Source organism: Gigantopelta aegis, chromosome 15, assembly GCF_016097555.1.
Source record: "Gigantopelta aegis isolate Gae_Host chromosome 15, Gae_host_genome, whole genome shotgun sequence".
Taxonomy (NCBI): Eukaryota; Metazoa; Mollusca; class Gastropoda; order Neomphalida; family Peltospiridae; genus Gigantopelta; species Gigantopelta aegis.
Window position 1 is genome coordinate 42,649,821 of NC_054713.1, and position 137,500 is coordinate 42,787,320.

At 39.0% G+C, this 137,500-nt stretch overlaps 3 protein-coding genes across 5 annotated transcripts in view; 2 read left to right on the forward strand and 1 right to left on the reverse strand.

Annotated features, from left to right (window-relative positions):
• LOC121390382 overlaps positions 1-17,202 on the forward strand; it is a 24,621-nt gene extending 7,419 nt beyond the window's left edge. The window contains exons 2-11 of the mRNA XM_041522182.1: positions 87-282; positions 2,299-2,429; positions 4,718-4,781; positions 6,248-6,480; positions 6,911-7,091; positions 10,203-10,472; positions 10,889-10,956; positions 11,401-11,607; positions 12,008-12,056; positions 13,417-17,202. Of these exons, the coding sequence (XP_041378116.1) occupies positions 87-282; positions 2,299-2,429; positions 4,718-4,781; positions 6,248-6,480; positions 6,911-7,091; positions 10,203-10,472; positions 10,889-10,956; positions 11,401-11,607; positions 12,008-12,056; positions 13,417-16,538 (4,521 nt within the window). The 3' untranslated portion in view covers positions 16,539-17,202. The remainder of the gene's footprint in view (positions 1-86; positions 283-2,298; positions 2,430-4,717; positions 4,782-6,247; positions 6,481-6,910; positions 7,092-10,202; positions 10,473-10,888; positions 10,957-11,400; positions 11,608-12,007; positions 12,057-13,416) is intronic.
• Positions 17,203-36,036: 18,834 nt separating this feature from the next.
• Positions 36,037-109,178, reverse strand: LOC121389840. Its single transcript, XM_041521489.1, has 35 exons — positions 109,000-109,178; positions 104,403-104,721; positions 103,934-104,136; positions 101,626-101,825; positions 99,951-100,215; positions 96,685-96,833; positions 96,058-96,259; positions 92,999-93,121; positions 91,908-91,996; positions 88,477-88,614; positions 86,613-86,708; positions 84,020-84,103; positions 83,076-83,209; positions 78,116-78,212; positions 76,919-77,070; positions 75,767-76,058; positions 71,620-71,745; positions 70,186-70,337; positions 69,556-69,753; positions 66,966-67,100; positions 63,858-64,025; positions 63,373-63,481; positions 58,964-59,116; positions 56,937-57,114; positions 55,108-55,189; positions 54,232-54,321; positions 53,009-53,141; positions 49,850-49,945; positions 48,442-48,561; positions 43,191-43,372; positions 40,608-40,747; positions 40,227-40,379; positions 39,337-39,435; positions 38,613-38,704; positions 36,037-36,146 (listed from the first exon to the last, which is right to left on the reverse strand). Exons 1-35 carry the CDS (start codon positions 109,037-109,039, stop codon positions 36,060-36,062), a joined length of 5,076 nt encoding a protein of 1,691 aa, XP_041377423.1. The 5' UTR covers positions 109,040-109,178; the 3' UTR covers positions 36,037-36,059.
• Positions 109,179-117,624: 8,446 nt separating this feature from the next.
• The window catches only part of LOC121390649, a 24,366-nt gene continuing 4,490 nt past the window's right edge, over positions 117,625-137,500 (forward strand). The window contains exons 1-3 of one of the 3 annotated variants that reach the window (XM_041522513.1): positions 117,625-118,255; positions 124,819-124,954; positions 134,694-135,498. In XM_041522513.1, coding sequence (XP_041378447.1) covers positions 134,703-135,368 — 666 coding nt within the window. In that variant the 5' untranslated portion in view covers positions 117,625-118,255; positions 124,819-124,954; positions 134,694-134,702 and the 3' untranslated portion in view covers positions 135,369-135,498. Of the gene's footprint in view, positions 118,256-124,818; positions 124,955-134,693; positions 135,499-137,500 lie in introns of those variants that run through there. The other 2 variants (XM_041522514.1, XM_041522512.1) reach the window with 2 other exon arrangements.

The window sequence follows — 137,500 nt, forward strand, 5'->3', positions numbered from 1 at the left end:
CCATCAACAGTAATATTTGATCCCAAAATGCACGATAGTCATCCAGTCAGTTTTAATAGATCTGCTGTGGTATTTTCCTACTTCAGGCTGATGCACCACGCCACTACACACACATAAACTTTGAGGAGGAGATTGAGCTGTTGCGGTGTTGTGCGGGAGACTGTCGGTGTCACAAGGTGCACTGTCCGTTCTGCGACGTGCAGCACTTCAAACCAGCCGGCTCAATGCGTGTCCGGGATCACATCACACAGTCTCACTTCAAATACGCCGTTACCGTGGGAAGTGAGTACATGTCAGTGATAGAAATAAGCAGAATGTTTAACTAGTTCCAACGGATAAATAAATCTAAAAATTTACTTGTCCGCCAATATTTTTATTTGTCCCAATAAATGATTTGTTGTATGTTTCATGTATCTATATATGTGTCAGTACATTTTACTTATGTTCAATGTTTTGACCTATGAAATGATTATAAGGTAGTGATACCAGGGCCCCCACCCTGGCACTACAATAATATTTTCCTTGGGGTCAATAAATGTTCATGAAAAAAGAAAAAAAAAGAAATGGTTTGTTTTATTCAAGTACAAGGACAATGTTTTTGATTGCTTAAAATGAAACTGCATTGAATATTTTCACTTGTCCACAGGATAACCACCAATGTATATTTCGCTTGTCTGAATATATTTTCACTTGTCAGGACAAAGGGACAGGTGTTTATTTCTAACGCTGCATGTGTGCTGCATTGTCTTAAAGTTGCAAACCCTAGTTTTTACAACACTACCGCATATTTGTTTTTTACTGTTAGAGACGTTTGTGTTAATTGAAATCAGACATTACACGTACTTACATATTCCCTATCTGTTTAGAATCAGATTATCATCCATCTTTGAACATCATAATTCTGAAAATGCATGTAACCTCTGAGGTGACAAGGTTATGGAGTCTGAGCTCTCGTCTATTTTTAGGGGGTATTTCCCAATTTCGGTATCACAGACTCTTTCTCTCTCTGTCTCTCTCTCTCCCCCCCCCCCCCCCCCACTATTGTAATTTTATAGGTTTAAAAGTTTGTAGATTAACCAAACTCAGCTAGGATCTACAACTTTTAATTGCAGATTTGTATGGCTTTTCATTCTTGGTTTTCATACAAACATAACCGGCCTCGGTGGCGTCGTGGTAGGCCATCGGTCTACAGGCTGGTAGGTACTGGGTTCGGATCCCAGTCGAGGCATGGGATTTTTAATCCAGATACCGACTCCAAACCCTGAGTGAGTGCTCCACAAGGCTCAGTGGGTAGGTGTAAACCACTTGCACCGACCAGTGATCCGTAACTGGTTCAACAAAGGCCATGGTTTGTGCTATCCTGCCTGTGGGAAGCGCAAATAAAAGATCCCTTGCTGCTCATCGGAAGAGTAGCCCATGTAGTGGCGACATCGGGTTTCCTCTCAAAATCTGTGTGGTCCTTAACCATATGTCTGACGCCATATAACCGTAAATAAAATGTGTTGAGTGCGTCGTTAAATAAAACATTTCTTTCTTTTTCTTTCATACAAACATGTTTTTATGTTTAAAACATTCAGAAAAAGCAGGTATACTGATTGTTTCAGATATGCTGTTTCTGAAATGTTTCCACCAATGCAACATCTCTTTTCAGACCAATGTCATGTCTGTTTCAGATATTTCGATTCTGAGTGTTTCCACCAATGTCACATGTCTTGTTTTCAGATATTCCACCAATGTAACATGTCTTATTTCAGATATTCCGATATGAAGTCTTTCCACCATTGTCTTTTTTCAGATATTCCGATTCTGAAGTGTTTCCACCAATGTCACATGTCTTGTTTCAGATATTCCGATTCTGATTCTGAAGTGTTTGTTTCACCGATTCTGAAGTGTAACACATGTCTTGTTTCAGATATTCCGATTCTGAAGTGTTTCCACCACATGTCATTCTGAAGTGTTTCCACCAATGTCACATGTCTTGTTTCAGATATTCCGATTCTGAAGTGTTTCCACCAATGTCACATGTCTTGTTTCAGATATTCCGATTCTGAAGTGTTTCCACCAATGTAACATGTCTTGTTTCAGATATTCCGATTCTGAAGTGTTTCCACCAATGTCACATGTCTTGTTTCAGATATTCCGATTCTGAAGTGTTTCCACCAATGTCATTCTTGATTATTCTGATTCTGTGTGTTTCCACCAATGTAACATGTCTTGTTTCAGATATTCTGATTCTGAAGTGTTGTTCAGATATTCCGACCTGAAGTGTTTCCACCAATGTCACATGTCTTGTTTCAGATATTCTGATTCTGAAGTGTTTCCACCAATGTCACATGTCACCGGGCCACTTCCATTGTCCGTACTGCGAACAGCAGCTCTACAAGAGAATTGCGTTTGCTCACCACCTCAAATCACATCTCAGGAAGATGGTATGTGTAAATTCAAATGTAAAAAAAAAAAAATATGTATTGTTACTACAGATAAAATGTGAATTACTACAGCCAACCTGAATTGATCATATGGGGAAGGTAGGATTCACGATAAATATTATTTTTATGCCCATGCCAAAACAGACAGTGACCACCACCTTTCCGAAATGTTATCCATTCTGGATGTAGGGGTGGGATGTAGCTCAGTGGTACAACGCTTGCTCGATGCGTGGTCGGTGTGGGATCGATCCCTGTCGGTGGGGCCATTGGGCTATTTCTCGTTCCAACCAGTGCACCACGACTGGTATATCAAAGGCCGTGGTATGTACTACCCTGTCTATGGGATGGTGCATATAAAAGATCCCTTGCTGCTAATCGAAAAGAGTAGCCCATGAAGTTGCGACAGCGGGTTTCCTTTCTCAATATCTGTGGTCCTTAACCATATGTCTGACACCATATAACCATAAATAAAATGTGCTGAGTGTGTCGTTAAACAAAACATTTCTTTCTTTCTGGCTACAAGGCAATTATACAGTTTATCTTGCACAACATTAATTCACGAGTGCAAGATAAACAGTATTGCCAAGTAGCGAGTTGGGTATTCTATTTATTACCCATTTTCAATATTTATCATTTTATGGAAGATTTGCGAACGATACTGTTTTTAAAAACAAGTTTTCAAGTTGAGAACAAGAAACAGCATTGCGTCATAGCTGTGATGTACGTATCACTGATGACGTAAGTTAGTTGTTGACATCACTGCCATCATGGAATCTATTCTTACACATAATTAACAGACCTGTCAACCTTTAGTCAAGAGAAAGCAGGAAGTGTGTGTTGAAAAAGCAGGAGATTTTGTCAAAAAGCAGGAGCTTTTTTAAATTCACACAATTTAACCCAAAATCGCAAGATTTAAAAAAAACATTATTACAATAAGTTATATGAATACTTTATAATGTTATATATACTTCTTAACCTTAGATCTTGGCATTTTTTTTTTAAGTTTAAATATTATGATTTAAAACATTTAAAAAATAAAAAAAGTTTTATCCAAAAATGTTAAGTACATGAACAAGAAATAAAAAATTTAATTAGTACATTTACGGTATTACACTTACAGCCTTACAGGTTGCGTTACATTATCATTTGTGGTTAGTGTACCTAAGTACCAAAGACAAATTTATATAAATCTTATAAATTAATATTCAATTTTTACTATAATGAGGAACGGTGGCGTGGTACTTATTTAAAATCATTATAATGATGCAATAAACATTGTATTTTCATTAATCATAAGTAAAACCTCATTACGGAAATCGTGTGAAATATACCAGAATTATACCCATTTCTGTGAGTAACTTTATGTCAATGTCAAACACAACATTTTTTAATTGTACAAAAATAATTTCTTGAAGTGTACCCTTATAACCAACATTTTACCGCACAAACATACAAAATTAACTGACACAAGTATGTTTATACAGCTAATTGGTCTTTTCGTTGTCTTGCTGTGACATGTGATTTTAACATGCATCGTGTGTATCGCTGTCAATTCGGGAGTCTGGCAGTTCAGATTCGTCATAGTTGCATTATGTAATCCAGTGGGAAGACATTTTACAATTCAGAGGTGTTATTAGAACTAAATTGGATAGTTTTTTTTTTTTATATGGCAACACTGAATGTCAATACACAGCCTGTTGAATTAGCGGCAACACGCTTCGTAGCCATTACGATGACAACAAACATTATAATAACACGTCATTTTATAAACTCCATCATGTGCTAAAATAGACTATCCCACAATTCTCACTTCGGCAAAGGTTAAACAGTCGGGACAATTCGGCCTGTTACATTCTCGGAAACTGAAAGTAGTTGACATTTTCCGAATGAGAAAAAAAAGGCAGAGTTACTTCCCTTCTGTTATTTTGACAAAAGAGGATCGATTTTTTTTTTATGCTTACAAAAATGTCATTTAACAGGAGAAACTGTCTCCCGCACAGCGAAAGGAGATTTGATCAAATACCGGGAGACTCCCGCGGAATCCGGGAGGGTTGACAGGTCTGATAATTAACGGCCCATAGTGAAGCACCATTTATGACATGAAAACCTATCTAGAGGAAGAAATGGCTTTTTTTCTTTCCCCAATTCTTTCTGCTTATATGGATAATTATAGTCCTTAGGACATGCATGTTTCATGACTTGAGAATAACTGACACATGTATGTGTATAAAATATCCTTCCTACGAGTCTGATATTGATATTTGGTTTTTTACTTATTTTCTGCTCAGGGAAAAGATGAAACTGTTGTCCATTTCTTCTACAGCAACCAACCAACAACCATTAACTTTGATGGTGAGTCCACCAAATGTTTGTTCTAATCTGTTTTCATATTTATACCCAAATAAGTTTGATGTGCAGTCAAGGGCATACGCTGTCAATGTTTGTCTGGACTGTCTGTCTGTGTGGGAAAGTGCATATTAAAGATCCTTTGCTACTGATGAAAAAATATAGCGGGATTCATCTCTAAGACTATATGTCTGAAATACCAGATGTTTGACGTCCAATAGCCAATGATTAATAAATAAATTTGCTCTAATAGTGTTGTTAAACAAAACACTTTTTATACGCCCATCTATGTTGGGTCGTATTATGTTAACTTTTTCTTGTCCGGACCAAATCTTGCATACAGATGCATTTAGACGGCCTCGGTGTCGTCGTGGTTAGGCCATCGGTCTACAGGCTGGTAGGTACTGGGTTCGGATCCCAGTCGAGGCATGGTATTTTTAATCCAGATACCGACTCCAAACCCCGAGTGAGTGCTCTGCAAGGCTCAATGGGTAGGTGTAAACCACTTGCACCGACCAGTGATCCATAACTGGTTCAACAAAGGCCATGGTTTGTGCTATCCTGCCTGTGGGAAGCACATATAAAAGATCCCTTGCTGCCTGTCATAAAAGAGTAGCCTATGTGGCGACAGCGGGTTTCCTCTAAAAACAGTATCAGAATGACCATATATTTGACGTCCAATAGCCGATGATAAGAAAAAATCAATATGCTCTAGTGGCATTGTTAAATAAAACAAACTTTACAGATGCATTTAGAACCATCAAACCTCACATGTTGGAACAACTTGGGATGGTAGTGTATTGTGTTCTAGTACTAGGTCACTGTAACCTACTTTTTACAATCTACTGCACATAAATGTAAATCCTTGTCTGGACCATATCTTGCATACAGATGCATACAGGACCATCAAACCTCACATTTAAGAACAACTTGGATGGTTTTGTGTCATGTACTATTACTAGGTCACCGTGACCTACTTTTCATGGTCTACTGCACATAATAGTAAATCCTTGTCTGGACCATATCTTGGGATGGCGGTCTGTAACATACTATTACTAGGTCACTGTGACCTACTTTTCATGGTCTACTGCACATACCCCGCCATGGAATCGTGGGCTGGCAGAGTCAGAACCCGAATCCATGTTGGGCGTGCCTGAACCGTAAGGATGTGAGCACGTTAATACAGTTCCCTTCCTTCATAACAGTAATCCTTGCTCTGACCATATCTTGCATACAGATGATATACCAATCATGGTGCACTGGCTGGAACGAGAAATAGCCCAATGGGCCAACCAACTGCGTATCATGTATCTCACCGGTACTCTTGTTACATTTGTTTTTAGTTCAATAAGGAGTGACAAAAAATTAACTGAAAAAGTAAAAAATATTTGCTACAGTGTCAGGATGTCTAAAACAGTAACATATTTAGATACAAAGACTACACAAGGCACTAACGGTTTGTTATTTTGCAGGTATTAAAATAGCCCTGTGTACCGACCCGTGTGGCAATACTCTCAAACAACACTACCACTGTCCACTGTGCAAGAGGAACAACTTTGGCAACATGGGTGTCATGGTGACCCATCTGTGGCGTTGTCGAGACAGAAGAAAACACCGGCGCAGTCTGTCGTGTTTACAGACATCTGACGATTATCTACAGGATACAAAATATCTCCTACCTCTCAGAGAAATACTGGCAGATAAGGTAATGACTCTGTGAGTGACGTAGTTTTAATAATGTGCTATAGGTTTTGTTTCCATTTGTCCATCCATCCATCTGTTTGTCTGTCCCACATTTTCTGGACTTTTTGGAAATGCCTCAAATTAGGGGTGGGATGTAGCCTTATGCGTGGTAGGTCTAGGATCGATCCCCATTAATGGGCTATTTCTCAGACCAGCCAGGGCACCACGACTGGTAAATGTGGCAGGTTTCCTCGCTAAGACTATGTTAGAATTACCAAATGTTTGACATCCAAGAGCCGATGATTAATCAGTGCGCTCTGGTGGTGTCGTTAAACAGTACACACTTTAAATTGTTCTCAACTGTGTGTCAAAATAATGGTGTGAGTTTAAAATGTGCTAACATGTCATTAAACGAATATTCCTTTTTCGTCTCTTTCATGACACATTCATAGTGGCATTGCTCTATTGTGCGGACTGTAGACGACCTCCAGGTTGTCCAGTGTGACCGTGACGATTGCTGCGGTAACCAGTCCCACTGCCCACTGTGTCCACCTGACAGATTCCAGCCCACGGTCGGCACCGAGGTGAAACAACACGGCCTTTCTCACTGGGACTGCAGAGTTACCTACGTTGGTGAGTTAATAGTTATGATCTGTTGGTGAGTTGGTGGCTATGGATGATCTGCAAGAGTTACCTACCTTGGTGAGTTAGTGGCTGTAGATGATGGCCTCAGATTACAGTTATCTTCCCATTTGGTTGTCCAAAATCCGGAAGTTTCACCGCGCAAGTAGTCTGCTGTTTGACTGTGATTATTTCATGGCAGACAGCTATGAAGTGGCAACTGTTTGACTGAAGTGACAGGGGATAGCATGTAGTTTGTAAACATGTGTAACTTGTTGACATTGAAGACTTGTTTGTGGTAATTCCGGCCCATGAAAAAGTAGTGCTTTTTGTGTAAAATGGGTGTACTCCGGCCTGGTTTAGAGGGTGTGTCTGTTTGATATAGTTCACACATTACACCGGTTAAATGCTTGATTCTGATGAAAATATTGTAACCAGAGAGGTGAAATTACACAGACTGATTGTGAATACCACAAGGAATATGAAAACTTATTGATTTATTTTCTAAATATTTTATTAAATTAAAAAACATTTGTTTTGAATTTATTAAAAATTAAAATTAAAGTTTTCAACTTTTAAATTTCAATATCCTCCAAAATAGCATAAAATTACCTCTGATGTTACTACAGGTTGTTGCAATATTTGTTAACAGTTTTGAGCTAATAATTTGGTAAAAAAGAGGAAAAGTTGGATTTTGTTGGTCAATATTGAGATTTTTTTTTTTTTTTACATATTGAATTTTAATGAGTTTCTCAATTATTGCAATTGGACAGAAGATCTAAATATAATGAATATATCCCTACTAAATGTAATTAAACACTTTAAATAAATAGTGTACAGTTTTTAACAAGATTGAGTACTCTAATAATACATTTCACCTACATTTATGTAAATTACACACTTCAGTAATTTTTAGAAAATGGTCTTTTATCCTTAGAAAATCTAATAGGCTAATATTCTATGCTGTCTGAATGTATTTATTGTGTTCAGTAATCAGATGCTGGTACACTTGTCAAGTTTATTGCAGAAAATCTGCCAAAAAAGTTAACATTTGGCTTGTAAAACATGGCAGAATAATCCACAATGCATATTCAGTGGTCATTACTACAAACATCCTTCCAATCAAGCAATACTACACTGAGGTATCCAAGACACTGGCACATGATTACACTTGTTAACAGTTATCACTGGAAACTGAAAAATATTGTGCAAGTACCTCTTGGTAGGATTTATATCAGCATTTTGTGACAAAATCTTCATTTTCAAAGTTGTCGTCAACAAAAAACATATTATGGTGTATACCTAAGTAACATCTGTAGGGCATATTCATATTAATATGCATTTATATGGACTGTTTTGCCTTTTACAAAGTGGCTACATATCTAAAGTAAAAAGTAAAGTTTGTTTTATTTAACGACGCCGCTAGAGCACATTGATTTTTTATCTTATCATCGGCTATTGGACGTCAAACATATGGTCATTCTGACACTGTTTTTAGAGGAAACCCGCTGTCGCCACATAGGCTACTCTTTTTACGACAGGCAGCAAGGGATCTTTTTATTTGCGCTTCCCACAGGCAGGATAGCACAAACCATGGCCTTTGTTGAACCAGTTATGGATCACTGGTCGGTGCAAGTGGTTTACACCTACCCATTGAGCCTTGCGGAGCACTCACTCAGGGTTTGGAGTCGGTATCTCGATTAAAAATCCCATGCCTCGACTGGGATTCGAACCCAGTACCTACCAGCCTGTAGACCGATGGCCTGCCACGACGCCACTGAGGCCGGTAGGCTACATATCTAATGCAGTAAATAAAGTAGATTAAGTAAATACAGCAGGTCAAAATTGAATCTGAGGCCTATCATGTCTAATTTTCCCTGAAATTAGTGTGTAAAAATTTGTTGCAAATGGTCCCAACTTTGTGACTTTCACCATCCCTGTGACACACTTCTAATAATGTACCATGAATTCAGTCACCATATCTTTAATAAGCCTCCACTTATCATATCTAAAATGCAAAATTTTACAGTTTTAGATTTTAATTTTTTTCAAAAATTTAAATTTAAGTTTAATATTTAATTAAAAATGAAGTAAAATCTAATGATTGATTTTTTTTCCTTTAAATATTTCAAAATCTTTCCAAGACAACAGTGTGCAGATAGAACATATGTAGAAGAAAAAATAGCTGCTCATTGTATGAAGAAATTCCAAAATTTGATAAAGTTATTACATTTTGAAGTTGGTGTCTCTCAAGTTTCCATTGCTAAAATTGGCCATGGCAAGGCTCTGTGGTAGGTGTTTTAACACAGCCTCTATATACTCTCAGTTTAAAGGTGACATCCCGATACTTACTGAGCATTGCTTTAATATGTATATCATTGGAATGCATTAGTGTGGGCCAGTTTTTAGGGGGGAAAATGGACTGATAGGCCTCAGATTACAGTTATCTTCCCATTTGGTTGTCCAAAATCTGGAAATTTGACCGCGCAAGTAGTCTGCTGTTTGACTGTGATTATTTCATGGCAGACATCTATGAAGTGACAACTGTTTGACTGAAGTGACAGGGGATAGCATGTAGTTTGTAAACGTGTGTAACTTGTTGACATTGAAGACTTGTTTGTGGTAATTCCGGCCCATGAAAAAGTAGTGCTTTTTGTGTAAAATGGGTGTACTCCGGCCTGGTTTAGAGGGTGTGTCTGTTTAAACCAATATGCTGGGAGAAAGAGCTGGACAACAGGGGTTGTCCTTTTCAGGGTATGTGTCCCCCATGCAGGCAAAGGTACATACAAAACTTCACGGGCCTGCTGATATTAATAAAAATGTTATAGCCACTAAGGCTATATAGAAACATATAGCGAAATTAATTGTGGTCTGAGGCCCTATGATTGATCTGTTAAGAGTTACCTACCTTGACCTTGGTGAGTCAGTTGCTTTGAATGGCCAGTCTTGTGATATGAGAGTATCAACCTTGATAATTTAGAAGACATAGATACTCCACCAGAGCTACCGACTTTGATTGAAGTCATTTGCTTTAACTTTTATTATTTGAAGTGAAATTAACATTAGTTAAACATGTCATGTTCTGTTTATCATGTTCTGTAATGATATCACGTTTTCTGACAGATTATTCCATGCTGACTTGTTACTTAGACTGTGGGAACAGAAACAGAGATTCAAGTGGTCCAGTTCAGGGTCACTACCACTGTCCTTTCTGTGGTCAGACTCACGGATGTAAAGACGGTTTCACGAGTCATCTCCCCATATGTTACAAGGGAGATAACTCATTTGAATCTCAGCCTGAAGAGACTCCGCCCTTTTCCCAGGACAATGGCAGTGACTCTTTGGTGGGAGGTGAAGAGATCGGCGACTCACCAAAAGGCAGTGACAGGAGAGGTTAGTAAAACTTCCTGAGCCCCGTTTTATGAAGCAATCTTAGAGCTAAGATCACCTTAAGAGCATACTTTATGCACTTGTGTTGATCTTAGTGCTAAGATCACGTCATAAAACGGGGCCCAGAATTGTTTTGAAGACGGTTAGGCAGAAAGCCAGATATTTAAATTCATAATTTAATAATGAAATATACAGAATGATAAAATCCGAAAATAAGTGTTCTAGATTCTTGGATCTTGACATAGTTTTTTTAGTAATTTAATGGCGTTCACAGATTCTTATATTTAATGGTGTTCACATATTCTTATATTTAATGGCGTTCACAGATTCTTATATCTAAATACTGTTATTTTTTTAATAATAATTTTCATAATTTTAATTAATATATATATATATATTAATGTTACATTTTGTTTCAGTTTCTATGGATAAATCTGAACACAACATGCTTCCTGTGGAAACAGTTTTACCAGTAACAAAAACAGAGGTATGTTTTAAACTAGATGTTTACAGCAACTTGAGCATACTGCTTGTTTAATTTATAGAAAAATGGAGATATGATTTATGACAGATTTGAAGAAAATCCTTCAGATATTTAGCATAATGAAATTGTTGGCTTACTTTTTAATACAAAGATATGTCCGTAGTGAAACCCAAACAATTTTATCTTTATATAATTTTATACTTGATTTATGTAAAAGTATTCTGTTAAATTAAAAGTACAGTAAACTTTGTTCTAGTTGTTTGAAAGCATCACAGCAGTTCTTGGTAAAGAAATGATTACAAGATTAGAAAACGGGGGCAATAAGTCAGTTAGTTGAAAAAATAACTATTAAAAATTTTGGCTTACATTACAGTTCAAAAATAATTTTATACTTGTTTTTTGTAAAATGATCCTGTTAAATTAAAACGACACTAACCTTTATTTAAGATGTTTGAGACCATCACAGCAGTTCTTTGTAAGGAAATGGTCACGAGACTGGAAAACAAGGGCAGTAAGTTGATTTCGAACGTACTGGGCGAAGTAACCCGACTGTCTGACTGTACCTGGAGCTGGTCTCCAGGAACCCAGGGCAGAGTGTACGCATTAACTGGTGGCCTGGAAAACTTACAGGACGCCAAACGTCGTCTTATGCAGGTACGTCAATAAAGTGCAGGGAACACATTTAACATGGACGAGACTGAATCTTGTCAGCTGAAGGGTTAAAAAAGTTATAAATGGTTTATCAGAAGCAGAATGTTTTAGGGAGGGGGTGGGATTTGCAAAAAGGGCACGTAACACAATTCCAAAATACACTGAAATGCAATATTTATATCTTCCCGAAAAAACACCAGTTGACCAAGATATTACATGCCTCACTTTAAAAACAACAACAATAAATTGATTAACATATAGTTTGCAATTGTTGTTACTTACTTTTGGATCTGTGCCAGACTACTTGGTTGTTGTTTTTTAGATTTTAATTTACTTACATAAGATAATAGTTTATTTTCATATAATGTTTTCATGTAATAACCTTTTATGTATTTTTTCACAGATATTAAATACAACTAACAATGAAGAACAACAGAAAATTGACACTATCTGTAAGTTGTCTTAACTAGACTTTTATTTGCATTATATTATACATACATGTCATAGTCGGTGATAGAAATAATCAGAAATGTTCACTAGTCCACCAGACAAGTACGTTTATAAATCTACTTGTCAGTACATTTAGAAATGTACTTGTCTGCCAATATTTCCACTTGTCCAAATAAGTGGTTTGTTTTGTTCCAGTACAAGGACGATGTTTTTGAATGCTCAAAATGAAACCGTGTTATAAATGTTTACTTGTCCACTGGACAATCATTGAGGTACATTTTGCTGGTCCAAACAGATTTTCACTTTTCAGGAGAAACAGACAAGTGCTTATTTCGAACACCAGTATTCATTTCATTTCAACTTAGTTTCATGCTTATGTCCAATTAAGGTTCAAGCACCTGTCCTGGATACACATAACTCAGTTATCTTGTCTGTCCAGGACAGTGGTATACTTGTTAGTGGTTAGTGAGAGAGAAGTCAGTGTAGTGAACTTACAGCTACCCACTGAGTCATTAAAACTCGCTCTGGGTTGGAGCTGGTACCGGTCTACGAACATAGTATCTACCAGACTTTTATCCAATGGCTTAACCACGACACCACCGAGGCCGATGCCAGCACCTGAAGGAACCAGTAATATATTAATTTGTTCTTCCAGTTTTAATGATGGAATTGATATATAAAAAATGAACTCTTAAAAAAAACCTTAATAGTTATTAAAGGTACAGTCTAGGTCTAGATCTAGGGTCTAGATCCTGGTGATCACGTCAGTAGGTGCATGGTCCTTACAATTTTAATCCTTATTTTTATATCATTATAACTGATTGTTTAACTGGGACGGGACATAGCTCAGTGGTATGGCGCTCGCCTGATGTGCGATCGATCTAGATCGATTTCCATCAGTGGGCCCATTGGGCTATTTCTCCTTCCTGCCAGTGCTCCACAACTGGTGTAACAAAGGTCGTGGTATGTACTATCCTGTCTGTGGGATGGTGCATATAAAAGATCCCTTGCTGCTAATCGAAAAGAGTAGCCCATGAAGTGGCGACAGCGGGTTTCCTCTATCGATAAAATAAATGTGTTGATGTGTTGTTAAATAAAACATTTCCTTCCTGATTGTTTAATTGAAATATGTCTTGACCTTTGTTTTCCTATTGCAATGACTGAGAGGTCAGTAGGTACCTACTTATATGGACTGCCTTTCAAATTACTGTGTGATCTCATGTTTTTCTTCTTTTCCCCCACCACTTTCTGCATGTAATGACATAGAAGTTGATAGATATAAAATGCTATATTTCCAGTGCTAAACCTAACTTACAATGGATTGCTTTTCGCTTATGTTGTGTTTTGCTTCTTTTCTTCCAGCAGGTGGAGCTGCAAACATCATCTCGTCTTCGATATCCACACAGACAGACATCTCCTTCACGGACTCACTCAAGATGGCAGCATTGGAAACGTCTGCCATGGACGATGAATCAATGACAGTGCAGATGGATGATGAATCATTCCCGGTGCAGATGGCTGGTGAGGCAGTAAGTCGGGAAGAACATTCCATAGATTCAACAAGTACAGACTTAAAAGAACATCGGAATATAAAGAGAAGAAAATGTCTCAAAGATGTTGATGAAAACGTGGTGTTGAAGAGAAAACCTGGAAGACCTAGAAAGTATTGTTCTGAAAAGCCAAGAACTAGTTTTCCTGGTTTTAAAGAACATGAAACCAGTAAGACGAAGAAAAAAAATGCTGATGTTCAAAGAGTGAAGAACAGTGTGCGTACGTTATCCAGGGTGTCATCAAGTCCGTATTCTAAGAGGAAGCCAATATCCAGAATCTCTCAATCATCAGATGATGGTCCACGCTATTCTGGAAAATACGACAACAAAAAGACAAATTTGAAAAACACACCTTTGGTTAAGCAACAGAAAACAGATCTGACCGAAACAGCCATTAAAAAAGCTTACGGAACAAGAGGAAGAAAGATGGACTTTTCTTTGCTTGCAACAGGTAAAACAAAGAAAGATAAAGATAATTCTGGACTCAAGAAAGAAATATTGGCCAAAAGTGTTAATGTTGATAGGAAGACAGAACTAAAAAAATTGTCTGTGAAGCTGGTTGATATTAGTAAGAGAAGGATAAAATCAATATCACAACCTGAAGATGGGCTGGATAAAACTGAGGATGAGATGGAACAATGGGAAGATGATGCTGATGGCGATCCAGATTTTGTTCCTGATGGCAAGAAGAGAGTATTGGATTCTTATGACGACAGTGTTGAAGACTCCAAAGAGATGACAGCAAGAGTTCGTAGTCTTGGAAAAACAGAAAGGAATTCCATTCATAAGCCTGTAACAGCAGAAAGGACTAAAATAACAGCAGAAAGGACTAAATCTGAGAGTGAAAACATCGACAGAGATCTACCTCAGGAGAACCAAATGTTTTATGTCCCCAAAATCACGGTTCCCTTGTCCTCTCTCCATCACAGCATTCAGCGAATGAGACCGAGAGATGGGATGCAAAGTGGTGATGATGTATACCTGTCTGTAGATACTTTAGCCGACGTGACAAACTTGCGGTGTTCTTGCTGTGACTTTGCGGGACGGAGCAGTGTGGAGCTGATGGAGCACATCATGGACGTACATCAGCTGGACCCACGACATCCGTGTTCAGGATGTGGGAAGAGATTCATCACCCACCAGAGTAGATCCCTGCACCTCCAGAACATGGGGTGTGGACGGGACAACAGATCCAGTCCGGTTCACCACTGTACGAAGTGCAGCAGTTTCACTTCGGAGCGGTTTTCAGACGTCACGGACCATCTGATCCTCCAGCACCAGGTTGTCAATCCTCTACGCTGCGACGTCTGCGAGAAAAGACTCAAAGACAAACAGAAACATCTGAAGCATCATCACGGTCCCAAGACTCGGTTTCCGGGCAGCTATGACACGGAGGATTTGGGCTGTCCTGTTTGCGAATTCACTTCATACCAATTCTCCGATGTGACAGATCATCTGGTAGAGATTCATGGAGTTGTAGACCCTCTTCGCTGTGATGTTTGTGAGGTCACGTTCAAACAGAGCAAAGCTTACCACTTAAAACAGAAACATGGTCCCTTGAATAGATACATTTATGATAAGTCGACATCTTGTTTGTTATGTCGAACCTCTTTCGATTTGTTCAGTGATCTCACACAACACATCATCGATGAACATAAAATGGACAATGTTCGTTGCGATGTCTGTGAAATGATATTCAGCTCGAAGCACGTGTTGTATGATCACGTGAACAAGACCCACGGACCATCGGACATCCAGTGTTGCAATATCTGCGGTCGTGGCTTCAACACGGTCCGAGCTCTGGTGAAGCACCGACAAATGATCCATCACGTGCAGACGACGATGGTGAAATCGTGCAAGAAATGCGACTTCAAGGCGCAGTCGAAGAAGGAGCTGAAAGAACACATGGAGACGCACGCCGTCGCCAATGAATGTCCAATCTGCCACAAGGTTCTCGCCAAACACACGAACATCATGATCCACATCGACACGATGCACACCAAACAGGAGGAATGCGTCTGCAACATCTGCGGGAAGAAGTTCCGACACCCGCGTTACCTGCGCCTGCATCTCGGCCGTCACAGCGGCGTCAAGCCCCACGTGTGCTCCGTGTGCGGGAAGCGCTTCTTTGCCACCAACACCTTGCGCTGCCACATGGAGGTGCACAAAGACCAGAGCGAGAGACAGTACCGGCACATCTGCTCAGTGTGCGGCCGCGGCTTCAACGGCAAGTCCAGTCTGGACGACCACATGAACAAACACACCGGGGCCAAGCCCCACAGCTGTCCCTTGTGTGGAGTTAAGTTCGGCTTCCGCAGCATGCTGTACAAACACCACCAGTTCGTCCACTCAAATCTCAGACCTTTCTCCTGCACCATCTGCCCGAAGTCATACAAGAGCAAACAGAGACTCTCGGCTCACATGGTCAGCCACACGGGCATCAGTCGATTCAACTGTCTCCAGTGCAAGAAAGCCTTCTCCACGTCGAGCACATTGAAGCAACACATCCCGAGATGTCGAGGGGAGAGACAGAAGGAGAATCTGTTATCCTCGAGAGCCGGGATTCTCCAGACGGAGAACTCTGAAAATGAAATCATCATCCATCTGGTGAACGGCCAAGACGGGACCGTGAAGATCGAGCCGTTGGACCACGGAGATGTCATTCAGATCGTGGAGGAGATGGCAGGTGCTGGGGAGGTTCTAGGGGAGGTGGGGCAAGGGCTGGGGGAGGGTGGCCAGGGAGAGCAGGTCTCGCAGGTGTTTGTGTGCAGTGTGTGCGCGATGAGCTTCCAGACGTACGAAGAAGCAGAGAGTCACATTGCGACAAATCATTTAGAACCAGAACCGGAACTTTCAGAACAGCCACAACAACCAGTGAATGAAGCGATGCAGACATCCGTCACACCCAAACAAGAGATTTTTGATTACTGGTGATTTTTAGAATCTTTTTTTTTTATTTTTTTTTAAGAAATTTGGTTTTTCAAAAGGTTCATACTAGCCAATATATTTTTTGTGCTGAGGCTTGTTAAATATATATTAGTTAATTTATTTTATGAAATGTCCTCATAACTAAATTACACATTGTATTTTCTCTGCTTTTGGCCTTATAAGGCCAAGTAACAAAAATACCAATGGTTCCAATTACCTGGTTGACACTAATGTTTTAAAACCATTTTTGCCAACCCTAAAAGTTTTTCAAAACAATGAGAGGATGCAGCATTTGTTTGAAATGTTACGTTATTGCTGTTTATGAAGACCAGTTTCACAGATTTTAGGTTTTAAAAAAAAAAGAAATTATAGTCTACCTACCTACCCTAATTTATTTTTCACATGTAACTAGAATGACGCACATTTTTTTATTTGGCCATGTAAGCAAATGATTTCAATAAGTGTCCTGTACTACCAACTCATCTGGCTCTTAACAGCCTTGTACAATTGTTATACAAATCTACTAGTAATGGGATCAGTGAATAAACGGATATGTCTTCTAAAGGAGATGGGCCGAGACATAGCCCAGTGGTAAAGCGCTTGCTCGATGTGCGGTCAGTGTGGGATCGATCCCTGTTGGTGGGCCCATTGGGCTATTTCTCGTTCCAGCCAGTGCACCACGACTGGTATATCAAAGGCCGTGGTATGTACTACCCTGTCTGTGGGATGGTGCATATAAAAGATCCCTTGCTGCTAATCGAAAAGAGAAGCCCATGACGTGGCGACAGCGGGTTTCCTCTCTCAATATCCGTGGTCCTTAACCATATGTCTGACGCCATATAACCGTAAATACAATATGTTGAGTGTGTCATTAAATAAAACATTTCTTTCTTTCCAAAAGGAGATAGAGCTTAAAAAGCCTTAGATTGGAGAGGGGTAGCGGCAGGATATTCATATTAACAAAACACACTTAAATGCAGCATTTGATGTTTTTCCACTAGCCATCGGTCATGGCGAATATAGTTATTTACTAGCCCAACATTGAATATCACTAGCCATGGGAGTGGTGTTAGTACAATGTCATTTTGTTATTTCAGATTTACAAAGTTCATTTCACTGTATTATCCATACCAGTGTTTCTGCCAGAAAGAAATATTTTGGTATGGCGCTATGGAACTGAATACATCCACAGTCAATGGGGGGGGGGCCTCCCACAAAAAGAAAATGGGTTAGGTTTAGGGTTAAGAAAATCATACAGTAATGATAAAAGTAATTAATTTTGTCAAAAAGTAAAAAAAAAAAAAAATCAGCAAAAATATTTGGGTATGGCGCCATGCCCATTTTACCCTCTGGCAGAAACCGGCCTTGGTGGCGTCGTGGTTAGGCCATCGGTCTACAGGCTGGTAGGTACTGGGTTCAGATCCCAGTCGAGGCATGGGATTTTCAATCCAGATACCGACTCCAAACCCTGAGTGAGTGCTCTGCAAGGCTCAATGGGTAGATGTAAACCACTTGCACCGACCAGTGATCCATAACTGGTTCAACAAAGGCCGTGGTTTATGCTATCCTGCCTGTGGGAAGCGCAAATAAAAGATCCCTTGCTGCTAATTGAAAAGAGTAGCCTATGTAGTGGTGACAGCGGGTTTCCTCTCAAACTCTGTGTCAGGGAACATTTTGTTTTAAAAATTTTGATTAGCGACAGTCGCGAATCAATTTTAAAATTGATTAGCAATCACTTATTTTGATTAGCGATTTCTGTAACATTAGTATGGTATATTAAATATGAACAAAATAGTTTTTGCAACCTTTATATCAACTTTTAGTGACATTTCTAGTTCAGAACCCCAAAGAACAGAATTAAATTTAGAGTCATTCAGTAAACTCAGTGTTGGAGGATGACTCGCAAGCAATGTTTGGTCTCTTCGATGCAACAGTGTCCACAGAGTTGTCTTTTTTGTCGCCATTGTTTTTTAAAACAACCTTGCTCGAACTACGTTTGCTGCGTGACGTCAAAATTATTGGGAATAGACGGTCGATTAAGGGGTCATTTCAAAACTATATGCGCTATACGATGTGCTAACTAATTTCACCTTGTTTTAAAAATTATTCTTGTCAAAGATTCACGTAATTATTTTTAAAAAATGACACGATTTTTTGTTTGCAAATTGTTGAAAAATATTTGTAACCTAAGAGCTAAACGTCATAATGTTGTGGTGTCTATCGGTGGGTGGATATCTGAACAGCCGTTTTACCACGTAAAAGCTGTGCTAATCGGAGGGTTGCAAAAAAGAAAATATCTGATGAAACTTGGAAATCTACACCTAGATAAATAGTTCATTACAGTGATAGATTTAACATGTTATCAGTGGAATATTTGGGGGTTAAGGACGATCTTCAAAATTTAATACTGTCAAAAATATGCATCGCGACATTTAGCGATACTTTTTAATATTGTGTAGCGATAGCCGGAAACTGCATCGCGTTTCGCGACGCGATACTGAACAAAATGTTCGCTGTGTGTGGTCCTTAACCATATGTCTGACGCCATATAACCGTAAATAAAATGTGTTGAGTGCGTCATTAAATAAAACATTTCTTTCTTTCTTTCCTTTAAGGATTTGTGCAAAACAACCAAGTCTAGCATGACATAATTATTTATTTACTGCATATTTAAAAGTCTTTTTCATCTCCGATTTTATTCCCCATCTTACGGTCAGAACAAAAATTAATGTTTTATGACAAACGTTATTGGTAAATCAAAACGCAAATACTGAGTTACTAACTAAATATTAGTAATCTCCTACCAGTCCAACCGGAGGGGACTGTAGGTTTAATCTCCATTCTTTTGTTTGTCTGTCTGTCCATCTGTCCCAAATAGAGTTATTTGGATGTCGTTTTTCACAGTGCCTTGAGATATATATTCAGCTGTGTACTGTGACTTATCAGGCACTGGTACAGATCAAGTTTGACTTTCATGATTATTTACTTCTCGCTCCAGCCACTAGTGCATGTGACTGGTACATCAACTCAAAGTATGTGCCATCCTGTCTGTGGGATGGTGCATATAAAAGATCCCTTGCTACTAATGAAAAAACGTAGCGGCTTTCCTCCGATGATCACGTGTCAGAATTGGAGTATGTTTGACATCCAATGGCCGATGAATAATTAATCAATGTGCTCTAGTTATGTCGTTAAACAAAAGAAGCTAATTTTTTCATGGTGTTTTACCTCAGTCAATATCCATTTCTTCGGTCCATAAAACCTGATCGTTCCCTCAGTGACGGTCAATAATTGATAAACTCACCGAGTTCTGTGTTTTCTTTTCCTTTTTGTAATAATGTTTATCTTTTGTGAATAATTGTGAATGTCATTGTTAGTAGTTGCAACAGAAGTTTCTAATTCTTTCTTCATCTACCACCTCGCTGGATCCATTCAACTGATTGAGTTTTTTCTTGTTCCAACCAGTGCACAACTGGTCAAAGGCCATGTTATGTGCTTTTATGCCCAGTTCTATGTTTTCTTTTGCTTTTTGCAATAATGTTTATCTTTTGTAAATAATTGCAAAAGGTCATTGTTACTAACTGAAAGACAAGTTTGTATTTATTTCTTCATTTCACCTCAGGGGCAAGATGTAGCCAAGTGGTAGAGCACTCGCTTGATGCATGGTCTGTCTGGGATCGATTCCCGTCTGTGGGCCCATTGGCTTATTTCTTGTCCAGCCAGTGCACCACGACTGGCAATCTAATTAAAATTAGCTCCACTATTACATGTGGATCTAACAACAGCCAGCTGGAGCTCATGTCCACCAATCAAAACCTTACTTGCAGAATCATGCCAGTGATTTGAAAATAATTTGAAAATATTCCGAATTATCCTGAGGGTATACAACATGTTTCGTGTGAATTACGAATGCCTTAAAACATGTTTTATTTTATAAAATAAATAATTTGTAATGTAAAACTGAAGACCGATTTAGTTGGGTTTTTTTTATAAATAAATAAATAATTTTTAATGTAAAATTGAAGACTGATAACCTATCCCGTACGTATTGGTATGGTTCGCTGTACTGCGGCCACTGAAATAGACTCGCCCGATATTTTCAGAATTTGTATGCTCCCAAATAATGTTATAAAAGGCGAAGTGTGATTGGTCAATATTTAAATTATTATTTACTGACGAAATGTTACCTGGACATTGGAGACTACGCAGTGTTGTTAGCAATCCAATTAAAATTAGTTCTGCTGGTCTAAATACGGCATTCGTAATTCACATGAAACATATCGTATACCCTCAGAATAATTCGGAATATTTTCAAATTATTTTCAAATAACTGGAATGATTCTGCAAGTAAGGTTTTGATTGGTGGACATGAGCTCCAACTGACTGGTGTTAGATCCACATGTAATAGTGGAGCTAATTTTAATTAGATTGCACGACTGGTATATCAAAGACTGTGGTATGTGCTATCCTGTCTGTGGGATTGTGCATATAAAAGATCCCTTGCTACTAATGGAAAAATGTAGCGGGTTTCCTCTGATGACCACGTGTCAGAATTGCCATATGTTTGACATCCAATAGCCGATCATTAATTAATCAATGCCCAGTTCTATGTTTTCCTTTGCTGTATGTTTTCTTTTCCATTATGTAATAATGTTTATCTTTTGTAAATAATTGTGAAATGTCATTGTTAGTAATTACAAGAGAACTTTCTAATTCTTTCTTCATCTACCACCTCGCTGGATCCATTCAACTGATTGAGTTTTTTCTTGTTCCAGCCAGTGCACAACTGGTCAGAGGCCATGTTATGTGCTTTTATATCTGTGGAAAAAGTACATATAACTGGGTGCAATTTCACAAAACATCGTAAGCCTACGACTAAAGCACAATATTTATTACTATTATAATACAACAAATCTAGTTAGAAATACACATATTTCAGTTTGTTTTGTCTTTAACATCCTCCATCTTCCGTAATGATGTAATTCTTTTCATGAAATAGATGCCAAACACATGTAAACGCATGACCGGTATAACTGCTAGACGCAGACGTAAACGCACGATGTTTAGTGAAATAGGCCCCTGGCTCCGTATTCATAAACGTACTAAAGTCAAAGTATGATACTTACATACATACTTTAAGTATGTCGATAAATATCATACATTGACTAAAGTACGTTGATGAATACGGAGCCAGATCCCTTGCTGCATTACTAGGGAAAATGTAGCGGGTTTCCTTTGATGTGTACGCCTTAGAATTACCAAATGTTTGACATCCAATAGCCGATAATTAATTAATTAATGTGCTCTAGTGGTGTTGTTAAACAAAACAAACTAACTTTTTCATGGCGATTTACCCATTTTGGTGTCGGTCAATAGCGATTTCTTTGGTCCATAAAACCTGATCGTTCCCTCAATGACGGTCAATAATTGATAAACTCGCCCAGTTCTGTGTTTTCTTTTCCTTTATGTAATAATGTTTATCTTTTGTAAATAATTGTGAAATGTCATTGTTAGTATTTGCAACAGAAGTTTCTAATTCTTTCTTCATCTACCACCTCACTGGATCCATTCAACTGATTGAGTCTTGTTCCAACCAGTACACAACAACTGGTTAAAGGCCATGGTATGTGCTCTCCTGTCTGTGGGAAAGTACATATAAAAGATCCCTAGCTGCATTAGGAAAAATGTGGGTTTCCTCTGATGACTAGGTGTTAGAATTGTCAAATGTTTGACATCCAATAGCCAATGATTAATTAATTAATGTGCTCTAGTGATGTTGTTAAACAAAACAAACTAACTTTTTCATGGTGATTTACCCATTTTGGTCAATATCAGTTTCTTCGGTCCATAAAACCTGATCGTTCCCTCAATGATGGTCAATAATTGATAAACTCACTGAGTTCTGTGTTTTCTTTTCCTTTTTGTAATAATGTTTATCTGTTGTGAATAATTGTGAAATGTCATTGTTAGTAGTTGCAAGGGAAGTTTCTAATTCTTGCTTCATCTACCACCTCAGTGGATCCATTCAACTGATTGAGTTTTTTCTTGTTCCAACCAGTGCACAACAAATGGTCAAATGCCATGGTATGTGCTTTCCTGTCTGTGGGAAAGTACATATAAAAGATCCCTTGATGCATTAGGAAAAATATAGCGGGTTTCCTCTGATGACTACATGTCAGAATTGCCATATGTTTGACATCCAATAGCCAATGATTAATTAATCAATGTGCTCTAGTGGTGTCGTTAAACAATTTTTCATGGTGATTTACCCATTTTGGCCTCGGTCAATATCAATTTCTTCGGTCCATAAAACCTGATCGTTCCCTCAATGACGGTCAATAATTGATAAACTCACGGAGTTCTATGTTTTCTTTTCCTTTATGTAATAATGTTTATCTTTTGTGAATAACTGCAAAATGTCATTGTTAGTAATTACAAGAGAACTTTCTAATTCTTTCCTCATCTACCACCTTGGTGGATCCATTCAACTGAGTTTTTTCTTGTTCCAACCAGTGCACAACAACTGGTCAAAGGCAGGCTGTTCTACTTTTTTGTTCCAAAATGCCACAAATTGCTGTTAAAGTGTGCATATTGCTTGCGTTATGATAAACGTCTACAGTTATGGGAAATGTGAGGTGGGTTTTTTTTTTTTTTTTTTTTTTTTTTTTTTTTCCTGTGGCAAGATATATCTCCCAATTTGCTGCACCATATAATCTCAACATATTAAATTTACACCCTGAAAGTCTGTTCTGGCCCTACAATGTTACTTTTGCCACGACTAAGTGGTATTCTCCTTCAGTATTCGGATTAAGCTGTCTGCGGCGTACTGGAGTTGAGCGATACCACATGTACGTTACCTCTCTACATGGGTGAATTATTGTCTTTATCTCACATTAGGATCGATCCCCGTCGGTTGGCCCATTGGGCTATTTCTCACTTCAGCCAGAGCACCACGACTGGTATATCAAAAGCCGTGGTATGCGTTATACTGTCTGTGGGATGGTGCATATAAAAGATCTCTTGCTGCTAATCGAAAAAAGAGTAGCCCATTAAGTGGCAACAGCGGGTTTCCTCTCTTAATATATGTGTGGTCCATCACCATATGTCCGACTCCATAAAATAAAATGGGTTGAGTGCGTCGTTAAATAAACTATTTCCTTCTTTATCTCACATTAGTTTTTACCATTGTTTAACACCCAATAGTCGATGTATTTTTGGTGCTGGGGTGTCATTAAACATTCATTCATTCATTATTATTATTATTATTATTATTATTGTTTCACATCACTGTTAAACTTTAGTACTTTTTTCTGGGTGTTTTTTTTACAGTCTTTTTAAACATCAACGTCGAATTTCAGCATCGAAATGTTCACATCACTCTTTACAAAGAATTGGTGTCAAATTTCACAATATTTATAAGTTTCCATCTCATATCTCATTTTAGCCTCAATGATGGTCAGTGATTGATAAATTCACCCAGTTCCATATCTTGTTTTCCTTTATCTAACAATGCTTTGTGTTTTGTAAATAATTGCGAAATGTCATCGTTATTATCCGACAGAGAAGAATGTAATTCATTCTTCATCTACCTCTGTGTATCCATTCAACTGATTGGGTTTTTTCTCTCGTTCCAACCAGTGCAGCACAACTCTCTGTGATTTGTAAATAATTGTGAAATGTCATCGTTGCTAGCTGACGGAGAAGAGTGTAATTTTTTCTTCATCCTTTTCTGCTCCGCGTTGACGATTTGTGTCATCTCAACTCCTCCCCTCGTCTGTCGATCTCTGCAGATATCTCTACTACGCTGACCGTGACCTTCTCAAACCTGCCGACTTCTGACTTGATGTCTTTGTCAAGAATTCTGCAGACAGACTTAAGTGACTTACAGAAATATTTCTCAGCGATTGTTTTCTAAGCGGAAGAGACATCACCTAGGAAACGAAATAGAAATTATGACAATTTCTGATGGAAATTTTATTATAAATAAAATAATTTAAAAAAAAAAGATAAAAAAAGAGTTTATTTCAGTAGAACGCTTACCTGAGGTTCTTGGACCAAAGGTTCAAATTTCCTCAGTGGACCCATTCTCTGGGGATTCCCCCCCATTCAACCAGGGTTTTTTTGTGGTCCCTTAATTAAATATCAGTATAGAACATACATGTATCTCACTAAACCAGATACCCTTTAAAAGCGGACTTTTTACTTTGTCCCATGGGTATCTGGTTATTAGCTGACAGAGAAGACTGTAATTCTTTCTTCATTTTTTTCTGCTCCGTGTTGACGATTTGAGTCATCTCAACTCCTCCCCTCGTCTGTCGATCTCAGCAGATATCGCTACCACGCTGACCTTGACCTTCCCAAACCTGCCGACTTCTGACATGATGTCTTCGTCAAGAATTCTGCACACTGACTTAAGTGACTTACAAAATGTTGTGAAGTGTGTGTGTGTATATTAATTAATCGGTGTGCTCTAGTGGTGTCATTTAACAAAACAAAACTTTAAATTTACTCTTGCAATTAACTTCATTACCAGTGCTTCGTCGTTTTGAAGTCTGGTATCAATGATATCTGTTGTTATCTGAATGAGTTGATATGTGTCCTTTCCTTGCAGGTCTTGGACTTCATAGAAATCAATAGTTTATTTTCACATTCCTCTTCTAAATCCGAAGTCCATGTTACTCGTCTTGTTTTATGAATCAAATTAGCAGATTCTTGATTCCGATCAGTTGTTTGGATAGGCAACTTTTACATTTTCGAACTTCGCTGTAGTATAGGCATGCGAGACTGGACAATGGGGCAGTATTTTAGTGTTGTTGGGATTACCGGTATATGTCGTTACAAGGGTAAGTGTTTCCTGTTTGTTGATAGCTGTATCAGTACTACTTGTGTGTGTACTTCTTAATTTTCTATAGAAAGACATGTGGCTCTCTCAAAGCAGTTTGAGATAGGACCACTGGAATATCTCTTTCTCTGTAAAAACCTTTTTAATCTGGTTATTAGCTGACAGAGAACACTGTCATTTTTTCTTCATCTTTTTCTGCTCCGTGTTGACGATTTGAGTCATCTCAACTCCTCCCCTCATCTGTCAATCTCTGCAGATCTCTCTACCACGCTGACCGTGACCTTCTCAAACCTGCTGACTTCTGACTTGATGTGTTAGTCAAGAATTCTGCAGACAGACTTAAGTGACTTACAAAATGTGAAGAGTGTGTGTGTGTGTGTGTGTGTGTGTGTGTGTGTGTATATATATATATCGTCAGTGTTCCTTCAAAACATAACTACTTAAGGATTTTTTATTTTGCAGGAGACACAAACATGTTTATACCTAACATCGGCATAGCTGCAAACGTAAGCTCTCACTTAAAACATGTTTCTGAAGGGGCTTTAATAGTACACACGTTCAACAACACCGCAGCTATGCTAAGTAGGTCAGGGCGGCAATTACAACTGATTTTAGAATAATGCTAAAATTGTCACTTGCGATATTACACAACTTATATACATGTCGGGCAGGGGTGATAAAATGCACACACAGACTTTGGTATCAGACTTACTTGTAAGCTTTTGTATATCCAGAATATCTGACTGATTATGTAAAATTTCTCATGATACAAGCATTCCATTAATTTACCTTGCCACCAATATTTTAGATTTTCACATTCACGTCATTTAGACTCTAATAATGTTCAGAAACCTGAGAGTCAGTCTGCTCTAGTTCCATATTATCAGTGATACAAACCAAGAAAAAGAATAACAACAATAATTGTTTATGTAATAAGGCAAAACAGAAATATCTCTGTAGATTAAATGATAAAACTGAACAGGTTGAACGTTGCTTTGTATGTTTTCAGAATATAACTTCTCTAAAATAAATTAAGAATCGCAGATAAATTGTTGTAGGAAACCCCCACAAAAAACCCTCAACCAAACAGGCCCAGTGGTAAAACGTTGGATTGATGCGTGGTCAGTCTAGGATCGATCCCCGCTGGTGGACCCATTAGGCTATTTCTCGTCCCAGCCAGTGCTCCAAAGGCCGTGGTATGTACTATCCTGTCTGGGATGGTGCATACAAAAGATTGCTTGCTGCTAATTGAAAAGAGTAGCCCATGAAGTTGAGACAGCGGGTTTCCTCTCAATATCTGTGTTGTCCTTAACCATATGTCTAACACCATATAACCGTAAATAAAATGTGTTGAGTGCGTTGTTAAATAAAACATTTCCTTCTTTCAACCAAACAGGGTGGCTTAACTAACCCATTACACAACACTACTTATGGTTGAAGTTTGATGGTTAACACATTAGTAACCAGCACCCAAACATGATTTTAGTATGTTACAAAATATTGAAATAAATTGCAACTAGCGAAAGAAAAACCATCTGAAATGTTTGACTGACGTCCAATAGCTGATGACTAATACATCAGTGTGCTCTAGTGGTGTCGTTAACAAAAATTTCATGGTGATTTACCCATTTTGGCCTCGGTCAGTATCAATTTCTTCGGTCCATGCATAAAACTGGATCGTTCCCTCAACAGTCGATCATTGATAAACTCGCCCAGTTCTAGGTTTTCTTTTGCTTTATGCAATAATGTTTATCTTGTGTAAATAACTGCAAAATGTCATCGTTACTAGCTGTAAAAGAAGTTTATAATTCTTTCTTCATCCATCTCAGTGGATCCATTCAACTGATTGAGTTTTTTCTCATTCCAACCAGTGCACCACAACTGGCCAAAGGCCATGGTATGTGCTTTCCTGTCTGGGGGAAAGTGCATATAAAAGATCCCTTGCTGCATTAGGAAAAATGTAGCGGGTTTCCTCTGATGACTGTTTCTGAATTACAAAATGTTTGACATCCAACAGCCAATTATTAATTAATCAATGTGCTCTAGTGGTGTTGTTAAACAAAACAAACTCTAACATTACTCTTGCAATTAACTCTAGCAACTTCATTACCAGTGCTTGGACGTTTTGAAGTCTGGTATCAATGACATCTGTTATCTGAATTGGGTTGATATGTGTCCTTTCCTTGCAGGTCTTGTACTTTATACAAATCAGGATTGATCCCTGTCGGTGGGCCCATTGGGCTATTTCTCGCTCCAGACAGTGCACCATGACTGGTATATCAAAGGCCATGGAATGTGTTATCCTGTCTGTGGGATGGTGCATATAAAAGATCCCTTGCTGCTAATCAAAAAGAGTAGCACATGAAGTGGCAACAGCGGGTTTCCTCTCTATATCTGTGTGGTCCTTAACCATATGTCTGACACCATATAACCCTAAATAAAATGTGTTGAGTGCATCGTTAAATAAAAACCTTTCTTTCTTTCTTTCTTTCTTTCCTCTCTCTATCTGTGTGGTCCTTAACCATATGTCTGACGCCTTATAACCATAAATAAAATGTGTTGAGTGCATCATTAAATAAAACATTTCCTTCCTTATAGAAATCGATAGTTTATTTTCACATTCCTCTTCTGAATCCGAAGTCTGTCTATCTCTCTACCACGTTAACCATGACCTTCTCAAACCTGCTGACTTCTGACTTGATGTGTTCGTCAAGAATTCTGCAGACAGACTTAAGTGACTTACAAAATGTGAAGTGTGTGTGTGTGTGTATATATATATATATATATACTACTTGTGTGTGTACTTCTTAATTTGCTATAGAAAGACATGTGGCTCTCTCAAAGCAAACTGTAATTCTGTCTTCATTTTTTCCTGCTCCGCATTGACGGTTTGAGTCATCTCAACTCCTCCCCTCGTCAGACAATCTCAGCAAAGACTTCGGTGACTTACAGAAATGTTGTGAAGAATATATATATAATATATACAATATACACTTCACAACATTTTTATATATACATATGTGTGTGTGTGTGTGTGTGTGTATATATATATATATATATTTATCATATCACTACTAAGGAATAGCATTGGGCACGCCCATTACATAAATCACATATTTTGAGATATAAGTATGCAAATATTTAGTACATAAGTATGCAAATTACATTATTACGTAAATTATATACCAAAACGTGGAACTATTTTCACCTGTCAAAATTGTTGACGAACAAACATGGCGTCTTTTGAAGTTGTCTTTTGCAAGTATGCAAAGTATGAGAAAATCCCCGCTATTGCAGAGACGTTATTCCAAAAATGTGGGCAAACACACAAAATCCCCTTCCATGTCCCGTTGAAGTTTTCAAGTTTTATTCTTCAAAACGACCGCGAAACTTTTGTGCTGACGACCCATTCTACATTGCTACACACGCACATACACACACACACTCGGTATGCCGAAAGCAGGAGAACAGTGGTTCCTCGGGCAATGCATTGGTAGAAATAAACTTGCTGGACTGATGAAAAACATGTGTTCGAGTGGTAATATTTGTACCACTAAACGACTGACGAACCACTCTGCACACAAATATCTGGTCCAAAAACTGAACGACAATCACGTTCCTGCTCATTAAAACATGCAGATAACAGGACACAAAAATATTCATTCAGTTAATGCATACAGCCATATAAATCACGACCAACACAAAGAACTGTCACACATTCTGGCCGCGATATCTACATCTGGTGAATCCTCAAGTTTGGTTCCCGCGTGTTCGTCTTCGAAGGAAATCCGACAACACTTTTAAATTCGAAACAATCACAGATCATCAATATTTCCGGCGGTGTGAACACCATGTTTGGAGGCAATGTCAGTGGGGGCAACATCGTAATAAATCTGGCTCAGCCTAAAAGTCCTGTTGTCCCCATAAAACAATGAAGAATCATTTTGGTAGATTCCGACGGCGACTGAACTTGATGAAGCCCTTAAATAGGTCAGTGACGTAGATACGCCTATGTCTGACAATGACGTAGTATTCAGCAAAATGCCGCGAAAAGTTATTTTGAAAAATTTGGCTATTGTCAGTTATTTTATTATAATTTCATTGTTTATATATAAAACTGTTAAATTAGTATTAAATTGTTTAAATAGCTACAATCGTTCTGTCCGTTTTTAACCTAGTTTCAGAAAGCATAGATAACCTTCAAGGTGTATTGACAAACCGATTATCAGCCGAGTGATTGACATGTACATGTATTCATACGTCATAACAAATTGTTACGTCTGAGCGTTGGGGTTTTGTTTATTAATCATTTAAGCAAAAAATAAACAAAATTGACAGTGATATGATAAATAGAATTCGTCACTCGTATTTTTTAATATGGTAAATATCAACCTCGGCCTGTTAATCTGTATTTGTCTCGCCAAAGGCTCGACAAATACAGATTAACGAAGCCTTGGTTGATATTTCCCATATTAAAAAATACTCGTGACAAATCCTCTATATCTATATATATATCTATATATATATATATATATATATATATATATATTTATATACAATTATGTGTTCTTTCAAAACATAACTAAGGGATTTTTATTTTGCAGGAGACACAATATGTTTTTTATTAATTTTTTCATATTTAAATACGGCAACAACCGCTCTAACATAGTTACAGGCCGTGGTTCTTAACCTCGTTTTTTCAGATGATGTCTTAAAAGACAAAGACAGATGGTCACAATCTTTTTCTGTTTATTTTTACAATTATAGTATATCTATCTGGAAAAATTACGAATGAGTTGTGATGTTGGACGATAGCGCCCTCTCCCAAAGTCAAGTTAAACAGTTCATGCCAACAATACAGCACTACCCACCAACGTAGCACAATATTTCAATTAAATAAACTTCATTTTAAAAGTATTATAAGATATATATTTGTCAGGGCTTCTAGAATTTTTACAAAATCCACTAGCTATGGGATCAGCAATTTAAAAAACTGTATTAGCCATCATTAAAAATTCACTAGCCCTACTTTACTTAATACAATTTTACCAATAGTAATAATCAGATATGTTGTCTAAAGAGGGAGATATCGATTAAAAACACAAAGACAGGTAGGCTTGAGGGTAGGATATTCATATTTACAAAACAGACTTAAATGCAGCATTTGAAAAAAAAATGTCACTAACCGTCGGACATTGCAATATTTATTTACTAGCCCAACATTGAATATCACTAGCCGTGGGAGTGGGGCTACCATAATCTAGAAGCCCTGTCTGTCATGTCAATAGTAGTTATTTACTAGCCCAACATTGAATATCACAAGCCGTGGGAGTGGGGCTACCATAATCTAGAAGCCCTGTCTGTCATGTCAATAGTAGTTATTTACTAGCCCAACATTGAATATCACAAGCCGTGGGAGTGGGGCTACCATAATCTAGAAGCCCTGTCTGTCATGTCAATAGTAGTTATTTACTAGCCCAACATTGAATATCACAAGCCGTGGGAGTGGGGCTACCATAATCTAGAAGCCCTGTCTGTCATGTCAATAGTAGTTATTTACTAGCCCAACATTGAATATCACAAGCCGTGGGAGTGGGGCTACCATAATCTAGAAGCCCTGTCTGTCATGTCAATAGTAGTTATTTACTAGCCCAACATTGAATATCACAAGCCGTGGGAGTGGGGCTACCATAATCTAGAAGCCCTGTCTGTCATGTCAATAGTAGTTATTTACTAGCCCAACATTGAATATCACAAGCCGTGGGAGTGGGGCTACCATAATCTAGAAGCCCTGTCTGTCATGTCAATAGTAGTTATTTACTAGCCCAACATTGAATATCACAAGCCGTGGGAGTGGGGCTACCATAATCTAGAAGCTCTGATTTGTGCAAGTAGAAAGATAAACATTATCTATGTAACCGACGGTGTCTACATATTTTATGTAATCACAACATGTATCTATAACAGGCAAACTAAGTATTAGGATATATAGATAAATTTCTATATATAATTTTTGGGGATGGAACTCCTTTTACACTAGTTATGGACAGCAAGAGAATGTTGTATTTTTCAAAATTACATAATATTCTTTTATTTTCAGTTGATGGGTTTTTTTTTTGCTTTTTAAAAACAGTTTTGAAGACTATTTTTCTTTTAAAAATAAGAAATAAATTATTTAATTGTTATTTAAGAACTGTTTTGTTTTGGTGTATAGATATTGCAGACAACTAGGTGTGGACCTAGTGTTCTGGAAAATGTTGAAGTTGTGAAATAAAATGGTTAATTTCATTAATTGTTTCTTATCTATAAGCCACACTAACCTTCGCAGGATAAAGCTGATATCTTAAGACAGTAACTAGTTATTCTTGATGTATTTATCTAAATGATCTTGACCTTACATGCATGTCCCCCAATAGAGAATAACTGGTCCCTGCCTTAAGATATCAAAGCTGCGAGGTTAGAATAACTAATTCCTGCCTTATCAATGCTGTGAGGCTCTGCTGAGCGACATTTGTTAATCAACCTGAATGGAATAAAGCTGATATCTTGGATGGAATCTGATTACTACTCCCCTACCAGTCCTACCAGATGCATTGAAGGTTTCATCTCTGTCAAAGACTTTCTGTCACAGTACTTCCAAGATCTGGAGCTCATATTTTGTGTATAAAATTATCATGTACTCGCTTGAGGTACTTGAGTTGCAGGATTGAGTCGCCTTGGTGGATCCATTCAACTGACTGGATATTTTCTTGTTCCAACCAGTGCACCGCAACTGGTCAAAGGCTGCGGTATGTGCTTTCCTGTCTGTGGGGAAAGTGCATATAAAAGATCCCTTGCTGCATTAGGAAAAATGTAGTGGGTTTCATCTAATGATTGATTACGAGTCAGAATTACCAAATGTTTGACATCCAAAAGCTGATGATTAATTAATCAATGTGCTTCAGTGGTCGATAAAACAACCTTTTTTTTTTTATCATGTTCTGTAACAGATAAATGGTACTTTTACGACGAATTACCAATTTTTGACAGTTCATTTGAAATGGCATTTTGTGTATAACGTTATCATGTACTGTTGGAGATAAAGTCTGATTTTTACAGCAATTAATTTACTTATTTTTCATAGAGTTACGGCCCTTGAACTTAGGAAATAGGAAAATCTATTGGGTCTATTATTGGACATATTGCTTTACTGGTAATCTCATGTGGGGATGGGATGTAGCTCAGTGGTAATCTCGGGGGGGGGGGGGGGGATGGGATGTAGCTCAGTGGTAATCTTGGGGGGGATGGGATGTAGCTCAGTGGTAATCTTGGGGGGGGGATGGGATGTAGCTCAGTGGTAATCTTGGGGGGGGGGATGGGATGTAGCTCAGTGGTAATCTCGGGGGGATGGGATGCAGCTCAGTGGTAATCATGTGGGGATGGGATGTAGCTCAGTGGTAATCTCGGGGGGGATGGGATGCAGCTCAGTGGTAATCTCATGTGGGGATGGGATGTAGCTCAGTGGTAATCTCGGGGGGGATGGGATGTAGCTCAGTGGGATGGGATGCAGCTCAGTGGTAATCTCATGTGGGGATGGGATGTAGCTCAGTGGTAATCTCGGGGGGGATGGGATGCAGCTCAGTGGTAATCTCATGTGGGGATGGGATGCAGCTCAGTGGTAATCTCATGTGGGGATGGGATGTAGCTCAGTGGTAATCTCGTGGGGATGGGATGTAGCTCAGTGGTAATCTCATGTGGGGATGGGATGTAGCTCAGTGGTAATCTCATGTGGGGATGGGATGCAGCTCAGTGGTAATCTCGGGGGGGGGGGGGAGATGGGATGTAGCTCAGTGGTAATCTCGGGGGGATGGGATGCAGCTCAGTGGTAATCTCATGTGGGGATGGGATGTAGCTCAGTGGTAATCTCGGGGGGATGGGATGCAGCTCAGTGGTAATCTCATGTGGGGATGGGATGTAGCTCCGTGGTAATGCACTCGCCTGGTGCATTGTCAGTCTAGGATCGATCCACGTCAGTGGATCCATTGGGCTATTTCTCATTCCTGCCAGTGCACCACAACTGGCATATGCTATCCTGTTTGTGGGATGGCACATATAAAAGATTCCATTAGAATGAGAAATAGCCCAATGGTTCCACCGACAGGGATTGATCCTAGACCGACCGTGCAACATGCGAGTGCTTTATCACTGGGCTATGTCTCGAGCTCTTGTATAAGGACGGTACCTACATTTTGTCACATTCAAAGAGTGTTTCTAAATTCTAATTTAAAAATATATGTTAGGTATCTTTTGTCGTGACCGACAAAATGTTATTTGTACATTGTATATACTGTACTGTACATGATTTAAAGACTGTTTATTTAAAATCTAGTCTGAAATACTCGTTGAGTCGGACATAGCCTAACATTGTTTGCAGGATAATTAATTTTCTCCATCTTCATTACAGATTTTTATATCCCATCTAATAATGGTGTCTTCTTACTTCCTAGTTTCAATCATTCATAAATGGAAACAAATGGCAGTTTTTATTAGTAGGTGTATTTTTAAAAAACTCATACATTCCCATTCTGTCAATATAATGAACATTTATAGGAATATTGATTGAATAATTTTGTATTAAATTACTCAGTGTCTAGGTAAAGTTTGTGTTTGATTCTATCAGAAGCATAAATAACAAAACTTATAGCACCATTGTCTTTATTCCATTTGTCTCATCTGAACATCAAAGCAGTTACTGGTGTCTTTAATCAAGTCCTGTCAGTCGGATGACAGTTCTATTCACAAAACCACCCTACAATGCATGAAACATAATTAACACTACAATGCCTGCTTGCATGTAAAATATACATATCGTATTACACTTATTAGCTGTTTCCTAACTGCTTAAAAATATATATATATCCAGGCAAGTAAACACTGTTTTGAGTAATACAGTATAAGCAAATACATGTCACTAAGTATGTTTGAGTAATGTCTGTAGGGTATAAACAACTGTTTGAGTAATGCAAATACATGTCACAGAGCATGTTTGAGTAACATCTGTACGAGCAAATACATGTCACTAAGCTGAGTAATACAGTACAAGCAAATACAAGTCACTAAGTATGTTCGAGTAACATCTGTACAGTATAAACAACTGTTTGAGTAATACAGTACAAGCAAATGCATATCACTGAGCATGTTTGAGTAACATCTGTACAGTATAAACAACTGTGAGTAATACAGTACAAGCAAATGCATATCACTGAGCATGTTTTAGTAACATCTGTACAGTATAAACAACTGTTTGAGTAATACAGTACAAGCAAATATAAGTCACTGAGCATGTTTGAGTAACATCTGTACAGTATAAACAACTGTATAACAACAGTATATGAAAAATGAGTCACTATGCATGTGAGTAATAGTACATGTGAATACAAGCCAGTGAGCATGTTTTTGTAATATAAGCACAACCTGAGTATATTTGAATAATACAATACAAGAACATTCAGTATGACCGAGCGTATTTGAATAATATTGTAAATCAAACTGAGCATATTGGAGTTATTAATACAGTACCAAAAAAATGTCACTAAATGTGAGTAACAGTACACATTGGTGAACATTTTGGAATACTATTTTAAGTACACCTGAGGACACACACAACTTAGTAAATAATATTTTTTTTTTTTTTTTTTTTTTTTTGGTAGCCATTATGTAATCATTATGATGCCATGTTTGTGTTTTGTGCTTTCTGTTAGCAAACCTGCTATCTAATTATCGAACACACAGAACTATATTGAGTCTTTTCTCGGTTTCCTTCATTCTTTTTTTCTCTCTTCCAATATTTATTTCTGTTGTAACATGTATGTATTTTCGAGAAGGCCTAGTAAGTTGTATAACTTGAGCCTAATCCATTTGTTCTTTAAAAAGAAATAAAATATGTTTCAATCAAACGGCCTTCAAAACTTAAAGAGCTTATAAACATGTGTAATCTTGACAATGATTATGTACAAAGTATAATGTATGTGCTATTCTTGACGGGATAAGTTACTCCTTGAAAATCAAAATCAAGATATTTCACAAGTCTTGTGTCGTAGCTAAATAATCCAACCCCATTCCCAATTTTTCAGCAATATATAACCTAACATAAATAACCCAAATATGTCAATGTAGACTGCCTTATTACGGTACATAAAGTTACATCAGTTGGAAAACCGGCCTCAAACTCAGACAGGATAGTACATACCATGGCCTTTGATATACCAGTTGTGGAGCACTGGCTGGAATGAGAAATAACCCAATGGGTCCATCGACTGGGATTGATCCTAGACTGACCGCGCATCAAGTGTGTACTTTACCACTGGGCTACAGGTTCTCCTGACCCTTGTAACAGGAAGTGCCAATATTGTCAGCTATGCAGTTTCACACAAACAGTCTACCATGTACGCAGACATCAGCTACTGCCAATCAGAAAAATTAATGCCTTAGCAAAACACAAACATTGAGGCAAAAGTTGTTTGACTCGGCGAAAATACGCCAATTTGCCTCCACATTTGTATTCTAAATGTCTGTTAGCAGCTCTGACTGAAGTTGCACAGGCAATACAAATGCTGATGTTAATCAATGCAATTTCTGAATGTTGATGCTAACTGCGAGGTCCGTGGTGATTTGCATTTTTTGTAATACTCGAGTATAATCTTTCACTAATCGTCGTGTTCGCCTGATGAGGGCAGTTGTGTCATGAAGTCGCGTTTGCCAAGAAGCCAGTAGGTAATCATCTTGCCCTTGCCCTGAAAAACAAAGACGTAAACATAACAACAAATTTTGTTAGCACAAGCACGGAAAATAATTATTCAAGTTTGTTTTAATTCATATAACATTTAACACTGCATAACACATTAAAAAACCTGAATAACATCAGACTTTTTTTTTCTCCAATTTTCATTATTATTTGTACTTACCCAGTGCTAGCACAACGAAGGTAGCCTTCCACCCATCCCTTGTGACGTCTTCCCTTGATTCTGTCATTTCGGACGAGATGAGGTTGATAGTCTACCCATGTGCAGATGTACTAATATACATCCGGCAAGGAAAGACAAATCTGCAGTTGTGGTTTATGACTCGGCTTGTATAACATATTGGTTGTGCTAGCACTGTAAGTTGAACAAGACTATCAGCATGTTGGTTTTTTTATTATTTTTTACAAACACGGTCTCACCTTACCAGAAGTTAATTTTTTTTTATACGTGATTGAATGAATGAAAGGATTTTAAGAACTGGAGCAAAATGAATGAATGAATGAATGAATGAAAGGATTTTAAGAACCAGAGCAAAATGAATGAATGAATTAATTAATGAATTAATAAAAGGATTTTAAGGACCGGTGTAAAATCAAGGCAAGCCGAAGATCACTTTTTCTGAAATAATTAAGAGCTTGGTGAGCGTTCACATGAAGTTTCAATTTGCCGCTCTCCTAAAACTTTCCAGGCGAGGGTGGAGGAAAGCGGGAGTGATCACTCAACTTTCCTGGTGAAGACAAATTAGTCCTTTCCAGAATTTAATATCTTTGTAAGAAAGAAAGAAAGAAATGTTTTATTTAATGACGCACTCAACACATTGTATTTACGGTTATATGGCGTCAGACACATGGTTAAGGACCACACATATACTGAAAGAGGAAACCCGCTGTCGTCACTTCATGGGCAACCCTTTTCAATTAGCAGCAAGGGATCTTTTATATGCAACATCCCAAAGACAGGGTATATACCACAGCCTTCGATATACCAGTCGTGGTGCACTGGCTGGAACACGAGAAATAGTCCAATGGGCCCACTGACGGGGGATCGATCCCACACCGACTGCACATTGAGCGAGCACTGTACCATTGGGCTATGTCTCACCCATCTTTGTAAATGAATACCCGGTATGTGAATGTGTAAGTGAGCAAGTGAATGAATGAATAAGTGAGTGTGTTGAATAAATATGTGAGTGAATAAGTGAGTGAATGAAAGAAAGAAAGAAGTGTTTTATTTAACGACGCACTCAACACATTTTATTTACGGTTATATGGCATCAGACATATGGTTAAGGACCACACAGATTTTTTTTAGAGGAAACCCGCTGTCGCCACACAGGCTACTCTTTTTACGACAGGCAGCAAGGGATCTTTTATTTGCGCATTCCACAGGCAGGATAGCACAAACCATGGCCTTTGTTGAACCAGTTATGGATCACTGGTCGGTGCAAGTGGTTTACACCTACCCATTGAGCCTTGCGGAGCACTCACTCAGGGTTTGGAGTCGGTATCTGGGTTAAAAATTCCATGCCTCGACTGGGATCCGAACCCAGTACCTACCAGCCTGTAGACCGATGGCCTGCCACGACTCCACCGAGGCCGGTCATGAGTGAATGAATAAGAGTGAATGAATGAATGAATACATGAGTGAATAAGTGAGTGAATAAGAGTGAATAAATGAATGAGTGAATAAATAAGTGAGTGAGTGAGTGAAAGAATAATAGTGAATGAATGAGTGAATGAATGAATGAAAGGAATATTTATTTAACAAGATGCCAGCACATTTTAACCTACAGCTGTTTAGTCTTTAACATGTGCACTGTGCGGAACTGACAACAGATATTGGCACTGTTGAAACGACAAATCTTGCTAGGTCAAGCACAGAAAATAATTTTTATATGTTGTCTTTTATTAATGACTTACTGTTGGGGGTACTTCCCATTATTCAAGTTTATTTCAGTTTACATAACTTTAACATTGCAGAATATATGATTGAATAATAATGCATTTCTTTCACTACTAAGCACATTGATTAATTAATCATCGGCTATTGGATGTCAACATTTGGTAATTCTGATATATAGTCTTCAGAGGCAACTCGCTACGTTTTGCCATTAGTAGCAAGGTTATTGTTTATATGCACTTTCATGGACAAGACAGTACATACCATATGGCCTTTGATGGTTAGGATTGGGAAAAATCCAAAAGGTCTATCAAGGGGATTCGATCCAACAACCCATGCACCTCAGATGAGCCCTCTACCAATGAATGAATAAATGGATGAATGAATGAATGCATAAATGAATATGGGTCAAGCTACTATATTTTTAAAATTCCCTTTCACATGAAATTCAGTGTCAGATTCATTCCTCACACCCCTACCTACCCCCCCCCCCCCCCCCCCCCCCCCCCCCCCCCCCCCAGATTCATTAACTTTCTATTGTTAAAAATCCTGTATTACCTTAATTTCTGTCTCACCGCGACATTTGATGTAGTAGCCCTGAAGTTGACTGAGGATCTTGGCAGTGGCTTCGCTAATGTGAATTTTCAATGCTTTAAAAGAAAAAACAACAACATTAACTCAAGTATATAGTTAAGTGGCTTTAAAAAACAGAAAGAAAACGAAGTTTATTTTGTTTAGTACCACCACTACTGTAACAAGAGCACATTAATTAATTTATTATTAATCGGATATTGCAAGTCAAACATTGGATAATTGTGACAGTCAACAGAGGAAACCCGCTACATATTCCCACTTATATTAGCATTAAGGGATCTTTTATATGCACTTACCCACACAGGACAGCACATACCACATCCTCTGATATACCAGTAGTGGGGCACTGGTTGGGGGGGGGGGGGGGGGGGGGACAGCCAGAAACTTTCATCACCTCATGGCCACATATGATGGATTTTTATATATATGCTTAGTCTTTCCTAGGCATAGTTGTGGCTGAAACATTTTGAGTTGGATCTTGTTGTTCATAAAGAAAACAACAGTAATAATATGGATAATAAAGAAATTATTACACTCACGTGTGAATCGTACTGATTTTACGAAACTCGTGTCAGAATTCATGTATTAACCTTGCTCTCGCTCGGGCAATACAAAAATCCTGACACTCGTTTCATAAAATCAGTAGGACACACAAGCTTGTATAATGTATAATAATCTCTGCACTCACCTTTGGAAGTGCTTTCCATACGTGACGCTGTGTTCACGGCGTCACCGGTCAGACAATACCGCGGCATCTTCCGTCCCACAACACCAGCCACGACAGGTCCTTACACGCAAAAGAAAGGAATGTATGGTAAACAACACCCCAGCACATTGTTAAAAGAGAAAGGTTTTGTTTTGTTGAACAAAAACTCGAGAGCACATTGGCTATTGGATGTCAACCATTTGGCAATTCTGATATACATAAGCTGCAGTTAAAGTTTGTTTAATGATACCACTAGAGCACATTGCTTTTCTGGTCATTGGCTATTGGATGTCAAGCATTTGTTAATTCTCGCATGTTGTATTAAGTTAAAGTTTGTTGTTTAACGACCCCACTACAGCACATTGCTTTATTAACCACACATGCATGCTATTTGGTCATTGTGACACATAATCTTCAGTTAGTCTGTTTTGTTTAATTACACCACTAGAGCACATTAGGAAGGTGCCAGAAAGTGGGGGAAAACACACACATACATGTATATACATGTAAACCATTACTGCTGCTTCTGGATCAAATGGAGGGAATTGCGATGCGATACTGAACAAAATGTTTCCTTTATAATAAAATACATTTTAAATTATGTTGTGTTTGTTTTTTACCGGAATGTATTCCCACTCTAAGGTGAACTGCCAAATCAAATGTTCTGCAGCATGTTCAAATTGTGATTAAATAGCAGCGAACTCTTTGTTGTTAAAATCTTACTTAGCAAAATTTCTAGTTAATTAAAAACTGATTTTAAAATTGTGTAGCAATCTCTGAAACTTGTGTAGCAAATTGCAATGTGATACTGTACAAAATGTTTCCTGAATAATAAAATACATTTTAAATTATGTTGTATGTTATTTTTTTACCAGAATGAATTCCCACTCTAAGGTGAAGGACTTTGTTGGGCATATGTCTGATCTTGAATCCCACAATGGATGCGACCAGGTCTAGCGACATGGTGGCGATTTCTCCCGCATGCTGGTTTCCACTGCGTACTGGTATGCCACCGACCACCATGTCTGAAAGAAAACATTTCGCGGAATTAAATGTCTTCATTTAAGCTACATGTCCGTTTCCATTTGTACATTTTTCGGTGTATGTATTAATGTTTGAAGACGCAAGTCCGTGTGTACATAAATGTTGATTGTTTTCCATACCTGTGCGTGCACACATGTACACATACACACACACACACACACACACACACACATGGAGGTTAATGGTTATGGGTACAGATTGTCGCGTACAAGCATCACCGATTGTTTCCACTTTATAGACGTTGTATCGGTCGAGGATCCTGTCGAACATGGAGTAGAGGTCGTTGAGCAGGGCCACCACTTGTAGTGGGGTGCTGTACTGGGCGATAGTCGTGAAGCCGACGATGTCACTGCAAAACAAGGATTCGGAGAACAGGATGGAATCAATGTGTAACGACACCCCCGCACAAAAACACACATCGGCAACTAGGTGTGAAACAAAGCATTCTGACAGCACTGCTAAACCAATACAATGTCCCCACCAGAGCCAACACAATTTTTCGTATCTCCTAAGTTCAAGGGCCATAACTTTGTGAAAAAAGGGTAAATCACCATGAAAGTCAAACATGATCAGTAACAGTATATAACAAGCATTCTGAGAGTACCCTCTAAAGCAAATTTTCTTCTCTCACACATTCAAGGGCCATAACTCTGTGAACAAGAATTCTTAGAGTACTGCTAAAGCAGTTCGTTTGTTTTGTTTAACAACACCACTACAGCACATTAATCATTGGCTATCGGATGTCAAACAGTTGGTCATTTCGACATTAAGTCTTAGAGAGGAAACTCGCTACATTTTTCCATAAGTAGCAAGGGATATTTTATATGCATCATCCAAACAGACAGGATAGCACATACCATGGACTTTGATATACCAGTCGTGGTGCACTGGCCTGCTAAAGCAATACATGTTCCTTACAGGGAAATTGTTTTTTTCCATCTCCTAAGGTCAAGGGCCATAACTGTGAAAAATGAGTAAATCACTGTGAAAGTGAAACTTGATCTGTCATATAGTACGTATCAAGCATCCTTAGAGTACTGAGTAAATCACCGTGAAAGTGAAACTTGATCTGTCATAGTACGTATCAAGCATCCTTAGAGTACTGAGTAAATCACCGTGAAAGTGAAACTTGATCTGTCATATAGTACGTATCAAGCATCCTTAGAGTACTGAGTAAATCACCGTGAAAGTGAAACTTGATCTGTCATAGTACGTATCAAGCATTCTTAGAGTACTGCTAAAGCAATACATTTATTACACCGCAGTGGAAGAGACACCCATTTTATATTTATCATCTCTTCACATTGTGCAATACATTTATTACACCGCAGTGGAAGAGACACCCATTTTATATTTATCATCTCTTCACATTGTGCAATACATTTATTACACCGCAGTGGAAGAGACACCCATTTGATATTTATCATCTCTTCACATTGGGGAATACATTTATTACACCGCAGTGGAAGAGACACCCATTTGATACTTATCATCTCTTCACATTGGGGAATACATTTATTACACCGCAGTGGAAGAGAAACCCATTTGATATTTATCATCTCTTCACATTGGGGAATACATTTATTACACCGCAGTGGATGAGATACCCATTTGATATTTATCATCTCTTCACATTGTGCAATACATTTATTACACCGCAGTGGAAGAGATACCCATTTGATATTTATCATCTCTTCACATTGTGCAATACATTTATTACATCGCAGTGGAAGAGATACCCCCCCCCCCCCATGTTTAATCTGGAAGGAAGGAAATGTTTTATTTAATGACGCACTCAACAATTTATATTTATGGTTATATGGCATCAGACATATCTGGAAGGAAGGAAATGATTTATTTAATGACACACTCAACACATTTTATTTACAGTTGTATGGCATCAGACCACACAGATATTGAGGGACGAAACCCACTGTTGCCACTTCATGGGCTACTCTTTTCGATTAACAGTAAGGGATCTTTTATATGCACCATCCCATACACAGGACAGCACATACCATGACCTTTGATGTACCAGTTGTGCTGCACTGGAAATTTCTTTAATCTGTGCATTTTCATGTGTTGTTTAGTTATTTTGGAAGTCATTATGTGCTCTCTTTTTCTGTTCCTGTGTAAGACCGCTTACATTACAACTTGTGTGTTTTTAATCGTACATCACTCGCTTTCGTTTAGTGTTTTCTATGACCCACACCGGACCCAACAAAAGTTTGTTTCTCCTAAGTGCAAGGGCCATAACTCTGTAAAAAAATGGGTAAATTGCTATGAATGTCAAACTTGATCTGTAATAGTAATAATAAAGCTACGTGTATATACAAACATTTCAGCTCAATATCTTGAGGTATTGTGAAAAAGAAGTCTGGAACCTGTATGTGGGACATACAGACATACAGACAAACAGATGGACAGACAGAAGGATGGCAGTGACACCTATAGTCCCCTCCAGTTCGACTGGTGGGGGACTAATAAACAACAAAACATGCATTGAAGAAAAAAAGAAAAAGAGGAATGTTTGGAAAAAACAAAACAATCAAAGGTAGTACGTGATGTCATGTAAATATGTAACTCTGCATGCATTCCTTCTAGTGAGGTAATACATAACAGCTCTGAGCCAGGGTCATGACAGGGTCATGGTACAAAAATAAAATGCAGTGAATTTTAAATAATTATACTAAAATTGTAAGTATGACTGAACTAGAAAATATTTCTTGCACTCAACTCGTGTCAAACACCCCTCCCGTCTACAAAAGGACTCAGAAACTATAATTACAAACCTGAAAAAGATGGTTACGCAATCGAACGACTCTGGATCGACTCGCCCACCGCCATGCAGTTCCTTGGCCACTTTCTCGGGCAGCAGCTGGCTAACGAGTTCCTCTGTTTTCAGCTTCTCGGCGATCAGGTCTCGAGTCTTTTCTGCCACCAATGTCTCCAGCTCGGTCGAGTAATTCTGAAGCTGAATTAACAACAGTTAAATAAATAAATAGAGGCTTCTCGGCGACCAGGTCTCGAGTCTTGTCCACCACCAACATTTCCAGCTCTGTCAAGTAATTCTGAAGCTGAACTAACAACAGTTAAATAAATAGAGGCTTCTTGGCGACCAGGTCTAGAGTCTTGTCCGCCACCAACGTCTCCCAACTCGGTTGAGTAATTCTGAAGCTGAACTAACAACAGGTAAATAAATAGAGGCTTCTTGGCGACCAGGTCTCGACCAGGTCTCGAGTCTTGTCCGTCACCAACGTCTCCAACTCAGTCAAATAATTCTGAAGCTGAACTAACAACAGTTAAATAAATAGAGGCTTCTTGGCGACCAGGTCTCGAGTCTTGTCCACCACCAACGTCTCCAACTCGGTCGAGTAATTCTGAAGCTGAACTAACAACAGTTAAATAAATAGAGGCTTCTTGGTGACCAGGTCTCGAGTCTTGTCCGCCACCAACGTCTCCAACTCCATCAAGTAATTCTGAAGCTGAACGAACAACAGTTAAATAAATAAATAGAGGCTTCTCGGCGATCAGGTCTCGAGTCATGTCCGTCACCAATGTCTCCAGCTCAGTCGAGTAATTCTGAAGCTGAAACAACAACAGTTAAATAAATAGAGGCTTCTCGGCGACCAGGTCTCGAGTCTTGTCCGCCACCAACGTCTCCAGCTCAGTCGAGTAATTCTGAAGCTAAATTAACAACAGTTAAATAAATAGAGGCTTCTCGGCGATCAGATATCGAGTCATGTCCGTCACCAACGTCTCCAGCTCAGTCGAGTAATTCTGAAGCTGAAACAACAACAGTTAAATAAATAAATAGATGCTTTTTGGCGACCAGGTCTCGAGTCTTGTCCGCCACCAACGTCTCCAACTCGGTCGAGTAATTCTGAAGCTGAACTAACAACAGTTAAATAAATAGAGGCTTCTTGGCGACCAGGTCTCGAGTCTTGTCCGTCACCAACGTCTCCAACTCAGTCAAATAATTCTGAAGCTTAACTAACAACAGTTAAATAAATAGAGGCTTCTTGGCGACCAGGTCTCGAGTCTTGTCCACCACCAACGTCTCCAACTCGGTCGAGTAATTCTGAAGCTGAACTAACAACAGTTAAATAAATAGAGGCTTCTTGGCGACCAGGTCTCGAGTCCTGTCCGCCACCAATGTCTCCAGCTCGGTCGAGTAATTCCGAAGCTGAACTAACAACAGTTAAATAAATAAATAGAGGCTTCTCGGCGACCAGGTCTCGAGTCTTGTCCACCACAAATGTCTCAGCTCGGTCGAGTAATTCTGAAGCTGAACTAACAACAGTAAAATAAATAGAGGTTTCTCGGTGACCAGGTCTCGAGTCTTGTCCACCACCAACGTTTCCAGCTCTGTCAAGTAATTCTGAAGCTGAACTAACAACAGTTAAATAAATAGAGGCTTTTCGGCGACCAGGTCTCGAGTCTTGTCTGCCACCAACGTCTCCAGCTCAGTCGAGTAATTCTGAAGCTGAACTAACAACAGTTAAATAAATAAACAGAGGCTTCTCGGCAATCAGGTCTCGAGTCATGTCCGTCACCAACGTCTCCAGCTCAGTCGAGTAATTCTGAAGCTGAAACAGTTAAATAAATAAATAGAGGCTTCTTGGTGACCAGGTCTCGAGTCTTGTCCGCCACCAACGTCTCCAACTCCATCAAGTAATTCTGAAGCTGAACGAACAACAGTTAAATAAATAAATAGAGGCTTCTCGGCGATCAGGTCTCGAGTCATGTCCGTCACCAATGTCTCCAGCTCAGTCGAGTAATTCTGAAGCTGAAACAACAACAGTTAAATAAATAGAGGCTTCTCGGCGACCAGGTCTCGAGTCTTGTCCGCCACCAACGTCTCCAGCTCAGTCGAGTAATTCTGAAGCTAAATTAACAACAGTTAAATAAATAGAGGCTTCTCGGCGATCAGATATCGAGTCATGTCCGTCACCAACGTCTCCAGCTCAGTCGAGTAATTCTGAAGCTGAAACAACAACAGTTAAATAAATAAATAGATGCTTTTTGGCGACCAGGTCTCGAGTCTTGTCCGCCACCGTCCCCAGCTCAGTCGTGTAATTCTGAAGCTGAACTAACAACAGTTAAATAAATAGAGGCTTCTTGGCGACCAGGTCTCGAGTCTTGTCCGTCACCAACGTCTCCAACTCAGTCAAATAATTCTGAAGCTTAACTAACAACAGTTAAATAAATAGAGGCTTCTTGGCGACCAGGTCTCGAGTCTTGTCCACCACCAACGTCTCCAACTCGGTCGAGTAATTCTGAAGCTGAACTAACAACAGTTAAATAAATAGAGGCTTCTTGGCGACCAGGTCTCGAGTCCTGTCCGCCACCAATGTCTCCAGCTCGGTCGAGTAATTCCGAAGCTGAACTAACAACAGTTAAATAAATAAATAGAGGCTTCTCGGCGACCAGGTCTCGAGTCTTGTCCACCACAAATGTCTCAGCTCGGTCGAGTAATTCTGAAGCTGAACTAACAACAGTAAAATAAATAGAGGTTTCTCGGTGACCAGGTCTCGAGTCTTGTCCACCACCAACGTTTCCAGCTCTGTCAAGTAATTCTGAAGCTGAACTAACAACAGTTAAATAAATAGAGGCTTTTCGGCGACCAGGTCTCGAGTCTTGTCTGCCACCAACGTCTCCAGCTCAGTCGAGTAATTCTGAAGCTGAACTAACAACAGTTAAATAAATAAACAGAGGCTTCTCGGCAATCAGGTCTCGAGTCATGTCCGTCACCAACGTCTCCAGCTCAGTCGAGTAATTCTGAAGCTGAAACAGTTAAATAAATAAATAGAGGCTTCTTGGTGACCAGGTCTCGAGTCTTGTCCGCCACCAACGTCTCCAACTCCATCAAGTAATTCTGAAGCTGAACGAACAACAGTTAAATAAATAAATAGAGGCTTCTCGGCGATCAGGTCTCGAGTCATGTCCGTCACCAATGTCTCCAGCTCAGTCGAGTAATTCTGAAGCTGAAACAACAACAGTTAAATAAATAGAGGCTTCTCGGCGACCAGGTCTCGAGTCTTGTCCGCCACCAACGTCTCCAGCTCAGTCGAGTAATTCTGAAGCTAAATTAACAACAGTTAAATAAATAGAGGCTTCTCGGCGATCAGATATCGAGTCATGTCCGTCACCAACGTCTCCAGCTCAGTCGAGTAATTCTGAAGCTGAAACAACAACAGTTAAATAAATAAATAGATGCTTTTTGGCGACCAGGTCTCGAGTCTTGTCCGCCACCGTCCCCAGCTCAGTCGTGTAATTCTGAAGCTGAACTAACAACAGTTAAATAAATAGAGGCTTCTTGGCGACCAGGTCTCGAGTCTTGTCCGTCACCAACGTCTCCAACTCAGTCAAATAATTCTGAAGCTTAACTAACAACAGTTAAATAAATAGAGGCTTCTTGGCGACCAGGTCTCGAGTCTTGTCCACCACCAACGTCTCCAACTCGGTCGAGTAATTCTGAAGCTGAACTAACAACAGTTAAATAAATAGAGGCTTCTTGGCGACCAGGTCTCGAGTCCTGTCCGCCACCAATGTCTCCAGCTCGGTCGAGTAATTCCGAAGCTGAACTAACAACAGTTAAATAAATAAATAGAGGCTTCTCGGCGACCAGGTCTCGAGTCTTGTCCACCACAAATGTCTCAGCTCGGTCGAGTAATTCTGAAGCTGAACTAACAACAGTAAAATAAATAGAGGTTTCTCGGTGACCAGGTCTCGAGTCTTGTCCACCACCAACGTTTCCAGCTCTGTCAAGTAATTCTGAAGCTGAACTAACAACAGTTAAATAAATAGAGGCTTTTCGGCGACCAGGTCTCGAGTCTTGTCTGCCACCAACGTCTCCAGCTCAGTCGAGTAATTCTGAAGCTGAACTAACAACAGTTAAATAAATAAACAGAGGCTTCTCGGCAATCAGGTCTCGAGTCATGTCCGTCACCAACGTCTCCAGCTCAGTCGAGTAATTCTGAAGCTGAAACAGTTAAATAAATAAATAGAGGCTTTTTGGCGACCAGGTCTCGAGTCTTGTCAGCCACCAATGTCTCCAGCTCAATCGAGTAATTCTGAAGCTGAACTAACAACAGTTAAATAAAGAAATAGAGGCTTCTCGGCGATCAGGTCTCGAGTCTTGTCCGCCACCAACGTCTCCAACTCGGTCGAGTAATTCTGAAGCTGAACTAACAACAGTTAAATAAATAGAGGCTTCTTGGCGACCAGGTCTCGAGTCTTGTCCGTCACCAAAGTCTCCATCTCAGTCGAATAATTCTGAAGCTGAACTAACAACAGTTAAATAAATAGAGGCCTCTTGGCGATCAGGTCTCGAGTCTTGTCCACCACCAATGTCTCCAACTCGGTCGAGTAATTCTGAAACTGAACGAACAACAGTTAAATAAATATGAAATCTCACTCTGTAGTGAAATTAATCAAATAGAGTTCTCATATTGTAAGACTACACAAGTTAAAGAAAACCAAAATAGCAGCTATAATGCTGCAGCGTCATTTTCTTACTATGGTACAGCCTATTACAGTGTCATTTTAAACTGAACACAAAACAATTTTACTTGAAAACAAACTGAAATTATTAAAAAAGCCCAACCCTTTAAATGGAGGCTAGGAAGGACTATAGCTGTGACAGCATACTGATAAAGAATCACTTCAAAAGTTATGCAGTTTTCTACTCAGTGGCGTAATGTGGGTTGCCAGCGCCTGGCATAGCGTGGGTTGCCAGCGCCTGGGGCAAGGCAAATATTGCGTCCCCTAACCAGTGGACCGTTAGCACTCCCCGAGTCCCTTCCATCAGTCCAGAATTTTGTGTCCGGGGCAACCACCCAGGTGGTCCCGCCCATGCTATGCCACTGTTTCTACTCACTATACCCTCCCACGTATCTCCAGTCTATGTATAGATCTGTTGTATCTTAGTATGTAACCTCTTGTAAAATATAGGGAAAGGTCTTAATATAGGCTAAGCCTGTTGACCAATCCCATTTTGTTTTGACAAATAAATATTGTTTCCACCAAAGAACCACTTGCCATGTTGACGAGGTTGTCGACGAATCCTCCTTTGACGGGGTGCATCAAGTTGAGCTCTCTCAGGAGATTCTTGAAGGTCGGTCGCTTCTTCGGGTCCTGGTTCCAAGCATTCTCCAGCAGCTGTACGTGCAGGACACAGTTAAAACACATCAATCAGCAAAGGAAAGGAATATTTAACACGTCAGCACATTTTAAGCCATACGGCCGTTTGGTGGGTAAAGAAATATTGGGTTAACAACACCTCAGCACATTTTAAAATCGCGACTGTTTGGTATGGAAAGAAATATTGGTTGAACGATACCTGAGCACATTTTAAAATCACGACTCTTTGGTATTGAAAGAAATATTGGTTTAACGACACTTCAGCACATTTTAAATCACAACCGTTTGGTGGGTAAAGAAATATTGGTTTAACGACACCTCAGCACATTTTTAAAAATCACGACTGTTTGGTGTGGAAAGTAAAAAAAATGTCATTAAATGGGGGTTTACCCTTTGCACGGGGTAATAATATTATGTATGGGTTCAGAAAACCACTGAGCAGTGCAATATGATCTCAAACGGAATAACACTTGACTGCATTGAACATCAACCAATTAAACTTGACTTGACATTAGCCAATCAGAAGTCATGTAGAATATATACATGTACATGAGGTAATATCAGGTTTTATGACCCTCCCCCACCCCACACATACACGCATGAGAAATGATACTGACCTCGGCTATTGGCCTCCTTCAGTATCAATTTCTTTGGTCCTTAAAACCTGATATTACCCTCACTGATGGCACTGGCGTAGGAAGTGGAGGGGGGCAAGATATTTTGCTTAATATTTGCTTTATAATAGTGTAAAAGTGTAAATAGACCCCACTGTTTGGCACCTTCCTACGCCACTGGATGGTCAGTAATTGATCAATAACCCCATGTGCACCCTGTGCACTATGAAATTGTTGAACAGCCCACATTTCAAATAAAGTTTGTGTTGTTAAACGATACCACTATTGATCAGCTAAGTGATAATTCTGAAACACAAGTTTTCTAAAGAAAGCCGTAACATTTCTCAAATAGCATCAATGAATCTTTTATTTGTTTATTGAGTAAAACAAGGTCTCTGTCTCTCTGTCTCAACCAATGCATTTTTTCTACATTTCATTTATATACTATTGACTTTCATTCATCTTTCTCATCTATCATCATCTGCCTATCATTCATTGAAACATCAGGAAGAAATGAGAGGGAATAAAAAGGAGAGAAAAGAAAGGGGGCATGCAGTGAGATATATATATATATATATATATATATAAAAACTATATATATATACTATTAACATCATCAGGAGAAGACTGAATTTTTTAATTAAAATACGAACAACATATTATTAAATGCACACATAACCCAATTTACTTACGCTCATCATCCTTGGCTGTATCCTCTCCGGCATGCTTGTCTTGTCAATCGACGGTCGGAAAACATCTGTTACATCTACATCGAGACCACGCAATACCTGTTAAAGGTACATGAAAATATCAAGTATACTAAGAGTACTGCTAAACCTATACATGTCCCCTACCAGGCCCAACACATTTTTTGTATCTCCTGTATTGAAGGGCCATAACTCTGTGAAAAATGATTAAATCATCATGAAAGTCAAACTTGATCTCTAATAATGATTAAATCATCATGAAAGTCAAACTTGATCTCTAATAATATTTGATAAAAATTTCAGCTCGGTATCTTAAGGCACTGCGGGAAAAAAATATGGGTAAAAATGTTTTGTTCAAGGGCCATAACTGTCAAAAATGGGTAAATACTCATGAATGTCAAATTCTGTATCGCGAGGCATTGTGAAAAAAACACCCAGAAAATTATATAACAGACAGACGGACGGACTGGGACATTAGAGGACCAATAAAAACACTCTACATTAACAAATTATATGTTAGCAGTTAGATCTTACAATCCAACAAGAACATTAATGACATTATTATTTTGGTTTTGGTTTGCAGAGTGTATCTAACAAGGCTTTTGCAAGACATCATCATTATAACACACATAACATCATTCTAAGATACTGGCTACATTTTGTTACACGAAAAAAGGATTTTTAAAAACCTAATTCATAAATAAATATATATACTGATGGAAAGAAATAAAGAATCACACAGATAGCAACAAGAAATAATGACTGCATCAAAAATCTATTCATATTGTCAGAAGTTGACAGGGAACATATAGGCAACACATTCAACACTACAGACATTCAATCCCACATTACAACTTGGTATGAAATACAGACATTACTACGCTAGTTGTGAATTAAATTTGGTCTATAATTCGATGTGTTCCCTTATTTCTTTCCATCAGTATAAGCAGACCTCGACGTGAAACCTTTTTTGAGGGGATTGATTAATTGCTCTCTACAGTTAGATTTTGGCAAGTCATTACTGTATTAATACCATATAAATTCACGTTAATAATTTGAGGGTATGTAATAAAAACAAAACAGATAATAAATGCCTCTATTAGGTTCTCACGGACATGAAATCGTTTGAAATTGGACTCTGCATTCCATGTACTTTGACTAATGTTAAACAGCAGTTCTCTTACTACAATCATTCTAAATATTATAAAAATGTATCCATTAATTTCCAAGATTTTAGGGTACATAATTTTACCCCAAATTTATACCATTTGGCAGAAACATTTAAAGGGGAAGATAAAAATTACTGTCCATAAACCAGTCTCTGGGGAACAATGTGGAGTTAGATTCACAAACAGTGTAACAACTGGCTTCTCTTAAAACAGTGAGGTCTGCATAAAATGTTTTATTTAAAAAAATATATATTACAGTCAAACCCGCTTATTTGCATACCCTCGGTGCTGCTCGATTTTGTGCAATTAACCGGGTTAGTCGATTAACCGATAGAGTACCGACTTTCACTTTGTAACAGCCATCCAACTACAAAGTGGCATGGGAGACAGTCTAGCATAATGCGGTACTTCATACCGGAACTATTACAGTTAACACATGTCACATGCAGTTGGATATATATAAATGTAAAAAAATATATCGATCGATATATATATAATTAGCATGACGTTTTGTTTTAATCTGCCAGACCAGAAATCATTTAAAAAAAAATCCAACCCAACAACGTCCGTCACTGGGCGTCGTTTTCTAAAAACACAAACTTTGGCATTAAATAAAAAACACTGACCATCTTGTCAAAGTCATGTAGTAATAAACTTGAAACAACAGAACCATCAAAAAGTTCACGTTTCATCGGTGCACGTGTTTACAAAATGACGTCAGTTTCCGGAATTACCGGGCTGTTTGGACGAATGTGCCTTACCATAGAATTACGTGAACTTGTATGAATTTGCTGGTATGGTGTTCTTTCTCCAGATATGGCAAGCTTTGGCATTATTTGTGATCCCCAAATAATGATTTTGCTAATGTTAAGCATTAAAGTTAAGCTCGGCTAGTGTTAAGTAGCAGTTTGATGGACCGTATAACACAATTGACTGACCTAAAAACTGATTGGTGTCTAACAATAGAAGAAACATGGACGATCCATAAATAACGGTCTTTGTTATTTTTTGAGACCTCCCCCACCAGTCTTTTCTTTTCCGCTACATGGGAAGCAAATAAATCGTTTCTTTTGCGTTTAAAAGATTGAACTCTCTAATGAATAAGTACTTTGACTAATGTTAAAAAACATAACCGCCTAGGACGATTGATCTCTTTTACTAACAATTTCATAACGTAATTGACACAGATGATTGCCCTGAACACGTCAAAAATGCGCATGCGCATTAGGCGGTACTTCTAAAAATAATAGTCGGAGAGTTACCTGTTATTGAGGGCCTCTGATTATTAATATATTGCAAACCATTAGGTCTAGGTTTTATTTATGTCATTCTTAAATCTTGTAGTTTTGTGATTCACCAGTAGTAACGTGCACACCATGTTTTGCATGTCACACGTCGACTCTGTAAACAGATTACAGTCGGCTTGCCACACTGAGCTCACAAAACAGATTAATCGGTGATTTATTTGAGTTTTTTTTGCCAAAGTTTGATAGACTTTCTCAATTTGTGAGTTAATTTAGCAAAAAAAACAAAACGTAGTGCAAATAACAATATATAGCCTTCTGTGCAATTAAAACAGTTTTGTAGGTTATACGGGCAAATGGTTCCGTGTTGGGTGAAAATAGTCGATTAACCGAATTATGCTATAAACCGATGTGCAAATAAGTGGAGATGACTGTATATCTATTTTGCATTAAAAAAACATTATGGGTAGGAGAAGAGGTGTTTGTCAAGTGTTGTACGTATTTTTTTCAAAATATATCTATATATAATAATAAAAAAATTGAATTATTTACATTCAGATTTGGAATTTGTTACTCCAAAATTGAGAATAAAAAAACTACATAGCCTTTGAGGAATAGTGGGGAATAATGGTGATTATCGGAGTCTAGAAACAAAGATAATAAAAGCTTGATAGTCATATCTTGCCAATGTATATATTAAGTGACTGAAATAAATGTGTACAGATAGGTACCGTTATTGCATTTTTGTTCTGCGGGAAGTTCAGATTCATCACCAAATTAATAATGTCAGAATCTTTCACTACACTGCGTTCAAAGGCAAACGGTTTCTCGTGTGTGATGACCTCGGACAAAATGATTCCAAATCTGGAACATAGAGACATATATGTACCACTCATCATGAAACATCAACACTAAACATCAAATCCAGAGAGTGGGGTGGAACGTATAACCCACTGGTGAAGCATTCGTTCGATGTGTGGGCAGTCGGAGATCCCTGTCGGAGGGCTCATAATTGGGATATTTCTCGTCCCAGCCAATGCACCACGACTGGTATAGCAAAAACTGTGGTATGTATACTATCCTGTCTGTGGAATTGTGCATATATAAAGCATCCCTTGCTACTAATGGAAAAATATAGTGGGTTTATTTTATTTCATTTAAAGGCAGACTCACATGTCATCTGATGTTCTAAAATCAGAATTACATGGATTACAATACTTGGAATGAGTGAATGTTTAAAGTCACCCCATGATAGAGACAGAGACGACTGAGAAGAACACAGAGTGAGAGAGACAGAGACGCAAACACATATTGACATCACAAAGGCTACTCCTCTTGATAGGGTACTGGCGGCTTGGCCAAATGAGGGAGGTACCCAAATCCTACGATTGAGATCCCACCCCAAAACAGAACTCTTACCGCTGCCCCACACACCATCCCCCATTTTGTAGCAGATACATTAAGAATACCACACGAGAGGACGTCAGACACCATTTATCTCACGAGTTGTTTTAAAATGTATGTAACAAGCGAAAGCGAGTTTGATGTTTTCAAACAATTGTTGTATTCTATTTCTTACATATGCTAAAGAAATAAATTTAAATGCCTTTTCCAACAAAAACCTTTTTACAGCCTTTGCGCTTATAGTTAACTTGTATGTCACAGTCACAGTGATCGATTCGACTGGTTTTTTTTTCATTGGATGGTATGGCATTGATGACCTGGTCATCACCAAGGAGCAGCCAGTGGTATGTCTTTAAAAAATAACGAATGATGTTCTCACCAATGGGTGTATAAGAAGCGTATATAACGTCTTAAAGTCAGTTTATTGTGGGTGTGAAAACAAATTTTAAATTTATTATTATTATGCTGGGGTGTCATTAAACATACATTCATTCATTCATTTTTATTATTATTATTATTACTAAGTAAAACTACAATTTGATTTACATACGAATAGACGTCCCCTTCTTTGGTTCCACGGTGAATTTCGGAAAGACATGAACCTTTTCTGAGCAACTCGGGAGACGTCCAAAACAAGGAGCTAAAATAAGAATGTAAAACAAATTGCAGCTGGACATCATGCAGTCGCTTGCATTCAACTTATTTTTAAAGGTATTGTCTCAAGCCTCTGAAAACGGCAAGATTGATCACTTCGCACAGATCTACATTGTTTTTACCGTGAAAAATATGGAGCCTCGTTTCAGCCCAGATAATTTGAAAGGTATGAAACCGGTCATGTGCCACTATAGCAGAACATTGTTATATATATTTAAAAATTGCACTATACCACTAGAGCACATTCAAATTGATTTATAAATCATCGGCTATTGGATGTCAACCATTGATAGTCGTAAAAGAGGAAACGTGCTATTTATTTCCATTAGTAGCAACTAGAGACTTTTTATCTTTCCTTCTTCTCCCACTCAGTTTTCTTTCTTTCATGCACTATCATCAGCACAAATATAATGAATACAAATCTATATTGACATCAACAAGACACAATAGAGGCGGAATTTAGCTGAGTCGGTTAAGTGCTCACCAGAGGTTAGCTTACATCACAGGATCAAATCACCTCGGTGGATATATTCGACTGATTGAGTTTTTTTCATTCCAACAAGTGCACCACAACTGGTCAAAGACCGTGGTATGTGCTTTTCTGTCTATGGGAAAGTGCGTATAACAGATCCCTTGCTACTAATAGAAAAATGTAGCGGGTTATGAATCACCAAATGTATGACATCCAATAGCCAATGATTAATGAATCAATGTGCTCTAGTGGTGTCGTTAAACAAAACAAACGTTTAAGACACAATAGAAATGGACTTGCCTCACAGTTCTGTCCCGATTATAGTACGGTAGGTCTGACGACAGTCTTGGAGCCTTATATCTCATCGTGGGACACCCATGGCCTGAAATTAACACTTCATGTTTTTAAACATATATTACAATACTTCCAAGAATATACAGTGTGCACTGGAAAGGAATAAATTATTTAGCATCAACTGAGTACATTTTAAACTATAGACACAGCTACTAGATGTTCAGCATTTGGCATTTGGGGGGGGGGGGGGGGGAGAGAGAGAGAGAGAGAGAGAGAGAGAGAGAGAGAGAGAGAGGGGGAGAGGGAGAGAGAGAGAGAGAGGGAGAGAGGGAGGGAGAGAGAGAGAGAGAGAGAGAGAGAGAGAGAGAGAGAGAGAGAGAGAGAGAGAGAGAGAGAGAGAGGGATGGATGGTAGGAGATGTTATTCATGTTTTTAAACATTACAGAGAGAGAGAAGGGGGGCAGAGAGAGAGAGAGAGAAAGGGAGACAGAGGGGGGAGGGAGGGGAGAGGGGGAGGGAGAGGAGGGAGGGAGAGGGAGGGAGAGGGAGGGAGAGAGAGAGGGAGAGAGAGGGAGAGAGAGGGAGAGAGAAAGGGAGGGATGGTAGGAGATGTTATTCATGTTTTTAAACATTACAGAGAGAGAGAAGGAGGGGGGGGGGGGCAGAGAGGGAGATAGAGAGAACGGGAGACAGAGAGAGATAGGGAGGGATGGAAGGAGATAAGAGTAAGATGGGCAGGTGGGCAGGGGGGTCAGAGAGAGGGAGAGAGAGGAAGTGGGAGAGGAGAGATAGAGGCAGAGGAAAGAGGGAGAGCTAGAGAGACAGAATAGAGACAGGGAGGAGAGAAAGAGAGATAGAGACAGAGACAGACCGAGAGGGAGTTGAAGAGCGAGAGAGAGCGAGTGAGTTATATTGTCTCAATTATACAATTTAATCTGTCGCGTACCGAACTACCAAGAGGTTGGCTTCAGTTTCTGCACTCACTACAATCAGAAATGTATATTTTAAACTCTTGAAATGGCAGCCCTCGACATTCAAATCATCTTGCAAGAGCAATCTAGTACAGATAATAACAAATTAAATACCTGATAATGATCAAAATGCTGTCACAGGTCAAGTTTGCAATAACACTACCGATTGCAATATTAAAACTTTCGATGGGTGAAATATGTTTCAACCAGAAAATTGCTTCATATTGATGCAACAGAACCATGTGTTTTTAATCACAGGATATCAAAAGTTCCATCATCGATCAATATGAGACAATTACTGGATTTGAGACAAACTTGCTACTCTGCAATACCACAGGCAATGAATAAGACAGTTACTGCTATTTTGCAACACACACCATCAGTAAGACAGTTACTGAATTAGAAACAATTTAAACCCATCGACCATTAACAGCACAGTCACTGGATTTGAGACAAACCTAATATTTTGCACATCCATCGGCCATGAATAAGACAGTCACTGGATTTGAGACAAACCTAATATTTTGCAGACCCATTGGCCATCATGCAATAAAACAGTTGCTGGATTTGACATAAACCAGATATTTTGCAATACCACCGGCCACAGATCGAGGTTCTGCCAGAAAGAAATTTTTGGGTATGGCGCTATGGAATTGAATACAACCACAGTCCCAAGAAAGAAAGTGGGTAAAGTTAAGGGTTAGGGTTAAGAAAACCATACAGTAATGATATTTTAATTTTGTCACATGGTTAACTTAAAAAATAATCTGCAAAAGATTTGGGTATGGCACAATACCCATTTTACCCTAGCTCTGGCAGAAACCCAAGGCCATCAATAAAACAGTCACTGGATTGGAGACAAACCTGCTATTTTGCACACCCATCGGCGATCAATGAGACAGTTGCTGGACTTGAGGCGTCCGTGAGAGTAGATGTCATTGTGGATGTAAGCCATTCCGTGACAGATATCCTTCAGGATGGAGAAGCGAAAATCCCAGTGAAGAGGCACGTCTTGGTTGGCGAGCAAGTCTTCCAGGCTTCCCTGTCAGGCAGATGTACACACACATTAGCTTTACTATCACCTAGGTGTACAAACACATTAGCTTTACTATCACCTAGGAGTACAAACATTAACTTCCCTATCAGGCAGATGTACACACATATTAACTTTACTATCACCTAGATGTACAAACACATTAGCTTTACTATATCACCTAGGTGTACAAACACATTAGCTTTACTATATCACCTAGGTGTACAAACACATTAGCTTTACTATCACCTAGTTGTACAAACACATTAGCTTTACTATTATATATGTGTACAAACACATTAGCTTTACTATCACCTACGTCTACAAACACATTAGCTTTACTATCACCTAGGTCAAACCTTACTTCTACACCTATGTGTACAAACACATTAGCTTTACTATCACCTACGTCTACAAACACATTAGCTTTACTATCACCTAGGTGTACAAACACATTATCTTTACTATCACTTAGGTGTACAAACACATTATCTTTACTATCACCTAGGTGTACAAACACATTAGCTTTACTATCACCTACGTGTACAAACACATTACCTTTACTATCATCTAGGTGTACAAACACATTACCTTTACTATCATCCAGGTGTACAAACACATTGCCTTTACTATCATCCAGGTGTACAAACACATTGCCTTTACTATCACCTAGTTGTACAAAAACATGAACTTTACTATCCCTTAGGTATACAAACACATTACCTTTACTATCATCTAGGTGTACAAACACATTACCTTTACTATCATCCAGGTGTACAAACACATTGCCTTTACTATCACCTAGTTGTACAAAAACATGAACTTTACTATCCCTTAGGTGTACAAACACATTACCTTTACTATCATCTAGGTGTACAAACACATTACCTTTACTATCATTCTAGGTATACAAACACATTACCTTTACTATCATCCAGGTGTACAAACATTAGCTCAGTCTGTAGAGCACTTGCCTGAGGTGCTTGCATTGCAGGATCAAATCACCTCAGCGAAACCATTCTCAAATTGGTGTGCAAGGCCTGATATATCAAATGCCATGGTATGTGCTATCCTGTCTGTGGGATGGTGCATATAAAAGATCCCTTGTTGCTAATGGAAAAAATGTAGTGGGTTTCCTCTACAACTGTAGGTCACAATTACCCAATACCACGACACCACTAGAGCACATTAATTGATTATAATTAATCATCGGCTATTGGATGTCAAACATTTGGTAATTTTGACGTATAGTCTTAGAGAGGAAACCTGCAACATTTTGTTTTCATTAGCAGCAAGGGATCTTTACCAGTACCAAACATTTTTGATTTTACCACTGGTGGTGGTGTACTAGCTGATTGGAATGAGAAATAGCCCGATGGGCTGCAACGATCCTAGACTGACCCAGCATCAGGCGAGTGCTGTACCAGTGGTGGTGGTGTACTAGCTGATTGGAATGAGAAATAGCCCGATGTGCTGCAACGATCCTAGACTGACCCCGCATCAGGCGAGTGCTGTACCAGTGGTGGTGGTGTACTAGCTGATTGGAATGAGAAATAGCCCGATGGGCTACAACGATCCTAGACTGACCCAGCATCAGGCGAGTGCTGTACCAGGGTGGTGGTGTAGTGCCCGATGTGCAACCAGACTGGTGGCGAGTGCTGTACCAGTGGTGGTGGTGTACTAGCTGATTGGAATGAGAAATAGCCCGATGGGCTACAACGATCCTAGACTGACCCCGCATCAGGCGAGTGCTGTACCACTGGGATATGTCCCGCAAATTTGCTGTAACCACAAAGTGACCCAGGGATGAGTATGGTCGTTGTAACGAGGTCCGCCTGTATATAAGAAGTAATGTTACCTTTGGACACAGCTCAACCAGCAAACAGACATTGGGAGCCTGCAGACATGCTCCAATAAATGCGACGATATTCTGATGCTTCAGTGACTTCAGGATTACTATGTCACGGCGCAAGCTTTGATCATTGACATTCAAGGAAGCGATGTTGAACCTCTAAAAAGAAAAGCAATGTTGAATCTCTAAAGAGAAGTGTCATGTCAAATCTCTAAAAAGAAAAGCAATGTTAAATCTCTAAAGAGAAGTGCCATGTCGAATCTCTAAAGAGAAAAGCACTGTTGAATATCTAAACAGAAAAACAATGTTGAATCTCTAAAAAGAAAAGTGATGAATCTCTAAAAAGAAAAGCAATGGTGAATCTCTAAAGAAAAAGTGGTGTTGAATATCTAAAGAGAAAAGTGATGTTGAATCTCTAAATAGAAAAAAAGGTGAATCTTTAAAAAGAAAAGCGATGTTGAATCTCCCAAAAGAAAATAAAGTTACGTCTTAAAACATTTTAAATTCAGCATTCATTTGTATACTAAGTGCATTAAAGATAGCTCTCCACTATATTGTTGCCACTGTAAAATATTTCTGATTAGTTAGTATAGAGCTTGTTTGACTACTAAATATATTAAAGATATTTTCCTGTTTAAAACTTGTCGGTGTTTTAAACTTCAATCAATCTGTTTCTGGTAATCCTGATGTTTGTAGCAGACTTAAATTGGCAAAATTATCTATAATATAATATGCAAGGCCTTTTTAACACTTTTTAATGTAGTCATAATAGCTGTCGATGCATGGTATTGTAGTCTATTAGAGTGTGCCATACGGCCCAATACCTCTGACTTCAGCACTCGAGGTTTTTGTTAGGGTTACCTCACCCTTAGTCGATATCAGTCTATAGCCTCTACCCATTGACCAGTCCAGCTTGAGTGTCCCTAACAGAAGCCAAAGCTCCTGCTGGTATAGCTCTCTGGGTCAGTGAAACATACAAGCCCCCTCACTACATCAAGGAATGGACTACGAAGGGGACACTTTCCAATTGTTCTGATTGCTTCTCCTCTTTTCATCTGCACTACCAACCATCTTCTTTGTATTTACCTGATGCAACACTTCGCAATGATCGTTTTGTGCTCAGGGCCTGTCGACTAGTGTGTACACATAATGCTAAAGATTGATTTCATAAATACAACCTCAATGGATGCTGCCACCTTTGTCATTTAACACAGAAGTGGCTATATATACACATTGACCACACATACAGCCTCAGCTAATGAGAGCCGTATTTTTTGGGGAAAGCACAATTTATGGCCACCACATCCCAGGGCTACTTACTCTGTGTAAATTTTTACTGTAAGATGGTTAATATTTTCCTGTATTTTGCCCCAAAATTCTGTATTCCTGTAATTATTGAATAAAATTTTATGTACAATCTGTATTAAGTTCTGTACAAAGTCAAAGCTGAAGTGAAGCTATCACATAATTTTCCACTAAAATTAAGCGATGATTAGGTGACGGCAATTGATCAGTCATATTTCAGAATTTATTTACCAACAGAAACCTTTAAAAATGCAATACTAGTACCCGGTACTAAGCTTCAAAAATCTGAGGGCAAATAAATTAATACATAATCAATTAGCCTGTGAATTAATATTTTGTGCATCCTTGATTAAACCTAAAAAGGTATTTTAACATAATAATAATGAAAACATTTTAGTTTATCGTTGTGCGTTAACCGATTTTGTTTATATAAGCAGAGCTCTTAAATTTAATTTCAGACCAAAAATTGGCTAAGAAAAAGAGCAGGCCTCATACATATTCATAGAAAAGGTGTAAGTATAAAATTGTGTGCATGTATAACAGTAAAAGAAACAATTTTGTCACTAACAGGCCTTGTTTGTTTTCTAACAATCGGCTATACGAGCACACATTACTGATTAATCATGTATATTAAATCCCAACACTGACAAATCAAAGAAATACACTGATAACAATAAACTGTTATCACCAGTCAACAATTACAACACTTCCGTGCTCTCATTCACTCATGCCACGTGATCGACAAATGACACCGATCGAGAATTTATTATAAGAAGAAACCACCCCCACCCCAGATGTTTAAGCAATGATAATGAGAAAAGTACAAGATTGAGAAAGTATGTGAACGAAAGCTTTATTTGACCATAATTTGCACATTAAAATATGTTTTTTCTATATTAAACCCTCTCCCCCCCCCCCCCCGTAGTGATGGTACCCATACAATCAGCTGTAAAATCCGAAAGCCGTACAAGTCAGCATTTTAACTGTACAAAATATGGCCAATACGTACAAGTACGCAGCCCTGACATCCCATCGAAACTTTTCTGTGCAAAACAGTTAACAGTATACCTGTACAATGAACTAACAGTAAATACATGTAACACAAACAGGTGACAGTATACTTAACAGAAACAGGTGACAGTATACCTGTATAATGAACCAAGTCTATAGTCTATACCTGTATGCAACACAAACAGGTGACAGTATACCTGTACAATGAACTAACAGTAAATACATGTAACACAAACAGGTGACAGTATACTTAACAGAAACAGGTGACAGTATACCTGTATAATGAACCAAGTCTATAGTCTATACCTGTATGCAACACAAACAGGTGACAGTATACCTGTATAATGAACCGACAGTAAAAGCCTGTATGTAACACAAACAGGTGACAGTACAGAGTTTGACAAATGCGCTAGCCCGATGCCCGTGGCTAGTGGTTTTTAAGTTCGGGCTAGTGAGAAACGCAAAACTACTAGCCCACAGGTCTAGTGGTTTCCCCCCTCCTCTCGTTATCGCTTGATCGTGGGTTTTTTTTCTTTCTTTCTTTTTTCTTTTTCTCTCGGCTGAAATTTCGTTTAATAAATTTGATTGTTACGTTGGTCATCGAATAATATCAATAACGCCATCAGTATATAATAATAATCCACTTGAGCTAGGTCTGCAAACTGCAGTAACATGCCATCTCTACATCGTCACAGTTGCAGCATGCATTGTTTACTTTTCCTTTTCAAGTTTCTGGCACAGGAAATAAGTCTAATGACATGCATGTTTTGATTGGTTAGACACGTCACGTGGTAGTTAATCTCGCACATATGTTTTAGGCTAAGAACTTGGAAATCACCAATCACGACGACAGGTTAATGTCAATCAAGTAAACCCCAGCCGTGCTTTGAATTTCAGTGTTTGTTTTATTTACCTATTGTTTTCTAATTTAACACTTCGCTGGCATGTGGTTATCACCAATCAGGAAAACAATTTACTTTAATGGTAACCGCATATGCAATGACTCGGCTTGGCCTATTACGTGTAGCGGTTTGGATAATACGTCACAGCTGCCGATACAAGATAATACCTTTTTTGTTCATCAATTAACAACGGATTAGATGTCGCCGTTATATTTTTTTGATATTGGTCTGACACTGGATAATGTCCTGTATTTGAGCAATTGGCATCACCATTCCTGGCGACATAAATAGAAGGCATTAAATAGATAACCAACTACCAAATACACTGAACCATCAATTACTGTGTGACACACTGTCGTACCCTCATTTAAATTTAATTATTTTGATAGTGTCTTTAGATACCAACCAAGAGTTTGCTCAATTATTTTTCCTCGGGGGGAGGGCAAAAGCGAAAACGGGACAATGACGATGGATCACACTTGACAAAAGACCAAACGTACGACACGACAAAAAACTGAAAGTTACAACATGATTTAAGTGTTTGTTTTATTTTACTGTTATACTCGTAAATGTGTAATGTTATATAAAAATCCAGTTATAATTGATCAGGAATTTGGGCTAGTACTTTATCTTGGTGGGCTAGTGGTTTTCACAAACCCACTAGCCCTGTGGCTAGTGACTTTTCAAAATATTTGTCATACTCTGCAGTATTCCTGTATAAAGAACCGACAGTAAATACCTGTATGCAACACAAACAGGTGACAGTATACCTCACAGAAACAGGTAACAGTATACCTGTATAATGAACTGACAGTAAATACCTGTAACACAAACAGGTGACAGTATACCTGTATAATGAACTGACTGTAAATACCTATAACACAAACAGGTGACAGTATACTTAACAGAAACAGGTGACAGTATACCTGCATAATGAACCGACAGTCTATACATGTATGTAACACAAACAGGTGACAGTATACCTGTATAAAGAACCGACAGTAAATACCTGTAACAGAAACAGGTGACAGTATACCTGTGTAATGAACCGACAGTCTATACCTGTATGCAACACAAACAGGTGACAGTATACCTGTATAATGAATCGACAGTAAATACCTGTAATACAAACAGGTGACAGTATACCTAACAGAAACAGGTGACAGTATACCTGTACAATGAACCAACAGTCTATACCTGTATGTAACATAAATAGGTCCTCCAGGTAGCTATGTTTTGGGATTTTGTCTCGCTGAGATGGACGTCTTCCCACCAGACAAGCCAATCCAAATTATTCATTGCATTTCTGGAAAGGAAAGGAATGTTTAACACATAAGCACATTTTAAACTACAGCTATTTGGAAGGAAGGAAATGGTTTATTTAACGACACACTCAACACATTTTATTTACGGTAATCGGTATATGGCATCAGACATATGGTTAAGGACCACACAGATACTGAGGGAGGAAACCCGCTGTCGCCACTTCATGGGCTACTCTTTTCGATAAGAAGCAAGGGATCTTTTATATGCACCATCCCAAAGACAGGGTAGCACATACCACGGCCTTTGATATACCAGTCGTTGTTGACTGGCCGGAACGAGAAATAGCCCAATGGGCCTACTGATGGGGATCAATCCCACACCGACCGCGCGCTGCGACTGGAAATTAAGTTACTAACCTTTTTGAAAGCGATCGGACCAGCAGAGCTAGAAAGAGTCCAAGGCAGCACACCCCGCAGACTGCTGCAAAGAACAAGTACAGGAACGTAGTGTTGCAGTCCTTTCCGCTCCACGCAGGGTCACATTTGCATAGGTTTGGCTTGCTGCATGTCCCATGGACACAGGATCTGAAAACAGCACAACCATACCACACTGACTGCACGGATAAAACTGAAGAAATTAAGCTTTGAGCAGGCACTGTGGAAGTAAGTAGATATTAAGGGCGGGAGGGGGGGGGGGGGGTAACTGAGATTAATGGTGCAAAGCAAAGTTTATTATCGACATGGTCCAACATAACGGGGTTAAAAATAATCATATGAAAGAAAGAAATGTTTTATGCACTCAACACATTGTATTTATGGTTATATGGCGTCAGATATATGGTTAAGGACCACACAGATATTGAGAGAGGAAACCCGCTGTCTCCGCTTCATGGGCTACTCCTTTTTGATTATCAGCAACAGATCTTTTATATGCACCATCCCACAGACAGGGTAGTACATATCATGGCCTTTGATATACCAGTCGTGGTGCACTGGCTGGAATGAGAAATAGCCCAATGGGCCCACCAACGGGGACTGATCCCACACCGACCACGCATTGAGCGAGTGCTGTACCACTGGACTATGTCTCGCCCCTAATAATCATATGAAGCATGCATGTAATAACAAGTGTAATGACGTAATTTTGGGAAGCGATGTCATAACATGACGTTGCTTCCCAAGTCCTTGCTAAGACTTTGCATATGAAATCTGACGTCATTTTGTCGTCTCCTTCTTGATGTGGCTGAAACATTTTGAGACAACCCATTTTATTCATAAAAAATTACAATAATAATATGGATAATAAAGCAATGATTACACTTGCGTGTGTGTCGTACTGATTTTACGAAACTAGTGTCAGGATGTATGTACTATCCTTGCTCTCGCTTGTGCAATACAAAAATCCTGACACTCATTTCATAAAATCAGTATGACACACAAGCTTGTATAATAATCTCCATTTCTAGGGGGTTCGGGGGTTATGCCAGCTAGGATCACTCTGGGTGAAAAATGCCTGTAGCCAAAAAACCTAGCCAAATGGGATTTTTATTAGCCATAATGAAATTGTTTTAGCCAAAACTGTTTTGCTCTGTACTGTATTGAGCTTTTACAATGTATATATGAAGTTTTATAAAAATGTGTCTTTTTCAGCTAATTATGTATAAACTGGAATAAATTTGAATGACAAAACTGTATTCCCAGTTAATATACATGTATTACTTTGATTTTTCAACAGGCCTATGGGCTTAAATCAAGAAATGTAAAAAAATATGGGGGTGGGTGGATATTTATGGAGGGTGTTGTTTTTTGTTTCCTTTTTTTCTCAAATAAAAATTCGAGAGCCGATACTTTTTTCATTATTTGTTTAAAATAGCATTCTTTATGTTGGATTGAATTCAGAATTGTTTTGTGTTTTTTTTTAAGTAACCCATCAATTTCCTACCCCCAACAGTTTCGTATTGTGTGCCATGTTATTGCTGTTGTTGATTTCTGCGTCATGTTAATTGCTTGTTGTTGATTTCAGCTTGCAAACTACCTAGCCGAAAACTGTTGACTTCATGTTATTACAACTATCCCATTTATGTCAGCAATGTTGTTTTTGATAAAATGATAATGAAATAGAAATTTATGGTCTATTTAAAATCCAGCTAACTTTTGTGATGTTTACTTGTCTTCGGCCCTGAACTAGCACGTGTATTGAAATTGACACACATTGTAGGTCTTTTATTTGGCTCAAAGACTTTACAAAGTTATAGTAGACAATCTACAGATCTTTGTTTTCATACTTGTTGAACACATGCCGTTAAAATTAATAACCACGATTATTAAAATAAGCAAATATCATTACGATGTATTCTGGATGACACTGTTTTTCGTTACCAGCTGCGAAATTTTAGCCTCTTGCCATTTTTATTTGCCATTTTTTGTAAAAATTAGCCAATGGCTAATTTGGCTACCGACAGCGCAAGCCTTGGTATGCTACTCCATAGAGGTTTGAAAACTAGATGTCCAGAAATGCAATTTCCTGCATTTTTTTACAAGTAAAATTCACCTCTACGTTAAGATTTACTATCACGCTGGTTGAGTACACAACAGAAAATGTTCGCCACGCAATCATTGGTCATTAGAATGTTGGTTCTTTCACATTCTGTGCGTATACAACTGACTTTGCCTACCCCCATGTTTTGCCTACAACGTAACAGTATGCCTACAGGACACTAAGTTCAGGGAATATTTTGTGTTTAAAATCTTGATTAGTGACATTTCTAGTCAATTGAAAACCGATTAGCAACATTGTGTGCATGTATACTATACATGTACTTATACTCACAAATTGGAGATAAGTTATATTATATGCATGTACATTACAGCTGGGCGGTATTGAAATTTCAGGTTCGATATCGGTATCATATTTTGTGTGTGTTGATTTACCACGGTATTGGTACGGTATTTGGTATTGATACAATTAATACTGATATCAAGCAGTATTTTCGCTATACTTGGCTTTAAATGTATCCCCGAGTTAAGTCTCACCTGCTAATTTCATCTAAATAAAATTAAATTCTCTCTCTTCCTTTTAGCTATTTTGTGTTTGTCAGATATATTGTGAGTGCTTTACTAAATGGTGGATAACATGTTTCAATACCAAAATTTAAGAATTTAGAAATTTGGTTGGTATGGTAAATCAGTATGGAATTGATACAGATACTGAATGGTATATATACGGTATACTGCCCAGCTCTAATGTACATTATATTTACTCACAAAACTGGAGATAGTAAATCATACTGTATGCTTGTAGATTATACTTACTCACAAAACTGGAGATAGTAAATCATACTGTATGCATGTACATTATACTTACAAATTGGAGATAATAACCAAGTTATACTATATGCATGTGGATTATACTTACTCACAAACTGGAAATACTATGTTACACTGTACGCATGTACATTCTACTTATATACTTACAAATTGGAGATAATAACCAAGTTATACTGTATGCATGTAGATTATACTTACTCACAAACTGGGGAGAAACAGTTGTCCCCACTCCAGCCTTCAAAGCATGTACACACATTGGGAACCTTGCAATGTCCGTAGTGGCATTGACACATTATTCTCTGGCACCACGGACCATAGTAACCTTTCGCACACCTGAAAACAGAAGCAGTATCGGTCACGTCAGTACTATGCAGTCACCGGAAAGTAATTGCAGGATTAATCGGGCCAAAATGCAGGCCTCCGCAAATTGTACGAACCAGGGATGCCATTAATACATGTATATAAGTGGTTAGTGATTTCCCTAGAAATTTGGCAAGGCATGGTAGACCAAACATTTTCACCATTTTCGAGGCACTTGATTTTCATTAAAAATACACAAAAATTAATTGAAATAAACATTAATGTAATTTATGTGCTTGCTTTAATAAATGAATGGCAAAAGATATAAAAGGCATATTTTATTAATTAATAATGCCTTTTGGGGTGTTTTATAAAAGCAATTTTAGAATTAATTAGTGAAAAAGGCCTGTTTAATCTCAGGGCAGCATGGTACTGATTAAGGCAAGATGGTGCTAGACTATTGAGGCATGGTGCTGTACCATGCTAAAACAAGCTAGGGAAAACACTAGTGGTGGCTGCATGCATGGCAATCATTCCCCACTGATTTCATTAATTAATGTTCATCAGGTTTAAAATTACAATGAATAAGATGTTTCCCGACTGAATGTTGGTATTCATTTTACACAATCTGAGCATGTTGTACATTGGGAAGCTCATAACAGATTGGTTAATATATTATTATAGGCTAATAATTAGTACTTAAAGTTAAAGTTTCTTTTGTTTAATGACACCACTAGAGCACATTGACTAATTAATCATCAGCTATTGGTTGTCAAACATTTAATAATTCTGACTCATAAGTCATCCGAGGAAACCCGCTACATTTTTCCATTAGCAGTAACGGATCCTTTATACGCATTTCTCCTCAGACAGGAACTCACATACCTCGGCCTTTGTCCAGTTGTGTGACCGGCCTCGGTGGCGTCGTGGTTAGGCCATCAGTCTATAGGCTGGTAGGTACTGGGTTCGGATCCCAGTCGAGGCATGGGATTTTTCATCCAGATACCGACTCCAAACCCTGAGTGAGTGCTCCGCAAGGCTCAATGCATAGGTGAAAACCACTTGCACCGACCAGTGATCCATAACTGGTTCAACAAAGGCCATGGTTTGTGCTATCCTGCCTGTGGGAAGCGCAAATAAAAGATCCTTTGCTGCTAATCGGAAAGAGTAGCCCATGTAGTGGCAACAGCAGGTTTCCTCTCAAAATCTGTGTGGTCCTTAACCATATATCTGACGCCATATAACCGTAAATAAAATGTGTTGAGTGCATCCAATTAGTACTTAATGTATGGTGTTAATGTTTAAGATAAACCAATGAAACTGCGTCATTCTTAGGCTTTGGTCTCAACGTGTTTAGGTCACATGATATACAGAGAAGACGTTTCTGCAATATATAGTTGCCTATAATTCCATTCTGACCTGTTATTTCTTTTCTGTCCTGTCTGTGGGATGGTGTATATAAAAGATCCCTTTCTACTAATGAAAAATTGTAGCGGGTTTCCTCAATTTCTAACACTATGTCAAAATTACCAAATGTTTGACATCCACAAGCCGATGATTGATAAATCAGTGTGCTCTAGTGGTGTTGTTAAACAAAACAAACTTTAAGTTTCTCTCCACGAAGCACTACCCCATTAAATCAAAGAAAACCGATGAATGTAAAAGAAGTAACAGACACTCCTTAAAAGAGTGGCCAACCATTAAATCAAACAAAACCGATGAACATAAAAGAAGTAACATATATAATCCTTCAAAGAATGGTAATAAAGTTAGTTTGTTTTGTTTAATGATTAATGTCAACACCACTAGAGCACATTGATTAATTAATTATCGGCTATTGGATGTCAAACATTTGGTAATTCTGACTCGTAGTCATCAGAGGAAACCTGCTACATTTTCCCATATGCAGCAGGGGATCTTTTATATACACTTTCTCATAGACAGGAAAGCACATACCACGGCCTTTGACCAGCTGTCATGCACTGGTTGGAACAAGACAAAAAACCCAATCAGTTGAATGGATCCACTGAGGTGGTTCGATCCTGCAATGCAGGCACCTCAGGTGAGAACTCAACCGACTGAGCTAAATCTCACCCCAAGAATGGTAACATCAGGGGACAATATTTCAAAATCTTAGGTAACCGAAAGTCAGTTCAAGTGAGTTTTACTTAGGTAACTGATTGTTCGGTTATGTGAATATTGTTCTAGTAACCGATGAGTTAGACTTACCTAACTGTAAAACACTTGAACTACGGTTCTGTGCTACATTGGTGGTTCAAATGTATAAAAAAAATAAACTGATTTTCAATCTGATAGGGTACTTTTAATTTTAGAAATTAATTGTTCACCATGTAACCAACTGGCGGTTCACGTGATGTTAAAGTTGCGTAACTGACACGTGAACAGAACAACGGTTCTCGTGAAATAATGTGCCCTGTAACATGCAAACCATTAAATGAAACAAAAGTTTATAACTTTTTACACTCACCTGCACTTGTTCATTTCCGTGCAGTTACCAAATTCATACAACCGCACGTTCGTTGAGTAAAGTTGCTTTCCGCCACAGCCAAACTTACAAAAGAAATGTGCGATCACCTTTTCTTTGATCACTTTTCGGTACCCTGACATTAAGGCAGAGTCAATTTCACGCGTCGAGTTTGTAAGTATCATGGACATTGTGACAAACCTGAAATCAAGTCAACATTTTAAAATTATAAATTTAAAACATTTAAATTGTTTAATAGATTATCATCAAGTAAATGCAAAATTTAAGTCTGATTATCTCACTAAAACAAAATCATATAAATTTAAAAAGCAAAGGTTTGCACTGATAAAACCGTTCACCTTCTTTTTCTTCATTCGCCTTGTTCTGGTTCTACACGTGTACATGTAATCTATATACAAATGTTTACATTTCGACACTAAACACTAAATGCACTATACTTCTTGTATTTTTCTCAACATGTCCACGCTGACCAGCTAGTACTTCAATGACATGTTGCACGGAATATATGGTCTTTATATTGGCTATGCCTGTTGACCAATCAACAAACAGAAATAAATATAGTTTTTAACCAAAAACACAAACAAAGAAGGTAACGTTGTAAAACATGCTTACGATCGTGTGGCGATGTATTTTGTATTTGGAAGTGCCACAGGAACCACTGTATAATTCCAGGGGGACTTGGACAGTGGAGGCAGTGCCTTAATTTGCAGTTCCCACTGGAAGGTCTTATTCACGCCAAGAAACATCCGGTTGTACACGACCACCTACAAATACAAATTAAACTGTATCACTGGGCCCTGTTTTACCAAGTGATCTAAGTAGCGATAAGCTAGATCACCTTAAGTGCATAGCTACATTAAAGTTAATTTGTTTAACAACATTACTAGAGCATACTCATTAATTAATCATTGGATACTGGATGTCAAACTTTTGATAATTCTGACACAAGTCATCAGAGGAAACCTGCTACATTTCTCCTAATACAGCAAGGGATCTTTCATATGCACTTTTCCACAGACAGGAAAGCACATACCACAGCCTTTGACCATTTGTGATGCACTGGTTAAAGCAAGAATGGATCAACTGAATGGATCAACTGAGGTAGTTCCATCCTGTGATGCAAGTACCTCAGGCGAGCACTCAACCAACTGAGCTAATTCCCTATGCACCAGAGGCGATCTTAGTGTTAAGATCATTTCGTAAAATGGGTCCCTAGTAAGTAATTATGATTGGGATATAAACCTAATTTGTTCAATATAAGAAATTATCATGTCCAATTTTTATAATCATATTTCATAATTTATCATTATAAATAAAACAAATTTAAATAATAATTTACGTTCTTTCGACTCTCATTAATCATGCAAGACAAAAACTGGGCAAATCATTAATTAGTTAATTTACACATGCATGGAGGTTTTCCATATAAATTTGGCAAGGCATGGCAGACTAAACAAATTTTGTGGCATTTTCACGGCACTGTTATTTCTGATTAAAGGCAAACAAATTAATGTGTTTACTTTAATAATAAAAAAAGGCAAAATATATAACAGGGATATTTTATTAATTAATAATAAATTTTTGAGTGCTTTATAAAGGCAATTTTAGAATTAAAGTTAAAGTTTGTCTTGTTTAACGACACCACTAGAGCACATTAATTTATTAATCATCAGCTATTGGATGTCAAACATTTGGTAATTTTTGACATAGTCTTAGAGCAGAAACCCGCTACATTTTTCCATTAGTAGCAAGGGATCTTTTACATGCAGACAGGATAGCACATATCACGGCCTTGGATATACCAGTCATGGTGCACTGGCTGGAACGAGAAATAGCCCAATGTGTCCACCAATGGCGATCGATCCTGAACCGACTCCGCATCAGGCGAGCGCTTTACTACTGGGCTACATCCCGCCCACTTTTAGAATGAATGATTGAAAAAGGCTTGTTTAATCTCAGGGCAGTGTGGCGCTGATTAAGTCAAGATGGTGCTAGACTATTGAGGCTTGGTGCTAGGGATAACACTATGTGGAAGCATGTACTTACCGAAGGTGCCGAAGTTGCAAGTTTCGGAGGATGGGGATTCACTGTTGCAAGAAGTCCATAGTAGCCCGGCCTGTTTCCTGACTTATCGAAATGTATCCTTCCATTAATAAATCTTTTACTATCGATCTAAAAGGAAACAAACCTTTTGTTTAATGCATTCAATAGGCTCAGACTGTCCACTGCCAGCAGAAAGTTGGCCAACTCGACGGTTGCGTTGTAATTTCCCCAACTCCCGACTTAAGACAGGTGCATTCAGACTAACAACAAAATTAATGTTGGCCCTGATTCATGTTTTGAATCGTATACGGCGGCCATTGTAGAAGTCATAAGAGTACTCAGACTAGCCACTGGACAGTCGTAGAAGTCGTAACAGCAGAAAGTTGGACAACTTTGTAGAGGCAGTTGGTAGTCTGAACTAGCCTAGAACGCAGTGTCTTAATATATCCAACATGTTAATGAGACTTGTCGTAATATTTGTCCTAGCTCAGCATGGGCGTACGGGCTGCCATTTTTGGCATTACTGTCAAACAGCTATATAGTGTTGCAAACGAATCACTACGCCTTTTTACATGGATTACAACTAATAATTTGGGTAGAATGATGGAACTACATGGTGAAAAGGTTTCAGGCCAGCTCATTTTAATATCTCTATGGTTTTTGCCTTAATTTGAGGATTTGCTCCAGCATGGGGTGTGGGGGTGGGGGTGGGGGTGCTTATCTTGTATGCTTATGTTGCTCAAACTTCAATTTACTTCCTCACATATATTTTTTCCATATTTCACAATATTAAACGAAGGTAATTAAAAGGGGGTACAAAAAATATTATTGTGACCAGAGACACTTTCTGTGTGTGTGTGTATATATATATATATATATATATATAGGTTATTACCGAGTGTTTTTCGGTATCGTCAATATCATACATTAGGAATAAAAATTGTATTATGCGAGCCTCTGGTGAGCATAATACATTATTTTTGTTGCTAATATATGATATTGATGATACCGAAATACACAAGGGTAGTAATCTCTTTATCATATAAGCTCAAGCTTAATACAACATGTTTTTGTAAACTGTACACGCAACTTTAATTCCAGTCCGCCATTACTAGATATTCTAATGATGTAAGAATATGTGACGCGGTATATTTTTGAATGGAAATGATGTCAAACTCGAATGATGTCAAAATAAAGTTATGCCTACGTTTTAATTTTTCTGAACGCTGGACAGCTTTCAGTGTCAAACTGCCATTGAAATGTTTTTATTTGATGACTATGAATGCATACATCAATCATGGAGTGTCGCCCAAGTACGTTTGCTTAAATATCAATAAACCTAGTGCCGAGACCTAGACTAATTTATATATAATTTGCAAAGTTATCAAATTCTTAAAGTATGTGATCTGAAAAATATCACATACTTTGATTGCACTGAAAATGTAAGATATTATATGATAAATATATACCGGGTATATATATATATAGACACTGGAAATGTAAACAAGAAAATATATGTAATATATATAATTTTAGTCATTAAAAAGGTTTTGTTGGTCAGAACCATGATGTATATAATAGCAGCAAATGTATGACATGCAAATCTTCATTTTCCATCTATGAATGTTCAATCCAATGTAACATATTGGTTTTCAAATAAACCACTGATTTGAAAGTGTCAAAGCAAATTAGACAATTAAGTGTTAAATTAAATGTGTTTTTAATAGACAACGCCATGAGAAAACAAATTGATGGTTATGATTAATAGCTACCCTAGCTAACTTACAGGTAGATTATAGGAAGCCAGTTTTAACAGGTACATGTACGTATTACCATATTGAGTATCAACATTTAATTCTTTTGTAGTCCTTTTTTTCTTCTTCAAATGCACATGTTAATGTGGGTTAAAACTTACTCATATTGAAATAGTCTCTGGGGAGTGATCGGGAAATTGAGTGATATAGCAAGTAAATGGCAAATTTTGCTTCAATTAAATTAAATTTAAAATTAAATATCATAGGCATTGAAGAATAGCTAATCAGCTGTAATCTTATAGGTTACCAGAATGGGGCATATACTTAATAATTAACCTATGGCATGTTCAGGAAATCATAAATAATTTGACTGGTTACTGACATTATACTATCCCATCACATTCATTCACTTTTAGGCACAAAAACCAGTCAATCATAAACAATTTGACTGGTTCCCGACATTATGCTATCCCATCACATTCATTCAATATTGGGCACAAAAACCAGTCAATGATAAACAATTTGAGAAACCACACAAATATATATGCTCGGCCTCCTGCCATGAATGAATTTGTTTTGGTTTTGTTTAATGACACCACCAGAGCACATTGATTTATTAATCATCGACATTTGCTAATTTTTACATATAGTCTTAGAGAGGAAACCCGTTACATTTTTCCATTAGTAGCAATTAAGGGATCTTTTATATGCACCATTCCAGACAGGATAGCACATACCTTTGATGTACCAGTCGTGGTGCACTGGCTGAACGAGAAATAGCTCAATGGGCCCATTGATAGGGATCGATCCCACACTGACCACACATCAAGCAAGCGCTTTACCACTGGGCCATGTCTCACCCCAATGAATGAATGAATGAATGAATGTTTAACGACACCCCAGTATGAAAAATACATTGTGCCAAATTTAGGTTAAATACAGGCAACATTTTGTTTTTAAAATCTTAATTAGTGGTATTTCTAGTCAATGGAAAATTGACTAACAACCATACTGTTTAATGTTTTAAAATTGTGTAGCGATCTCTGATACTCGTGAGGGGCGGGACGTAGCCCAGTGGTAAAGCGTTCTCTCGATGCACGGTCGAGTGGGATAAAGCGTTCTCTCGATGCACGGTCGGTATCCCTGGGGGATCGATCCTCGTCAAAAAGGTAGCCCATTGGGCTATTTTTCTCTCATTCCAGTGTGGCACCACGTCTGGCCATATCAAAGGCTGTGTTGGTATGTACTACCCTGTCTGTGGGATGGTGCATATAAAAGATCCCTTGCTGGTAATCAAAAAGAGTAGCCCATGAAGTGGCGACAGTGGGTTTTCTCTCTCAATATCTGTGTGGTCCTTAACCATATGTCTGACGCCATATAACCATAAAATAAAAAGATGTGTATATGGAATGTGTCGTTAATTAAAACATTTCCTTCCTGCTTCTGAAATACAAAACTAAAGAAAATGATTTATTACCTACCTAAGCTGTAAAAACTTCAAGAGTTAACATCATAAACATACCTAGAGCTAACGAGCGTGCACAAGTTACCTTTACGCATGTCATTTCCAAGACTCTCACCTATACTTATAGCTCTGAACTTCGTTCACACCATCACCTATATTATCGTCTGTCAACTCGCCAACCACCACCTATACCTATAGCTGAATATCGTCCACGACCAGCACCTAGACCTATAGCTCTATCAACTTGTCCTGGACCATCAATACAGAGAGTCAACTTCGTTAACACCATCACCTATTTAAACAAACCACATCTAAAGAAAACCTATACCTATTTATTACACCATCACCTATACCTCTGTCAACTTCGTCGTGTCAACTTCATCCACGTCATACCTATAGCTCTGTCAACTTCGTGCACACCATCACCTATACCTATAGCTCTGTCAACTTCGTCCACACCATCACCTATACCTATCGCTCTGTCAACTTTACCATCAACTATATCTCTGTCAACTTCGTGCACACCATCACCTATACCTATAGCTGTCAACTTCGTCCACACCATCACCTATACTTATAGCTCTGTCAACTTCGTGCACACCATCACCTATACCTATCGCTCTGTCAACTTCGTCCACACCACCACCTATACCTATAGCTGTCAACTTCGTCCACACCACCACCTATACCTATAGCTCTATCAACTTCGTCCACACCATCACCTATACCTACAGCTCTGTCAACTTCGTCCACACCATCACCTATACCTACAGCTGTCAACTTCATCTACACCATCACCTATACCTATAGCTGTCAACTTCGTCCACACCATCACCTATACCTATAGCTCTGTCAACTTCGTCCACACCATCACCTATACCTACAGCTGTCAACTTCATCCACACCATCACCTATACCTATAGCTGTCAACTTCGTCCACACCATCACCTATACCTATAGCTCTGTCAACTTCGTCCACACCATCACCTATACCTATCGCTCTGTCAACTTTACCATCAACTATATCTCTGTCAACTTCGTCCACACCATCACCTATACCTATAGCTCTGTCAACTTCATCCACACCATCACCTATACCTATAGCTCTGTCAACTTCATCCACACCATCACCTATACCTATAGCTCTGTCAACTTCATCCACACCACCACCTATACCTATAGCTCTGTCAACTTCATCCACACCATCACCTATACCTATAGCTCTGTCAACTTCATCCACACCATCACCTATACCTATAGCTCTGTCAACTTCATCCATGGTTGCGGTCCCTGTGTACTCCCAGTGGGGTGGGATGTAGTGCAGTGGTGAAGCGCTTGCTTGATGCACGGTCGGTCTAGGATCAATCCACGTCAGGTGGGCCCATTGGGCTGTTTCTTGTTCCAGCCAGTACACCACGCAGAGCCAGTTTATCCTAGTAGGACATGCTACGGGCTCTGTGCTTCAGGGGGCTCCCACGATGATGTGTACATTTATTTTCAACAGGTAATTTTCCCCCTCTACCCGAGGGGAATATAGATCCTGGGAAGGGACCCCGGTGTCGTTTGTGCTACAGGCCCCCCCGAGGATCCTTAAACCGGTTCTGGCACCACAACTGGTATATCAAAGGTCATGGTATGTGCTATCCTGTCTGCAGTATGGTGCATATAAAAGATCGCTTGCTAACTAATGGAAAAAAGTAGCAGGATTCCTCTCTAAATGTAAAAATTACCAAGTGTTTGACATTCGATAGCCGATGATTAATAAATCAATGTGCTCTAGTAGTGTCATTAAACAAAATAAACTTTAACTGTATACTCCCCTGTACCAACACAGCATTCTCATCCTCGACCACTAATGAAACTGGCCTGACCCATGGCACTAGTAGGACATGCAGTATTTAGTAGTTAAAGTTTGTTTAATGACACCGCTAGAGTACACTGATTTATTAATCATGGGCTATTGTATTTCAAAACAAAATGGGAACAGCTAGGGGCAGTGGAATACAACAGTAGTAATAGAAAAAAGGAAAAAAAAAAGATTAACAAAAACAAACACAATGTTGTTTTGTTTAACTTGAAAAACCTTTTTGAAAAATGAAATGGTAATACCTGATAAAGACCATACTTGTTTGTGCCATCGAATCTTGTTATCGTTGGGGTAAAGAAGCGACCGAGAAATGGGTATGTCGAAGAAAAGGCGTGCAGACCTTTGAAAGCCACAGTACAAATAGGTCTCTGGCAAAAAACAAATGATAAAATCATCAATCATTCAACATTATCATAATTGAAGGAAAGAAAGAGAGAGAGAGTGAGAGAAAGACACAGAGAGAGAGAGAGAGAGAGAGAGAGAGAGAGAGAGAGAGAGAGAGAGAGAGAGAGAGAGAGAGAGAGAGAGAGAGTGAGTGAGAGAGACAGAGAGAGAGAGAGAGTGAGAGAGACACAGACAGAGAGATAGAGAAAGAGAGAGTGAGAGAAAGACACAGACAGAGAGATAGAGAGTGAGAGAAAGACACATACAGAGATATAGAGAAAGAGATAGAGAGAGAAAGACACAGACAGGGAGATAGAGAAAGAGAGAGAGTGAGAGAAAGACACACAGAGAGATAGAGAAAGAGAGAGTGAGAGAAAGCAACAGAGATAGAGAAAGAGTGAGAGAAATAGAGAAAGAGAGAGAGAGAGAGAGAGAGAGAGAGAGAGAGAGAGAGAGAGAGAGAGAGAGAGAGATAGAGAGAGAGAGAGAGAGAGAGAGAGAGAGAGATAGAGATAGAGATAGAGAGAGAGAGACACACACACAGACAGAGTGAGAGAAAGGGGTTTATTGGGTGCAGAGAGAGGAGGAAAGGGGAGAGGATAGAGAGGGAGGAAAGATGGAAAGAGAGAAAGGGGTTTACTGGTGGTATAGACACAGTGGAGCAGGAGAGGAGAGAAAGGGATGGGGAGAGAGGGGGTAGAAGCAGAGGTGAGAGAGAGAGCTAATAAAAAAAAATATTTTATTTAAAGAGCCTTGCTTGTTATATTAGTTAATATTCATTCATTCAACTTATTTTCATGCTTATATCCAATTAAGGTTCAAGCACGCTGCCCTGGGCACACACCTCAGCTATCTGGGCTGTCTGTCCGTCCAGGACAATGGGTTAGTTGTTTGTGGTTAGTGGTTAGTGAGAGAGAAGAGGCTTAACCATGACATCACTGAGGCCGGTTTAGTTAATATAAGCCAGTCTATAAATAATTGTAACAATTTGGCAAAATTTTCAGGTAAAAGTTATTTTTAAAATCTTACTTCCTTACAATCTGCATGAGAGTTAGTCCAAGGGAATTCCCACGTAGACTGTTCGACAGTGACCCACTGGTATCCGTGCATACAAGCTATTTCGTTTCTGAAATCAGAAAGAAACTTACACGCCCAATCACATATTAATCTTTGATCAATCAGGCTAGGCATTTACTAAACTATCTTAGCTCTACGAAATCGTAAAACAATGATTGTAGGCTATGATGTCACTACAGAAGACACCATAGTGATGTCATAGCTTATGATTTCGTAGTGATAAGATTGTCTCGAAAATATGGGTTCTAGGTTTTAATAACAATTATCGATTTGTTCACACTCGTAATTGATTATCAAAATGTGCACATAGTTAAAGTTCGCCAATAAACATGTCTTAAAGTTAATGTTGATTTTGTTTAACGACACCACTGGAGCACTTTGAATTATTAATCATCAGCTATTGGATTTTTTTTTACATTTTTCCATTAGAAGAAGGAACTGTTTTATTTAATGACGCACTCAACACATTTTATTTACGGTTATATGGCGTTAGACGGTTACGGACCACACAGATATAGAGAGAGGAAACCCGTGCACTGTTGCCAATTTATAGGCTACTCTTTTCGATTAGCAGCAATGGATCTTTTATATGCATCATCTCACAGACATGATAGTACAAACCACGGCCTTTGTTATACCAGTTGTGGAGCTCTGGCTGGAACGAGAAATAGCCCAATTGGGCCAATGACGGGGATCGATCCTAAACCGACTGCGCATCAAGCGAGCGCTTTACCACTGGGCTACGTCCGGCTCCTAAACGTGTCTGAAATGCAACACCTGGTATTCTTCTTTTCACATTGCCGTTATACTTTACTTGTATCATATGCAAAGCTATTCTATAAAATGACATAATTTTCATTAAATGGATTTATAAAAATGAATGTCACACCTTTTCTTAAATCAGTAACAGAATAATCTACATATTATGAAATATATAGGGCCAATTAATTACGAAATATATTTGGCCATATTCATCTTACACCACACATCTCTATCGATCTTTACTATCTACTTCACAGAGGTGTTTCTGTGTGTGTGTGTGTGTGAATGTGTGCGTGTGCATGTGCATGTCTTTTTGTGTGCACACGCACGTGCGTTTTTGACTCTGTATGTACCGTATTTGACCGGGAATAAGCCCAGGGGGCCAAGACAACTCATTTGTAGCTTTGTTGGGGGTGGGCTTATTTCCAGACATGGGGCCAGTTTTGTTAAAAATTTCCAATGTTCACTAATGAGTAAAAGAACCTGGAAATTATCAATAAATAAAACAACAAAAGCGGTAATAAATTTAATTTCAACTTCCAAAGAATATCGTTTTTTAATTTATTTTACAACGTATGAACACACATAATCCAGCACACAAAGTAAAAGTACATAATCAGATGTCAAGTTCATCCTGGTCCCACCCAACAAACTCGATGTCCTCAGTGTCGTCATCCTCATCGTCGAAATGAACTCCAGATTCGATCTCTTCGTGTGGTGGCACTTCCTCGATTTCCAGTCCAACATCGTCGACCAAGCGAGAACTTAGCAGATAGTTTCTGCTTCCATCCAATGGTAGCGAAATCCCACAGGACTTAAAAGCCCCCCGGATGGTTCCCTCCTCAACAGCTTCCCACGCGACACTTATCCAGTCTATAATGTTCTGTCTTGTCGGTTGTACATAATTTCCTCTGCAGTTCCGCTTTGCCAACTTGAACCACTCGCACCACTGTTGTTTCATTCTCTCTTTGAACACCTTGTTCACGTGAGTATCCATTGGCTGCACAAGTCCCGTGCAGCCTGAAAAATAAATATTGAATACTGTAAACCATTTGTTTATTGCTTCACGCAATTAATGTATCGTCAAAATAATGAGACTGACCAAATAATTGCTAGTTAATTTGATTACATTTCATAACATATTTAATAGTAGATGACTAGGTAAAAACCGCTGTGAATAAATAAATAAATAAACAAATTTGAATATCAAATTACAAAATATCAAATTAAAAAACATTTTTTACATACCTCCTGGTACTGTTACTATGTCGGTCTCGTACTCGTCAAAACGATCTGTCGATGACTGGCACGTGTGTGGCTTGTATGCGTCCAATATGAGAAGTCGCCGAGTGTCGTCGTCGTTTGGTCCCCAGACATGTCGGATGAAATGGTGTACTTTCACTGTTGTCATCCAACCGTTCTCCGTAGCAGTAATCAATACATTGTCTGGCACTTTCAACGTGGGTAGCACTCGGGGCCGATAACACCATTTTTCTCCTTGAAGATGATCAAAGCTTTCCGTTTGTCCCCATTTGCACTCGCCGTCAAAGCTACTGTACACCCCTTTTTAGCACCGCCGGTGTGAGAGATTCGCACAGTCTTTGCTCCTTTGACCTCATTTGTGTATTTCGGTACAGTGTCAAATCTAACCATCGTCTGGTCCATATTCGCTATGTTGTAATCGGTGTAGTCCCATTTCTGTCTTAAAGCCCGGATCGCTGAATGAAAACCTGAAATTTTCTCCTTGTAATCACTCGGGATTTTCTGTGCGTCGTTTGTCCCCCCGTCTGATTCCCACCGAATATCGCTGCTTCCACCTACGTAGCCACCCGTTTGATGCCTGGAACTTCTGTACTCTAATCTGACTGGCAACTTCTCTGGCCTTGCTTTGCAGAAAGTAGTTTGACACGCATCTACCTTCTGCCCGCTCATCCTTGAAAACCATTCGAAGACGGCTTGATCCATTTCGGTGTTCATTGCTTCCGCTCCACTACCAATTCTTTCGTTCGCTATCTTTGCCTTTCGAAAACATCAGCAATTTCTCGTAATCTTTGTCCCACAGTCGAACCTGTTTTCTTGAAATGCCATATTCTCTTTCAGCCGCGGACAGATTTCGGCCATTACGTCTAAACCAGCCAACAACATCTAACTTATCTTTTACAGTATACCGTTTGCGTACGAAAGGCACGTTCAGTGTATATTGGTGAAAACAGAAACTATGTGTATTTTTAAGACCCACTATATAGCATTTCTCAGTAATTACCCCAAGCGAGCTTGTTTATCAATATTACTCACCTTTTCTATTCATTTTGTTTGATGCATAATATTTTTTCTCAATTCGTTTGATGTGTGATTAGTACTAAATAAAACCTAATGATATTATAAAACACAGATGTGGCTGCATCGTTTGTGTTAAACACTTATTTCTTTTATTTTATTCATTAATGAGTCAGTGCGCCTCAACTGAGAATTCACAACAAAAACAACAGTCAATTAATTAAAATGCTTACCACACCATTCAACCAATCATGAGTTGGTTGTCAATCAAGGCAGTCTTCACGCCCTCTTCCATACCTCACAACAGTCAGTTCATGGGACGTCACAAGTAGTATTACAAATCAACCAATCAGAAAGGTTTTTGTTGTAGCTATTTTTACTGTAAGCCAGGAAGGTCGGCTTTCATCAAAGACACAAGTGAAACAGACATACTTTAGGTTTCACGAAATGGTCGCTTTGTTGATCAAAGTACAATAGCCGACTGTGAAATTGTTGACTGCATATGACTGTAGTGTGTTTGTGGCTGGGTGGGGTGGGGGGATGGTACATAGTACTAAAAGTATGCACTTTATTGGTAATATAATCGTATTTATTAAGCTATAAAAAATAAAAACAACACAAACTACAACATTGTTTTAAATCATTTTAATACTTGTTATCTTGAGACCAGTTTGTCACCCAACGATCTTTTGAACTTTCAGTGAATTTTGATAGCAAACATACTACATATTTGGGTATGGGCTTATTCAAGGATATGGGCCTAATTCTTTAGATCTGCAAAAAATGGGAGTGGGCTTATTCACAGGCATGGGCTTATTCCCGGTCAAATACGGTATACGTGTGTGCATGTGTTTGTGTATGTGCGCAAGTGTTTGTTTGTGTGTGTGCATGTGTTTAGGAGTGTGTGTGTGCATGTGTTTGTGTGTATGTGCAACTGGGCAACTGGCAACTCTATTAATGTGCCCCTATCCACAAGGGTTCAGGCACGCCAGCCCCGGATCTAGCCTCTGACTTCGCCAGTGACCACCTCCGGGGAGGGTGTATGTGCATGCATATATGCATGCGTGCATGCTTGTGGATTTTCAGGTTGTGTACTGTAGTATAGTGCGTATGTTGTGTGTGTACATGCGTGTGCATATTTATTGTGTGTGTATAGATATAGAACATGTAGTGTGTATGTGTGTGTGCATGTCGGGGATATGTGTGCATACATGTGTGAGTCTATGTATATATATGTCTGTGCATGCATATGTTTGAGTGTGTGTGTGTGTGTGTGTGTTTGTGTGCATGCACATGTGTGTTAAAGTTTGTTTGACACCACCACTAGAGTACATTGATTTATTAATCATCTGCTATTGGAGGTCAAATATTTGGTAATTCTGACATATAGTCTTAGAGCAAAAGCCTGCTACATTTTTCCATTAGTAGCAAGGGATCTTTTATATGTACCATCCCACAGACAGGATAGCACATACCACCGCCTTTGATATAAGTCGTGGTGCACTGGCTATAATGAAAAATAGCCCACTGAGCTATGTCTCTTCCCTTTGGTCATGTATGCATTTATGCATCAGTTGCGTAGAAGGATCAAACCACCTCTGTGGATTCGTTCAACTGATTGGGGTTTTTCTTATTCCAACCAGTGCACCACAACAGGCCATGGTATGTGCTTTCCTGTCTGTGGGAAAGTACATAATAATGAAAGATCACTTGCTACTAATGGAAAAATGTAGCAGGTTTCCTCTCTAAGACTATATGTCAGAATTACCAAATAATAAATCAATGTGCTCTAGTGGTGTCATTAAACAATCAAACTTCCTGCATCAGTGTGGGATTATTGAATGTTAATGAACCATCGTGAAAAATGTTTTACCGAATTGCTGCTCGCAGAACACGCCCATTTAGGGGACTTCCGATGAAAAAGAAAATTATCCTCGATGACTTCTCCTTTATCTTCTTCATTTCATTACCTAGCTGCTCTTCACCAATATCTTCAGGGATGACGACCTAAATACAAATTAAAACAAAAAAACTGTAGTTAAAGCTGCTGATTACAGCTCATATATATATATATAGAGTAAACTCCTCTAAATCGGACACCCCGGGGACCAAACAAAAAGACCGGTTTTAAGAGGTATCCGTAGAGAGGTTCTCTTCCATAGAGATATTCAGAACTGGACCACGAAAAACATCCGGTTTTGAGGGAATTCTGGTTTATAGAGGTTAAGTTTCTCTCTCTCTCTCTCTATCCCTGTCTCCCTCCCTCCCTCCCTCTCTCCTCCCCACCCTATATATATATATATATATATATATATATATATAACTCAGAGGTGGGAATTGGTGAAATGTAAAAAAGAGGAAAATTAGAGGGGTCCCGGAAATTCTTGAAATCTGAGGTTAAAATCTGTGCCATCTGACACATTTTGGAGGAAAGGACAATTAAAATGCGAGGAAACGCAATGTTCCTTGAGAGGAAAACAGCTGATCTGAGGAGAATTCCCACCCTGATAACTACAAAATAAAATAGATAGGATCCATATTAACATGCATATATACTATTAACGTTCAGGCACGTCTCTCCCGGGCACAATCTGACTATGCTAGTGACTGGGTCCAGGATAGAAGGTAGGGGACAAAAATGGAATGTCAAGAGAGTTTAAAATGGGCAGAATTTACAACAACAATTAGGGAAAAAGTAAAAAATTATTGATATTAGTATTCGGGAAAGTTAAAAATTCTCGTGAATTTCATTAAATTGTGAAAATTTAATGCCTGTGAAAATTAAAGTATTTTATAGCATAAAGGTACAAGACTAACCTCTGCCAGAATATCTACACGATGTTTAGCCGCCTCCTCGAAGAAAGCGGTGCTCATAACCTCATTTTCCTGACTAATAACAACCTAAATGTGTGAAAAAGAGAAAAAGATAAACACTAAGTTTCCGAACGCATCACATGGCATCATTTGCTCACTTGATGCATGACAGTTTGGGACTGATCCCCGTCGGTGGGCCCCACTGGGCAATTTCTCATTCCAGCCAGTACTGCACCACAACTGGTATATCAAAGGCTGTGGTATGTGCTATCCTGTCTGTGGAATGGTGCATATAAAAGATTCCTTTGAAAAAATGTAGGTTTCCTCTGATGACTACATGACATCAGTAAACACAGGTGGGGCCAGAACATAGCCCACGCAATGATAAAGTCCTCGCCTGATGCTGTCGGACTAGGATCGATCTCCATTGATTTCTCATGCAACACCTCGTCCCAACAACTCTATTACATTATAAACATTTTTGTACAAGCCTTAATGTGTCCTGAACATGAAAATAAGTGGTAACATGCAGTTGAAAAATTGGGATCCACTACTTATTTTTCACCAGTGTTGGAGGGTAGCTTAGAAAATTTCTCTCTTTTTTTTCCAATGACATTGGGCCATACATGCAATTGGTACACACTAATTTTTTTGCATCAAAATACCTATAAACATGTCAATGGCAAGTATAATATATAGAGGGGATGATTTTCCGTTTCAGATTTTGCCACATTCCGTTTCAGATTTTTGCAAATTCCATTTTTTTCACCGTTTTTGTGTTCAATTAGTGTCATATTTTATTGTTATAAACAATATACATTTGTTTTATTGTTCCAGCTCTGAGCTGGTTTGCTATTGCTATTTGTTAAATACCTGTAAAAATTATTTTTGAAACAAACTTTAAAAAAAAGAGAAGTGTATAAACCGCACCACTTGGTTCCCACCATCATCCGTAAATAAACCGCACCTTTAAATAAGCCGCAGTTAAAACAAAGCCACAAACTTAATTACGGTTAATTATTGTTTGTATTAAATAATAATAAAGACATCCATTCTCCCTTAAATTCAAACAATAAATAATTGTTGATTGTGTGGGTTTCATTTCATCTGATGGATTATGGGTAAGTTTCATTTATAAACAAAACACACCATTGACAAACCCCACTATTTTCACGAAAATATGAACAAGAACTTTGGTAATGCATTGTTCATAATCTTACATTAGTTGCCAAAAAATATGTATAAATAAATAAATACTTGATAACATTTTATTAGTTCCAGTATGATTACAAAGCGTGAAAAAAAAAAAAAAAAAAGAACCCAAAAGGGGGCACATTACTATTTTAGTACTTACTCGATTACACATGTATGTTTCTCTGTAACCTAACTAGCGTGCCATATGCACAAATTACATATTCAAACGAGGTCGGGTCAATCTGGATATAGGCCAGTGGTAGTGAACCGAAACTAAACACTGTTCTGTCGATCGTTTAAAAGTTTCGACATTATTTTATAACTTTAAGAAATATATATTTGCCTAGAATTATATATTCAAAGCCGGTTTAAGGATCAGTGAGGCCTATAGCACAAATAATAGCTGGGCCCAATTCCCAAGATATATATTTTGCAACCCCCTCGGGGAGAGGGGGGAAAAGTACACAATGCCTCACCGCAGGGTCTGTAGCACGTGCTACATGTGTTACAATAATAAACCGGTGAGAAGAAAAGTAAAATACTATTTGTGTGTGCAATTTAGAAAACAATCGGTTCAGAAATAAATAACGTGTAGTAAATTCCGTAGCATGAAAAAAGGCGTTCCCCGTGGGACGGACTATAAATGTGAAATGTTTCCGTACAAATTAACGAATATGCCCGAAGTTTTACGAAATTACATTTTCTGGCGAAAGCGTTGTGTAAATTGGCTATGCTTTTGAATCGTAATAAGTATTATTGAAAAATATCGAAACTGAACGTACTGAAAATCCTATTATATAATCTAAAATTGTATTAGTACATGTTTATTTTTATATTTCAAGTTAAATTTCACTATGTAAAGTGACACGGGTAAACAGTCACATGCTTTGTTGCAAGCTTACGGCAATTAAGCGTAACTTCCAAGAATTAACGGTTCTGAAAATATTTAGGCATACAGTGTACTCCATGAAAGTTTGCATACCAAAACACTATGCGTGTATTATCAATATTGAATCTTAAAACTACTAAAAATATTTATTATGGTGCTTGAACTAGAAATACAACTTTTGAAGGTTATTTTTAAAAAATCACAAATTCCGTTTCAGTTACTTCCGCGGTTCCGTCCATTTTTCCGTGATCGCGGAAAATCATCCCATCTAAATATATCAAATTGAAACTTATGATCTACTGGTCAGGGCACCGTTTCATGAAGGGATCTTAGCCCTAAGATCACCATAAGTGCATAGCTACCTTATGCACTAAGGTGATCTTAGTGCTAAGATCACTTCGTGGAACAGGGCCCTGCATAACATGCTTTATAGTGTAGGATATTCACTAATAATATTAAAAGCAATATATGTTATACATAAATAGCATAGTAGTAACACTACAAGTATCTTACAATATTATTCCAGTGTCTTGATTTGGCCGCAAGAAAAAGGCTCAGAAAGATATCATATTCGTTCCAGCAAATGCGATTGAAGTATGGATACAACTTCTGAAATATATAATGAAAAAAGAAAGAAAGAAATGTTTTATTTAACGACGCACTCAACACATTTTATTTACAGTTATATGGCATCAGACATATGGTTAAGGACCACACAGATATAGAGAGAGGAAACTTGCTGTCACCACTTCATGGGCTACTCTTTTCGATTAGCAGCAAGGGTTCTTTTATATGCACCATCCCACAGACAGTGTAGTACATACCACAGCCTTTGTTACATCAGCACTGACTGGAACGAGAAAGATATAATGGAAGGAAGGAAATAATATTTGTGTAATGCCACCTCACCACTTTTTAAACTATGGCTATATTCAGACTGACATCTGGTTGTTTTGGCATTTGCTCGATATACAGAGAGAAAAAGACGAAACCCGACATCACCATTTAGGCTACTCTGTGATAAAGCAGCAAGAGATCTGTTAAATGCACTTTCCTCGACAGGACAGTACATACCATGGCTTTTGATGTACCAAATGTGTGGCCCTGGTTGGAATGGGAAAGAAACAAGAAAGAAAAAGAAAGAAAAGAAAGAACCAAAGAAAAAAAGGAGGAAAGAAAGGAAGGAAGAAAGAAAGAAAGAAAGAGAGAATGAGAGAAAGAAACATTTTATTTAGATTTTAATGATATACTCAACACATTTTTTATTTCCATTTATAAACCACAGAGATATAATGCCACTTCATGGGCTAATTATTTATTTTTATTAGCAGCAAGGGGTCTTTTATATGCACCATCTCACAGACAGGATAGTACATACCATGGTCTTTGTTACACCAGCTGTGGAGCACTGGCTGCAATGATAAATAGATCAATGGGCCCACCGGTGAGGATTGATCCCAAATCAATCCACTCATCAGGAGATGCACGTTGTACCTTTTCACTTGTAATATGTATACATTGCGAGGGTGTGATTATTCAGCTACCGATCATAGAGGGGAGGTCTAAGGGATGGGGTTTATTAAAAAAAACTTTCCCACTCGGACTGGGGTAAACATTCAGGGTTGAAAGCTGGATACACCAAAAGCCATTTGCAAATTGTCGAATTTGCTCCAAGCATCTATTTTTAAAAATGGGCAGGACGTAGCCGCGTGGTAATGCGCTCGTCAGATGCGTGGTTGGTATGGGATCAATCTCCGTCGATGGGCCCATTGGGCTATTTCTTGTTCCAGCCAGTACACCACGATGGGTATATCAAAATCTGTGATATGTGATATCCTGTCTGTGGAATGATGCATATAAAAGATCCCTTGTTACTAATTGAAAAATGGGCAATATCAGGTTTTAAGAACCAAAGAAATTAATACTGGTAGAGGCCAAAATGGGTAAATCACTATAAAAAAGTTAAAGTTTGTTTTGTTTAATAACACCACTAAACCACATTGATTAATTAATCAACTATTGGATGTAAAACATTTAGCAATTCTGACATATAGTCTTAGAGAGAAAACATGTTATGTTTTTTCGTTAGTAGCAAGGGATCTTATTATATGCACCACCCAAGACAGGATAGCATATACCACAGCCTTTGATATACCAGTCGTGGTGCAGTACTGGTTGGAACGAGAAATAGCCCAATGGGTCCACCGATTGCTATCGATCCTACACAGACAGCTCACCAGGTGAGTGCTTTACCACTGGGCTACATCTCACCATACAAACTTTAGTATTATCCAACAAAATTCTGACCTATACCTGGCAGATTTCAATTTCAATATGAACTCAGATACACAACATATTATCAGTCTCTTGTCTTTACCTTGTTGGAAAATTCACTTGTGGTTTCCATGACTGCCACTGTGGGCATTTCGTTGATACTCAGCAGTGGGTTCATATTCTCTGTCAAGAAGTTACTTCCCATTCCAACCACGCCACGAACTCTGTTTGAAGGGTCGTTCTGCAAACACCAGTACATTGATTAATCTTCCAGCTGATATTGGATGTCGAATATTTAATATTTCTGACATATACATGTATATCTTCTTAAAGGAAACTGGCTACATTTTCCCATTCCAACCACGCCACAAACTCTCTTTGAAGAGTCGTTCTGCAGACACCCAGTAAAAGTTAAAAGTTTATTCTGTATAATGACACCACCAATCTAATTAAAATTAGCTCCACTATTACATGTGGATCTAACACCAGCCAGTTGGAGCTCAGGTCCACCAATCAAAACCTTACTTGCAGAATCCTGCCAGTGATTACAACACTGCGTAGTCCCCAATGTCCTGGTAACATTTCGTCTGTAAATAATAATTTAAATATTGACCAATCACACTTCGCCTTTTATAACGTTATTTGGGAGCATACAAATTCTAAAAATATCAGGCGAGTCTATTTTAGTGACCGCAGTTCAGCGAACCATACCAATACGTACGGGGTGGGTTATCAGTCTTCAATTTTACATTAAACATTATTTATTTATTTATAAAAAAAAACCCAACTAAATCAGTCTTCAGTTTTACATTACAAATTATTTATTTTATAAAATAAAACATGTTTTAAGGCATTCGTAATTCACACGAAACATGTCGTATACCCTCAGGATAATTCGGAATGTTTTCAAATTATTTTTAAATCACTGGCAGGATTCTGCAAGTAAGGTTTTGATTGGTGGACATGAGCTCTAACTGGCTGTCTTTAGATCCACATGTAATAGTGGAGCTAATTTTAATTAGATTGTGACACCACTAGAGCAGATTGATTTATTAATCATCTAGCTGCTATTGGTTATCCAATATTTGATAATTCTGACATATATACATGAATGCTCTTATAACCACTTCCGGCCAGGTCACCAAAGGGAGGGATGCACCAAACTTTTGATAGAGAGTGAACACCACAAGTCCTGCGATTGGTGATAAATGTGAGTGTGTTTGTTCATCTGGGCAAAAAATGCAAGCAATTTTAGTACCACTGTATCAAGTAGCCTTGTGCTTGAAACATGTATGGGGTACCTGTCAAAAAAAGTACTTAAATTTTGAGCGGAACCAGGGTAGTCATAGACGCTACCTGTTATCTCAGAAATGAGCATCTTGACCCCCAATTTTTTCTGATTAATTTTAAGGGTGAGGGGTGGTAGTATTTATATCCATGGTGTTTATGTCGATTGATACACTGCAGGTAGGAGTTTTAGCCACATATGTTACTACTGTCGTCTATGGGATTTGATTTGGTAGTATACATCCTAAAGGAAACCAGGTACATTTTTCCATTAGCAGCAAGATTTTTTTGGTCAGTTCCCATGCCTGATGAAATTGGGAAAATGAATGTAACTTAAACTACTGAATGATTCATCGATCAATTCATTAATCAGAACAGACATAATTATAAAGATATTTAAACATTATATTGTGAAGTTTTATTGCCACTTGCTTTTGGGAATGCCCAAGTGAAAAACACACCGGGATCCCAGTGGGAATAAAACCGATATTGCATGTGGCTTTATAATACAATGAGCCATATAAGACTATGGGCGGGAGCTGGTACTGGGATCTGAACCCAGTACCTGACAACCTCAAGGACGATGGCTTAATGCCTGCACCACTGAGGTTGGTCAACTTTTAACTTTCATTTCTATTTATTTCCCTTAAATGTTAAACCAATAAAGGTTCAACTACATGAATGCTTAAGTTCTTTTGTCCCCAAATTAAAATAAAGATTTCACTTCCAGATTTAGGCCCGACAAGAGAGACCAATTATATACAGGTTAGGTATTGACCAAAGTCAGTTGGAAACTTTTCGATCTAATTAAATTTGTCTTATCTAAACAAATAAAAAAAACCAGTAAAAAAACAAAAAAACAAAGCATTTTAAAGAAGCATGCTGCATTTAGATTTGGGTCTTTTTTTTCTTTCTTTTTTTTGCAAACTTATAATGAAATATAATTAATATAATCACCAAAAAAACAAAACAAACCCAAAACAAAGAAACAAATAAAAAAATCCTCAAGAATTCCACGGAATTAAAGGTCTCACATACCATACACATATTCCTGTATATCTCAAAACCAGTAGTCGCATACCTATAGCAGAAGCCGATCTAGAGGGAGGGGTGCCCCAGGGCCCGAGCCCCCACTAAATTTTCCGACAGTTATCATTTTATTATATACATGTATTAATTTTTTTTTTTATTTTTTTACGATCATCCTCCAAACCTCACCCAAAGTTCCCGTAGCATTTCGTCTCATGTCATCGGGGCCCCCACCAAATGAATTTTCTGGATCCGCCGCCACTGTATATAGTCTGTCCCACAGCGAATGCTTTGTTTTTCAGTATGAAATTTACTACTATTTATTTATTTTTGAGCCGATTGTTTTCTAAATTGCACACAAAAATAGTAATTTTTTGTTATTTCCAAAACCAAACTGAAAATATTTACAAAAAACATGTTTGTAGAAGGATGGGATGGACTATAGATGTTCATCTCACAGTGCATGCTAAATTCTAAAGTATTTTAATTAAAATTAAAACTAAAAAAAAAGAAACAAATGCACTGAGATGAACATACACAGATGCAAAGTTAAAAGTTTGTTTTGTTTAACAACACCACTAGAGCACATTGATTAATTAATCATCAGCTATTGGATGTCAAACATTTGGTAATTCTGACACGTAGTCATCAGAGAAAACTGCTACATTTTTCATAATGCAGCAGGGGATTTTTATATGCACTTTCTGTGGCTGGCTGTGGTATGTACTACCCCCAATCAGCTGAATGGATACACTGAGGTGGTTCGATCCTGTGATGCAAGCACCTCCAGCGAGCACTCATCCGACTGAGCTAAACCCCGCCCCTGTCAGAAAAGTACTACAGTGAAACCTGTCTAAACTGATCACCTCGTGGATCTAATATTTATATGATTTAAACAGGGTCCGGTGTTCAGAGGGTTGCATTTTAGAATCCAGAACATTTGGAACCATGAAGCTTGGCCGGTTTTGACAGGATTCTGGTTTGTTCGGGGTCCGGTTTAAACATGTTTCCGGTTTGTTCAGGGTCCAGTTTAGACAGGTTTCCGGTTTGTTCAGGTTCCGGTTTAGACAGGTTTCACTGTACTTGTATTAAATGGTTTCCAACTTCGCAGAGGGGATATAATAAATCCATGCAGACACAGCGAATAAACTGAAATAATTAACACAAACGGTAAACATATCAAAGCCTGTGGAAGCTAGACAAATGGAAATGGGATACCTCTCCAATCCTGATCATGGATTTGTACAGGCTTAAAGTGTGAGCAAGATCAGATTTGTTGTCCAAATTGTCAACGATCAATTTTCTCTCTGAAACAAACGATGATGATGACGACAATGACAATGACGATAATGATGATGATAATGGTTCACATGATGTAATATATTAAGGTGCAAAAACGTGGCAATTTGGTAAATTTTGACACACAGTATTAGAGGAAACCCGCTATCTATCAAGGTGTGTTTCAGAAATGATCACATTATGGAAGGGATGGATCGATGGCGGTGGGCGGAATATCACTAACAGAATAAAAAACATATTGTTTTACTTTCATTTTCTTTTCTTTTTCCCACTTTCTTTCTGTGGGGATGGAGGGGGGGGGGGGGGGCATGATGTGTATTGCATGAATGGCCAGACGTGACAAGCACCTGAGCACCTGTTAAGAGTTGGACAGGACAAGGACTGGGATGTGGAAGTGGACAATAAAATAACTTTAATTAAGATAGTAAGCTCTGCCAGATGGAAGAAACATGATAGAAATCAAAGCTGAGAAAGGAAAAAGTTGTGTTTTGTTTAACGACACCACTAGAGCACACTGATTTATTAATCATTAATTAATTAATTAATTAATTAATACAAAACTTAATTACCTCGGAATAGGTAAGAGTCAAGAATGTATGGTAATAACAATTAACTAGAGCACATTGATTTATTAATCATCAGCTATTGGATGTCAAACATTGGGTAATTTTGACGTATAGTCTTATTAGCAATTAAGGGATCTTTTATATGCACCATCCCACAGACAGGATACTACATACCATGGCCTTTGATACACCAGTTGTGGTGCATTGGCTAGAATGAGAAATAGCTCAATGGGCCCGACAATGGGGATAGTTAAAGTTAAACACCACTATAGAGCATGTTGATTTATTAATCATCGGCTATTGGATGTCAAATATTTGCTAATTTTGACATAAGTCTTAGGAAGGAAACCCGCTGCATCCAATGGGGACAGATCGATCCTGGACCGACCTTGCTTTACCTCTGGGCTACGTGCAGCCCCGTTAATTAGTTAATACAGAACGTACCTCGGACTGGGAGTTTCTTCGGAAGCTTGTTCATTTTGTTCACAAATCTGACGGCCACTTTTGTGAAGTCCAAGTAGTGCTGGTGCTTGCTGTGGTCATAGAACGTGGCAAGATGCAGGCTATCTGCAATTAATTAGAAGGAAGGAAGAAAATGTTTTATTTAACGACACACTCGACACATTTTATTTATGTTATATGGTGTCAGACATATGGTTAAGGACCACACACATATTGAGAGAGGAAAACCGCTGTCGCCACTTCATGGGCTACTCTTTTAAATTAGCAGTAAGGGATCTTTTATATGCACCATCCCACAGACAGGATAGTACATATCACAGCCTTTGTTATACCAGTTGCGGAGCACTGGATAGAATGAGAAATATAGCCCATGGGCCCACCGACAGGAATCGATCCAGATCGATCGCACATCAGGTGAGCACTATACCACTGAGCTACGTTTCGCCCCTGAAATGAATTGATGCAGTGTCAATGGGTAATATAGTTCAGATGTGACCAAAAAACCCCCACAAAACCCCCCACAAAACCCCCAAACAAACAAACCCTAACATTTTCATTATATTTCAACTTATTTTTGTGCTTATATCCAATTAGGAGATAACCATATTGGGTTTTTAGATTTGCTGGTGTTATTGTCTATTTGATCCTGCAAATGTCATTTTGACAGAAAGCTTTAGCCTGAGGTCAAAAATGAAACATTTGCGGGCATCAAATAGACAATAACACCAACAAATCTAAAAATTCAATATGGTTATGTCCATTGTTTTTCTATGGAACTAACTGTATATTTAGCATTTCTTGAAGAAAAATACCTGGCTACAATCAAACTGTAGACCCTTGAATCGTCAACTTCGCCTGTTCCAATTGCTAATGACATCACTTTCTAATGATGTCATTAGCTTTCCGGGTGTTATTTTCGTTTGATCCCGGAAAAAGAATGTAATTAACCAATTACAATACAGAACACACTCGCCATCAGTTTACAATTAAGGTTCAAACACTCAGTCCTGGGCACATACACCTCAGCTATCTGGGCTGTCTGCCCAGGACAGTGTGTTACTTGTTAGTGGTTAGTGAGAGAGAAGAAGGTGTAGTGGTCTTACACCTACCCACTGAGTCATTAAAACTTGCTCTGGGTGGAAGCCGGTACTGGGCTGTGAACCCAGTACCTATACCAGCAGATGGCTTAATCATGACACCACCGAGGCCGGACAATAATGGGCCAACTTTATCCAGTCTGTTTATCTTAAACACAGGTGTTTAGCATTGTAAATGTATGTAGTTACATGCGTGCAGGACATAAACAGGCCCTATATGTTTAAAGATAAAAGTTAAAAGTTTGTTTTGTTGAACAAGAGCACACTGATTTCTTAATTATTGACAACTACAAAGAAAGAAAGAAATGTTTTATTTAACGATGCACTCAACATTTTATTTACAGTTATATGGCGTCAGACATATGGTTAAGGACCACACAGATATTGAGAGAGGAAACCCGCTGTAGCCACTTCATTTCGATTAGTAGCAAGGGATCTTTTATATGCACCATCCCACAGACAGGGTAGTACATACCACAGCCTTTGATATATCAGTCGTGGTGCACTGGCTGGAACAAGAAATAGTCCAATGGACACACCGACGGGGATCGATCCGTCAGGACAGCACATACCAATGCTTTTGATATACCAGATGTGGGACACTAATTGAGACGGGGGAAAAAAACAACAATCAGAGAATGACTCCACCAAAGGGATTCGATCCTATGACCAAACTTTCTTCAGGCAATTGTCCTACCAACCACGCTATATTCTGCCTGACAGTTACTGACACCTCAGCACATTTTACACTACGGCTATTTGGTGTCCAAAATATGATTATTTTGACATATCTGGTCAACAGAGCGGTAGATTTTACACTTTGTTTAACAACACAACTAGAGTACATTGATTTATTAATCATCAGCGACATGTACTGCAGGTTAAACATTTGGTAATTTTGACATATATTGTCCAAGAGAGGAAATCCACTACATTTTTCCATTAGTAGCAAGGGATCTTTTTATTGCATCATCTGACAGACAGGATGGCCTAACCACAGCCTTTGATATAATGCAATTCCATGGTAATGGAATTACGAGTTGGAGAGATATTTCACACATTTTTTTGGAGGTGGGGGGGGTAAACTTTTTTCTTTCTATATTTAATATATAACAAATGCTCTTAGCTCAGTCCAAAGCCCTGTATATTGAATAACCATGGAAAACAGATTTTGTTTTTTACTCAAGTTGGCCAATGAATATACATTTTAGGTTTTTTCTTCCTGTATTGTGTAACTATGTGATTAATAAAAGAGAACAGTAACAAATTAATAGATATACCCCAAGGATCATTTGACAGGCACCACCAAAAATTATTTCCAGGCCTTCAAAATGAATTTGGACACAACCAAATACATACCTATGCGAAATTAGTTTTGTGTTGATTTCACAGAACATAACCTTCTTTACACTTGGTCCATTCCATGATGGTATGAAGTAACATATATAATAAAGTAAGTATATAGGACAAGGTGTTTTACAAAAAGATATATATAACAGAATATACATCGCTTGATACGGTATACAGCCTTTAGTTATTAATTGTCTTGAGAAACTGGGTTGTTAATTATGCTAGATAAACCTCTTACGGAGAATCTTAGTAACACAGTCTAAGCTACCAATTAAAAATAAAATAAAATGTTGTTGATAACAGAATTATCTTTTCATCGACTTTCTGTGATACCCCCAAATAATTCCTTGTGTTTTCAAGCCTTGAAAATGACATTTGTAACCTTCATTTTTCTTTTTATAAACCCACTTTAAATAATAGTATTCAATATTTGTTGCGATCATTCTGGCTAAAATATTTCAAATTTGGCTAAACAAAACAAAAAAGTAAAAGTGAGCCCAGCTTAGTGTAATATTTTCCATCTGGCAACTTCTGAGAACACGTTAATTTAATTACACAATTCAGTCAATTTATATCATTTAACTTTGGCCTTACCGCTTAGTATAATATTTTTAATGTGGCGACATCTGAGAATACCAACACTGCTTAACACTTGAAAATATAGTGTCATTCTGTCTTGTTTGTCCACGACGCGGTTTGTGGATATAGAACCGGGAAAGACACCTCGACCTCCGTATAATGTGAAACCCGAGTCATAGGACAGGAAAGCAGCTGACTTTATTACTGTTGATACAGGCTGAAAATTAGAAGAAAACATCAGATGTAAAAAAAAATATATATTAAACACACACAGCCTTCTACATATGCACCATTTTTTTCATTTGTTGACTAACATTTCATATTATCTATATAAAACAAATAGAAGTAGGCACCATCTGGCTCCTAGATGGATAAATTAATGTTGAGGACTGACATACGGTCACTCTCTCAATTTTCTGTCTATCTCTGTGTCTTCCCTCTCTCTCTCACCCTCCATTCTCCCTCTCTCTTCCTCCCTCTCTCTACCCTTCCTCTCTCTCCCTCCCTCTTCCTCTCCCTCCCTTTATCCCTCCCTCTCTCTCTCTCTCTCTCCCTCCCTTCCTCCATCGCTCACTTGATTTCTCCGCCTCTCTCTCTCACTCCTCCCTTCCGATCTCTCTCTCCTTTTTATTTTTCACTCACCAAAATAGAATCTGGTCCAGAATAGACTCTGTTGCCATTGTAATCTCGCAGTTCCACTTCAAGATCGGGGTAAAAAGGGAAGTTGTACACATTTTTCTTAGGAAGATCGCCGTCTGGTGTTACCAGTACCAGCCTAGACGGGATTTGTGCTGAAGAAAAAGAAGATGGAAAACAGCAGGGCTCGAACTTAAGAATGTGTCACCCACAGCAATTCTTTTTATTATTATTGCCGAGGTTGAAAAGCCACACTAATGTCAATTTTTAGTCTATTGCAATTTTTTTGTTAAAGTTACTATTGCAGAAACTAAATATGACTGAAAGTTGGGTTTTTTTGCATGTAGACATATTTCCATTGGACAAATGCCAAATACTGGCAGCTCCCGGCCCACGGAAATTTATATCTCGATAACAGCGATTGACATCAGTGCTGTCGTTAAGTTCGATCTGGAACAACACACAAACTGTAGAGCAGAGCCGGTTTATCCTAGTAGCACATGTAATACATGCTACGGGTCCCGTGCTTCAGAAGGCCCCGTAGTGATGTGTACATTTATTTTTGCCCTCTCCCCGAGGTTGCAAAATATATATCCTGAGAAGGGGGACTGCTATTATTCATGCTCCTTGAAAGTGGACATCAACCCAATATATATTTTAATTAATGAAATTTTTACCCAAAAAAAGAGAAAAAAACAATACCAAAATGGACAAAAAACATAGTGGATTCCACTTAACTGCATGTCGGTTTATAGCATAAATCGGTTATTTGCATATTATATGGCTGCACAGAACCGTTTAGCATTAAAACAGTACAAATAATATCGCTTAATTGAATGACCTTCTGAGCGTACATGTCGGTTATTTGCATGGAGAAACTGGAAAAAAACAAAAATCTTCAGTCAAATATAAAAGGTGGTAGAGAAAAAAAAGAAAAAAAAAGGAGGGAGAGGGAGAGGGAGAGGGAGTGGGAGAGAGAGAGAGAGAGAGAGAGAGAGAGAGAGAGAGAGAGAGAGAGAGAGAGAGAGAGAGAGAGAGAGAGAGAGAGAGAGAGAGAGAGAGAGAGAGAGAGAGAGAACGGAAAATCACGACGTTTTTTTTTTATGCCGAAGTAAGCCAATCAAAATCATATTATCCAACATGTGAAACCGTAGATTGTGCTACGATAGGAATTAACACTTACCAAATCTTTTGAGTTGTTTATTACTGTACACTGTTAATTGTCAGTCATTTAAGTTACTAGAATAACACCTGTCACATTTGTTAATCTCCATCACCGACTCCGTCTAGCCAGAGTGTCGCAGACAAAACATCAAAGCTCACCGTGTTCACTGCACAGCATTGCCGGGCTTGCTTGGTTAAGTACACAACAATCGACTGCTGTCATTTGTCATAGCCAGTGTTTTGTAAATAAATAAACATCATTTTACTGTATTACATCTGAGTTCCTTCTTGAGATCTGTTAGTTGTTGTTGTTTTTAAAACGTAATCGAGTAAATTAATGCCTTCGAGTACCACTGTTATTTTTAGCTTCAGCACGTGCCGAGATAATGCTTGACGTCATTAATTGAGGCCCTACTTAGGAGAACAGTCAACAGATGTTTTGATAATCAAATGATCGAATAAAATTGTATACAAACAAGCTTATAGTTACACATTAAGATATGAATAGATATATATTTCTTCACTTCTCAGCGCATTAACCTGTAGGTAACAAGACAGTTCATGCTCTCGAATATGGCAAACAAACGCAAAAGAAACGATTTATCTCTTGCAAACGAATATGAAGTTGTAGAAATGTTAGATAAAAAAATATCGCAAACGGACATCGCGAAGAAACTTGGGTGTTCCCAATCGCAAATGTCTCGACCAAGAAAGAGGAAATTCGTAACCAGTATCACAGCAATGCTAATCCAGATAGAAAACGGCAGAGAACAGGAAAAGTAGCGAATGTTGAGAGGGCCCTTTCTGAGTGGTTTGCGAATGCCCGCCTGAAAGATATACCGTTATCTGGGCCGAATTTAACTGAAAAGGCAAAAGAACTTGCAAAAATATTGAAAGTGGATGACTTCAACCCAACGAGTGGATGACTGTCATGATGTTGTGGTAAAAACTGCACTTTACACACTAATTTGACCGAAGCTAGTCTAGTACTGGGTCAGCTTCATAAATAGGTCAAATCTGCAGTGAAACAAACAAGGTTGCTACGCGTGTATGAAACTTTGTAGCCCCAAAATAACAACAACACTCAGGTATATAACATTTATTTAATTAATTCACATAAAAATGAACTATGAACAATCATATTATAATAGCATATATTGTTTTCTCATTGGGAATGCAAGATGTTTACGTTTCCTCTGTTATAGACTGGTGATAGGCTTTTATATGGTTACAGCTGACTATATGAACTTTACATCCAGCCAAATGGTTTATTGCATACGCCGTTTAATGGCATATTTTTTTCATTCACCGGGCCTATGCAACTAAGCGGAATCCACTGGACCAACATGAAACCAATCTACATTTTAAGTAGTCAAATTTTAACAACCCCCTACCTACCCCTACCCCCATAAATTAAAAAACCCCAAAACAAACAAACAAGAGAGAGACAAAACATACTAGTTCTGGATATATTAAAAAAAACATAATAATAAACAAGAGGCCTACTGACCAGTCTGCTATTTAATTTTCAATCTACATTTTTAAATATTTTAATAAAAATTCACAAATTCTAAATTTCCAAAATAATATCTATTAGTTTGTGGAGGGTGTCACAGTGATCATTGTACTAAGTTTCAGAACAATTTAATCAAAATTGTTGGGGAAGATGCACTTCAAAGGAAAAGTTGGACTGATGGACGGATTAATGGACACACAGACAGTCAATCAAATTGGATTAGAAAAGCTCCACTGACGAAGTTTGTTAAAGTTTGTTTTGTTTAACAACATCACTAGAGCACATTGATTTATTAACACTGCTACATTTTTCCATTGGTAGCAATGGATCTTTTATATGCACCATCCCACGGACAGGATTGCACATATAACGGTCTTTGATATACCAGTCGTAGGGAATGAGAAATAGCCCAGTGGGTCCACCGACGGGGATCGATCCTACAGACTGACTGCGCATCAGGCAAGCGCTTTAATTACCACTAGGCTACGTCAGTCAAGTCCTGCCCCGTCTCCATCATTGAATGTCATTGTGGAGCTAAAAATTGTTTCTCGATCCCAATAAGAAAACTTAAACTGACAAATTTAAACTGTACCTTTGACTTGTAATGACGGCGATAAAACGATGTCCCGAATTCGTTTGTCCAGTGACATCACCGTGGCCTCGTACTGCTTGTATACGTTCCCGTCCTGCACCGACGGCAGCCACGCCTGCTTGAGGCTGGCGTTCAGGTTCAGGTTGTCGTGAACGTCGAGGATTCTCACGTCCGTGAACGTCACCAGTCCCGACCGCGCCCTCTTTCGAATGTACGTAACGTGGTAGACGGGATGCAGTCTTGTTTCTGGACTAGCCATGCGTACCTTTTAAAAGTTGTATACTGTCCTGGTTTAACATCACTAGAGCACATTGATTTATTAATCATCGGCTACTGGATGTTAAACATTCTGAGACACACCCTGCATGTTGTCTTCTGTTAAATGTTTTTTTGTTTTGTTTAATGACATCCACTAGCTGATGATTAATAAATCAATGTGCTCTAGTGGTGTCATTAAACAAAACAAACTTTAACCTTTATTGTTTAATGACACTGCTGGAGAACATTGATTAATTAATCATCGGCTATTGGATGTCAAACATTTAGTAATTTTGTTATATTATAGTCTTTGGTTAAAAGCTGGGGTGGGTATTTTGTTTATTAATGACACCAATTATATAGCTGATGATTAATTAATCATTGGCTAATGCATATCAAACATTCGATACTTGTAAAAAAAGTCTTCAGTTACAGTTTGCATATTTAACTTCACCATTAGAGAACATTCATCAATTAATCATCGGCTATTTGATTTCAAACATTTGATCATTCTGACACCACAGTCTTCAGCTAAAGTTGTTTTTGTTTAATGACACTACTAGAGCACACTGATTTATTAATCATTGGTTATTGGATTTCAAACATTTGATCATTCTGACAGTCTTCAGCTAACGTTTGTTTTTTGTTTAATGACACTACTAGAGCACATTGATTTATTAAGCATTGGCTATTGAATGTCAAACATTTGGTAATTTTGATACATAGTCTTCAGCTAAAGACACAACTAGAGCACATTTATTAATTAATCATTGGTCAAAACATTTTAATTTTGTCATTCTTATAAAAGGCCTCTTAAAAACCCCGTCCAATAGCCGATGATAAGATAAAAAAAAAATCAATGTGCTCTAGTAGTGTCGTTAATAAAAACAAACTTTACTTTTTTTCTTATAAAAGGTGTAATTGTTTGGGTTTTTTGTTGTTTTTTTAATCTGCATAAACGGACATCCAATCTCGATATTTTTTATCACTACAACGGACATTCTTAACAACTTACGGCAAGGCCTAAAAACAAATGTGCAGGGCTTGAAATAGCAAGTAAAATATGGCCTATTTTTTAAATAGCAGACCAAAATAATATACATGGCCTGCTAAGAAAAACATCTATAATTCTCTATATTTTTCATTACTACAAGTGACTCCCTTAAGCGGTGTTTTCTTTATGCAATTAGTCGCACCGACTTGTTGCATGTGATTTGTCGGCCCTAAAAAAATCAAAATGTATAAATATAAGACTAAACTCGTTCCAATTTAGGTGTCCTCACAGTATGATTCGATCGCATATGACAAATCGGTGCAACCAAATGCATAATGATAACACCCCTTAAACAACTGTTCGAGTCTTATATGGCAAGGCCAGAAAAGAAATGTTTTTTTTTATTTCTTTTAACAGACTCACTAATGTGGATTGGAGAATTCTGTTCATGTCGTAATGTCTTGTATGCTCCCAGGATATCCTCAATTCTACGAGTGCTGTCGAGTCGAGACCTGCTGTCATGACATTCCTGTTCACGTCCAATATCGCTATGGAAATATTGAATGGATTGTTGGCCACAACGGTTGATGGAATATCAGTAAATTCCAATGTCCAAGCAGGGGCTGTAACAAGAACAATGAAGAAAACAACCATTCTGAGTGTATATACTGCCAAAGCAATACGTGTCCCCTACCGGTCCCAACACATTTCTGTGTCTCCTAAGTTCAGGCTGTGGTATGTACTACCCTGTCTGTGGGATGGTACATATAAAAGATCTCTAGCTGCTAATCAAAAAGAATAGCCCATGAAGTGGCGACAGTGGGTTTCCTCTTTCAATATCTGTGTGGTCCTTAACCATATGTCTGACACCATATAACCATAAATAAAATGTGTTGAGTGCATCGTTAAATAAACATTTCTTTTTTCTTCTGAAGTTCAAGGGCCATAACTCTGTAGAAAAAGAAGTAAATTGCCATGAAAGTCGAACTTGATCTGTAACAGTTCTTGATAAAACTATACAAAAAATTTCAGCTCGATATCTTTTGGCATTACACACAAAAAAAAGTCTGGAAAACTAATTTTCCTATCCATTAAGTTCAAGGGCTATAACTGTGTCAAAAATGGGCAAATCCACCATGAAAGTCAAACGTGATCTGTAACAGTACACAATAAAGCTATACACACACAATTTTAGCTTAATATGTCAAGGCAATATCAATAAAACATACGGAAAACTAGGTGTAGGACAGATATTAACAGAGACAGACAGATGGACAGACGGACATACAGACAGACGGACAGACAGAAGGACGGAGATGAAACCTATAGTCCCCCTCCAGTTGGACTGGTAGCTAGGGGACTAATAATAATCATATACAGCACTTGATCAATTTAGCATAAGAAAAACTTCCAGTTTCAGAAGAAAACAAAAATCACAATCATGGGTTGTTGCTTTTACCTTCATGAAACTTAAGTACTTCTTTATTTGTTTTTAATTGTGCCCTTGATGGGTCCTCAAAATCGCTGTGGCGGTAAAGCGCTTGCTTGATGCACGGTCGGTTTGGGATCAATCCCTGTCGGTGAGCCCATTGGGCTATTTACCATTCCAACCAGTGCACCACGACTGGTATATCAAAGGCCGTGGTATGTGCTACCCTGACTGTTGGATGGTGCATAAAAAAGATGCCTTGCTACTAATAAGAAAGAGTAGCCCATTGTGTGGTGGCAGTGGGTTTCCTCTCTATATCTTTGTGGTCCTTAACCATATGTCTGACATCATATAACCGTAAATAAAATGTGTTGAGTGCGTTGTTAAATAAAACATTTCTTCCTTCTTCCTTCCTGATCCCATGCCATCTCACTCACCCATCCCCCACTTGCAGTGTCCCTCCAACAACAAACTTTGACCCCTGGGGCCGCCTGGTCATCCTAGTTTTTGTAATACCCCGAAACACATTTTTTATCATTCTGAAAATGCACGTACCTCTGAGAAGCCGAGTTCTAGTCTATTATTAGATGGTACTTCCACATTTAAACATCACAGATTTTAGTTTCACTCTATTATAACTTTATCCAGGCTAGGGGTTTTTGAAGCCATCTCAGCACTACAAAACTGTAAAAGCATCGTAGGCTATAACGTCACTACAGTGACATCACAGCTTACAATGGTTTTACAATTTCGTAGTGCTAAAATAGTTTCGAAAATATGGGCTCAGGTTTGTAGATAACGACACTTATAGTGTTAATTTTTACAGGTTGAAACTAGGGTCCGCGCCTTTAAACGACAAATGTCCATGGCCGTCTATACAAAACTTACTTTCAATGAGTACCGTTCACTAATATTTGATTTTATGAGTGTAGTTTAAACCACAAATGTCCATGACTGTCTATACAAAAGTTACTTTCAATGAGTACCGTTCACTAATAATTAATTTTATGAGTGTAGTATAAACCACAAATGTCCATGGCCGTCTATACAAAACTTACTTTCAATGAATTCAGTTTCCTAATAATTGATTTTACGAGTCTAGTTTAACCACAAATGTCCACAGCTGTCTATACAAAACTTTCTTTCATTGAGTACCGTTCACTAATAATTGATTTTATGAGTCTAAACCACAAATGTCCACGGCTGTCTATACAAAACTTTCTTTCAGCGAGTACTGTTCACTAATAATTGATTTTATGAGTCTAAACCACATATGTCCATGGCCGTCTATACAAAACTTACTTTCAATGAGCACCGGGTTTGTTGTGTTGGAGATGGTAGCAAAATTAGGCAGTAAGACGGTCACTTTAAACACCCGTTTGCTGGCAGGAATGGCCATGTAATTCGTGTGGTGGTGAAACAGACCTTCGATGCTGATTAAACCATCGTATACTTGCAAGTCATGGTCCAGCATCGTGCTGTGACCACCTCTGCCACAGTAAAACCTGAAAGAGAACAACATTAAAATTTGCTTTATTTAACGACACCACTAGAGCACATTGATTTATTAATCATATGGGGCGGGATGTAGTCCAGTGGTAAAAGGCTTGCTTGATGCACGGTCGGTTCGGGATTGATCCCCAACCGTGGGCCCATTGGATTATTTCTCGTTCCATCCAGTGCACCACTACTGGTATATCAAAGACCGTGGTATGTGCTATCCTTTCTGTGGGATGGTGCATATAAAAGATCCCTTGATACTATGCCTTACTTTTCCTTCTGTCTCGTCCGGTATCTGGTGTTCTTCGCCCACTGACACAGTTTGCCTCCGCTTTCCTTCCACTCATCAGTGGTCTTTCTGTGCGTGTACACGTCGTAATCGATCGACTCGACGGAGAACGTTATATCGGCCTCCTCTTCCATTAAGTCGCCAGTGACGCGGATGCCGTTGTTCATGAGGTCGGCAAGCAACGGCTGACTGATTATCTGGTTGAGGGGGACGCTGTAGATCTTGTGTTCATCAGCCGGGATGGAAGCTGGTGGAGAATAGTCATCGCGGAAAATAATGCTGTGCTTCCCACATGAGCTACCTAAAATGGGATATATGATCATTGTGGAAAATAATGCGGAACTTGCCACATGAACTACCTGAAATGGAACATAATAGGATGATCATTGTGGAAAATAATGCTGAATTTCTCAAATGCACTACCTGAAATGAAACTTAATAGGATGATCATCACAAAAACATACTTGATGTACTTCCCACATGGACTACTAGCAGGAAACATTTTGTTCAGTATCGCGTCACAATTCGTTACACAAATTTCAGAGATTGCTACACAATTCTAAAAAGTTAAATACTAAGGTCGACGACAGTCACTTTTCAGACCCTTGTTTTGGCTTTGTACACAATAAATACGGTAAAACATATCCAATGGTGATTTTTTTATATGATATATTTGACAAAAAGTACTTATTATTTCTTTCATCTTTTAAGACTTAAAATTAATAGTTTTTCCAGAATTATGAAAGATAAAAAAATACTTACCCGTTGTCTGCTTGTTATAGAAATTTTACAGGGGTCAAGGTTAGTAGACCAGTTTTTATTTTAATGTGGCAAAGCATTATAATAATATAGCTAATTTTCAATTTGAATGGCATCAGTATTCCAAAGATGTCACTTTTCATCTCCTTACAATAACCATAACTGGGTACATGACGTTTCCGTTATAAGACTGCTGGGAAAATTCCAATGCAAAATTGCTACTGAAAATGATTTGTTTCAACATTTCTAATGCACCTGAATGTGTTTGAAGAAAATCTTGTGATTAAAAAATTGTACCTTTTATGAAATATGGATTTCAAGTGATATTACGGTAAGATATGTTATATTTATGGTGCGAAAAGTGACTGTTGTCGACCTTAGGGTAATTGCTAATAATGGTGTTTTAACTCAAAATAAGTCTTAAATTCAACAGATTTTCAGTGCTAGACAGAATTATTTCCCCTTAATATAAAATGTTCATTTTAATTGTTGTATTCTAAATAAATAGTTATTTTAAATAGAGACCGCACCAGAAGACTGGTATCGCCACCCACTTCCGTTACACCATTGCTGTATGTAATTGCTGAAAAACATGTTCCATCAACATATATAACACATTTGTTTAGTATTGCAAGAACACCAGTACTTGTAACAGGTATAAAATACATTGATAAAACTTTATAACAAATATAGAACTCATGTTACTTGCCACTTTACGTTTTATTCAGTGGCAAATTGAAAAATTAATGATACCACCTTTAATTATTGAAAAATAGTGTTGTCATTGTTATTTCAAGTATTTATTTTTGTGAGCTAATTATATTTAATTTATTACTCATGCAGTACATGACAAAATTTAGATGTTTTGATTTATTTATAACTTTGATCGCTTGTTACCAAACATCGTCCTGTGTATTTTTAGTGCAATCCAAGATGGCGGATATCTGTTTACATTTTCAATGATTTGTTATTATGAATGCATTTGTTGTGGCCCTCACCCATCTGTTGTTAAAGAATCACATAAAAAGAACACCTTATAACCACACCTTTATTATTAAAGGATGTACTACATAGGACAAAATGTCAGTGGAAAATATGTCAAGTCAAAATGTCAGCTATTAAAGTTGTACTCAAAATGTCAACTTTCAGATTATACTTAATGCAGAGACCGCATAGGACGACTGGTGGTGCCATACAATTCCACCAGTCCATTACAGTGTTTCTTTGGTTGAAAACCTATGTTCACTGGCGATAGAAAGAAAAAAAGAAATGTTTTATTCAACGACGCACTCAACACATTTTATTTACGGTTATATGGCGTCAGACATATGGTTAAGGACCACACAGATTTTGAGAGGAAACCTGCTGTCGCCACTACATGGGCTACTCTTTCCAATTAGCAGCAAGGGATCTTTTATTTGCACTTCCCACGGGCAAGATAGCACAAACCATGGCCTTTGTTGAACCAGTTATGGATCACTGGTCGGTGCAAGTGGTTTACACCTACCCATTGAGCCTTGCGGAGCACTCACTCAGGGTTTGGAGTCGGTATCTGGATTAAAAATCCCATGCCTCCACTGGGATCAGAACCCAGTACCTACCAGCCTGTAGACCGATGGCCTAACCACGACACCACCGAGGCCGGTCACTGGCGATAGTTACAACATTTATCTGTAGTACTACAAAAATATCAGAAGTTGTAACTGGTACAAAATACATTGAAATAACTTTGTACAAAACACAGAACTCATTTTAATTGCTTTTTTTAATTTTATTATTCAGTGGCAAAGTCAGAAATTAAGGAGACCGCCATTAGTTATTGAAAAACAGTGGTGTTGTCATCGTGACTAGTTTTTATTTTTGTGATATAATTGTAGTTAAATTGTTAATCCATTGCTGATTGACTACAACAAAATTTTTAGATGTTTAGAATTATTAGATAACTTTGATGACATGTTATAACATCTCCCTCTCGGTGCATTTTCTGTGGGTCCAAAATGGCGAACATTTGTTTATGTTTCAATATAAGCTAGTGTTGAATTGACATTTTTATCTTCAATGTTCAAACACCTGCAGTTGATCTCAACTGTACAAGTATATTAAAATGTTTGTAATATCAGTCACTGTATTTTTGAACTGGACCATATACATAATATAATGTATATTATCAGGGGTGGATCCGTGATTTTTTTTACGGAAGGTTGCAAGGTTTAAAAAGGGCAGCTATAGTGTAGATGCAATGTAGAAAAAGAGCACCCAACAAAGTCAAAATTACAGTCCCTTGCATTACATAATAAACTTCTGCAAAAACATCCAGCTGACCAAGATATTACATAACCCCACTAATTTTATTATTTTTACATTGTACATGTATTTATCCACTAAACAGTGGATTTTCCGGGCATTTTAAAATGGGGAGGTTACACCCCCTAAAACCCTATCCCTTGGATCCGTGGTTGATTATTATATATGTATTATGCTATAAAATGTCAAAACATATTGATTTAATTAATTTAGAAAACTTATTAAAAGGGATAAACTGAAACAGAATTCATGCATGTACCATATACTTGAAGCAAGTGAATGGTCCTTTTTTGGCATTGAAAAAACATCTGGGACTACTTTAATGACAATTTAGTGGAAATATTTATAGGCTAAATGCTAATTAAGGTATTAAAACCCAAAATAAGGTTTAAATTTAAAAACATTTCACTGTGCCAATTTTTTAGGTCTTCTGTCAATTTTTGCTAAACGGAGTTATTTCCCCTTAATGGAAAATTGTCATTTTAAGGGGGGTTAGGGGCAAAAAAAAAAAATTGCTGTTGTTGAAAATAGTGCTTTAAAATGTATTCCATCAGTACAGCAAAAAATCGTTATCATTCTTATAACATTTAGAAAATGTCTGCCGTCCCTAATTCAAAAGGACATTCCTGAGTTTGCTGCACTTTTTAAGATGTTATCGACTAACAAAGACTTTTTAACGATTACAATTACATATCAAATATATTTTTCTGCATAAAATATTAGTGGCTGTATATTAAACGTGTTTCTGATACTTCTAATATTTGTACCAGGTTAAATTTCATTTTATTTCTATAAATATAAATTTTTTGTACGTACGAAATTATTTGAAGACCAAATCCAGTTTGAGCTTCTTACAAATATTAAGACGACCAGAAACACATTGAATATACACTCACTGATATTCTGAACCAGAAAATATATTTAATATGTAAGTTTAATCGTAGAAATATTTTATTAGTCAGAAACATCTTACAATGCAGCAAACTCAGGAATGTCCCTTTAAAGGTCTTCTATCAGAAAAACAAAACATCACTTTCATTCTTGTCATATTTAAAAAGTGTCCGCATTCCCTAATCTTAACTTTCTGTAATTCACCAAGATAAACATTTCCGGCACGATATTTATTATTGTGATGTTTGTTGCTGTTTATTGGAGGTCCAATAGATGTTAAAATGTAAAAAAAAACCCCAAAACGGACCGTAGATGTTTACCTCGCTAAAGTTTTATGTTGCTAATATTAGTAATAATGTTACTATATTTCGATTTCGGTACATTTTAAGATCGCTAATATTTTATTATGTACAGTAATAAAATACTTATTAGCTTGGTGGGTCAGTTAAAAATAACCAGAAAGACCCAAAATACAACAAATTAACAAACAAAAACAAAAGCATTTAAATTTTTATCCAGCCACTGAGTGAGTCTGATACTGATAGAGTTATTCGAGTTTTCGCTAGACCTATGTTTTCATTATTCCTATTTATTTATTTTGTCCTCTTGTGGGATGAAAACTCACCGATAACGAAAAATAATATAAAAAGATTCGGCAAAAACATCTCCCATAATCATGATAATGTACAAATAGATCAGACAGTTTTCTTATTTTGACACTTGACTAAAAAAAATAAAAGCTGATTTGTCCACAAGTTACATCGAATCCCACCACTGACGTCATATCCTGTCTTTCCGGTGGATAATTTCCATCGACACTCAAAATAACACTATTAGTATTATAAATAAAAAGTGTCACAGTTCATTTGTTTGTACTTTTTACTTTTGAATAATATTTAACAAAAATATTTGTCATGAAATTAAGTTGCTACTTAATTAGTTGCTACGTCAAACCCCTTATAGTAATGTGCTATATTGTCTTGGACATGCAAACATGTCGGCTTTTTGCCATTCTCCCTGTTTCAATGGATTCTTAAACTGTTGTTAGTCCGAAGGGACGTAGAATGTGTGGTTCTGACTTAATGTGCGCCCTGCACTAAACTGTTATATATGACAGTGATTCGTGAGTGCATATCATCGCAGCTGTACTTATTCTAATGAACTCTGTCCGATGCTAGTTTTGATTTAGTAAACTAGTCTGAGAGTGGTAGTCCTCTTTTGGGTGGTGCAAGAGGAATTGAATCTCCAATAAAGGATCTCCTCGGGAGTGGTTGTCCTATAGACGAGGCATAGAGATTCATAGAATCAACCACTATTTTGCCAAATGCCCATTCGACTCTGTATTGTGCAGAGGTACGGCCCTGACTATGTATTAGGCCTACGGCTTTGTCGTCTGCCGTTTGTGATTATTTCATGGCAGTCCAACCACACAATAATTCATAATCAAAAATATTATTGGTAGTAAATCTTAAAGGGACATACCCTAGTTTCAACCCGTGAAAATTAACACTAAGTTTTGTTAATCTACAAACCTGCAACACATTTGGATAAAGTTACAATTGAGTGAAACAGGAGACTGTGACTTTGAAATGATGAAATACCCTCTAAAATAGACTAAACCTCGACTCCATAACTGTTACTTCTCAGACGCACGTGCGTTTTTAAAAATATGAGAAATACATTTTGTGGTATTAAAAACACCAGGATGATCAAAAACACTTCGAATGTAAAATATAATTTACGTTATGAAAAACGGTTATAATAGTAAAAAAATATGCCATAGTGTTTAAAAACTAGGGTATGTCCCTTTAAGGTAAAGATGAATTTTACTTTTAAAATGCAGGAAATTGCATTTCAGGACATCTATAGTTTTCAAAAGTTTATGAAAGGGCATGCCCTAGAAACTTTACTTTGCGCCCTCGATCTCATTCAGCAAAACTATTAGACCGAAGTTGACAGGGGAGAGAATATAGTTTGCAAACAAGTGTAATTATATTATTTGTTAACATTTAAGACTGTTTATGGTAATTGCAACCCATGCAAATGTAATAGGTCTTCCGGTACTTTTTTGCGTACTCCGGCCAGGTTTAGTGGGTGTGTTTGTTTAAACCAATATCCTGGGTGTTGTCCTTTAAAGTGTGTGTTGCCCAAAGGCAGGCAAAGGTGCATTAAAAAAAAAAAAAAAAAAAAAAAATCCACAGGCTTATGGATATTACTAAAAGTTCCGTAGCCACTAACGCTATATGGAAACCTATAGCGTAAATAATTGTGGTGTGAAACTTAAAGGACTGACACTTCCTGTGACGACTCTTCCGTCCTGATCCGTCTACCACTTTCAAGACTGGTTCCACTAAAGGGACCACTTCTGCCTTTCAATAGCCGATCTCTCTTCATGTCGAGCAATATTCCTTTTGATCCAGCCTTTGTTGTCTTCATATCAGAAACCACTGAGATGCATTAAATCATTAAGACATTTTCATTTTATGCCGAATGCAAACTTTGACATTCATACTGGCAGACAGAGTTATTACGATATTCATGAAATCACGAACGCTTACAAAATGTTATATGGAGACAGTCACATATAGGGCTCATATTTATAGACTGGATGCAGCGCGTGCGTGCGGTCCGGCTAAAATAATAAAATAAACTGAAAAGCATTAGTTTCAAGGAGAGCGTGTAGACTGGATGCGTGCGATGCTATGTTATTTTGTATTGTCAAGTGAAGTTATCGAACACATCGTGTCATCAACTTTATATGGAAATGGTCATTTTTCAACAGTGATAGTGTACTTGATCGCTATATTGCACTGACTGAATTAAACACTTGAGCGGCATTTAATACAGCAATATACCCTTATTGGTTTGGTAAAATAAACCAAAAAAAACCCCAAAACCCAAACAAACAACAACAAACAAACAAAACGTTTACCCTGCTATAATACAATTAGGAAGCAAGGAAGGAAATGTTTTATTTAATGGCGCACTCAACACATTTTTATTTACGGTTATATGTCGTTGGACATATGGTTAAGGGCCACACATATATTGAGAGAGGAAACCCGCTGTCGCAACTTCATGGGCTACTCTTTTCGATTAGCAGAAAGGGATCTTTTATATGCACCTTCCCACATACAGGATAATACATACCACGGCCTTTGTTACCCCAGTTGTGGAGCACTAGCTGGAACGAGAAGTAGCCCAATGGGTCCACCGACGGGGACCGATCCTAGACCGACCGCGCATCAAGCGAACACTTTACCACTGGTCTACGTCCCGCTCCATAATACAATTAGAGATTATGTTCCAATAGGTTTTATTTTGTTGCTAGTGTCTTCATGGACATTATAGGCTACGTATGCTTGAATTTAAAGGCATACTGTCACGGATTTAAGGACCTTATTTCTCTAAAAATGGATAATAACTAAAAATTACATTAATTGTTGGAAACCAAATCTAGCTATTGCATCACCTTAACTGAACCATGGTGGAGTGAAATCCATGTCAATCCTCTCGGCAATTTTAGTTTTTGAATTATGGACCATTGCCATAAGTCAATTATTTTTTACAAAATATTAATAAATGGAGGATGGTGGTTATGAAGATAGTTGAATAAAGTACATTTATTGGACAATTCAGATTAATTTTGTTCAGGTAATACTTTGTTAGACCATTAAATAGGTCAGTGGTCTGTGACAATATGCCTTTAATAGTGTATAGGTTAAAAAAAAAATAATAATAATAATATAAAAAATAATAAAATGTAGGGGTAAGGACCAAAGACACCCCCACCCCCCACCCCCGATCCGACGGCTCTGAACTACCAATTAAAGCCGCATCTGCTTTTTCTTCGTAAATATTCGACCTCCGACTCGGAACTCTCAAAACTAGTGCTCTGCAACCTTGAACGCCAAGTACTTGGAATCCCGCCAGGAAGTAACAACACGGCTTTGCTAACCGGCCAAGAGGGCTTTGCAATCATTCCGTTGACTCAGGCCCGTAAAGACCATATCTGGAGTGTGTATTCGTGGGGGTGGGGTGGGTGCGTTGGAGTGGGGTATACGGGCCTGTATAGTCTGATATATTTGCCGTCAAAATGAAATAATACATCGCACTGAATTAAATTATATTCCAAAGGGAAACGGATGCAATATTTTAATGTACTTGTAACGGACTGGCTGGATGCAATATTTTAATGTACTTGTAACGGACTGGCTGGATGCAATATTTTAATGTACTTGTAACGGACTGGCTGGTCCTAACTTTTATTGGTCGGTGGACGAGTATGTTTCAGTATTCGTGTGTTCTACATCGTGCACGAGATTTTTGTGTTTCGTGTTTGTCGCGTTGCCCGTGCAGTGTGTAGAAATACTTGGCCAATGGCTATTGACTATGGGTTAGGTTGGGGTATAAAAGGGAGTGTGTTCTCTGTTTGGTCCTTTTTTTCCATTAGGCGGACCAATAAAAAATGCGCCAAATTTGCTTCATTCAAATTGTGCTACTTTTTCTCTTAGGCATTAATCCTACGGGACATTTCAAATTCCACAGCACCCAAACCAACCCTCTGCCTGCTACCGTTCTCGGTCGGGCTGCTGGTGATCCCTTGCACCGGTCAGTGCAGGCGGTCCCTTCTCCACCCACCTCAACCTTTCCTGTCCTGGACGGAGGAGCCGGGCGAGGCCGGCACCTGTGCCCATGACCGGCGTGCGCTAAAACAGCTTGCTCTGAATGTGCACGTTAATCCCTATACCATCTGTTTGGTAGTCTTTTCACTGGGCACTTTAGAAGTTTGTATCGGTGGACCTAAATGGGTAAATGTCTATATTCGGTTTGGGGGTTGGTTGTAATTGTTAATGTGAAATTTCAATGTGAACACTGTGAGATAAATATGTAGTTACTGTTTACTTGGTTTGTTGTCTTTGTCAGTCTTAATGCAAGTTAATGAACTACATGAACCCAGTCAGAATCTGTCTCTTTCATACATCCCGCTGAATCCACCCATGGGCCGTAACCATGCCTTCCTTCCTCCCTCCCTCTCCTGCCCCCCCCCCCCCCCCCCCCCCCGCCCCCCGCCCTCTCTCTCTCTTTGTCTTTCTCTATATCTGCGGAAAACCGCTTTAGGTAGTACTAAACCAAATAACATTCGGCTGGGTCAAAGCAGTTCTGCCATTGGTGATAAATATGACGGTGATTGTTGCCAAAAAAAGTTTCATCTGGGCAGTTTATGTTTGCAGTTTTATTTCCTCTAGTACCACTGTGTCAAGTATCCTTGTGCTTAAAACATGTATGCAGTACCTTAAGTATTACAATCTTGTGCGAAACTAGGGGGTATTGTAAAAACATCCAGTTGTTTCAAAAATGAGCTATAAAAGGTATTTCTTCAGGACCGGCGTCGTGGTTAGGCCATCGGTCAACAGGCTGGTAGGTACTGGGTTCGGATCCCAGTCGAGGCATGGGATTTGTAATCCAGATACCGACTCCAAACCCAGAGTGAGTGCTCCGAAAGGCTCAATGGGTAGGTGTAAACCACTTACACCGACCAGTGTTCCATAACTGGTTCAACAAAGGCTATGGTTTGTGCTATCCTGCCTGTAGGAAGCGCAAATAAAAGATCCCTTGCTGCTAATCAGAAAGAGTAGCCCATGTAGTGGCGACAGCGGGTTTCCTCTCAAAATCTGTGTGGTCCTTAACCATATGTCTGACACCATATAACCGTAAATAAAATGTGGTGAGTGCGTCGTTAAATAAAACATTTCTTTCTTTTTTTCATTTTCTTCAGTTTCTTCTTTTCGTTCACTTGTTGACTATATGTCGATGCCAGCAGTGACTAAGAACGATACTGTTCTCTGTAGATCACTTCTTGTGCCATACAGCTTCTTCTAGGGAGTTGTTGTAGTTGTCTAGGTAGTCTCAGCTGCTGTAGGTTTATGCAGTCTTGGATGACATGTTCGGTCGTCTGTTCTGCCTCTCCACAGAAGCACACGTAAGAAGGTAACAGCCGGAGCCTCTTATGCATATGCTGGTTTAGCCTGTTGTGTCCAGTCCTTAGTCGGAAAATGATGTCTTGTTCCTGACGGGATAGCAGGTAATAATCATTGGTTTGTTCGGGAGGTCTATAGAGATATTTAATATGGGATTTCATCTCTTCGTATGTCACCCAGTTATCCTCCTGTTCTTTAGCTGCACAGTTTTGCCAGTCTGTCTGCATTTTCATTTCCTGGTATGCAGGGATCCATTGTAACACAACTTGGTTGACACTGCTGATAGGATGTAGGGCTTCTGGAAGTCTGTCAAGCTTGTTGTTTTCAAGAGCCTGGAGAGCAGAGAGCATCTGTCAGGAAGACGACACGTGAGCAGTTCTCCTCTCTGGTGCTGATGATGTGGGCAGCATGAATGGTAGCCTCAGCCTCTGCAGCATAGTTTGTGCAGGGTTTCCCTGTAGGAAAATGTGCCTCCTCTCGGTAGCCACTAAGGTCCATGATGTATATTCCAGCCCCTCAGTTTTCCACTGCATTTGTTGCAGATTCATCAGTATATACCTGTATCCATGGTGTCTCTGGGTACTATTCATCAATCATGGCCAGTGTCAGGGCTCGTTAGTATGGTTCATTGTGTTCCTCTCCAGGGGTGAGGTGCTGGACGACTGTGCAGATCTTTACATTGTTCATTTGTGGTTCCCATGGTGGGACGCAGCTGACAGTACTAACTTGATGGATGGATTTTATTTGGGAGTTGTCCCTTATGTTGCCTCAGGAGTATTTTGCTCTTTTTATGTAAACTAGTTCTTTAGTCTGTTACAGGGATAGTCATTCATTCTCTTGTTCATTGGGTGTTGTGGCAAATACTTGAACGTAGTGGCTTGTATCATGAGCTTGGAGTCCCGGCGTTTGCTGAGGGGAACGATGCCAGTGAGCTGTTCCATTTTCTCAATGGGGGTTGACCTCATTGCTCCAGTTATTATCCCGAGTGCTTGGTTTTGAACCCTGTCTAGTATTTGTTGATGCAACTGCTGATTGACCATGCACTGGATCCGTACCCAAGATGTGGTCCGATTGCTTCTTTCAGTATACATGTTACGATTAGCACCCCACTTGGTGCCAGCTAGTTTTCTAATTTTCTTCAGTTAATACTTTAACGGAAGGATTGTAGTACTGATAAAATACTGAAATTATATAAATATTCAGCCGAGCAGTCATTTCCCTTTTATTTCTAAGGCCTATAACTGTGCATAGTTAAGAAACATGTGGTGGAACTCAGTTAAAAACTGCCACCCTTTCTCCTTCACTGAATGGTGTTACACTTTGCTTTACTAGAATGGATTCATTTTACGTCCATGTTGTTGAATTTTTTTTTCGTTAACCGATTGAAATAGATTTTTTATTTCATGTACCGCAACTGAAAATATGGAATATTCTTTCTGTAAGTACTTAGTAGGCTACATGTATATAGGCCTACAGTATGTATATTAATCGTAGTCGTATTTTTCTAGCTGAACGCAGTCTATGACGTTGATGGCAACTGCTCAAATATCCGTCTAGTTTTCGAACTGCAGGTGGTGGGGAAATATACTACTCAAAAGAATTTAAGGGTCAGATGATATTTTCGACATTATTTTCTGAATGTCAATTATATTAGCTAGACCATAATGTCACGCATGGTATTGTTCCATTTTGACGAAAGTGGGTCTAAGCAACCCATAAATAAATTAAAATCCACTGTCATTGACACTGTCGACTAGTTCTAATGGCGAAAACATGCTTACATTTGCACGTAAATTAGGGCGAAAGCGAAAGGTCTGCTAAGTGCCCATAACTTGCTTTTTCACAAAGCGCTTCATTTGCACGCTTTGCACGTGTATTCCATGTTCCCAATGCTGAATTTCCATATAATTGGAGCTTGCGTTCGTGTACGGTGCACACTCCAAATTCGACAATGGTACGACTTCAACTGACTATCGAAGATCGAGGAAGGGCTATTGCTTGGCTTCAGGATGGCAATACGCAAAGAAATGTTGCTCTGAGACTTGGTGTCAGTCAGAGTGTCGTTGGCCGACTGTGGCAACGGTACCAAGCAACGAATTCTGTTCGAAATCGTCCACGTTCGGGAAGACCCCGAAGCACTACAAATAGAGAGGACCGCTACATCACCAATATGGCTCTACGTCAACGCACAACCACTGCACGCCGATTACGTGACAATCTGCGGACTGTGACTGGAACTCGAGTGTCTGATCAAACCATACGCAATCGTCTGAGAGCCAATAATCTACGCTGCCGTCGCCAGGCTGTTCGACCACCACTCCTACCACGTCACAGAACGGCCAGACGTCACTGGTGCACACTTCATCTGCGGTGGCAACGTGTGTTCAGTGGGGTCGAGTGATGTTCACTGATGAGTCCAGGTTTAGTCTCCAGTTCAACGACGGTCGGGTTCGTGTCTACAGACGTCCTGGGGAGCGCTTCGCTGACGTTAACGTTAAACAACGTCACCGGTTCGGTGGTGGCAGCGTCATGGTGTGGGGCGGCATCTCTATCCACCACAGGACCCCCCTCTATGTGGTGGATGGCAATCTGAATGGAATCCGCTATCTGAATGAGATTATCCGGCCGTTGGTTCTCCCAGGCCTTCAGCAGATTGGCGGCGGGGCAGTTCTGCAGGATGACAATGCCAGACCCCACCGCGCCAGGGTGGTAACGGACTTTCTCAGACAACAAGGTATCGCCAGGATGGATTGGCCAGCATATTCGCCTGACTTGGCCCCAATAGAGAAACGCCTGGGACGAATTAGGCAGGAGAGTTCGGGATAACCATGCCCCTCCGGCCAACCTTCATGATCTGGGTCAACTTCTTATGGCAGAGTGGCAGGCCATTCCCCAAGAGTTCTTCAGACGTCTGATCAACAGCATGAGGCAACGATGTGTCGAGTGTATTCGCGCCAGGGGTGGATTCACACACTATTAAACGAATGTTCTAATGTGTAAAATCCATGTTTGACAACCTTCAACTTTGACAGCATGTCATGTGACTTTCTTGTATACAGTGACGTTTATTTGTGGTTTTTTGTAAATATGGAACAATAAATAAAAAATTTGGTGTAGTTTACATCATCAATCTAATACACTCTGAAACTTATTTGGTTATAAATTTTTGACCCTTAAATTCTTTTGAGTAGTATATATGGCAACACCCCCCACCCACACCTGTTTCAGCGATCAACACAGAACTGTCCACTGGGAAAAGTATCGCCGACAGAAAGAACGTTTTAGAAGCCTACATTACGGAAAACGCCGAAGAACGATCGCGCGCACACACGTGTTTGTGGTTAGTGTAGCTCTGGTGCGCTGATGGGTTGGGAACCGAGCTGCATCGCTTAATTATTCTCAACAGCAGCAGTTGTACAGTCGTAATCTTCTCCTATGTACAACGCTGCCAACGACTCCGAGCTACTGAGTCGAGACAATGTCGGTGCACGGAGCGCCACCGCTGGCATTGATCACCGGGAAAGACAGCGCGCAACGCGGGCAAATTAATTCCCGTGAAAGACCACCTGAAACGTGATACGTACGCACACACAAGGGTTTGGCGGTGACAGCATACGATGTGTAGGTAGTACGATATTATTGTAACCATATGGCTCTGCTAAAAGCGCCGTCCACAAGCAGGAGTGTTTTCACGAGGGAACACGTTCAGTGAAGCGAGTAATACGCACACGTGTGTGATCCGTGGACTAATGAATCTTGTAGAGTGAACGCAAAAAGAACGGACTGTGACGATTTTTGTTTTTAACGCACGAAGAGATCCGATAAGACCCGAAAGGTGTCGGACCAGGTTTGGTCAGGTTGACTTGATCGGACGATCGAACACACACCTGTCACTGTCAGGTAAGTTGTTTCCGAGTTTCTCACGTGCAAGATCGTAAACTGCTTTTTGTTTTCGAGGGAGGCAGAGGCTATGGCATACAAATATATATCACAGGTGTTGGAAGCGGGGATTTAAAGGGACATACTCTAGTTTTTAAACACCACAACGTATTTTTCACTATGGGGCGGTTTCCTTCTAAATCTATTTGTCCCACTTTTTTCTTTAGCAATTTGTTTACAAATTTCATTTTACTGTTACGTTTTAAGTATCAGTACAAAAAGAACCTCTCTAAACTGTATACCTCTTAAAATCGGACGATGTACTTGATGCGCTAATTGGAGAGACTCCATTGTACACACAGGGATATAGATAGGCATTTTACTGAAAGATGACTTTTGGGTATAAATTGCACCCCCCCCCCCCATTTCCCCACCTTGTTTTTAACCGCTACCACACCACGCCTGGTGTATCAAAGGCAGTGGCATGTGCTATCCTGTCTATGGGATGGTGCATATAAAAGATCCCTTGGTTACTAATGGAAAAAAAAGTAGTAGGTTTCTTCTCTAAGACTACACGTCACCATTACAAATGTTTGACATGCAATAGCTGACGATTAATAAATGTTCTAGTGGTACCGTTAAACAAAAACTTTAATTTTGTTAGCTAGAATTGTAAGACCTCAATATATAAGGTGATGGCGGTGGCGGTGGGAGATCGACGCAGTTCACCCCCCCCCCCCCCCCCCCCCATCAAACCTCTTCTTTCTTCTTCAGCACCTTTTACATTTGCCGGGGCGGGACATAGCCCAGTGGTAAAACGTCCACTTGATGCGCGGTCGTTCTGTGATCGATCCCCGTGACGCGTCGGTAGGCCCATTGGGCTATTTTTCTTTGCAGCCAGTGCACCACAACTGGTATACCAAAGGCCGTGGTATGTGCTATCTTGTCTGTGTAATGGTGCATATAAAAGATCCCTTGCTACTAATGAAAAAGTGTAGCGGGTTTCCTCTCTGAGACTATACGTCGAAATTACCAAATGTTTGACATCCAATAGCCGATGATTAATAAATCAAGGTGCTCTAGTGGTGTCGTTAAACAAAACAAACTTCTTTTTTACATTTGCCTGTTGCCCCATAACACGACTCAGACAGTGTGGTTGCCCTCCGCCCATATGCCCCCCCCCCCCCCCCCCACACACACACACACAAGTATAAATTCATGGTTACATCAATGTCACGATCCATGGTAACCTCCATCTATTCGGAATTCCCATTGGTGTTATTTGTTCTTTATGTGAAGCACGGTAATTAGAAATAATCGAAGTTTTTATTCCAGGCTGTATAATTACTTACACGTCTTTTTACCGTGAAACCCAGGTCGGTTCGTAAATGTAAAAGCATATTAATCCCAAATGTTATTAACGTGCTGTTCATAACACAGAGAGCCTTTTATGCATATTCAGGGTCATACCTGGTATAAAATAAACTACGGGTCAGTAGAAAAATGAATCGGGGCATAATAATATATAGTCAGGCCAACAGGAACCGTGGGGTGGGGGGCGAGACCTGAGGACTGTACTCCCCATCTCCTCCCACTCGAGGATGAAAATGTAAAAAAAAAAAGATGGGTGTCAGTAAAATGAAAAGAAAAGGGCACTTTTAAATTAACAATGAAATTTTCTCATATCTTTTTTCGAGTTGAGACACCTATGCGTACGAGATCAGTGGGCGGGAACTGAGCCCCACCCCCACGGCACCCCACTCCCGTGCTAGAGAAAATCCTCAAATTCGGGCAAAAACGATAGAGATATTCGGAAAGAATGAGCCGTATTTCCATCAATATTAGTTGTAATTCATGTAAAAACGTGTAGCGATTCGTTTGCAACCCAATATTGCTGTTTGGTAAGTATTGGTAGCATTGATAATTTGGAAAAAGTTTGTTTTGTGTAACGACACCACTAGAGCACACTGCTTTATTAATCATCGGCTTTTGGATGTCAAACATTTGGTAATAATATGACACGTGGTCATAAGAGGAAACCCGCTACATTTTCCCCACAGACAGGAAAGCACGTACCACGGCCTTTGACCAGTTGCGGTGTACTGGTTGGAACTAGAAAAACCCAATCAGCTGAATGGATCCACCGAGGTGGTTCGATCCTACGACACAAACACCTTAAGCGATCACTCAACCGACGGAACCAAATCAGGCCCCTGCTAATATGACCCCCCCCCCCCCCCCCAACCTCGCAGTTATTCATATTCAGGCATTTTCGTTTAATTCTGGCAAAAACCAGCCTTCCCACTACAAACCCATCCCATGCCACTCCTCCCGAGCTCACCCCACCCCACTCCACACCAGACCACCCCACTCCACTCCACTCCGCCCCAGCCCACACCGCCCCAGCCCATACCGCCCCAGCCCACTCCACCCCAGCCCACACCACCCGTACGATACGTCTATTTTGATGCAGGTTTTAGCCAGTTGTCCCTCTGCCTGTTAAGGGGCGGGACGTAGCCCAGTGGTAAAGCGTTCGCTTGAAGCGCGGTCGGTCCAGGATCGATCCCCGTCGGTGGACTCATTGGGCCATTTCTCGTTCCAGCCAGTGCTCCACAGCTGCTGTAACAAAGGCCGTAGTATGCAGTGTCTGCACTTAACTTTTTTTTTTTTGAGTTGCCATCCGGGCAAGTGGTGACAGCACTTTCACTTGCCCGGATCTATTTTCACTTGCCCGAGTAATATTTTCTAAAAAAACAACAATATTGCAACAGATTATAAGAGAAAACATTTATTTTGAGTATTCTTCTGCACTCAACCAACCCACTCTTTAAATAAATAACAGACATGCTACTGTGACTCACCACTGTCAAAGTCAATACATTTGTGGTATTTCCAACAAACAAAGATGTTTGCGTTCACCAAACGTTGAGCACTGGTATAACCGACACAACCCCTTCCTCCCCCCACCCCATCTCAATGAAATAATAATAATTTAGAAAAAACCTAAAATATAATGTTCAGTGGGTACGATCTATAACGTGTACACATAACCAGGGCTGAATCTTGTCGACATGAATTTGTGCCCAATTTTACATGCCACTTAACTTACCTTACACCTATTCTTATATTGGGCATATGTTTATATGTAAAAGCAGACCTACACTTTTCATTGTGCAAAGTAGGCTACATAGCTGTACTTTTATTTATTTATTAATTATTGATTTAAAAAAAAAATCGGTCGCCAGGCAACCTTACTGTGGGTTTTCAGTCGACCGTTAAGTTCGAACCCTGGGTATGTACTATCCTGTCTGTGGAATGGTGCATATAAAAGATCCCTGGCTGCTAATCGAAAAAGAGTAGCCCATGAAGTGGCGACAGCGGGTTTCCTCTCTCAATATCTGTGTGGTCCTTAACCATGTGTCTGACGCCATATAACCGTAAATAAAATGTGTTGAGTGCGTCGTTAAATAAAACATTTCCTTCCTTCCTTCCTTCCTTCCTTCAATCCTCTGCCTGTTAGTCGCGGCGATGCTGTAACTTGCACTGCACCAAACTGGAAAGCAGAGACTTCCGTGTCAAAGTCGATTATTTACGGAGTAAACGCGAGCATGAGTGATTACAAGTGTTACGTGATTTTATTTATTTGAGTAAATACTACAGGGTAACATAAAAAATAAATAATCGATTTTCTGCAGAAATTTGTGTTTTTGCCTTGTCTTTCAACTTAAGTTAGGGCGGGATCTAAGTGAGTATTGGAAGAACGCTCACTCGACCAAAGCTTTTATTTCTGTTTAAGTCATAGAGAGGAAACCCGCTACATTTTTTTCCATTAGTAGCAAGAGGTATTTTATATGCACCATCCCACAGACAGAATAGCACATTGATTAATTAATCGTCGCATATTGGATGTCAAACATTTGGAAATTCTGACACGTAGTCATCAGAGGAAACCTGCTACGTTTTTCCATTAGCAGCAAGGGATCTTTTATATGCACTTTCCCCACATATAGAACAGCACATACCACGGCCTTTAACTAGTCTGTGGTGTACTGGGTGGAACGTTATGTCATAATATTGGCGTTTTGGACGTTACCGTAAGAAAAACGTCAGTTTGTTTTGTTTAACGACACAACTAAAGCACACCGATTTATTAATCATCGCCTATTGGATGTCAAACATTTCTTAATTACCGTACGAGGTACAAACATTGTTTCTTACACACCCATTGGTGAGAACATCATTCGTTATTTTTGATAACACATATTTGTTTACACATGTACGTGTGTTAACAATTTCAAGACATACAACTGGCAGCTCTGAGAGGTCATGACCCAGTAACCAAAGCGATCGAAAGTGGAGTGACGTCACTTTACATTCTGACTCCGGTGGAAATGAAATGGGTGACGTCACTTTACACTCCATACGCCATGACCCAGTTAGGCTACGTTCTGTAACAACATAATTTAGTTCATTATATTATTTACATTTTCATTTTTTCGAGGTATGTAAGAAATAGAATACTACATTCGTGTCCGTTTGATACCATTTATCTTACAACTCGTTGTTTAAAAACATATCCAACGAGCGAAAGCGAGTTGGATACGTTTTTAAACAACTCGTTGTAAGATAAATGGTATCAAACGGAAACTCATGTATTATTCTTTATGTATAGACGTGTCGGGTGTATCAAATGTTTGATATCCAATAGATGACGATTAATAAATCAATGCGCTCTAGTGGTGCCGTTAAACAAAACGAACATTAATTTTCATTTTAAAGTTAATACATTTTCTACGTGTGTACAGTACTACATAAATATATTGATCGATAACACAGTCGTGCGAGTTCATAATGAACTTGACTTTGGCATTTACTGTACATCGCTGAAAAAAGAGTTTGAAAAAAAAAAATCATTGTTGATGAACTGGGGACTGTTCAGTCAGCTGCTCGTTGCTAACGCTTGCGAACGTTTGACTAGCAGTCGACTTTTAGGAGCGAACACAATCAAACGTTCGCGAACGGTTTGAATCGGTGACTTGTTGGCCTGTGACCCATCTTGGACAGCTCTGAGCGTTTGCCAAAGACAGACGTGCTTGAGCCTTCAGTAGATATAAACACGCGTCAGATGGTTTACAAATTGTTTAGTGGCCTGGGTCTCATATTCGAAGGATACGAATATTCTCTGTGTGGTATTTGTCCATGGTGATTGCCATATCGTAATAACGAGTGAAATAGGAGGATAAATTCAAGGCAACCTGGAATAAGATACTGGTAGTAATTAATTTTTATATTAACTATAACGCAGGCGCGTGTGCAGAAAAGTATCCGTTGGGGGTGGGGTGGGTGGGGCAGATTTGGGTCTATATTGTGTCAAGCAACGTTTCTAGGATGGAGGAGGGGGTCCGACCATGCTCCACTGTAAAATAACATTTTAAAATTAGCTTTGAGTAGTGGAGAGGTCGACTCCTCAATCCCTCACCCCGCACCACCACACACACACTTTACACACTCTTATCACGTGAGCCAATATTAGCTTACTCTTGTGCGTTCCTATTATATATATGTTTACAAACTAAGTTCTGTTGTTTGCGTTGCGTTGATTAGTAATAGTTCGGGTTTATTACAGTGGAGTATAATTATTTATTAATGTTCTTAGTACAGGCATAACGAGGGGAACATCTATCATAGTCTGTCGGTGAGGAATACCAAACATTGATGTAACTCGAATTCTATTTTGAGCGCTTGTCGGTCCTAAAGAATAATGAGTATGTCATCGCGAATTGGCATGTTTCCATCACGCATAGCTATTTGAAATGAATCCTGCGGTTCGTCGTTTAGTTCCAATGCTAAACCGCTAGCTAAACCAGCGCTGTGCTTCGCCTGAAATAACCGACAGAGAGAGAGAGAGAGAGAGAGAGAGAGAGAGAGAGAGAGAGAGAGAGAGAGAGAGAGAGAGAGAGAGAGAGAGAGAGAGGGAGAGGGAGAGAGAGAGAGAGAGAGAGGGAGAGAGAGAGAGAGAGAGAGAGAGGGAGAGAGAGAGAGAGAGAGAGAGAGAGAGAGAGAGAGAGAGAGAGAGAGAGAGAGAGATGTTTTAAATAACGACGCACTCAACACATTTTATTTACGGTTATTTTGCGTCCGACATATGGTTAAGGACCACACAGATATTGAGAGAGGAAACCCGCTGTCGCAAATTCATGGGCTCTACTCTTTTCGATTAGCAGCAAGGGATCTTTTATATGCACCATCCCACAGACAGGGTAGTACATACTACGGCCGTTGATATACCAGTCGTGGTGCACTGGCTTGAACGAGAAATAGGCCCACTGACGGGAAGAGAGAGAGAGAGAGAGAGAGAGAGAGAGAGAGAGAGAGAGAGAGAGAGAGAGAGAGAGAGAGAGAGAGAGAAACAAATGTAATTTTTAATATATCGCTTAATTATACATGGCGCTAGGACGCCAGCGATCCGTATTCATTTGCTATTGATTGTCGTTATATTGTGTAAGCGTCACGCCTGTTTTATGTTTGTCAGTGTTATAACCCATGAATAATGTAACAGCTGAAGGTGTTACATTGTGTTACAGACATAAACTGGCAGTCAGTACGTACCACACACACAGTTAACACCACCGGCTGGTGAACGGCCGCGCGGCACAGTCTGTGTAGATTTCGGCACGAACTGTGTGTGAGGGAGCAGTGTTAATCATACATTAATTTGAGGTAGGTGTATCATACATATGTGTATACTGTACGTGTGTATGTGCATGTGCATGCCATTGTGTTGAATGTGAATGTGTATATGTAATGTATGTCTATATGTATATGTTTTGTGTACATTTGTATCATGTGCATGTGTAATATATGTACATTGTATATGTATATGCATGTGTAAATGTATGTGTGTATGTATGTTTGTATGTATGTATGTATGTATGTATGTATGTATGTATATATGTATATGTATGTAGGCATGTGTACAGGGGAAGGTTTTGGGGATCGAATCCCCTTTCCCATGCTCAAGCAATTTTATTTTCAATATATTTTCTGGAGGGGCATGACTCAACTCCGCCCCCGTTAACTTCGCTCTCCACAGTCTAGACCCCTGCTAACATTTCTGCACACGCACCTGGTATGTGTGTACATGTGTGTGTGTGTGTGTGTGTGTGTGTGTGTGTGTACATGTGTGTGTTTTGTATGTGTGTGTGTGTGTGTGTGTGTGTGTGTGTGTGTGTCTGTGTACATGCGTCTGTGTGTTGTGTGTGTGTGTCTCTATGTTTGTTTGTTTGTTTGTATGTATGTATGTAAGAAAAGCACGTATGCATGTGTTTCTCAAAAGAGTATGACGAACCTCCCCTCTTCTTGTTTTCTTGCACGGCCCTGTAATAATAGCCTTTCAATTAGCAATGTTATTGTGTGTGTAATTGCATGGCACAGTCTTGAACTCTCCGTGAACGCGTGGACGCCCGGCGTGTTTTAAAATGGTTCCAACCGGCCTCGGCACTGGTGTCGTGGTTAAGCCATCGTACAAAAGGCTGGTAGGTACAGGGTTCGCAGCCCGGTAACGGCTCACACCCAGAATCGAGTTTTACCGACTCGGTGGGTAGGTGTTCAATCACTACACCCTATTCTTTCTCACTAACCAACTAACAACTAACCCACTGTCTTGGACAGACAGCCCAGATAGCTGAGGTTTGTGCCCAGGACAGCATGCTTGAACCTTAATTGGATATAAGCACGGCACTAATTTAAAAGAAAGAAAGAAGGAAAGACAGCTAACTAGATTCGGGCAGTATATTGTTTGTATTTTCGGTTCAAAGTAATAAACAACTGTGCAATGTCATTAGTGTTTTATTGATTATTTTTCTTCCAGGTTGCTTGCCTACACTTTGAAAGCATTGTCGTCGGAAAATTTCATCAATTTTTAAGGGTGGGAGTGGGTGGGTGTAGAATTGCATTTATTAAAGAAACACACAAAAAAACAACAAAAAAAACATGTGACGGATCATGCTCTTAATTTAGTTTTCGCCTGTGGCGATATTAATTGTTTTAGAGGGCCGTGTGCAGTTCCAATATGCACTTAAGCCCAGGTGGGCACTTTGTTACGTAATACCTCTGCGCGACAGTGGTCGAGCTGTACCCTCTAATACACACCCAGTCCAGGCGTGGAGGCCATGTGGCCAGTAGTTACGTAATACCTCCGCTAGTTCGGTACGATCGGGGTATTGCTGGCGAACTAGGCGACGACCAGTCTAGGCTTCTAAGAAAAATATGCCGGCTTGGTCGCTGTGGAAATATCACTTGATAGGGGGAGGACCGCGTTGTGCCCCAGGCGATATTCGGAATTTTATGATAAATAGCTAGGGTTTTAGAGATATCAGGGAGAAACAAAAGGAAGGCTCCAGGGGATCGTTGTCCGTCCGGACTGGTAAATATTTTATTTCTGCTCTGTGTATAACCTTGATGTGATTGATGTGACTTTAAATATTTTAATACTGTATTATACCAATATTATTTAGACGGTGCTGCCGGTAATCTGACGCAGTAAACTGTAGGCTCACTGTTCTAATATATATAAAGCTTAACCAGTCATCCTAGAGGACCTAGGTAAACTGTAGGTTATTGTCTTTATTGTGATAGGTACCAGTATTAAGTCTGTATTACAAGGTTACTGAATGAGTAGTTAAGGGTTAATTAAAAATTAACCAGTTAGAATAGAGTTGTAATTCCTTTATTAATTAAGTTCCCCTGGAAGCGTTTCTCAATTATCACACGTGTGGGTGTTGTGTCACGGTGAAGTGATTAGAATATTGTGTAAACTAGACACCTAGTGATTAACTAATTAAGTGATTAGTTCTGGGTTGTTATTATATTGTTGTTGTTAATTAACTACTGCGGCAGTACATTTGTCTGCGTAGTAGTAATACAGATTCCAAAGTGTATAGTGTTTTTGTTGTGTTTTCTAGTGAACTAAACGTGCTATATTACATATACTTTATATAAGATCTTATCTCTGATCATACCTAGACGAGCCACGCGGTTATAACTGCCCGTTACAGAGAGATCTAATAGATATACAGTTAGGAGAGATATTTGGATAATCGTGTTTCATTCAGTTACGGGTATTGTAGGATCCCCGTGACACCCCAGAAAAATCCAAGCGAACTTTTAAACGATATCCCGATGGCAATGTCATAAATTATGAGCTATTCCTGTGAACATTTAAAAAACCCTGATCGACAAAAATATATTGTCATGTACTAGCAACGATGAAGAACAGCAAGACCTAAGATTTAAACAACAATTTTAATTTACAACAACACATTTAAATAAATATACATGATACACATCACATTCTTTCGAGACACCTTTCAAGGTTTCCGAATTTTCAATACCATAATCAATAATTAGTATGTCATTACATATTGATATTCAGTTCGCCTTTCAACTGGAAGTGTGTGTGTGTGGGGGGAGGGGGGGGGGTGCACCGCCTATTCTGACACACGCCCTCCCCACCAGCTTGGTTGGAGGGACGATGCTCTATCCTGCCCATTGATTAAAATGCATACTGAAAAGTAACATTATTGCATCGTATCGAATATTGATTTGTGTCTGATATTATTTGTTTGTGTGAGGGGTTTTTGGTTGGTTGGTTTGTGGTTCGTTGGTTCGTTGGTTCGTTGTTTTCTGTTTTTTGTTTGTTTGTTGGTTGGTTGGTTCGTTGATTGATTGGTTCGTTTGTTGCTTGGTAGATTGGCTTTTAGTTTTGTTTGTTTACAGTTTGGTTTGTGTATTGTATTTTATGGGTTTTTGTTTGTTTACAGTTTGGTTTGTGTATTGTATTTTATGGGTTTTTGTTTGTTTACAGTTTGGTTTGTGTATTGTATTTTATGGGGTTTTGTTTGTTTGTCGTTTTTTTCTTTAGGGGCGGGACGTAGGCCAGTGGTACAGCGCTCGCTCGATGCGTGGTCGGTGTGGGATCGATCCCCGTCGGTGGGCCCATTGGGCTATTTCTCGTTCCAGCCAGTGCACCACGACTGGTATATCAAAGGCTGTGGTATAGACTACCCTGTCTGTGGGATGGTGCATATAAAAGATCCCTTGCTGCTAATCGAAAAGAGTAGCCCATGAAGTGGCGACAGCAGGTTTCCTCTCAAAATCTGTGTCGTCCTTAACCGTATGTCTGACGCCATATAACCGTAAATAAAATGTGTTGAGTGCGTCGTTAAATAAAACATTTCTTTCTTTCTTTGTTTTGTTTAAATATCTTGATAACAATGAAATCTTTAGATTTGTTTACTCGGATCATTTGGCTCGTCTGATGGTATTAAGTACCTGTTGTTATTGTTTTTGTCGGTTGAACGGTAATAATGATGTTGGTGTTGTTGTAGCGCATATATGAGGAGCGGTGGATCGCCAAATCAGTTCTCCTAGTTGGAAGCATTGTTGACGACCTGTGTATCAAAAGTCGTGACATGTATCGTGTTGTTACTTGAGAAGATGAATACTTAAGATTACGGTCATGCAGTGCTTTTAAACAAACTATATTTCAAAAGTCGTGATATATATACTCTTCAAAAGAAGAAACGCAAAACCACATTGTCGTAACATTTGGAGAATTGATTTAATTATTGAATGGTGAGTCCGATAATTACCAAATGTTGCAGGATTGTTCACAATTCACTCTAGTCCATTGTGAGTAAGTGATAGGACACACCACCAAGGTCAAGGTCATCTGGAGTCAATACCGGGTGTGGCCTCCGCGTATGTTGACAACTGCCTGGCACCGCCTGCCCATTGAAGCAACCAGAGTACGGATGACGTCCCGGGGGATGGTGGCCCACTCGGTCTGCAAGGCTGCTGCCAGCTCAGGCAGGGTCTGGGGATGTGGTTGTCGCTGTCGGAGGCGTCGGTCCAACTCGTCCCATAGATGCTCAATTGGGTTCAAATCCGGTGATATCGATGGCCAAGGAAGGACATTAATGTTGTTGTTCTGTAGGAAAGCCGTTGTGAGACGTGCTGTGTGAGGCCTGGCGTTGTCATGTTGGAACACTGCGTTGGCGTTGGCCATAACTGGAACGATGTGTGGCCGGAGGATCTGGTCAATGTAGCCCTGTGCATCCAGGTTGCCCTGCACGTGGACCAGTTCAGTTCTGCCAGTGTGTGAGATGGCTGCCCACACCATGACACTACCCCCACCGAATCTGTCCACTTCCTGCACGCAGTCTGCCGCATAACGTTCACCACGACGCCTATACACGCGACATCTTCCATCATGACGTCGGAGCAGAAATCGGGACTCATCACTGAACCACACCTGTCTCCATCGCAGTTGAGGCCATTGTCGATGAATCTGGCACCACTGCAGTCGGAGTCGACGGTGTTGTGGTGTTAAGATGACACCTCGAACTGGACGTCTGGCACGAATTCCTACCTCACGTAGGCGGTTCCGTACGGTCTGGTCGGATATCCTGCGCAAACCTGGTATTGCTGCGGCTGTGGAGGTGGCAGTAGTCAATCGTTCCCGAAGGTGGCGTACCCGGATGTAGCGGTCCTGCCCGGGGGTAGTGACTCGTGGTCGACCGGATCTAGGGAGGTCACGTGTTGATCCATGTTGCTGGTAACGGTCCCACAGTCTGGAGATGGTGCTTGGGGACACATGGAATGCCCTGGCAACGGCCGTTCTGGATTCGACTGCGTCTTGTCGGCCGATGGCATTGTTTCTCTGCGGTTCACTGAGACGTGGCATGTCCTGGATTGTCAACTGTCGGCCAGATACAGAGGCCAGGCAAGCGAACACCCTGCACTTTTATACTGTCGGTGTTCATGTTGCACGTGCAGACAACGCACGTGCAGTGGTGACATGGTTTGCACGTGGCTGCGTTTTTGCGAATATTCACATTTTGGAACTTTATTGTACAGTAGCTGCGTTTTATCGAATGTAACCGTGGGAATGTGTTTGGGACATGCAATGACCTTATATTCACAAAGCATGAACCGGTAGGAAACAAAAAATCGGAGTTATAACCCATTTGTACCCTTTTGCGTTTCTTTTTTTGAAGAGTATATATATCATATTGCACATCACTTAGTTGAGAAGATATAAAATATATACCTTGCTTTTTGATCGATCTATATAAAACCAAAAGTCGTGATATATATCATATTGCATATTACTTGGGAAGATTAATATAAAATATACCTTGCTTTTTAATCGACCTATATATCAAACTAAAAGTCATGATATATATCATATTTCATATTAGTTGGGAAGAATGATATCAAAGGTATCATGTTTTTAATCGAATTCTATATCATAAGTAATATCGTCTTGTTAGTTGAGAAGACGTATATAAAAGATGCCTTGGTTTTACTTGGAAGTAGTAGCCTATGTAGGCGGTGTGCAGGACATTGTGCAAGGAAGATCTAGACTGCAGCAAATGAAGAATGGGGGGGGGGGGGGGAACCCCTCCACTTTCATACGCCCTGCTACGTGGTGGCAGCGAGTATTCGTTTATCATTTTCTGTGTCTTGTTCCAGCCAGTGCACCACGACTGGTATATCAAAAAACCGTGGTATGTGCTGTCCTGACTGGGATGGTCCATATTAAAGATCCTTTGCTACTAATAACAAAAATGTAGCGGGTTTCATTTTCTAAGACTTAAGTCAAAATTACCAAATGTTTGACATTTTATAGTCGATGATTAGTGCTCTAATGGTGTCGTTAAACAAAGAAAACTTTAACTTGTTTTAATTGCGGGTTAGAGATGTGACTCAGTGGTAAAGCTCTCAGTTTAGGGCTTCTAGATTGTGGTAGCCCCACTCTGCTGGGCTAGTAAATAACTACTATTCCATGCCCGACGGCTAGTGAAAAAAACGTCATTTCATTTCAACCCATTTTTCGTGCTTATATCCAATTAAGGTTCAAGCACGCTGTCCTGGACACACTGCTCAGCTATCTGGGGTGTCTGTCCGGGACAGTGGGTTAGTTATTAGTTGTCAGTGAACGAGAAGAGGGTGCAATGGTCTTACACCTACCCACTGAATCCTGTACCTACCAGCCTTAAGTTCGATGGCTTAACCACGACACCACCGAGGCCGGTAAAAGTTGTCAACTGCTGCATTTAAGTCTATTTTGTAAATATGAATATCCTGTCCCCACTCCTTCCTCCCCAATCTTAGTGTTTTTAATATATTTACTTTAAAGTAAAGTAGGGCTAGGGATTTTTTATTGGTGGCTAGTATTTTGTTTTTAAATTACTGATCCCATGGCTAGTAGATTTAAATTTTAAAAAAATTAATTCTAGAAGCCCTGTCTCAATGTACTTATGTTTTCCCCAAACAGACTTTAACTCATTGTTTTTCCGTTTCCTAGATCTGGCCCCGTGCTTATAAACCTTAAAGTCTAGACTTTAATAAAATCCAGACTTTAACGTCATGGCAACGCTATTCAAATAGCAATACGTTAAAGTCTGGCCTTTATTAAAGTCTAGACTTTAAGTTTTATAAGCACGGGCCCAGGTGTGTTTTGAACACCACCATTTATTCACTTTGGTAATTATTCTGTCAGAATAAATTGTGTGAACAAGCTCTCGCTGTCAAGACAATTGTCAGAATAAATTGTGTGAACAAGCTCTCGCTGTCAAGACAATTGTGGCCCTGCTATATTTATAGCACAATTACCTTGTAAGTGAAAATCAATATATAACAGTTTGTGTTTAGATGGCGATTTACACACGCACATTTATATTATGATAGCCTTGGTGGCGCAGTGATTAAGCCATCGGACTAAATGCTGGTGGGTACAGGGTTCGCAGCCCGGTATGGGCTCCAACCCAAAGCGAGTTCTTAAGGGCTCAATGGGTAGGTGTAAGGCCACTACACCCTCTTCTTTCTCACTAACCACTAACCAACTAACAACTAACTCCACTTGAACCTTAATTGGATATAAGCACGAAAATAAGTTGAAATGAAATGAAATATGTTATTATCCTGAGTGTGGAATGGGGAGAGGGCGTGGTCGTTGTCGTTCAATAAATACGTTATATAATGACATTGCTTATGCAAAGATATGCAATTTGTAAGTGACAACAATAATGACAACAGACAAATAGACAATAAAAAAAAACTGGCGACCAAGGGGATTGCCAGACCACTAGAGCACCACATTGATCATCTTCGCATGCCAATGTACCATTCCATATAGTTATGCGCTTTGGTACCTTGGCTTGCGAAGATGCAATTTGACATACGTGTTTGTTCCTCAATGCAAACTGGTATAGGCGCGCTGGTCACCATTGCGAAAAGGGTGGTGGTGGTGGTGGTGGTGGTGTGGGTGTGGGTGTGGGTGTGGGTGTGGGTGGGGGGGTGAGGGAGGCTGATTTTTGCCCGAATTAAACGAAAATCCAAACGAACCACAACGAATTTTGCGTGGATTACATGGATAACTGATTATATATTATGAGTAGAATCATAAGCTGGAGCAAAACCTCAAATTCGTGGAGAAATTATACAGATATTCGGTCAAAATGTGCTAACCTGATACCTTTTTACCATATAATATGTGCACCATTCTACCCTCAAAATTAGTTATAATCCATGTAAAAATGCGCAGTGGTTCGTTTGCAACCCTATATAGCTGATTGGTAGTAATGCTAATATTATTAAATAAGAACCTTTGCAGATTCGGGCATTTTCGTTTTATTCGGGCGACACTAGCCTGCCCCCTAGAAAAACGGGAGCCCGTACGCCTAGGAGTGGCATGATGAAAATACATAGTGAAACGTTTTCAGATCAATTTATATTTTGTCCGAACGTCTACATCGTCTCCTAATGCCAATATTTGCTCTAGTATTGGGTGGAACCAGTTGACCACGCCCCCCCCCCCCCCCCCTCGTCCTCCTCTCCCGTACATTTTTGAAAACTGGCCAAAAGTCGTTAAATATGGTAGACGCGTTTTTTTATCATCAGCTTATCACTGTTCGACCGAGTACGAAGCCATCAATGTATGTTAAAGATGTTTAGCAAGCATGCTTCAGAATTCATTCTGTGGGTGCCATCCAGTGCACCACAACTGGTGTAACAAAGACCGTGGTATGTACTATCCTGTCTGTGGGATGGTGCATATAAAATATTCCTTGCTGCTAATCGAAAAGAGTAGCCCATGAAGTGGCGACAGCGGGTTTTCTCTCTCAATATATGTGTGATCCTCAACCATATGTCTGACGCCATATAACCGTAAATAAAATGTGTTGAGTGCGTCGTTAAATAAAACATTTCCTTCATTCATTCATTCTATGGAGTGGGAAGCAGTGTTTGCTTACTTCCCATGTTTTAATTTGTAACACGAGCTATAAACTGATGAGCATTTCTGGAGTACAAAATCTATTCATAAACCTGATTATCAGAAAACGCATTGTACAACGGTATTTTGAGCAGCAGTTGCATCCTACTCGCTATCAATTTGAAGCATTGAGTTTCTAATTATGAGACGTGTACTGATGTCACCATGCAGATTAATGTGACCAACCATTGTCACTTTTTATATGTACGAATGGCTGGAAAGAGAAATAGCCCAAATGGGCTACGTCTCCCGGATAGAGAATAGGTATTAAAGGTAAAATTAAAAAAAGAAAAGTTTTATGATTTATTAATCATCAGCTATTGGATGTCGAACATTTGGTAATTTAGCCCAATGAGCCCACAAACGGGGATTGATCTTAAACCGACCGCTCTCCAAGCGTGCGCTTTACCACTGGGCTACGTCACGCCCTATACTTATATAGAAAAGAGAACCCCAAAGAAGTACATCCGTTTTGCATTTGTACAGAGATATGGTCTTGATCGCGGATAAAGCCAAATTAAAAATAAAAACAAGTTGGTGATCGTCCTTTTGATCACACAAATCAGGGATGGGGGAGGGACAGGGCCGTAGCTAGGATTTTTTTTTGGGGGGGGGGCAACTGAGTAGTTAATAGTCTAAAACTCCTTAAACATTTAAGAAGAGAATTTTCTTTAAGTTTCTATAATGTTTTCCGGCCCGGGGGAGGGGGGGGGGGGTATTTTTTTCTGTGAAAAACTATAAAACCCTGGATACTATTTTGTTTGCGGGAGTAGTAGCCAACAGCGCATGCGCCTGGATGTTGTAGTTCCTTCACTGGCCGCCAGATGGACCTGGTGATGGTTTAACCCGTTACGGCGCTTGTGAAAGTTGAATTGCTGCTATCTCGACGCATTTTTAACAGTTTTTAAAATAAATTCAGGGGAGGGCGCATTTTTCAGGTACGGGCGGGGACGATCACTAACTCTTTTTTTTTTTTTTTTTTTGCCTAACGGTTTTGTCTTTCAGATTCCAATTCATCAACAACAAATAATCACCTAGCTTTCTCTGGATTCATTTTATTTATTTTAAAATCTGTTTCCTTTTCATATTTAAACCTCTATTTTACAATATGTATTTCAGGTGTCAATAATGGCACGATCTGCGATACTCCCGCTGTTTGCCGCCTGCATCTTGTTAACCGACGCGTCACAGGACGACGGAGGACCACTCAACGTAACAGTCAGCGGGCAGCCGCTACTGATGAAATTTCCGGTTCCGGTGGTGTCTTCTGTGACTGACTTTCTGCACATTGAGCTCACCAAATCGACGACATCCAGCCTGGGCATAACGTGGACGCTCCCGGACTACAAACAGAACGGGACCCTCGAAGCCGTGTTCGTCGGCTACAAGCAGAGCTTAGGCAAATTCGTCTCCGACAGACTGGACGGCGCCGTGGACGAATTTGAGCTGAGCCATCTAAAGACGGACACGGATTACACAGTGTGCGTGGAGGTGATAGAAAACGTGACCAACACGCTGGTGTCGCACGCCAAGTGCGTGACGCTGAGGACGATCAAGGTCATCAGGACAGACAGTATTCTTATCCTTCTCTTCGTGATCGCCTACACGATCGGTCTGCCCGTTCTGGGCTGCATCATGTGGAGACGGAAAGTGGACGCCTTGTCAGGCGTGCACGTTTCGGAGTCGCACGCCATGCATAACTACGGACACGACTCCAAGGTAATGAGATGGCACGAGTTCGAGGAACATGTTATGTTGAACCCTAAGGGAAGTGATGCCGATGCACAGCATTAACTCTTTATATGCTCGTTTCTTTAACTCTTTTTGTTTTTCGTTTCCCTTTTCTTTTTTTTCTTATTCGGGGTTTTTTTTAGTGTTTTTTTTTTTTTTTCGTTTTTCGTTTTTTTTTTCGTATTTCGGTTTTGTTTTTCATTTTTTTTTTTTTTCATTTCGTTTTTTTTTTTTTCGTTTTATTTATTTATTTATTATACATACCTTTTTAACTCTTTGGTTTTCTTTTATACCGTGGGAATCCAACTTTAAAATAACTAAAATATTTATTTTTGAAACTCCGCCTTTCCATTTTTTTTTATTTTTTTTTCGTTTTTCGTTTTTTTTTTTTCTTATTTCGGTTTTTTTTTTTTTTTTTTTTTTTTTTTTTTCATTTCGTTTTTTTTTTTTTTTTTCGTTTTTATTTATTTATTTATTATACATACCTTTTTAACTCTTTGGTTTTCTTTTATACCGTGGGAATCCAACTTTAAAATAACTAAAATATTTATTTTTGAAACTCAGCCTTTCCATTGTTTCATCTCCTTTTTTAAATTATTGACTTAAAAGACAATCATTTTTGTGAATGTGATTCGGTGTTGGTGCTACCTCTTTTAATACAACCTGGCGTGATAGTTTTGTTCGTAGTTTTAATGTTTGGTAGTTGATTGTAATAACAGACCACCAAATCCTCCCTTGAACTTTATTTGTACAGAAAAACATATGATGCTGTTTGAAAGATGTAGAAGGATAAACCCACCGAGTGCAGTGAAGTGTATAATTGTAAGCATGAACAGTTTTCAGCGATGAAGGCTGTGATACTCACCAAAAAATCTCATTCTGCCTACTAAGTTATGAATTGGAAATATTTTGAATGCAAGAACATTAGTTTCAGAATGTACAACTATTAACAAGATGACAGCATTTGTTTAAACACCCCTTTAGACTCTGTCTTGAGTAGTGATTTGATTTTGCATGCAGAAGGTTTGTTTTTACCCTCATCATCTTCTCTGCCATTATGACCGGTTTTGAAACCAGTTTTCACATAATTGTTTTCATACCATGTATCATAAAACATAATGAAACATAGTCCTTCTTGGGGGCATGCCTATATTCGCTCAACTATGTATTCCATCAGCTGATCATTTCAAAAAGTCGGGTATCTAGGCAACGTGTGCATTTTAGGAAGGGGATGCGGTAAAAAAAAAGCCAAGAATAATTATTTCACAACTCTGATCCAGGGGGGAATCAGGGATACGCTCCCGCTAAATATATTCAAGTGCCTTTTTGTTCTGGCTGTTTTTGGTGGAGGGTTTTTTGTTTTTCTCTCAAAATTAATTGGATTGCCCGCTTCACGATTTGCTCCATGTGCGAGTTTGCATTTAGCCCACCCCCACCCACCCAATAAATAAATAAAATTAAATTAAATACATACATGAATAATATATATATATATATATATATATATATATATATATATATATATATATATCCCCTGGATCCGCCCCTATTCAGATGTAGCCTATAATTTTAAAATTATAGACAGTAGGTTATATACTCAGAAATAAATTCTACATGGCTGAAAAAGAAGAAATTAGTATAATACACAAAACAAGGAAACTGTTGTGACATCAAGCCCAATGTATGTATCAGATTATTGTTTTCTTCTGCATTCGCTTATAAAGCACAGACATAGTCTTTGGTGAAAATTCTGTTTAGTAGTATATCGGTATTATGGTGAAATGCACTTTTATTTACTATATTATTACAGTATTTGTTTTGAGTAGTATAAGTTGTCAAGCAAGAAACAAAGTCTAAGACAGAAATGCCATGATACGTGTTGTAATAGTTAGCACCATTAAAGGGACAGTAACATATTTACAAATACTATGTTTCGCTATATGTTTCGCTATATGTTTCGCTATATGTTAAAAACAAATAACTAAACATTAATGGATTCCATGCATAATCTTTGCATATATAACTCAGGAATATAGAAGTTGTAATGAGCTTATACCGCGTTAACAGTCACGTTTAGTCCATCTAGATTCCTGTCTTATCACATCGCAACACATCTTACGGAATCTGGTAAACTGATTTGTCGGCAATATCCGCCTGGTATAACGTGTACAGTGTTCGCGTTAACTGAACGCGCC

Coding starts and splice junctions, on each gene's coding strand:
- LOC121389840 (XM_041521489.1), bottom strand. CDS start 109,039: ATGTTTTTGCCGAATCTTTTTATATTATTTTTCGTTATCG. Junction 84,104..86,612: donor CAAGACACTGGAATAATATT/GTAAGATACTTG, acceptor TCACACATTTAG/GTTGTTATTAGTCAGGAAAA. Junction 53,142..54,231: donor AAAGAAGGGGACGTCTATTC/GTATGTAAATCA, acceptor TCTATGTTCCAG/ATTTGGAATCATTTTGTCCG.